Below are 144,179 nucleotides of genomic sequence, written 5' to 3'. Positions count from 1 at the left end.
TTTCACCTCGTAGCTAGCCCTACGAGGTATGAGAAGGCTCTCTCGGGTCAGATTCGATAGATCTTTCAATATGATTAGGCTGACCAATTAATAATAAAGATTTTAGGCTAGTAAATTGATAAGGGGGTTGATTTAATGATTTTTGGGGTTTTTGGTGGCAATTGGTGGAAGTGCAATTCAAGGTGCGGGGATTGAGCACAGTTTTCATAGGGGGATCTAAGGGGCAAGGTAGGAATGAGTGCTGATGCCTTAATCTGAGATGGATGATCAGAGATGATAGAGGAGAAGCTAAAGAGGGCAAACACACAATTCGAATCCTCTCTAGACAGTAGAAAACATTAAAATTGAACAAACTAAAAAGCTGAGCATGTCAAAACATGAATTCAAACTTTACCACTTCATCTGTCCAATTTAGAAGCATAAGATAGATGTGAAACACATAAACAAACTTACAAGAACATGTAGAGAACACACCATCAACAATCAGATCCACAAGAATCCTCAAAGATGTCTGTAAAACCCTGGCTTTCCTTGCCTTCAATTGCAGAAATAGATGCACAATATACAATAAAGCTTCCTTACACAAGAGTCCAACCATCAAAATGAGAAGGAGAGAGCATAATATAGACCATCTCGACCATCTAACTCCTTTCCCCACCTCTAGGGGTCGAGCTCAGCTTCCTAGGAGCAGTTTGAACAAATTCTAAACTAAGAACTAGAAAATAGGCAGCCAAACAACTTGCCTCTATTACTTAGCTAACTCATCCATGCATTAATTTTTCACTTTTTACATCATGGAAGCTTCTAGAAGGGTAAAGAAAGATAAAATCTACCAAAGTGCCATGAAAATATTACATTTATCCATCATCTACAAGTAATAATAGTCAACCATAGTCAAAACAGTGGTTTTTGACCAAAAATGTGAATTCTGGCAAATCTGGAAGTTCTGGTCGCGCCCCTTTGCAGCTGTTTTTTAGTGGGTTCCACTGATCCAAATCAGGTGCAAGATGTCTCATTGGAAATCTTGGTCTGTCTACTTTCCATCCCAAGTGGAATTTCTAGATTTGGAGTTGATTTGACCCCTCAAAAGTGGATTCTCCCAAGGTCACTTTCTGCAACTCAAAAAGTGGGCAGAAAGTCATTTTTTAGGTGTATTTTGAGCTTTTGGAGGCTCAAAACTCAAAATCAGGCTTCTCCCAAGTATTGGTAATTTTTCTTTATGAATTCCCTTTCCAAAAATGCCAAGTTTTCAAAATTCCGAGCAGCCCTTCAAACTGGTCTCACCCGGGGTGAGACCAGTTCTTGGGAAAAACCTGTAAATTGCACAAAAAATTCACAAATGACAAAATTTTCTCCAAATTTCTTGAAATTTGGGCTGGGAGTCCCCAATCAAGTACCATGCTCAGTCAAAGAGGCTTTGGCCAAAGTTTGGAGTGGATCGGGCGTTTTCCTTCGTTTTTGTGCTTTAGCCAACCGTCCTTGGAGCACCTTCGTTCTCGCCGGTATTTTTGACATTGCTCTCAAACCATGACACCTGTGTAAAAAGTGAAAGAGGTTTTTCTTCCAAGGATAATTTTAGGGGCGAATGTTCGCCCTTTGACGAAATTAAGGGGTTTTAAATTTTTAGTGGGCGAATATTTTGTATCATAGTACATTTTTACAAATCAGCTCAAATAGCCCACCTTATTTTAAGGGAGAGGATAAAAAAGGTAAATTTAGCCCTTGAAATTAGGAGTTACAACCTTCCATTCGCCCATTTTCAAGAATAGGTTTTATTTAAGTGAATACATTCGCCCATTTTCAAGAATAGGTTTTATTTAAGTGAATCCTATGGGCCAAATACCATATTTATAAAAGAGGTATGGTAAATTAATAAAAATATAAAAAATGAGAGGTATGGTAAATAAATAAAACATTTTTTATATTTACTCCATAAGTCACTTGGTGTAAAAAAATAAAAATATAAGTAAAGTGGAGGTATGGTAAATAAATAAAACGTCTTTTTATACTTACTCAAAAGGTATGGTAAATAAATAAAAATATAAATAAACTAGACGTATGGTAAATAAATAAAACCTCTTTTTATATTTAGTCCATAACTCATTCTATTTATGAAGGCTCAAGAAAGAGGTTTTATTTAAGTGAATCCTATGGGCCAAATACCATATTTGTAACAGAGGTATGGTAAATTAATAAAAATATAAATAAACGAGAGGTATGGTAAACAAATAAAACATTTTTTTATATTTACTCCATAAGTCACCTTATATTTACAAACACTCAAAAAATGGGTTATATTTAGGTGAAACCTATGGGCAAAATACTATGGGACAAATACCATGGACTAGATTGTTATTAATACCATGCAAAAACCATTATTAACCCTCATATTAGAATTAATAAAAAAAAAAAATGGCACATGGTATTGACCCATGGTATTCACCAAAATGGCACATGGTATTGACCCATGGTATTCACCTGGAATGTAGCCTATATAAATGAGGGAATTAAACCAACATAGATCCATCTTTACTCTGGATCTACTAACCCCCGAGAGGTATCAAATATCGTGATATGCAAACTAGCATAGAGTGAAAAAATATTTGATCCTCTTGGAGCTTGGTCAAGAGTAAAAATGGATGTTGTAATTTAATGTAGGTTAAACATTTTAGCTTGGTTAAAATAAAAAATAAAATAAAAATCAACTATTAATTTTATTAATTTTTATAAATTACTAATAGTAATTTTTAAGCTCCAGGTTTATGATAACCCATGGTATTGACCCATGGTAATACCATGGTATTCATGTGAGCATAGACTATTTAAAGGGGAAATTCTATCATCTTAGATCCATACAAAGTTTTATTATTTAGTGAAAGACTTGCCAAGATCTTACAAGATTTTATAATTGAGTAAAATATTCGCCATGCCTGGTGAGAGATTCGCCAAAAAATTATATATAGATATTATATTATTCATAAAATCGCCTTCCATTTTTCCTATATACCATGGAGATTCGCCCATTTATTATATTTATAAATTTAGGGGGGGTTCTTAAAATTTTCCCTGTTTTCTTCCTTGGCATGTTGTTGACAAAAACCTCTCTCAGTTTTGCAAAATTCATCTTTGATTGATGAGAAACAGCTTTTGAGTGAAACTTGTCCTGATGTGTGAAACAAGGGATTTTGTCGAAATGGAGCGAAATGAAGGGGATAGAGGGCTTCTAAATTCTTGGGGAAATTTTTGGGAGTGGGGAGGGATGTTAGGAAGCAGGGGAAAGTGGAATCTCAGAGATTGAGTGAGGGGAAGGGGTCGAAAAGGACAAAACACAGGTCAAACCTAGAAAATTGCCAGGTTGTAGCTAGAAACTAGGGTTTGTGGAAAAATGAGCAATTTGGCGGATCTAAGGGATGGGAAGTGTTTGATAAGGTACTTTAAGGATAGGGGAAGGTGTATGAACATCAGGAAACAAGTTTTGCCAGTGATTTGACCATCCAAGAGAAATTGGCTTCAAAACACTAGGAGAGGGAAATGACCTTGCCTGGGTGGCAACTGAAGCATGGACCAGGTGTAAAATGACTCATTACACACTGATATGATAATGACAACCATATGAATGATGATAGACTCAGCTAAATAGTGACATGGACTGACATTTAGGCAAACCCTAGACCTAATGCCTAGTGACCAAATTTTGCTTGAAGACTCACTGAAATGACAAAATTTGACCTTGACACTTCAAAATCACTATGTAAGAGCACATTTGATCACTGGAGGAAGGCTGTAAAGACTGACACTAACAGATCCCTGATTTTATATGAAAGCCTTTTAAATTCTGCCTCTATTTGATATCTTTCTTGTTCACCCATAAGAGCAAATTCTGTTGTTTCACTATCACTTTCATATTTTCCAAATGGATAGATAGCTGGAACATCAGAGGATAGCAAATTCATACCTGATAGTTCATGTTCATTCTGAAATGATTCTGAATCTGATTCTGAATTTGATTCTGAATCTGATTCTGAATCTGAAGAGCTTCTTACGCCTAATCCCCAATCGATTCTCCCACTGTCATAGTTCTTCTGAGATGTCTTCTTCTTCTTAGGTGCTTTCTTCTTAAGCTTCTTTCCCATTGTTCCATGGATATCCTTCAAGCGATCAAGCTTCTACCAAAGGACCTGCTCTGATACCAATTGTTGGAAATAATACTAAGAGGGGGGGGGTGAATCAGTATTATCACATCAATAAAACTTTTTCATTTCCATATTCAGATTCATATATGCTACTTCCACAACTTCTTATGATTTAGTTAGTTGATCCTTAATGAGTGCATTAGAATATTATCAACCATATTAACAGTAAATAGGTGCAGTAAAATAGAACAGATCATCACACATAAGCCACACACATGAACACCATGATATAAGGTGGAAACCCAATGTGGGAGAAAACCACCTGCTGCAAGTCATCTCAATCTTCTTCTTAATAAGAAAATCCTTTTATAATATTTCTGTACTGGTGCAGTCTTATACCAGTATGCAGGCTTCTACCTGCAGAGAGCTACAACTCCCATAGATCTTGTACTAGCCGATCCATTTACTAGTACGCAGGCTTCTACCTGCTACAATGCTCCAAAGTTTTCAACTGCTACTGGAAGGGAGCTACCACCCCCTTAGCTCTTGTACTAGCTAAGATACTAGTACGTAGGCGCCAGCCTACAATCTTTTGTGCTCCGGGTACCACGTTTCATACTTTTTTAGACTGGATATACCTGAAGCACAACACATAATCTGAAAGGCCACGTTTCATCCAATTTTCATACTGGACCCATAAATATCATTGAAGCACATAATCAATAAATCTTCCGAATCACCCAATCACCAAATCAATACATATACAAGGGTAGTATGCGTGTTAGCAATCAGATCTAGTCCATCAGATCATATAAGGATAAGTCATTATGAACCTGATCCATTCATCCATCAATATTGAAGCTAATCATAATCATTCAATCAATCACTTCTCAGAATGCTGTTATCAAAACATAATACCAGTAACCAGACATCACTTCAGAACCCAGAACACTTCAGTAAAAATAGAAGCAGCTAAAACATATTTTAAGAAAAGTACGGAGCTTCTTCAGTGGAAACCTGCGGGTCTCCACTCCTGCACCATCTATTGATCCGCGGGTATCTGCACCTGAATAGGCTTCTGACCTGCGAGTATCCGCAACTTACAGTCTTCTTCTCTATGGGCATCTGCACCTACGGCTGTGGGTTGCCTATGCACCTCCGCACCATACCCGTCTCTGGCCTGTGATCCTCCTGCAATCCTCCACACCTACACCGATCTCTGGCCAGCGAACCTCCGCACCTTTTCCTCGATCTACCTGTGGATCTCTGCGCTTTTTCCTTCAGAGGCCTGCGGATCTCTGCACCTAAAACATGTCGCACCTGCGATCCAGCCTTCAAATATGCCACAGACTATCAGATCTACAGATCTGATCAAGCGCAAAGGAGATCTCAACCCATCAGTAGATTTGCCCTATAAAGCTCAGGTTTCTCCTTGATGTAGATCTAGGTATCACTCACCAACCAGAATTTCAGATCTTGCTCTCCTTAAGATATTCGACCCATAAGCATGCTCTAGCCAAATGATCTCCTTCCTCTTTTATAGCCTTAGGCCTTTCACAATACCATAGTCCAAAACCATAATAACACAGTACCACGGACCCGACAACCATAAGATTCCCACACGTGCATTTTTCTCTGCATGAAAGTGTGTGAACTTTTAGGACCGCACCTTTTGTTCTGTTAACCTGCGAATATGTCTGCACCTTCTGAACGGAGTACCTGCGGACCCAGCCTATGACCACATCTATTGCATGGCGCACCTGCGAACTTCTTACTTTCTTCATTCTTTGTGGGCTGATCATCAATCTCTGCTACTAACCTATTGTACTGTGATCTATCACCTGTAAGAGTTGCCATCAAGGACAACACTTTAGCCATAATGCCAACACCATGATCCTTGTTTCATTTTTTAACGAGGTTGAGACAAGATCAAACTATCCTCGGGACACCTGGTTTCATTATTTAATGAGGTTGACACAAGAACAAACTATCCTTGGGACACCCTTGTTTCATTTTTCAAATGATCTTGACACAAGACAAGGAACTATGCTCAAAACCCTTGAGTCATTTTTTAACGAGCTTGACACAAGACAAGGAACTATGCTCACGACTCTTGGTTTCATCTTTTAACGAGGTTGGCACAGGGACAAACTATCCTCGAGACAGGTCAGGAATCAGAAAATGATTGTACATCCTGATATGCAATTTCAAAGGGACTCAAAGTCATCACGCCATCAAATGAATCCACCTTAGAATTGGAAGGTACGATCCGAGGATCATCAAAAGTAACAGTATTAGATGAAATCGTATGAATATTTGCAATAGAAGGCGATACGTTAGGAGGAGGAAAGGAAAAAGTTCCCAGTAAACCAAAATCTTTAATCAAACCTACGCCAACATCTTTGTAAGAGATAGTTGTTTTACCGATGTGCTGAATATTATCTGTAGAGGCTGGGTCGGATGAGAAATAACTTAGCTAGTCTATCGTAATGATCTTTCCGTTATGAGGAAACTTGATAAGCTGAAAGACTAATGAAGCAATAGCAGTCATAGCATAATGCCAACTGCGACCCAGGAGAAGGTTGTAATCTAGAGGGGCATCAACCACTTCCACATCTAGATGTACAGTTTTGCCTTCGACCCCTATAGGTAAATCCTACAAAATACCAAAAGGATGGAACCCACGACCATTAAAAGCCTTTAGAATTGTCGGAGACTGATTGAGTGTGGGAGAACCAAGCTATTTCCAACACTAGATCGACATAATACACGTAGAAGCCCCTTCATCAATCACAGTTCGAAAGCAAGGTCTGTTTTTGACTAAAACTGGAATCTGGAAAGCCATTTGATGAGGTAGGCGGGGTGTACTATCCTCTAAATCGAAGATTATTAGGGTCGAATCCTGAATATCAATAGCTCCTATAGTAGACAATAGTAATTTACGCTATGCTGGGCATGACTGCAGCACTTCCAAAGCCGACATTTCTGAAGGGGAAATAACACTCTCGCATGTGGATTGAAAGCTGATTTCCGAAGTATACCTTTAGCAGGTGGTGTGATTACTAATTCAGGGTTGGGTTTCTTGATCTGTAGTGGATCAGAACTAGGAGGAGGTGTAGTTGATGTATTTGAATTAGAAGATTCTGCTTCTTTACCATCAACAGGATTTTTACTACCATAATCTTGCAATCGCGTCGCAATCCTGACATGAGACATCATCATAATGGGTTCTTCTGAGGAATTTGAGGAAGAAGCAATCATCTTACTATCTTGAGTAGGAAAAGGATCCTTCAAGACAGTAGGTGTTTGAGAACCTTTAACGAATTTTGAAACCTCTACTTGATGTGGGCATTCTTTGGTAAAATGATCCTCGTCACAAATGAAACAAGGATAGTGAGGTTTATGTTTTTCGTCAGTAGATTCATTTTTATCCGTTTTATCATTTGAATTTTTTTTGTTTTTCTTCTTCCCCTTCTCTTTACTACTGGATTGTGATCTAGTTGTATATGATTCTATGACATGGATGTCGGCAAAAACTTCAGCAGAAGAATCTCCTTCCGGGGAATTAGGTAAAGTTATGATAGGAGAAGAATTATTTAAAGAATTCTTCTTACTTTTAGTACTAACTGAACCAATCATACCATCAGCGGCATGAGACGCTGAAGGAGCTGTAGTTATTTTACCGTGTTTTGGAAGATCAGGGATTTTTTCATGTAAAGTACCTGACTGCGTATAGACGAGGTCAAGGTACTGAGCCTGAGCAATGACTTGCTCTTCAATGACAACTCCTCCCTTAGCTACATCTTCAGTGATTTTAGGTAACAATGGTTTAGTGAACCATTCCGCTAAAATTTGATCCGGAATGAAAACTTTCACTAAATGCCTTCTATGTCGCCATTCATGAATATGATCAGAAATATATGTGGATGTGGATTATTTTAGTGAAGTTAACAGTTTCATCCCATTGTCATATCTGATAGGCAACTGAAAATGAGTTAAGAAAGCAGTAGCTAATTAATTGAAATTATTAAGAGAGGCTCGTGGTAACTCAATGTACCATTTGGCGGCAAGACCAATAAGAGTTCGTTGAAAAAGACGCAATCGAATTGAATCATCAATGATTGAATTAGATGCACACCAGAGGTGAAAAGCCATAACATGATTTGGCGGATCCTCTCTGGACTTACCCTCGAATTTTGGGATATCACTGGGAAACTTATTAGGCATTGGTGGCCAATATGGAAGATAGTAAATCGGATCGTTCGTAAGGCGTGACAAATCAGGTAAATCCAAAGTTGCAATAAATGGTAACTGACGATTAGGGTCACGAAAACCTTGAGTAATGAGACCAGCTCCAGGAGGAGGATATCCAGGATAACCTGGAATCGGGTTTGCATTAGGAATGTTATAACCTCTTGGAAAACAAAGATTAACCGAACCAAACTGAGGTTGTTGAGGCTATTAATAAGTATAGCCAGGATACGGTTGATACTGATAAATTGGGTTTTGTACAGTAGGACCGAATTGATACTATCCCTAGTATGGTTGATAAGTGAATTGCAGTTGACTTGTGACAATCATACTTGGACTAGCTTGTCCTGTAGGCATCTGGACCAAAGTCTGAACTGTAGGTCCTAACTGTGGTACAGAGACTTGAGGAGTTTGCACTGATGTAGGGATAGTAGAAACCAGAGCTACAGATACTCTAGAAATAGGTGTGGTAGGTTGAACAAAAGTTGCAGTAGTTGCAGCAGTTTGAGGCAGAGTCTGAGGTGAGCTAGGCCCAGACTGTTGAACTAAACCAGGTGCAAGGGTTTGAACAGTAGGTTAGATAGGTTGCTGGGTTGGACCAGAAAGCAAAGGTTGCCCAGGCTGTTAGGATATTCCGACACATAGGAAATAGTTAAGTTCAACTTGGTCTAGTATAGAGTTAGGTATAGAGTTAGGTAAAGTGTGTTTCTTTACCATTGTACATTTTGTAACTTACAATCCGATGGTCACGATATGTAGTGATCCGACGGTTCACTCTCTCCTCGGTATTACCGACACTTGATCCGTGGCTTGACACCTGATTGGTCCATGAGTTCTATTTAAAGCGCATGGAGGGTCATTGTTCGGGTAATCCGTGCATGAGAGAAGCTTATGTAAATTTTCATTCTTTGATTAATAAATTGCCTGTAGTAGCCACGTTGGCACAGGCCGTGGACTGTTTCCCTCTTTGAGGGTTTTAACCACGTCAAAATACTGGTGTATTGATCTGTGATCTGGTTGTGAGCGGTGTCCTTTTGGTGTTATTTCTGAGGAACTTACCCACCCTGTAAATTCCTACATGGTATCAGAGCTATTTGAGGGCCGCGTCCGTTGGTGATCCAAATCTGAAGCCGGTAGAACTGCATCCGACTATCGTTTCCTAGATCTGTTGTTTCTGACTGCTTTCGGGCCGAGAGGACTGCTCTGTTGCGTTCGGAGCATCTGTTCCAGTGAGGAACCCCTTTCGTTTCACCCGAAAAGGTTTCCGGTAGCCCTAGCTGCATCATTTTTCAGATCGGGAGGGAAAAAAAGCTTTCTCAAGGCAAGCACGCAAACCAAGGCCCCCCCCTCTCTCTCTCTCTCTCTCTCTCTCTCTCTCTCAAATTTTTTGTATAGATCAATTGGTTCAAAGCTATTTTAAGAGAGTAGAGGTCTTGGGTTCAAGTCTCCATTTTGTGGGGGCGGATTTTTTCATTCCCGCACATTCGCGCACTTTGCCGACAACTTCAACAATTTTTTTTTCAAAAAGCCATAACTTCTTCATCCAGAAGCCTTTTTCAGAGCCGTTTTTTTTAAAACAGCCTAATTTTTCAAGATCTATCCATTGGAACACTTACTTTCAGCATCTTCAGCTTCAGGTTTTTTTAAAATGGAAAGTCGATGCCAAGTCATTCTTGACAGCACTAACTACTTCCAATGGATATCTTACATGGAAGATTTACTTAGAAGTAAAGGTCTTTACAGAATAGCCACAGGCCAAGAGAAGAAACCAAAAGATGAAGACAAGGCTGCAAAATGGGAAAATAGACAAGATCAAGCACGTGGTTTGATAGGGATGTCTATTTCTCCTGATCTTAGATTCCATATTGCAGAACTTGAAACTCCTCATGAAGCATTGGAACAAATCACTAAAGTTTTTGGGATTAAAAATGAAATTAGAGCCCATCAACTTGAAAATGAGTTGCTTACATTGGATCCTAATAATTTTTCTTGCATTGAAGATTTCTTGTCCAAATTCAAGACCCTTAGATATCTCTTGGAAGGTGTTAAGGTTAAGAAAGAAGATAGTAACCTTATTTATTCCATCCTTACTAAGTTGGGACCAGCCTACTCTGTATTTGTTTCCACCTTCCATTCTACAAGGGAAGCTTTCATTTGTCAAGGAAAAGACTACAAGGCCCCTTCCTTTGACTCTTTTTGTGATTCTTTAATAAGAGAACAAGAAAAACTCTTACACCTTGGTCTTATTAATCTTGGAAACACTTCCAAGAAAGCGTTAGCCGCCCAGCAGCAACCAAATTCAAAGAATCCTAAGAAGTCATATCCTAAAAAAGAATGGTCCTAAACCAAACAAGGGTCCTAAGCAAACTCAGCGTCAAAATGAAAGATCATTTCAGCAAAATAATAAGACCAATAAAAACAAATGGAAGAAGACTGATAGACATTGTAACTTTTGTAATCGAGATGGCCACTTAGAATCTAAATGCTTTAAGAAAATGGAAGCCTTGGAAGCCACAATGAAGAAACATAACATCCATGTGGAGCATTCTTCAACTTCAACTTCAACTTCATCTTCAGGAATGGCACTTTCTGCATGTCGTTGTCAATCATCTCAGTCTGGTTATGCATTAAATGTATCTTCTTCTTCTCATTCTCATGAGTGGCTCATTGATTCTAGAGCCTCTTATCACATGGCCAAAAACAAAGCCATGTTTTCTTCTTTAAATGATTGTAACACCAAAAATATATATGTTGGTGATGATAGATCTCTTAATGTTGTAGGGACTGGAACTGTTCATCTAGACAATGGTCAGTTTAATGATGTATTATGTGTTCCAACCTTATCCTGCATCCTTCTATCTGTATATCAGATAACTCATTCAGGTGAAGGTAAAATTGTTGAATTTTCACCTCATGATGTTGTAATCAAGGATCTAAGAGATCCTAAACAGATTCTAGCTACTGGTATTGCTGATGATTCCACAAGGTTGTATAAGTTTCACAACTTTGGGTCATCAAATCTTCCCTCAGTATTTGTTGCTCATAATGATGAAGTGAGCAAACTTTGGCATGAGCGATTTGGTCACTTAAACTATCGCTCCCTTCAGCATCTATGTAAAGAAAATATGGTGACAGGTCTTCCTATGGTATCTTGCAGAGATGGTGTTTGTTCCGGATGTGTACTCGGAAAACATCATCGGGACAGTTTTGAAAAACGTGCCTCTTGGCACGCCTCAGCCCCTTTACAGCTTGTGCACAGTGATTTATGTGGTCCACTTCCTGTTGCTTCATTCTCTGGCTGCAAGTATTTCTTAACTTTCATTGATGATTTCTCTAGACACACTTGGGTATACTTCTTAAAACTCAAGAGCGAAGTATTTAACACATTTTTGGCCTTCAAAGCCTTTGTTGAAAAACAATCTGGACATCAAATTCTTAAGCTAAGAACTGATAATGGTGGAGAATATGTTAAAAACACATTCATCAACTTTTGCACCGAAAATGGAATTCAAATGAAACATACTGTTCCATACACTCCACAACAAAATGGTGTAGTTGAAAGGAAAAATCGCACCTTAAAGGAAATGGCTAATTGTATGCTGCAATCTAAAGGACTCAGTCTTAGTTTTTGGGCTGAAGCAATTAATTGTGAAAATTATATAATCAATCGCACTCCTACTAAGGTTCTAAAGAATATCACTCCAGAAGAAGCTTGGAGTTCCATTAAACCAGATGTAAGTCACTTTCGTGTTTTTGGAAGTGAAGCATGGGCCCATATTCCAGATGAAAAGCATAAAGCATTAGAACCTAAGAGTGAGAAATGTACTTTTGTTGGATATTCTGAAGATGTAAAAGGTTATAGACTTATTCCATTTAAGTCCAAAAATGTTATCATTAGAAGAGATGTAAAATTTGATGAAAATAAATCGGCCTGCGAGCCTAGTCCGGTGGATGTGCCACCTCTTCCTATCTCTTCTACTTTTGAAAACATTTCTTCTTCAGATGATGAAAGTGAGGATGACAATCCTCCCCCACCTTCTTAGGATCCTCAACTTCCAAGATGGGTCCGTGCTACTCGGGATGCAGCAGGTGATCTTGTCGGTGATCCTACAGATCAGCGACGTACACGTTCTCAGTTTGAAAGAGCCTCTTCTTTACTGGCTCAAGCTCCAGTAAATCATGATCCTGACACTTTTGCAGAAGCTTCAGGCCATCCACATTGGGAAGCAGCTATGAATGAAGAATATCATTCATTGTTGGCAAATGATACATGGGATCTTGTTCCTCTACCAAAGGGACGCAAACTTGTTAGATGTAAATGGGTTTACAGAACCAAGTATGGACCAGATGGGAAAGTTGATAAACATAAAGCTCGTCTTGTTGCTAAGGGCTTTTCACAGGTTGAAGGCATTGACTACACTGAAACCTTCTCCCATGTTGCCAAAATGAAATCTATCCGCCTTGTTCTTTCCCTTGCTGCCTCTTTAAAATGGGAAGTCCATCAGATGGATGTTAAATCTGCCTTCTTGCATGGGGAATTGCATGAAGAAATCTATATGGAACAACCCATTGGCTTCATCCAAACAGACTCCAGCCTTGTATGTCGACTTAAGAAATCTATTTATGGTCTCAAGCAAGCTCCTCGGGCTTGGTATGCCAAAATGGATAGCTTTCTTTTAGAATCTGGCTTTTCTAGGTGTTATTCTGACAATACTGTCTACACCAAGAAAGTGGAAAACTCTCTTATCATCCTTGTTCTTTATGTTGATGATCTTATTCTTACTGGTAGTGATCCCAACCTTATAAACCATGTGAAGTCCAGCCTTAAAAAGAAATTTGAAATGACAGACTTAGGACACTTACACTATTTTCTCGGTCTTCAAGTCTTGCAATCCAAGGAGGGTATTTCCTTTCCTAGTCCAAGTATGCTTGTGATATTCTTCGTCATTTTCACATGGAAGACTGTAAGCCAGCCCCTTCTCCCTTTCAGTCTGGAGTCAAACTTTCAGTCTCTTGTACTTCTCCTGAAGTTGATGCTACCTTATACCGTCAACTTGTAGGAAAACTCTTGTATTTAACCCATACTCGTCCTGACCTTTCCTTTGCTGTTGGCCTTGTTGCTCGTTTTATGCAAAACCCCCGTGAAAGTCATTGGAAAGCAGCTAAAAGAATACTTCGTTATGTTCGAGGTACAGTACAGTTTGGGATTCATTACAGTGCCAAAGCAGCTCCTCTATTAGTTGGTTTCACTGATTCTGATTGGGTTGGTGACCCTGATGATCGGAAGTCTACTGCCGGTTATGTCTTCACTCTTGGTTTAGGACCTATTACATGGGCTTGTAAGAAACAGGCTGCCATTTCTCTTTCGTCAGTAGAAGCAGATTATCGTGGTGCCGTGGAAGCTAGTAAGGAAGCCTTGTGGCTTCGTCAGATCCTATCAGAGTTTGGCTTTGAGCAGCAGCATCCAACCACACTTTGGTGTGATAATCAATGTGCCATTCAGCTATGCAAAGATCCAGTCTAGCATCAGCGCAGCAAACACATTGAACTACACATGCACTTCATCAGAAAGCTCATTCATGACCATGTTCTTGAAGTGCAATATTGTTCAACAGATGATCAAGTTGCAGACATCTTCACAAAGGCTCTCACAGAGGCGGAGTTCACTAAACTTCGATATATGCTTGGAGTTCAGGAAGTTGTCAGTAAGGGGGGATAGGCTCTAGTGCCTCCTTCCTTCTCCTATTGTGTCATATTTGTAAATCCTTCAATCCTATCCCAAGTTGTTCTTAAGGGGGGATGTTAGGATATTCCGACACATAGGAAATAGTTAAGTTCAACTTGGTCTAGTATAGAGTTAGGTATAGAGTTAGGTAAAGTGTGTTTCTTTACCATTGTACATTTTGTAACTTACAATCCGACGGTCACGATATGTAGTGATCCGACGGTTCACTCTCTCCTCGGTATTACTGACACTTGATCCATGGCTTGACACCCGATTGGTCCATGAGTTCTATTTAAAGCACATGGAGGGTCATTGTTCGGGTAATCCGTGCATGAGAGAAGCTTATGTAAATTTTCATTCTTTGATTAATAAATTGCCTGTAGTAGCCACGTTGGTACAGGCCGTGGACTGTTTCCCTCTTTGAGGGTTTTAACCACGTCAAAATACTGGTGTATTGATCTGTGATCTGGTTGTGAGCGGTGTCGTTTTGGTGTTCTTTCTGAGGAACTTACCCTGTAAATTCCTAAACAGGCTGATTAGATAATTGCACATTAGGTTGCATAGTCTGTTGAGTTTGAGGTGGATTCTACACCATGTTCATTCCGGGGTATGGACTCATAACAAGTTGTGCATATGGAGGACCATAACCTGGTTGAACGTAGGGCTAATAATTAAGTGGTACATTTCCAGCTCCTTGTAAAAATGATTGACCAGAAGGTGGTTGAAAACCTTGAGTTGGGTACGGACCGTGAGGTTGATAACCCTGAGGCACGTACTGATTCTGGGGTTGATAAGCATCCTGAGGAGTATACTGAGTCTAGGGTTGACCTTGGGGTATGTACTGTCCTAAAGGTATGTACTGTCCTTGAGGTATGTACTGTACTTGAGGTTGCCCCCCAAGCGGTAACTAACTACCCTGAAGCTGCCCCTCAGGCGGTAACTGACTACCTTGAGGTTGCCCCTCAGGTGGTAACTGACTACCTTGAGGTTGAGGATTTGGAATACTACCAAACATCATAAAAATTTGCTCTGCATTCAACATTTTAGTTCCATTACTACCAGGTGATAACTGATGTTCAATCGGTCGAGGAGTTGCTCTTGAAAAAGTACCAGAGAGTGACTAGTACCCCGAAGGAACAGAAGGACCACCATATAAAAATGTTTCCAGTGATTGGGAAAACATAGATGACTGTCTTGACATGATCAATGAAGGATAATAACCTCTAGGTGTAGGATGAAAATAATCACACACAAACAAAGAAAATTTCAATAAAACCACCTAAAGTCTCTAAAGAAACAAACAACTGAATCACACGCCTAAAAAATCTAAGAGTTCAAACCACACACAAACAGTAACTTCCCGTAACTTTGTAGAATTTTAATACAGAAAGGGCTGTTGGAACAGTTACCCTGACAACCTACTTAATGAAACAGACTGGCACAAGTTTCTTCACAAAACCATCTCGCTTGAAGAGAACCCCCAAAGAGACCAAGTGAGTCTAGTCGACGTCTACTCCAGGTACAATGAGACTCATCCTTCACCGTCACCTTAGGAAATAATCTTAAGTTTATGGACACTAAGGTTAACAACAACAACAAATACAACTGGGGGAACATTCTACGATCCGATCTACGCACAAGGGCAGAGTAACAAAGCTCAATCCCCTTGAAGGCTACTTGACATGATCAATCCGAGGTTTACCAACAAGTGACCCCAAGCTCCTTGACAATGGTTAATCCGAGGCTTACCGTTTATAATACACGCAAATCTTCTATCTTTCCCAATGAAACAGACTTGATTGTCTCAAAGGTTCGGACATGATCTCGTGATTGACTCCTTTAAGAGAAGCTTCCCAGAATGTATCAATTACAACTAGATTTATTTCCTACCGCAAGATGTATCTACTTGTTTGTTTTAACTATCTTGGAGATTTAATTACTCCCTACTCCAAGATACTAGCCTAAGCTATATTGGTGATAAGAGCCCTAGAAATAGAAAAGATTACTAGATCAATTTTAATTAAGCGTTGCTTTTATGGGTTGTTCTTTAAGTCAATAGGTACGGAAATGAAACTTTGATGGTGTGAAGACTCGACTCCAAAAACACTAAAAAGATGCACCTAAAATGATAAGCAATTCGTTTTTCTTTCAATGAAATTCTAGCTAAAAGAAAGAGTTCGAGAATGCAATTCTTTAAGAAACAATTCTTTCTTTCAACATGGAAATGGAAAGAAAATATTTTTGTCTTTTTCAATAAGAACTCAAAACGAGACTACTAATTAATGCTCATAATAAATCCCTTTCCTTTTTCAAAACTCGAAACTACAAAAAATAATTTGCTTCAAAAGAGATCTACAAGTTCTAGAAAACACTCAAAACTAAAAAAAAAACTAATCTTGAGATCTAAAAACTTTTAAAACCTAATTTAATAAAAGCTTTAATTCTTTTTTAGGACATTTTACGTAGTTGTTCAGTAAACTAAGGATTCATTTGTTCAGAATAACAAATCAATCAAAAAACATCCAGATATGTTTTCTTTTGTAAAAATGAAATTCAAAACTTATAAAAAAGCTTGTTCAAATATTTGCAAGGAGAAAACTAAATCTATTTCTCTTAAAGGATAGATTTCACAACCAAGTCAGACTCATCAAGAAGACGAAAAGACACTAGGGTAATGTAAGGTTTCTCAAGCTTCTAATCTTTGAGCCACTACAGAGACCATGTGAAAACCACTCAAGGGATGCAAAACTTCTAGAAAATCATCTAAGACAAAAATACCATCGGAACTCACTCACAAGAGACTTTTGACAGTACAAATGTAGATATGGGTAGACATTAAAAACCTTAAATGAAACATAAACTTAACTCGAAGAAAACATTTTAGGTTTTTCAAAAAAAAATACAAGGTCCGCAGGCTTCCAGAAGAACCAGGTGCGGCCCGCTCTGTTTACTAAAGGAAAAGTGCAGAAATGCCCGCACTGTCTGTAAAGAGAAAGTGTCGTCCCCTGAAAACTTCGAAAAAAATAAAAAATAATCCAGATTCTAAAAACTACCCAATCCAACATACTTCAATCAAAAACCAGAAACGAAAACAAGTTTCTCAAGTCAAAGACAAAGGAAAACCAAAAACCAAATTCAGATCCCCAGTGGAGTGACCAATTTGTTGGCCAGATAAATCAATCTTGTGGACAAGGCCGATCTCCCTAGTATCAGAAGATAGTCTAGCAACAAATGGACAAACAAACCTATCTTTCTCTAGACATATGTGATTTATAAGTAAATACTACAAAGGTGTTAAGATCCTACCTTAGATCCAATGCTTGTTCATAGTAGTCATCCTTCAATCGTTCGAAAGAGTTACTTTTGAGGACCTGCAATCACAAACAAGCAAAAATTAAATAGCACCTGCATAGAAAATATCATAAATCGTGTCTATTATGGTGATCAAGGAATCCATAAAATAAACCATGAATCAACAACTTATTGAGAAAAACAAATTTATTTGTATTAACTTTGAGGTAGAATAACCTTACAAGCTTTTCAACCTTGATGTTGAACAAGCTCTTCCTGGGGTCTGAAATAGGAATTTCCTTTACTTTGACAAGCGTTGCACTCTTCCAAATGAGATATTAGAGGTATGTAATCTCTCCTCATAAAAACTCAACTAAAGAAGACTAAGTTCCAATAGAATTTCACCTCAAAAATATTCAGCTTCTAACCTCCCAAGTAACCAGCCCAATGCTTTATTTTATAGTGCAGAGGGAGGAGGTTACAGGTCCATCTATGAAGGGATAGAATCCTCCTTCAAAGGGATAAGCTCCTCACATCAAGGGGTTAGCTCGTTAAGGTATGGGATACATGAACCTTAAGAGAGTGAACTTGCCACCTCAAGATTCCTTCCAGAAGTTTCTAGAAATGACTGAAAGTGAGTTTTTAGAATGTACTCGCGCCTTTTTAACTTTTACAGGGGTCCGCACCCATAACATAGAGACAGAGCGGTCAGGTGCGCAGGGGACATGACCATTAGGTGCGGACCCACAAGTAATGCAAAGAGAATGTGCGGAACCAGAGTTTTAAATACTTTTGAGGGCTTTCTCTTATTTTCAAGGCTTGATATGAGGAACTAAGGCTTAAGACTTGCAAAGGAGAAAAGTATGAGTGGTAATGGACTCACACAGATTGCAGAATGTCAAGGTGACAATTTTTAGTGCAAGAGATGGCCCTAACTTTTTTATTGTTTAAGTAACATTTTTTAGACATTCTTTATTAGTCAATAGAAGTTTGCTTTAAATATTTATTAGGTATTATTTTAGTCAATCTAAATAATTTAACTTTCATATTTATTTGCTAAATTAGTCGTTCACTTAGTATTTTCTAGGAATTAAATTATTCTAAAATTTATATAGTGAGTCCCAACATTTATTGTTTTTGTTAGTATTTAATTATATTTTAATAAGTAGTTAGTTAATTAGGTATTCTATTCCAATTTTTATAGGGATTATTTTATTAGCTAATATTTTTTATCATTCATAGTTAATTTCTTTTATTATCTAGTCAAACTAGTAGTTATACTATAACGATCGAAAAATTAAATCTCCTCATCGCTATTTATTTTGGTGCCATGATGTAACATTGCATCTTGTCCTGATGATGAACAACATCGGATGGTTCAAAACGCGTCGACAAAAAGATCTTATGTGATTTGTTACACAGTAATTTGTCACTGCCTTCACTCCAGTCCTCCTACTGTGTCATGTGTCCTAGTCAAACATGCTCATGTTGAAAATTTGCTCTCTGATGTTGCCAAATGACCCACTTTCCTAAAGTTATCTGCTTCATCGCGTCTGTCTATAAAATAAACGTGCTGACAGATGCTCCTAAATAGCCTCGATGCGCTGCCAGCGTGGAAGTACACCTGATTCCCGCATTGGTCCGATTTTGTGTCCCAGTGCGAGGTTACTTGTAATATTCGGCGATGACTTGACTGTCTGTATTACTCAATAGAAATGTCAGCGCAGAAGACCAGTTAAGTACCCGCGATGATACAAATTGAGTGATTTGTTCCAACAGTCGGCCTTCTAGATGACTCGAGGCCCGGTTGTTGACATAGTTTGTATCGCCCTCCCTTCTTTGGCATGGTTGTTTTGTCATTTGAGCTACCTTCCTTCATGATAAGCTCACTGTTACACTAAAATTTGTCACCATGACTATCTACAGTTAGTATGGCTCCATCAACTGTCATGCTATCCTCCTTGGCAAGTCTCATACCTCTGCTCCTCATGTCAAACTCCAAGAAAGAGAGAAAGTCTTTAAAAATCTATATAACTCTGGGTACGCAGATTCTCTTAGCCTTACCTGCGTGTACGCACCTCAAGTTCACAATACCTGCGTACTTGTACGCTCTGTCTATAAAGGGGTGGGTGCGTACTCCTGTAAAGGTCAAAAGGCGCAAGTTTTACTCCAAAAAAGTTACTTGTGGTCGATTCTAGAGCATTCTAGAAGATGGTTTGACGTGTATTGAGCGCCTCCAGATGGTTCATGTATCCCAAAGAAAGAGGAACTTATCCCATCAAGAGGGGAGCTATCCCATTGAAAGAGGGGCTTATCCCATTGATGGTGGACCTGATTAGCTTCCTCTAAAGCACTATAAATACAGGCATTGGACCAGAGGGAGGGGAGGTTGAAAGCTGAACATTCCTAAGGGTAGATGCTGCTGGAATTAGGACTCCCTTATAGAGCTTGAGAGGAGAGATTCCCATCCTTTCTTAGCTTCATTTGGAAGTGGGTGAGCTGATCAAAGTAAAGGAGAACTCTTGCTAGACCCTGTGAGGGACCTGCACAACACCAAGGCAATGGTTGTAATGGTTTCTTTTGTTTCCACTTAATACAATTAAGCTCATTTTTCTCAACAAGTTGTTAGACATAATTTGTTTCATATACTCCTTGGTCTTTATGATGAATATGTTTTATTTTATGAGTTATTCAGGTGCTATGTAATCGTTTGCTTGTTAGTGAATGCAGGTTTCGAAGAGAAGGAGGAGCTCATCCGGATCGGAGAGGCTGGACTGCTACAAACAGCGTGGGACTAAAGGTATGTTTTGAACACCTGATTACTTGTATTCTAAATGCATATTTAGGGAAAGATAGTGTTTAATTGTCTTGTTTGTCACTAGAAAGCCTTAGCTTCTAGGGAGGTCGGTTTTGTCCGCAAAATTGACTCTTTCCGCATGACAAAATGGCGACTCCATTGGGGAATCCATGGATTTGATTGATTTCTCTTTTGTTTGATACTTTGATTTGTGAAAAGTCGATTTCTTTCTGGTTTTTGGCTGATTGACTATGAATTTGGGTGGAATAGCTTAGGGTTAAGTTAGTTTTTTATTTTTCTTGGTTTTGCTAGCAGTACGCACCCTCTGAGTTAAGAACAGTGCGTACCTGTACGCACTGCAGCTTTGTGCACAGAGCATACACGCACCTATGCAAACAAGTTGCCTGCGTACCCTGTCAAAAGTTGAGAAAATTTCAATCTTTTCCTTTTTGCCTCTTAGATTTTGTTTATAATTTGTTCTTACTGCCCAGATCCACTGGTTACCTGTCAGAGATCTTCATCTAAGCTTGTTTCATTAGTATCGAGGGTTTTAGTGAAATTCATAGAAGTTCTAAGCCTAGGGTTTGATTTTTGCATTGGTCCTGTAGTGACTTTGGCTTTAGAAGTTGTAAAACCTTGGATATCCCTAGTGTTTTCAGTCTTCTTAGGAGTCAGACCTTTCATAAAATCCACCTGTGTGAGAAACCTACCTTTGTGTTTTCTCTTTGCGGAATTTTGAGAAAGCTTGTTTGTTAAAGCTGTGAATTTCATTCTTAAGAAAAAGAACAAAAGATTTTGATTTTTGTTTTTGACTGGTTTATGATTCTGCATGAACTAGTCCTTGGTTGAATTGTAACTGAGTAAAACATCCGGGAATTATACTTTGTAGGCTTTTGCCTCGTTAGGTTTGCTTTTAGGTAAATTTTTCATTAGATTTTGCTTTTAGGTGAAGTTGATTTCATTGTCATAGGTTTTTTAAATTTGATTTTTGTTAAGTAGTTTTATATGCTTTGTTAATATAGAAAAAACACAAAAACCTCTTTTTAAGAAAGTTTTCTTTAGTAGCGTTTGAAGTCTTTGAAAAGAGAAAATGAGTTTTTGTGAAATAATTAGTGGTCATGTGTTGTACGCTTTGGAAAAGATAAAGAGATTGTTTCTTTGATTTTCATTGCCAAGAAAGTTGTCTTTATATCAATTTTGCATTCTCCAACTCTCTTAGCTAGGGAATTCATTGAAAAAGAAAAATAGTTTAAAGCATCCTAGGTGCATCTTTTTAGTGGATTTGAGTCGAGTCTACACACCATCAGTTTCATCTCCGCTACATTTTGTCCTAAAGAAAAGCCATAAAAATTAACGCTTAAAGTAAAATCAACTTAGTAACTTTTTATTTACTAGGGCTCTGAAACACCAATATAGATCAGGCTAGTGTCTTAGAGTAGGAGAGTAATTAACTCTCCAAGACAGCAAAACCAAACAAGTAGCTCATCTTGTGGTAGGATAAATCCAGCTGTTACATTTATGCTCTGGGAAAGCTCCTCTTAAAGGAGAAGCACGAGACCGTGTCCGAACCAGTGAGGGGATCAATCCTCCTTCATTGGGAAAGATGCCAGATACGCACGTACTACAAATGGTAAACCTCGGATTATTGTCGAGGAGCCTGGGGTCACTTGTCGGTAAATCTTGGATTATTGCTAAGGAGCCGGCAAGGGGATTGAGCTTGTTACTCTGCCCTTGCGTGCTATCGGGACGTAGACTGTTCGCCCAGGTGTATTTGTTGCTGTTGGTAACCTTAGTGACCATTATCTTTAGGATTTTACCCGAGGTGACGGTGGAGGGAAGATCCCACTATACCTGGAGCAGACGTCGGCTAGACTCACTTGGACTTTCCAGGGGGTTCACTTCACTCGAGACAGTTAAAGTGGAGGAACTTGTGTTGGTCTATTCATTACACAGGTTGTCGGGGTAACTGTTCCACCCGCCACTTCTGTACTGAATTCAGCGATGTTGGGCTTCATCACCAACTAGTGTTTTCGGTCCAGAAGGCTATTGTTTGTGTATGGTTTGACGCCCTAGATTCTTTAGGCGTGTGATTCGAATTTGTTTGGTTCTTTAGAGACTTTAGGCAGTTTGCTTTGAGATTTTACTTTGTTTGCATGTGTAGTAGTTAAAAGTTTGTAACTATGGCTGAATTACCGAGGCAGTCCCGTAGACTTCGGGGCCAGTCTCCTGAGATTGTAACCGTGGCTGATTTGTTGAGGAAGTCCCGTAGACTTCGGGGCCAACCTCCTGAAGACATCCTGGAACATTACGAAGGTTTAAGAGTCCTTGTAACTCCTAGTGACAGTCAAGTAGGATCACCTGAAGAAGGAGAGTCGTCATTGGTAGTCCATCCAGATTACCAAGGTCTAGAAACAGGTTATAATCCCGAAGCTATTGCAGTTTCCGAGCTTGCTGGTAGTTTTTCATCTACTAGTGATATAGGCGAAGAACCTGAAATATCTGAACCTGTTACTCCAACTTCTAGTGCTCCTGATTCACCTAGGGTAGAAAGAGTCATCACCGAAAATCTTCCTTCTGGTTTGATAGCTATTGAAGAACTTGCTCCAGAAGAAGAAATCGGCGTCCCTATCCCTGGAGATCAACCTACTATTGATCTAAGGGAGCGTGAATCCATTTTTTACAGTCCTCCTAGAAGTACTACTTGGTATCTTTCGTTAACCAATTATTTGGACAACTCAGGGTCAAGGTTTTCTCCACCTCGTACTCCTTATCCACCTGGAGGTATTTATACTCCTGTAAATATGTCTGGTCAGTCGTCCATGTTTACTCAATCGCCTGAATCTTTTTTGTACGGCGGTCCTTCTGTTCCCTCTGGGTATCAGTCACTTTCTGGTACTTTTGCGGGAGCATCTCCTCAACCCATTGAACATGGGTCATTAACTGGAAACAATGGTAATCAACCGTTGGGTGTAGGAGACATTTACATGATGTCAAGTTCAATTCCCGGTTCTCAACCTCAAGGTGGCCAGTTACCGCCTGGGGGGCAGCCTCAATTAACGCCTGGGGGGCAACCTCAAGGTACACAAATTACGTCTGGGGGGCAACCTCAAGGACAATATGTACCCATGGTGCAATACATTCCTCAAGGTCAACCCCAGCCTCAATATGTACCCCAAGGTCAACCTCAGTATCCATTTATACCTCAAGGTCAACCCCAGTATCAGTACTTACCTCAAGGGCATCTACCCCAAGGTCAGTACTCGAGTCAAGGTTATCAACCACCCCAAGGTAAATCTTATGTTCAAGGTACGGGAAATGTACCTTTCAATTATCAGTCCTACCCTCAATCTGGTTATGGATCTCAATATCCTCAACCTGTTATGTGTCAATACCCCGGAATGAATATAGCATGGGGTCCATCGCAAGTTCAACAGGTGTTGCAGCCAAGTGTACAGTTGTCATCTCCCACTGGACAACCTTTCGTTTCTGGTTCACCCCAGCAACCAGTCCAGTCTAATATTCAAACATCTGTACCTTCGGTAGTTTCTCATTCTGGGCCAATTGCACCTAGTACTCCATCTCAAACGACTGCAGCAACTACCGCAACATCTGTTCAATCTACCCCGCTTACTTCTGGAGTATCGACAGCTCCGGTTTCTACTGTTCCTGTATCTACTCCTCAGACATCTTTACCACCGTCTGGCTCCACGATTCAAACTACGGTTCAGATGCCTGTAGGACAACCAGGTTTGAGTACGGTTGTTACTACTCAACCACAATTCACTTATCAACCGTACCAGGGACAGTACCAATACGGGCCTGCTGTCTAGCAGCCAGTTTACCAGTATCAACCGTATCCTCGGTACACTTATCAACCACCTCAACAACCCCAGTACGGTTCGGTTAATCCTGGTTTTCCGGGAGGATACAATATCCCAAACGCGATTCCTATCCCAAGTTATCTTGGATATCCTCCTCCTGGGACTGGTCTTGTAACCCAGAGTTTTAGGGATCCTAATCGGCAATTACCGTTTATCGCAACTTTGGATTTACCAGATTTGTCATGCCTAACGAACGATCCAATAAATTATCTTCTGTTTTGGGGCCAATGCTGAATAAGTTGCCCAGTGACATACCCATGTTCGAAGGTAAGTCCGGAGAGGATCCGTCGAATCATGTGATGACTTACCACCTCTGGTGTGCATCTAATTCCATCTTGGATGATTCGATCCGCTTACGTCTTTTCCAGCGTGCTCTCATTGGTCTCACGGCCAAGTGGTACATTGAGTTACCACGGGCCTCTTTTTATAATTTTAGCCAGTTAGCTACCTCGTTCTTAACTCATTTTCAGTTGCCGGTCAGATATGATAATGGCACAGAGTTACTAACTTCATTAAAACAATCGACGTCCACTTATATTTCCGATCATATTCATGAATGGAGACGTCGAAGACGATTAGTGAAAGTTTTTATCCCGGACCAAATCATAGCTGAATGGTTTGTTAAATCATTGTTACCGAAGATTACTGAAGACGTAGCTAAGGCCGGAGTAGTTACTGAGGAGCAAGTGATTGCTCAAGCGCAGTACCTTAACTTGGTTTACACTCAGTCAGGTACGTTACACGAAAAGATCCCAGATCTTCCTAAGTCGAATCAAATCGCTACTGCTCCTTCGGGGTCTCATGCCGCTGATGGCATGATTGGTACGGTGAATACTAAAAGCAAGAAGAAATCCTCAAAGAATTCTTCGCCCATTATAACCTTACCAAACTCCCCGACCCGGAGAATCTTCTGCTGAAGTTTCCGCTGATATTCACGCTGTAGAGTCATCTACGGCTAAATCAAAATCCGGTGGGAAAAAGAAAGGTAAGAATAAGAATAAAGTAGACAAGGCTCCAAAGGAGAAAACAGAAAAGTTGGAAACCAATGACGAAAAGCACAAACCTCGATATCCTTGTCTTATTTGTGAAGAGGATCATTTTACGAGAGATTGCCCTCATCGGGCCGAGGTTGTGAAAATCGTCAAGGGTTCCCCAACTCCTGCTGTTTTGAAAGATCCATTTCCAAAGTAGGAGAGTAAGATGATAGGTTCTTCCTCGAGTGCCAGTGAAGAACCCATATTGATGATGTCTCATGTAAGGATTGCGACTCGATCGCAAGATTATGGTAGTAAAAGTCCTATTGATGGCAAAGAAGCAGAGTTTTCTCATTCTAACCCATCAACCTCAGCTCCCGGTTCCGATCCACTACAGATCGAGAAACCTAACCCGGACTTAGTAATCAAACCGCCCACCAAGGGTGTACTTGGAAGGTCTGCTTTCAATCCACATGCGAGAGCGGCCCAGAATTACAACATTGTTGAGGATTTAGATGTTTCACCCTCAGCAATGTCGGCTTTGGAAGTGCTGCAATCATGCCCAGCACAGCGCAAGTTAGTTTTGTCGGCTATAGGAGTTGTTGATGTTCAGGACCCGAACCTAATAATATTTGATCTAGAAAATAGTACACCACGTTTACCTCATCAAATGGCTTTCCAGATCCCAGTGATATTAAAAAACAGACCTATTCATCGGACTGTAATTGATGAGGGGGCTTCCACGTGTATTATGTCGATACAGTGTTGGAGATCGCTTGGTTCTCCTTCACTAAATCAATCCCCGACAATTCTTAAGGCCTTTGATGGCCATGGGTTCCATCCGTTTGGAATTCTACAGGATTTTCCTATAGGGGTTGAAGGAAAAACCGTTAGTCTAGATGTGGGGGTCGAAGTTGGTCTTACACTATGACAGCGGTCGTTTCATCAGTCTTCAGATTAATCAAATTTCCATATAATGGCAAGATCGTAAAAATAGACCAGCTGGCTTACTTTTCATCCGATCCAGCCTCTTCAGAGACTATCCAGCATATCGGTAAAACGACTATCCCTTATAAGGATGTTGGAGTAGGATTAGTTAAAGATGTCGGTTTACTGGGAACTTTTCCTTTTCCTCCAATCAACGCCTCGTCTTCGTTTGCATCCATTCATATGATTACTTCAGATACCATTGTTTACAACGATCCTTGGATCGTTCCTTCTAAATCTAAGATAGACTCATTTGGTGATGCTATGCCTTTGAGTCCATATGAAATTGCCTATGAAGCCGTGCAGTCTTTTACCGACCCGCGTTCAACCAGAATTGACCAAATGAATGTGGTGCATGAGGAATCTCTTTTCACATCAACCTCGGAGTTAATAGTGTTTCCCGAAGTTGTGTCATCTGACAAACAACTTTGTGAAGTCCTGTGTGTAGACGATTTACCATGGGAAGATCTCCATCATAGATCTTCGTTTTTACCCGAGGATGACCGTTTTGAAAACGATTTCTCATCAATCTTTACGGCTGAATATGTCAAGGACGCTCAAAATCCAATGAAACATCCTGATTCAGAGCTGAATTTGGGAAACATCTCTTGCACTATTCCCATTGACATTTCAGTCAAGCCCGGAATTGTTGAACACATTCATATAGGTGCCTCGTGTTCCGATGACGAAATTCAGACATACAAGGCCCTATTTCAAGAATTTCGCGACGTGTTTGCCTGGTCTTATGAGGAAATGCCGGGAATTGATCCCGCAATTGTTGTCCATGAGATCAAAACTTACCGGACGCTAAACCCGTCCGGCAACGTTTGCGTCAGATTCACCTATGAAAAGCGGCTGCCATTAAAGTAGAAGTTGAGAAGCTGTTGAAAGTAGGTTTCATTTATCCGATCCCGTTAACGGATTGGGTATCGAATATTGTTCCGGTTAACAAAAAACAGGGAACAATAAGAATATGCATCAACGATAGGGATATCAATCGAGCTTGTCCCAAGGACAACTACCCAACACCCTATATCGATCAAATAATTGATGATTGTGCCGGCAGTGAAATATTTTCCTTTATGGACGGTTTCTCTAGTTACAATCAAATCAATATTCTACCTGCCGACCAACCAAAAATGGCTTTCATTTGTCCATGGGGGACATTTGCTTATTGCAAATTACCTTTTGGGCTTAAGAATGCTGGAGCCACTTTTCAAAGGGCGATGTCTTATGTGTTTCAAGACATCAAACACATTGTGCAACCGTATCTCGATGATTTTCCCCCTCACTCCTTACGTCGAGCTGATCACCTTGTCCATTTACGAGCAATCTCCATGAGGTGTAGGCATTATCGAATTCGATTGAACCCACACAAATGTGTCTTCTGTATAGAAGTGGGATGATTGCTAGGATTTGTAGTTTCGAAAGCCGGCATTCGCGTCGATCCCTCGAAGGTAGAAGCTATCATCAAATTGCCTCCTCCTTCGAGTCTTCGCCAACTCCAAAGTTTGCAGGGGAAAGCAAACTTTTTGCGCCGGTTCATTCCTAACTACGCCGAGATTACAAAGGGTTTTACCCGGTTGTTGAAACAGAACGCTCAATTCTCTTGGGATGAGATAGCTCAGAAATCTTTTGATGCACTTAAGCACACGTTGACCCATGCACCGTTGCTGCATCCTCCCAACTACAACCAGGATTACTTTTTGTACCTCGCCGCCGCTCATTCCACCATTGGAATGGTCTTAGTTCAGGAAGACGAATTTGGAACGGAACATGTGATATATTACCTTAGTCGGACTTTAAACCCAACTGAGCTCAAATATTCACATGTGGAGAAATTGGCATTGGCAGCCGTTCAAGTTGTCCAACGTTTTCGTCACTACATTCTACTCCGTAAAACTACAGTTATTTCGGATTGCAACCCTATGATCTACATTCTGACAAAACAAATTCCAGGGGACAAGTACTCTAAATGGATCGTTATCCTGCAAGAGTTCGACTTAGAGTTTGAAAAATCTAAGTCTAAGAAATCTTTAGTTTTTGCCGAGTTGATGTGTGATTTCCCGCGTGCTGACATGGAAACTGTGGCAGAGGAGCCCATTGCGGACGAATCTTTGTTTCTCATCGGCACTTTAGATCCATGGTATGGGGATATAATCGTCTATCTCCAGACCCAATCCTTTCGGCCCGAAATTTCAAAGACGGAACGTCGAAAAATTCGATTCCAGTCCCAACAATACAAAATTATTGGAGATACTCTTTATCGCCGTGGGGCGGACTTGGTTTTCTGACGTTGTTTAACTCATGAAGAGGCAGAAGGGTTCTAAATGACTGTCACTCTGGAGCGTGTGGCGGTCATATGTCTAGGTATGCCACAGCCCAAAAGATATTGCGCGCTGGCTACTTCTGGCCGTCCTTGTTTAAAGACTGTATTACTGCGGTCCGGAAATGCCACAACTGTCAAGTGTTTGATCGCAAGATGCGTGCACCACCTGCTCCTCTCCACCCTATAATTTTCTTTGGTCCTTTTGCCAAATGGGGTATCGATTTTATTACATGTAACCCTCACTCGGTCGGGGGGCATGCATATATCATCCTTGCGGTTGATTATTTTACTAAGTCGGCCGAGGCAATGCCTACATTTGAGGCAGACGGCAAGACAACTGCAATTTTCGTATTCAATCACATTATTTCTAGGTTTGGTATCCCACAAGCGATAATCACTGACCATGGGCACCATTTTCGAAACATTATGATGACAGAACTTACAGGCCAGCTTGGTTTGCGTCACGATAGTTCAACTCCTTATTATCCACAAGCAAATGGTCTGGTTGAGTCCATCAACAAAGTTTTATTTATCATGATCCGACGAATCATTGGCATTCATTGGTCGAATTGGCACAACATGTTATTTTCCGCGCTTTGGGCGTACCGAACCTCAGTCAAAACATCAACAGGGTTCACTCCTTTCCAACTAGTTTATGGTTTGGAAGCTGTGCTGCCCATTGAATGCGAAATCCCGTCACTTCAAATGGCTGTTGAATTACTTCTGGCTACTTTCGAAGAGGAGAAGCGTTTATTATACTTAGCTCAATTAGATGAGACTCGACGTGATGCTGCATTGGCGATCGAGACTCACGCAAAATGAATGAAAGCTCAGTATCATCGAAATGTGACCCCTCGAAATTTTTCGGAAGGAGACCTAGTGCTATTATATGATCAAGCTAACGATAAATTAGGTGCTGGAAAATTCATTCCTATGTGGCATGGGCCCTACATTGTCAAGCGAAAGCTAGCAAAAGGGGCCTATGAGCTGGTAGACTTTGACGGGGACTCTTTGGGTAAACCCAGAAATGGACTTTACCTAAAGAGGTATTATGCTTAAAATATGGGTATGGAGATTTTAGTTAGGTTAGGTTTTCTTTCTAGCTGGTGTGTTTGTTAGTTTAGATAGTGTGCTTAGCTTAGAAAGTGTGTTTTTCGTCGTTATTCTGCTTATCTTGGTTTTACCCTTGATGTTTGCAGATGTCGATGCCTCTACAAACATACATTGGATTTTCTGATGGTGCTTGTCGTAGTACACAGAATATCTCTTCCGCAGCTTGGGTTATCTATTCGCCCTCTGACGAGTTAGTTTCTATGCATGGGGTGACCCTCGGTCAAACAACAAACAACATTGCAGAATACAACGCAGTGATTGAGTTATTATCTGAATCTATTTCATTTGGGATTCGGAGTTTGATAGTGAGGTTAGATTCTGAACTCATTGTATTATAGCTTAATAGAGTGTATGTCATTAGAAATCCAGTGTTATTAAGGTTATTTTTGAGAGTGCGTCTCTTGGAACGTGAATTTGATTACATTGAATATCAGCATATTCCAAGGTCTTTAAATACATTAGCAGATGCAATTGCTTCTCGAATGTTAGACAGACATTTTCAATAATCGTACATGTAAATTTAAAAACATTTCATCACACATGTTAAACAAGATAAGCTGGTAATAATGATATATATAGATAGGAGTGTGTCAAAAAATACATCGTCTTCGATCATAGGTTGAAAAACACCTTATGATCGGCAAAAATGATAAGTACAAAAAACCAAAATGTCGCATGTGTCTACAAAAAACGACCATCCAATCACTGGTGATGCTCTCTATACGACACCACTGCACGAGCTACCTTACACAAGAACCTCCTAAAACGTCCTGGGACTGCGACTACATAGCGCTGAAGTCTGATAGGAATATCGTCTATAGTGGTCTCTTGTATACCCGACGTAAGACGCTCTAGGTCTTGTTCCAACTTAGCTAAGGTCTCTGTGGCCTTGTCCTGTTGGACCGGTGCCGGTGCAACTGGTAGTCTCCTCTCGAAAGGCTGGAGATTGGCTGGATGACGCGGGCCAACATCTGCATTTTGAAAATTATTACTGTCAGTTTTGAGACGATATAAAAACAAAAAAAATAGATAATTTAAAAACTTGCGAAAATGAATTACTTGTGTCATCCCATTGTTCTCCCGGTGGGAGAACCATGTCCGGATCTCCACGAAAATCAACTCCGGCATAAGGAAAATCCTGTATCGAAAAGATCTGGTCCTCCAACCAGTGAAAATACTCCGGTCTAAATCGGACAACCTCCGTGCCCTCGTCAGGATGACGGGCCATAACCGCAACCCATCGTGTTAATTTCGGCTCTCGGGGAAGCCCAGCCTCAACGGTGAGATGTTGTGGGATCAGCATCAGAATCCTCTCTAAAGCAAAACTCACAACTAAAGCCCCATAACCAAAGGTCTTCAGCTGTCCGTTTTTGGCTTTAGTTAGTTGGCTTTTCATATTAGCCAACACAGCTTCACACCAGTTGAAAATGGTGCCCCGATAGCAATCAATCGCCATCCGCATCTGGGATCCAGTGGCAATGTGCAAAGCGGCAGCCCCGCAAAGTCTGGTAACTGTAAAAGCAATGACCATAAGTTCAGGGCGGGATATAGTTTTGATCTCTATCCCCTTCTCCTGGTTCTGCGTGTTGCACCACTCTAGTCGGAGACTAGCGATGGACTGGCCACCCGGCCTAGTCCCGGACAGAGTCAATTGTTCGCCCCTCTTGGGAAAACCAGTGAGAAAGTAAATATCTGAGGGCTCTATCTCGAGCTGGTGTCCTCTAATGTAAAAGCACTGCTCCTGGATGTTCCACCTCTCTACCAGCCACTCTAGAAAGCGCACGTGGGCCCTCATGCCAGGTATGGCCCAGTATTTGTAAACGTCGCATGCCTTCAAAGCATCAATGGACGGTTGATGATTAATGGCGGCCAAATCGACATCTTCGTGTTCTCTCTCACGCCAATCAAGCATGCTGGGCAATCTACACACCAAAAAACATCTGTTAGAATCCATAAAATCAAAAAAAATTGGTCCAATTTGGAGAATTTGGGGTTTGTAAACCCTTTGCACAGAGTACGCACCCCACCTTTAGGAACAGAGTGTGGGTACGCAGGTTCCTTTAAGGCAAGGTGCGTACACCTGCCATTTTACCAACTGAGAAAATGTCGGGGTACGCAGGTCACCAGTGGAGCACCTGCGTACCCCGAAAGGCGGACCTTGAAACCCCAAACCCTCCAAAAAATGAAACCAGGACCTAAAATCAAATTCTAAACAGATGGAAATGAAGAAGAGGATGTTGTAGAATACCTGATGAAACGGCGTTCGATTTCGACGGTCGGATTCTCCGCAATGACCACGGGAAATTTCTTGCCAAAAGCCCCTTTTCTCTCCTCAACAGTAAAATGGTAAAAATGAAATTGTAAAAGCCCTTTTTATAGGTTTTTTGAGTAAATGAATGTTAAATTTGTTTATTTTCCACCATGAAAAGGTATTTTTCAAAGTATTTTTACCTATCTTTAAACAGGTATGAGTAATGTGTTGGTTTTTGTGCAGGATAAAGGATTTTCAGGGAAAATTGTCATTTTTCACAAACAAAAACATCAGAGTCATCTTTTAAGCCCTTTTCTAACTCCTAAAACATGAAAAGATTTCCGAGCGTTTCTTTTACACTCGTTAAAACGGAATTAAAAGACGGTCCCCTTATAGCCCTTTTCTGACCGTAAAAACAGGAAAAGAGTGCCGGATTTTTGTCGTTTCAAATTCGATATTGGAAATAAAACGACGTGTCCTTGATCGCTTTTTACTTTTCAGGTCAAAGACACTAATTATGAAAGTACTCCTTGGTCGTAAAATATCAAGCGGTTCTCTCAAGTATTATTTTATACTTTTTCGGGCTTGGGAGACACAAATTTACGAAAAATTTCAACCCTGGAGTCTTCTTAAGTTTTTCAGACTCTCTAAAATTGAAAAACGCCGAGTTTCTCCTATACTGGACTCGTTAAAATTTCATAGTAAAGGACCTGTTCGATTACAAACAGGAACGGACCAGTCCTTCTTAGGGTTCGAATCTAAACTAAGTTGGACTCATCCGAAGGATGAGCTTATAATCAAGCATATGTTATCCTCCTCAAGCTTGTAAAAAATAAAGAGGTACTTGCCAGAAATGGTGGGGGAAAAGAGAGAAAAATGAGCTTATTTTTTATCCTTTGTCTTAGAAGAAACCTTATCACCACTCTTGAACACGACACTTTTCATTCACCTGGGTTGGGAAATCCTTTGCCTAACTGTTGATCAAACCACATTGAAAATCTTCAACCGGTTCTGGGTATTAACTTTGGGTCAATTATCACCAAGCCATCTGTCGTGTCGTTATATGTTCAAGAGTTCACTGCAAATAAGCCATTCATCTGCAAAATGCCCGTCATCCATCTCGACCATCCCTGAGTCAGTCCTTACAGCTACATTTCTTCAACTTGATTTATGATTTCGTGTTGTCGGTTTACCTGCAACGGGTCGCTTTCTATCGACATCAGCACATTATCTAGAAAGATGACCTAGATATCGTCAGTACCTTGAAATTTGCATGCATCAATGGTAGGTTTCTCGCCTTTGACGACGGTTTACATCATTGACTTTCGATCGAAGGATTCCGTGAAATGTTCGACATCAACTCATTCATTCACATCTCATGGATTGTACTGGGTACTTTGAGAACCATTGACATCACTGGTGGTCTCTTTCACACTTGTTAACAGTTTACATCATCGACTGGTAATCAAGTGGTTTCTACCATGTTCGACATCAACTCATTTATTCACATGGATAGAATCGTACCATTTCGGGAAGTAGGAATGAAGACCCTGGATCTAGTTTCCACTATCCAGGCTGCGAGGAGTTTTGTACTCATTGTACTATAGACTAATCATAAACAGATGGCTGCATCCATACTGTGTCTACAAGAGTGTATGATTATGATGTACTACGAAATCATTCCTGTATCAGAGCAGTAGTTAGTTTGATTAGTTAAAGTTTTCAATCTGAGTATGGGAATGCCTACCTCAGCGATGATATGATCTTATATATGTATTTTGTGTTGAATATTTGCAGGTTCCGACTAGGCTCTCCACAAGATAATCCTTGAAATGATAAAGTACTTTCACCCTTCCTAGATGATATGAAACCCTAATCTACTACAGGCTTCGCACTTTAGGGGGCAATCTATTACACTAAAATTTGTCACCATGACTATCTACAGTTAGTATGGCTCCATCAACTGTCATGCTATCCTCCTTGGCAAGTCTCATACCTTTGCTCCTCATGTCAAACTCCAAGAAAGAGAGAAAGTCTTTAAAAATCTATATAACTCTAGGTACACAGATTCTCTTAGCCTTACCTGTGTGTACGCACCTCAAGTTCACAATACCTGCGTACTTGTACGCTCTGTCTGTAAAGGGGTGGGTGCGTACTCCTGTAAAGGTCAAAAGGCGCAAGTTTTACTCCAAAAAAGTTACTTGTGGTCGATTCTAGAGCATTCTAGAAGATGGTTTGACGTGTATTGAGCGCCTCTAGATGGTTCATGTATCCCAAAGAAAGAGGAACTTATCCCATCAAGAGGGGAGCTATCCCATTGAAAGAGGGGCTTATCCCATTGATGGTGGACCTGATTAACTTCCCCTAAATCACTATAAATATAGGCATTGGACTAGAGGGAGGGGAAGTTGAAAGCTGAACATTCCTAAGGGTAGATGCTGCTGGAATTAGGACTCCCTTATAGAGCTTGAGAGGAGAGATTCCCATCCTTTCTTAGCTTCATTTGGAAGTGGGTGAGCTGATCAAAGTAAAGTAGAACTCTTGCTGGACCCTGGGAGGGACCTGCACAACACTAAGGCACTGGTTGTAATGGTTTCTTTTGTTTCCACTTAATACAATTAAGCTCATTTTTCTCAACAAGTTGTTATACATAATTTGTTTCATATACTCCTTGGTCTTTATGATGAATATGTTTTATTTTATGAGTTATTCAAGTGCTATGTAATCGTTTGCTTGTTAGTGAATGCAGGTTTCAAAGAGAAGGAGGAGCTCATCCGGATCGGAGAGGCTGGACTGCTACAAACAGCGTGGGACTAAAGGTATGTTTTGAACACCTGATTACTTGTATTCTAAATGCATATTTAGGGAAAGATAGTGTTTAATTGTCTTGTTTGTCACTAGAAAGCCTTAGCTTCTAGGGAGGTCGATTTTGTCTGCAAAATTGACTCTTTCCGCATGACAAAATGGCAACTCCACTGGGGAATCCATGGATTTGATTGATTTCTCTTTTGTTTGATACTTTGATTTGAGAAAAGTCGATTTCTTTCTAGTTTTTGGCTAATTGACTATGAATTTGGGTGGAATAGCTTAGGGTTAAGTTAGTTTTTTATTTTTCTTGGTTTTGCTAGCAGTACACACCCTTTGAGTTAAGCACAGTGCGTACCTGTATGCACTGCAGCTTTGTGCACAGAGCGTACACGCACCTGTGCAAACATGTTGCCTGCGTACCCTGTCAAAAGTTGAGAAAATTTCAATTTTTTCCTTTTTGCCTCTTAGATTTTGTTTATAATTTGTTCTTACTGCACAGATCCACTGGTTACCTGTCATAGATCTTCATCTAAGCTTGTTTCATTAGTATCGAGGGTTTTAGTGAAATTCATAGAAGTTCTAAGCCTAGGGTTTGATTTTTGCATTGGTCCTGTAGTGACTTTGGCTTTAGAAGTTGTAAAACCTTGGATATCCCTAGTCTTTTCAGTCTTCTTAGGAGTCGGACCTTTCATAAAATCCACCTGTGTGAGAAACCTACCTTTGTGTTGTCTCTTTGCGGAATTTCGAGAAAGCTTGTTTGTTAAAGCTGTGACTTTCATTCTTAAGAAAAAGAACAAAAGATTTTGATTTTTGTTTTTGACTGGTTTATGATTCTGCATGAACTAGTCCTTGGTTGAATTGTAACTGAGTAAAACATCCTGGAATTATACTTTGTAGGCTTTTGCCTCGTTAGGTTTGATTTTAGGTAAATTTTTCATTAGATTTTGCTTTTAGGTGAAGTTGATTTGATTGTCATAGGTTTTTTAAATTTGATTTTTGTTAAGTAGTTTTATATGCTTTGTTAATATAGAGAAAACACAAAAACTCTCTTTTGAAGAAAGTTTGCTTTAGTAGCGTTTGAAGTCTTTGAAAAGAGAAAAGGAGTTTTCATGAAATAATTAGTGGTCATGTGTTGTACGCTTTGGAAAAGATAAAGAGATTGTTTCTTTGATTTTCATTGCCAAGAAAGTTGTCTTTATATCAATTTTGCATTCTCCAACTCTCTTAGCTAGGGAATTCATTGAAAAAGAAAAATAGTTTAAATCATCCTAGGTGCATCTTTTTAGTGGATTTGAGTCGAGTCTACACACCATCAGTTTCATCTCCGCTACCTTTTGTCCTAAAGAAAAGCCATAAAAATTAACGCTTAAAGTAAAATCAACTTAGTAACTTTTTATTTACTAGGGCTCTGAAACACCAATATAGATCAGGCTAGTGTCTTGGAGTAGGAGAGTAATTAACTCTCCAAGACAGCAAAACCAAACAAGTAGCTCATCTTGTGGTAGGATAAATCCAGCTGTTACATTTATGCTCTGGGAAAGCTCCTCTTAAAGGAGAAGCACGAGACCGTGTTCGAACCAGTGAGGGGATCAATCCTCCTTCATTGGGAAAGATGCCAGATACGCACGTACTACAAACGGTAAACCTCGGATTATTGTCGAGGAGCCTGTGGTCACTTTTCGGTAAATCTTGGATTATTGCTAAGGAGCCGGCAAGGGGATTGAGCTTGTTACTCTGCCCTTGCATGCTATCAGGTCGTAGACTGTTCGCCCAGGTGTATTTGTTGCTGTTGGTAACCTTAGTGACCATTATCTTTAGGATTTACCCGAGGTGACGGTGGAGGGAAGATCCCACTGTACCTGGAGCAGACGTCGGCTAGACTCACTTGGACTTTCCAGGGGGTTCACTTCACTCGAGACAGTTAAAATCAACTTAGTAACTTTTTATTTACTAGGGCTTTGAAACACCAATATAGATCAGGCTAGTGTCTTGGAGTAGGAGAGTAATTAACTCTCCAAGACAGCAAAACCAAACAAGTAGCTCATCTTGTGGTAGGATAAATCCAGCTGTTACATTTATGCTCTGGGAAAGATCCTCTTAAAGGAGAAGCACAAGACCGTGTCCGAACCAGTGAGGGGATCAATCCTCCTTCATTGGGAAAGATGCCAGATACGCACGTACTACAAACGGTAAACCTCAGATTATTTTCAAGGAGCCGGCAAGGGGATTGAGCTTGTTACTCTGCCCTTGCATGCTATCGGGTCGTAGACTATTCCCCCAGGTGTATTTGTTGCTGTTGGTAACTTTAGTGACCATTATCTTTAGGATTCTACCCGAGGTGATGGTGGAGGGAAGATCCCACTGTACCTGGAGCAGACGTCGGCTAGACTAACTTGGATTGTCCGGGGGGTTCACTTCACTCGAGACGGTTAAAGTGGAGGAACTTGTGCCGATCTATTCATTAAGCAGGTTGTCGGGGTAACTGTTCCACCCTCCACTTCTGTACTGAATTCGGCGATGTTGGGCTTCATCACCAACTAGTGTTTTCGGTCCGGAAGGCTACTGTTTGTGTATGGTTTGACGCCGTAGATTCTTTAGGCGTGTGATTCGAATTTGTTTGGTTCTTTAGAGACTTTAGGCGGTTTTCTTTGAGATTTTACTTTGTTTGCGTGTGTAGTAGTTAAAAGTTTGTAACTGTGGCTGAATTACCGAGGCAGTCCCGTAGACTTCGGGGCCAGTCTCCTCAGATTGTAACCGTGGCTGATTTGTTGACGAAGTCCCGTAGACTTCGGGGCCAACCTCCTGAAGACATCCTGGAACATTACGAAGGTTTAAGAGTCCTTGTAACTCCTAGTGACAGTCAAGTAGGATCACCTGAAGAAAGAGAGTCGTCATTGGTAGTCCATCCAGATTACCAAGGTCTAGAAACAGGTTATAATCCCGACGCTATTGCAGTTTCCGAGCTTGCTGGTAGTTTTTCATCTACTAGTGATATAGGCGAAGAACCTGAAATATCTTAACCTGTTACTCCAACTTCTAGTGCTCCTGATTCACCTAGGGTAGAAAGAGTCATCACCGAAAATCTTCCTTCTGGTTTGATAGCTATTGAAGAACTTGCTCCAGAAGAAGAAATCGGCGTCCCTATCCCTGAAGATCAACCTACTATTGATCTAAGGGAGCGTGAATCCATTTTTTACAGTCCTCCTAGAAGTACTACTTGGTATCTTTCGTTAACCAATTATTTGGACAACTCAGGGTCAAGGTTTTCTCCACCTCGTACTCCTTATCCACCTGGAGGTATTTATACTCCTGTAAATATGTCTGGTCAGATGTCCATGTTTACTCAATCGCCTGAATCTTTTTTGTACGGCGGTCCTTCTGTTCCCTCTGGGTATCAGTCACTTTCTAGTACTTTTGCGGGAGCATCTCCTCAACCCATTGAACATGGGTCATTAACTGGAAACAATGGTAATCAACCGTTGGGTGTAGGAGACATTTACATGATGTCAGGTTCAATTCCCGGTTCTCAACCTCAAGGTGGCCAGTTACCGCCTGGGGGGCAGCCTCAATTAACGCCTGGGGGGCAACCTCAAGGTACACAAATTGCGTCTGGGGGGCAACCTCAAGGACAGTATGTACCCATGGTGCAACCCCAGCCTCAATATGTACCCCAAGGTCAACCTCAGTATCCATTTATACCTCAAGGTCAACCCCAGTATCAGTACTTACCTCAAGGGCATCTACCCCAAGGTGAGTACTCGAGTCAAGGTTATCAACCACCCCAAAGTCAATCTTATGTTCAAGGTACGAGAAATGTACCTTTCAATTATCAGTCCTACCCTCAATCCGGTTATGGATCTCAATATCCTCAACCTGTTATGGGTCAATACCCTGGAATGAATATAGCGTGGGGTCCATCGCAAGTTCAACAGGTGTTGCAGCCAAGTGTACAGTTGTCATCTCCCACTGGACAACCTTTCTTTTCTGGTTCACCCTAGCAACCAGTCCAGTCTAATATTCAAACATCTGTACCTTCGGTAGTTTCTCAGTCTGGGCCAATTGCACCTAGTACTCCATCTCAAACGACTGCAGCAACTGCGCAACATCTGTTCAATCTACCCCGATTACTTCTGGAGTATCGACAGCTCTGGTTTCTACTGTTCCTATATCTACTCCTCAGACATCTTTACCACCGTCTGGCTCCACGATTCAAACTACGGTTCAAATGCATGTAGGACAACCAGGTTTGAGTACGGTTGTTACTACTCAAACACAATTCGCTTATCAACCGTACCAGGGACAGTACCAATACGGGCCTGCTATCCAGCAGCCAGTTTACCAGTATCAACCGTATCCTGGGTACACTTATCAACCACCTCAACAACTCCAGTACGGTCCGGTTAATCGTGGTTTTCCCGGGTGGATACAATATCCCGAACGCAATTCCTATCCCAAGTTATCCTGGATATCCTCCTCCTGGGACTGGTCTTGTGACCCAGAGTTTTAGGGATCCTAATCGGCAATTACCGTTTATCGCAACTTTGGATTTACCAGATTTGTCACGCCTAACGAATGATCCAATAAATTATCTTCCGTTTTGGCCGCCAATGCAGAATAAGTTGCCCAGTGACATACCCAAGTTCGAAGGTAAGTTTGGAGAGGATCCGTCGAATCATGTGATGACTTACCACCTCTGGTGTGCCTCTAATTCCATCCCGGATGATTCGTTCCGCTTACGTCTTTTCCAGCGTACTCTCATTGGTCTCACGGCCAAGTGGTACATTGAGTTACCACGAGCCTCTTTTTATAATTTTAGACAGTTAGCTACCTCGTTCTTAACTCATTTTCAGTTGCCGGTCAGATATGATAATGGCACGGAGTTACTAACTTCATTAAAACAATTGACGTCCACTTATATTTCCGATCATATTCATGAATGGAGACGTCAAAGACGATTAGTGAAAGTTTTTATCCCGGACCAAATCTTCGCTGAATGGTTTGTTAAATCATTGTTACCGAAGATTACTGAAGATGTAGCTAAGGCCGGAGTAGTTACTGAGGAGCAAGTGATTGCTCAAGCACAGTACCTTGACTTGGTTTACACTCAGTCAGGTACATTACACGAAAAGATCCCAGATCTTCCTAAGTCGAATCAAATCGCTGCTGCTCCTTCGGGGTCTCATGCCGCTGATGGCATGATTGGTACGGTGAATACTAAAAGCAAGAAGAAATCTTTAAAGAATTCTTCGCCCATTATAACCTTACCAGACTCCTCGAGAGGAGAATCTTCTGCTGAAGTTTCCGCTGATATTCACGCTGTAGAGTCATCTACGGCTAAATCAAAATCCAGTGGGAAAAAGAAAGGTAAGAAGAAGAATAAAGCAGACAAGGCTCCAAAGGAGAAAACAGAAAAGTCGGAAACCAATGACGAAAAGCGCAAACCTCGATATCCTTGTCTTATTTGTGAAGAGGATCATTTTACGAGAGATTGCCCTCATCGGGCCGAGGTTGTGAAAATCGTCAAGGATTCCCCAACTCCTGTTGTTTTGAAAGATCCATTTCCAAAGCAGGAGAGTAAGATGATAGGTTCTTCCTCGAGTGCCAGAGAAGAACCCATATTGATGATGTCTCATGTAAGGATTGCGACTGGATCGCAAGATTATGGTAGTAAAAGTCCTGTTGATGGAAAAGAAGTAGAATCTTCTCATTCTAACCCATCAACCTCAGCTCCCGGTTCTGATCCACTACAGATCGAGAAACCTAACCCAGACATAGTAATCAAACCGTCTGCCAAGGGTGTGCTTCGAAGGTCTTCTTTCAATCCACATACGAGAGCGGCCCAGAATTACAACATTGTTGAGGATTTAGCTGTTTCACCCTCAGCAATGTCGGCTTTGGAAGTGTTGCAATCATGCCCAGCACAACGCAAGTTACTTTTGTCGGCTATAGGAGCTGTTGATGTTCAGGACCCGAACCTAATAATCTTTGATCTAGAAAATAGTACACCGCGTTTACCTCATCAAATGGCTTTCCAGATCCCAGTGATAGTCAAAAACAGACCTATTCATTGGACTGTAATTGATGAGGGGGCTTCCACATGTATTATGTCGATACAGTGTTGGAGATCGCTTTGTTCTCCTTCACTAAATCAATCCCCGACAATTCTTAAGGCCTTTGATGGCTGTGGGTTCCATCCGTTTGGCATTCTACAGGATTTGCCTATAGGGGTTGAAGGAAAAACCATTAGTCTAGATGTGGAAGTGGTTGATGCCCCTCTAGACTACAACCTTCTCTTGGGTCGAAGTTGGTCTTACACTATGACAACGGTCATTTCATCAGTCTTCAGAGTAATCAAGTTTCCATATAATGGCAAGATCGTAACAATAGACCAGCTGGCTTACTTTTCATCCGACCCAACCTCTTCAGAGACTATCCAGAATGTCGGTAAAACGAATATCCCTTATAAGGATGTTGGAGTAGGATTAGTTAAAGATGTCGGTTTACTGGGAACTTTTCCTTTTCCTCCAATCAATGCCTCGTCTTCGTTTGCATCCATTCATATGATTACTTTAGATACCATTGTTTACGACGATCCTTGGATCGTTCCTTCTGAATCTGAGATAGACTCATTAGGTGATGCTATGCCTTTGAGTCCATATGAAATTGCCTATGAAGCCATGCAGTCTTTTACCGACCCGCGTTCAACCAGAATTGACCAAATGAATGTGGTCCATGAGGAATCTCTTTTCACGTCAACCTCGGAGTTAATAGCATTTCCTGAAGTTGTGTCATCTGACGAACAACTTTGTGAAGTCCTGTGTGTAGACGATTTACCATGGGAAGATCTCCATCACAGATCTTCGTTTTTACCCGAGGATGACCATTTTGAAAACGATTTCTCATCAATCTTTACGGCTGAATATGTCAAGGACGCTCAGAATCCAATGAAACATCCTGATTCATAGCTGAATTTGGGAAACATCTCTCGCACTATTCCCATTGACATTTCAGTCAAGCCCAGAATTGTTGAACACATTCATATAGGTGCCTCGTGTTCCGATGACAAAATTCAAACATACAAGGCCCTATTTCAAGAATTCCGCGACGTGTTTTCCTGGTCTTATGAGGAAATGCCAGGAATTGATCCCGCAATTGTTGTCCATGAGATCAAAACTTACCTAGACGCTAAACCCATCCGGCAACGTTTGCGTCAGATTCACCCACGAAAAGCGGCTGCCATTAAAGCAGAATTTGAGAAGCTGTTGAAAGCAAGTTTCATTTATCCAATCCCGTTAACGAATTGGGTATCGAATATTGTTCCGGTTAACAAAAAAAGGGAACAATAAGAATATGCATCGACTATAGGGATATCAATCGAGCTTGTCCCAAGGACAACTACCCAACACCCTATATCGATCAAATAATTGATGATTGTGCCGGCAGTGAAATATTTTCCTTTATGGACGGTTTTTTCGGTTACAATCAAATCAATATTCTACCTGCCGACCAACCAAAAACGGCTTTCATTTGTCCATGGGGGACATTTGCTTATTGCAAATTACCTTTTGGGCTTAAGAATTCCGGAGCCACTTTTCAAAGGGCGGTGTCTTATGCGTTTCATGACATCAAACACATTGTGCAACCGTATCTCGATGATTTGCCCACTCACTCCTTACGTCGAGCTGATCACCTTGTCCATTTACGAGCAATCTTCATGAGGTGTAGGCATTATTGAATTCGGTTGAACCCACACAAATGTGTCTTCTGTATAGAAGTGGGTCGATTGTTGGGATTTGTAGTTTCGAAATCCGGCATTCGCATCGATCCCTCGAAGGTAGAAGCTATCATCAAATTGCCTCCTCCTTCGAGTCTTCGCCAACTCCAAAGTTTGCAGGGGAAAGAAAACTTTTTGCGTCGGTTCATTCCTAACTACGCCGAGATTACAAAGGGTTTTACCCGGTTGTTGAAACAGAACGCTCAATTCTCTTGGGATGAGATAGCTCAGAAATCTTTTGATGCACTTAAGCACGCGTTGACCCATGCACCGTTGCTGCATCCTCCCAACTACAACCAGGATTACTTTTTGTACCTCGCCGCTGCTCATTCCACCATTGGAATGATCTTAGTTCAGGAAGACGAATTCGGAATGGAACATGTGATATATTACCTTAGTCGGACTTTAAACCCAACTGAGCTCAAATATTCACATGTGGAGAAATTGGCATTGGCAGCCGTTCAAGCTGTCCAACGTTTTCGTCACTACATTCTACTCCGTAAAACTACAGTTATTTCGGATTGCAACCCTATGATCTACATTCTGACAAAACAATTGCTAGGGGGCAAGTACTCTAAATGGATCGTTATCCTGCAAGAGTTCGACTTAGAGTTTGAAAAATCTAAGTCTAAGAAATCTTTAGTTTTTGCCGAGTTGATGTGTGATTTCCCGTGTGCTGACACGGAAACTGTGGCAGAGGAGCCCATTGCGGACGAATCTTTGTTTCTCATCAGCACTTTAGATCCGTGGTATGGGGATATAATCATCTATCTCTAGACCCAATCCTTTCGGCCCGAAATTTCAAAGACGGAACGTCGGAAAATTCGATTCCAGTCCCAACAATACAAAATTATTGGAGATACTCTTTATCGCCGTGGGGCGGACTTGGTTTTCCGACGTTGTTTAACTCATGAAGAGGCAGAAAGGGTTCTAAATGACTATCACTCTGGAGCGTGTGGCGGTCATATGTCTGGGTATGCCACAGCCCAAAAGATATTGCGCGCTGGCTACTTCTGGTTGTCCTTGTTTAAAGACTGTATTACTGCGGTCCGAAAATGCCACAACTGTCAAGTGTTTGATCGCAAGATGCGCGCACCACCTGCACCTCTCCACCCTATAATTGCCGTTGGTCCTTTTGCCAAATGGGGTATCGATTTTATTACATGTAACCCTCACTCGGCCGGGGGGCATGCGTATATCATCCTTGCGGTTGATTATTTTACTAAGTGGGCCGAGGCGATGCCTACATTCGAGGTAGACGGCAAGACAACTGCAATTTTCGTATTCAATCACATTATTGCTAGGTTTGGTATCCCACAAGCTATAATCACTGACCATGGGCGCCATTTTCGAAACATTATGATGACAGAACTTACAGGCCAGCTTGGTTTGCGTCACGATAGTTCAACTCCTTATTATCCACAAGCAAATGGTCTGGTTGAGTCCATCAACAAAGTTTTAGTTATCATAATCCGACGAATCATTGGTATTCATCGGTCGAATTGGCACAACATGTTATTTTCCGCGCTTTGGGCGTACCGAACCTCAGTCAAAACATCAACAGGGTTCACTCCTTTCCAACTAGTTTATGGTTTGGAAGCTGTGCTGCCCATTGAATGCAAAATCCCGTCACTTCAAATGGTTGTCGAATTACTTCCGGCTACTTCCGAAGAGGAGAAGCATTTATTATACTTAGCTCAATTAGATGAGACTCGACGTGATGCTGCATTGGCGATCGAGACTCACGCAAAACGAATGAAAGCTCAGTATGATCGAAATGTGACCCCTCGAAATTTTTCAGAAGGAGACCTAGTGCTATTATATGATCAAGCTAATGATAAATTAGGTGCTGGAAAATTCGTTCCTATGTGGCATGGGCCCTACATTGTCAAGCGAAAGCTAGCAAAAGGGGCCTATGAGCTGGTAGACTTTGACGGGGACTCTTTGGGTAAACCCAGAAATGGACTTTACCTAAAGAGGTATTATGCTTAAAAGATGGGTATGGAGATTTTAGTTAGGTTAGGTTTTCTTTCTAGCTGGTGTGTTTGTTAGTTTAGACAGTGTGCTTAGCTTAGAAATTGTGTTTTTCGTCGTTATTCTGCTTATCTTGGTTTTACCCTTGATGTTTGCAGATGTTGATGCCTCTCCAAACATACATTGGATTTGCTGATGGTGCTTGTCGTAGTACACGGAATATCTCTTCCGCAGCTTGGGTTATTTATTCGCCCTCTGACGAGTTAGTTTCTATGCATGGGGTGAGCCTCGGTCAAACAACAAACAACATTGCAGAATACAGCGCAGTGATTGAGTTATTATCTGAATCTATTTCATTTGGGATTCGGAGTTTGATAGTGAGGTTAGATTCTGAACTCGTTGTATTACAGCTTAATAGAGTGTATGCCATTAGAAATCCAGTGTTATTAAGGTTATTTTTGAGAGTGCGTCTCTTGGAACGTGAATTTGATTACATTGAATATCAGCATATTCCAAGGTTTTTAAATACATTAGCAGATGCAATTGCTTCTCGAATGTTAGACAGACATTTGCAATAATCATACATGTAAATTTAAAAACATTTCATCACACATGTTAAACAAGATAAGACAGTAATAATGATATATATAGATAGGAGTGTGTCAAAAAATACATCATCTTCGATCATAGGTTGAAAAACACCTTATGATTGGCAAAAATGATAAGTACAAAAAACCAAAATGTTGCATGTGTCTACAAAAAACGACCATCCAATCACTGGTGATGCTCTCTATACGACACCACTGCACGAGCTACCTTACACAAGAACCTCCTAAAAGGTCCTGGGACTGCGACTACATAGCGCTGAAGTCTGATAGGAATATCGTCTATAGTGGTCTCTGGTATACCTGCCGTAAGATGCTCTAGGTCTTGTTCCAACTCAGCTAAGGTCTCTGTGGCCTCGTCCTGTTGGACCGGTGCCGGTGCAACTGGTAGTCTCCTCTCGAAAGGCCGGAGATTGGCTGGACGACGTGGGCCAACATCTGCATTTTGAAAATTATTACTGTCAGTTTTGAGACGATATAAAAACAAAAAAAAATAGATAATTTAAAAACTTGTGAAAATGAATTACCTGTGTCATCCCATTGTTCTCCCAGTGGAAGAACCATGTCCGGATCTCCACGAAAATCAACTCCGGCATAAGGAAAATCCTGTATCAAAAAGATATGGTCCTCCAACCAGTGAAAATACTCCGGTCTAAATCGGACAACCTCCGTGCCCTCGTCAGGATGACGGGCCATAACTGCAACCCATCGTGTCAATTTGGGCTCTCGGGGAAGCCCAGCCTCAACGGTGAGATGCCGTGGGATCAGCATCGGAACCCTCTCTAAAGAAAAACTCACAACTAAAGCCCCATAACCAAAGGTCTTCAGCTGTCCGTTTTTGGTTTTAGTTAGTTGGCTTTTCATATTAGCCAACACAGCTTCACACCAGTTGAAAATGGTGCCCCGATAGCAATCAATCGCCATCCGCATCTGGGATCCAGTGGCAATGTGCAAAGTGGTAGCCCCGAAAAGTCTGGTAACTGTAAAAGCAATGAACATAAGTTTAGGGTGGGATACAGTTTTGATCTCTATCCCCTTCTCCTGGTTCTGCGTGTTGCACCACTCTAGTCGGAGACTAGCGATGGACTGGCCACCTGGCCTAGTCTCGGACAGAGTCAATTGTTCGCCCCTCTTGGGAAAACCAGTGAGAAAGTAAATATCTGAGAGCTCTATCTCGAGCTGGTGCCCTCCAATGTAAAAGCACTGCTCCTGGACGTTCCACCTCTCTACCAGCCACTCTAGAAAGCGCACCTGGGCCCTCATGCCAGGTATGGCCCAGTATTTGTAAAGGCTGCATGCCTTCAACGCATCAATGGACGGTTGATGATTAATGGCGGCCAAATCAACATCTTCGTGTTCTCTCTCGTGCCAATCAAGCATGGTGGGCAATCTACACACCAAAAAACATCTGTTAGAATCCATAAAATAAAAAAAAATTGGTCCAATTTGGAGAATTTGGGGTTTGTAAACCCTTTGCGCGGAGTACGCACCCCGCCTTTAGGAACAGAGCATGGGTACGCAGGTTCCTTTAAGGCAAGGTGCGTACGCCCGCCATTTTCCCAACTGAGAAAATGTCGGGGTACGCAGGTCACCAGTGGAGCCCCTGCGTATCTTGAAACCCCAAACCCTCCAAAAAATGAAACCAGGACCTAAAATCAAATTTTAAACGGATGGAAATGAAGAAGAGGATGTTGTAGAATACCTGATGAAACGACGTTCGATTTCGACGGTCAGATTCTCCGCAATGACCACGGAAATTTCTTGCCAAAAGCCCCTTTTCTCTCCTCAACAGTAAAATGGTAAAAATGAAATGGTAAAAGCCCGTTTTATAGGTTTTTTGAGTAAATGAATGTTAAATTTGTTTATTTTCCACCATGAAAAGGTATTTTTCAAAGTATTTTTACCTATCTTTAAACAGGTATGAGTAATGTGTTGGTTTTTGTGCAGGATAAAGGATTTTCAGGGAAAATTGTCATTTTTCACAAACAAAAACATCAGAGTCATCTTTTAAACCCTTTTCTGACTCCTAAAACATGAAAAGATTGCCGAGCATTTCTTTTACACTCGTTAAAACGGAATTAAAAGACGGTCCCCTTATAGCCCTTTTCTGACCGTAAAAACAGGAAAAGATTGCCGGATTTTTGTCGTTTCAAATTCGATATTGGAAATAAAACGACGTGTCCTTGATCGCTTTTTACTTTTTAGGTCAAAGACACTAATTATGAAAGTACTCCTTGGTCGTAAAATATCAAGCGGTTCTCTCAAGTATTATTTTATACTTTTTCGGGCTTGGGAGACACAAATTTACGAAAAAGTTCAACCCTGGAGTCTTCTTAAGTTTTTCAGACTCCCTAAAATTGAAAAACGCCGAGTTTCTCCTATACTGGACTCGTTAAAATTTCACAGTAAAGGACTTGTTCGATTACAAACAGGAACGGACCACTCCTTCTTAGGGTTCGAATCTAAACTAAGTTGGACTCATCCGAAGGATGAGCTTATAATCAAGCATATGTTATCCTCCTCAAGCTTGTAAAAAATAAAGAGGTACTTGCCAGAAATGGTGGGGGCAAAGAGAGAAAAATGAGCCTATTTGTTATCCTTTGTCTCAGAAGAAACCTTATCACCACTCTTGAACACGACACTTTTCATTCACCTGGGTTGGGAAATCCTTTGCCTAACAGTTGATCAAACCACATTGAAAATCTTCAACCGGTTCCGGGTATTAACTTTGGGTCAATTATCACCAAGCCATCTATCGTGTCATTATGTGTTCAAGAGGTCACTGCAAATAAGCCATTCATACGCAAAATTCCCGTCATCCATCTCGACCATCGCTGAGTCAGTCCTTACAGCTACATTTCTTCAACTTGATTTATGATTTTGTGTTGTAGTCTTGCCTGCAACGGGTCTCTTTCTATCAACATCAGCACATTATCTAGAAAGATGACCTAGAGATCGTCAGTACCTTGAAATCTGCATGCATCAATGGCAGGTTTCTCGCCTTTGACGACGGTTTACATCATTGACTTTTGATCGAAGGATTCCGTGAAATGTTCGACATCAACTCATTCATTCACACCTCATGGATTGTACTGGGTACTTTGAGAACCATTGACATCACTGGTGGTGTCTCTCACACTTGTTAACAGTTTACATCATCGACTGGTAATCAAGTGGTTTCTACCATGTTCGACATCAACTCATTTATTCGCATGGATAGAATCGTACCATTTCGGGAAGTAGGAATGAAGACCCTGGATCTAGTTTCCACTATCCAGGCTGCGAGGAGTTTTGTATTCATTGTACAGTAGACTAATCATAAACAGATGGCTGCGTCCAGACTGTGTCTACAAGAGTCTATGATTATGATGTACTGCGAAATCATTCCTGTATCAGAGCAGTAGTTAGTTTGATTAGTTAAAGTTTTCAATCTGAGTATGGGAATGCCTACCTCAGCGATGATATGATCTTATATATGTATTTTGTGTTGAATATTTGCAGGTTCCGACTGGGCTCTCCACAAGATAATCCTTGAAATGATAAAGTACTTCACCCTTCCTAGATGATATGAAACCCTAATCTACTACAGGCTTCGCACTTTAGGGGGAAATCTGTTACACTAAAATTTGTCACCATGACTATGTACAGTTAGTATGGCTCCATCAACTGTCATGCTATCCTCCTTGGCAAGTCTCATACCTCTTCTCCTCATGTCAAACTCCAAGAAAGAGAGAAAGTCTTTAAAAATCTATATATAACTCTGGGTACGCAGATTCTCTTAGCCTTAGCTGCGTGTACGCACCTCAAGTTCACAATACCTGCGTACTTGTACGCTCTGTCTGTAAAGCGGTGGGTGCGTACTCCTATAAAGGTCAAAAGGCGCAAGTTTTACTCCAAAAAAGATACTTGTGGTCGATTCTAGAGCATTCTAGAAGATGGTTTGACGTGTATTGAGTGCCTCTAGATGGTTCATGTATCCCAAAGAAAGAGGAACTTATCCCATCAAGAGGGGAGCTATCCCATTGAAAGGGGGGCTTATCCCATTGATGGTGGACTTGATTAACTTCCTATAAAGCACTATAAATACAGGCATTGGACTAGAGGGAGGGGAGGTTGAAAGCTGAACATTCCTAAGGGTAGATGCTGTTGGAATTAGGACTCCCTTATAGAGCTTGAGAGGAGAGATTCCCATCCTTTCTTAGCTTCATTTGGAAGTGGGTGAGCTGATCAAAGTAAAGGAGAACTCTTGCTGGACCCTGGGAGGGACCTGCACAACACTAAGGCACTGGTTGTAATGGTTTCTTTTGTTTCCACTTAATACAATTAAGCTCATTTTTCTCAACAAGTTGTTATACATAATTTGTTTCATATACTCCTTTGTCTTTATGATGAATATGTTTTATTTTATGAGTTATTCAGGTGCTATGTAATCGTTTTCTTGTTAGTGAATGCAGGTTTCGAAGAGAAGGAGGAGCTCATCCGGATCGGAGAGGCTGGACTGCTACAAACAGCGTGGGACTAAAGGTATGTTTTGAACACCTGATTACTTGTATTCTAAATGCATATTTAGGGAAAGAGAGTGTTTAATTGTCTTGTTTGTCACTAGAAAGCCTTAGCTTCTAGGGAGGTCGGTTTTGTCCGCAAAATTGACTCTTTCCGCATGACAAAATGGCGACTCCACTGGGGAATCCATGGATTTGATTGATTTCTCTTTTGTTTGATACTTTGATTTGAGAAAATTCGATTTCTTTCTGGTTTTTGGCTGATTGACTATGAATTTGGGTGGAATAGCTTAGGGTTAAGTTAGTTTTTTATTTTTCTTGGTTTTGCTAGCAGTATGCACCCTCTGAGTTAAGCACAGTGCGTACCTGTATGCACTGCAGCTTTGTGCACAGAGCGTACATGCACCTGTGCAAACGGGTTGCCTGCGTACCCTGTCAAAAGTTGAGAAAATTTCAATTTTTTCCTTTTTGCCTCTTATATTTTGTTTATAATTTGTTCTTACTGCCCAGATCCACTGGTTACCTGTCAGAGATCTTCATCTAAGCTTGTTTCATTAGTATCGAGGGTTTTAGTGAAATTCATAGAAGTTCTAAGCCTAGGGTTTGATTTTTGCATTGGTCCTGTAGTGACTTTGGCTTTAGAAGTTGTAAAACCTTGGATATCCCTAGTCTTTTCAGTCTTCTTAGGAGTGGGACCTTTCATAAAATCCACATGTGTGAGAAACCTACCTTTGTGTTGTCTCTTTGTGGAATTTCGAGAAAGCTTGTTTGTTAAAGCTGTGAATTTCATTCTTAAGAAAAAGAACAAAAGATTTTGATTTTTGTTTTTGACTGGTTTATGATACTGCATGAACTAGTCCTTGGTTGAATTGTAACTGAGCAAAACATCCTGGAATTATACTTTGTAGGCTTTTGCCTCGTTAGGTTTGATTTTAGGTAAATTTTTCATTACATTTTGCTTTTAGGTGAAGTTGATTTGATTGTCATAGGTTTTTTAAATTTGATTTTTGTTAAGTAGTTTTATATGCTTTGTTAATATAGAAAAAACACAAAAAACTCTTTTGAAGAAAGTTTGCTTTAGTAGCGTTTGAAGTCTTTGAAAAGAGAAAAGGAGTTTTCGTGAAATAATTAGTGGTCATGTGTTGTACGCTTTGGAAAAGATAAAGAGATTGTTTCTTTGATTTTCATTGCCAAGCAAGTTGTCTTTATATCAATTTTGCATTCTCCAACTCTCTTAGCTAGGGAATTCATTGAAAAAGAAAAATAGTTTAAATCATCCTAGGTGCATCTTTTTAGTGGATTTGAGTCGAGTCTACACACCATCAGTTTCATCTCCGCTACCTTTTGTCCTAAAGAAAAGCCATAAAAATTAACTCTTAAAGTAAAATCAACTTAGTAACTTTTTATTTACTAGGGCTCTGAAACACCAATATAGATCAGGCTAGTGTCTTGGAGTAGGAGAGTAATTAACTCTCCAAGACAGCAAAACCAAACAAGTAGCTCATCTTGTGGTAGGATAAATCCAGCTGTTACATTTATGCTCTGGGAAAGCTCCTCTTAAAGGAGAATCACGAGACCGTGTGCGAACACTTGAGGGGATCAATCCTCCTTCATTGGGAAAGACGCCAGATACGCACGTACTACAAATGGTAAACCTCGGATTATTGTCAAGGAGCCAGCAAGGGGATTGAGCTTGTTACTCTGCCCTTGCGTGCTATCGGGTCGTAGACTGTTCCCCCAAGTGTATTTGTTGTTGTTGGTAACCTTAGTGACCATTATCTTTAGGATTCTACCCGAGGTGACGGTGGAGGGAAGATTCCACTGTACCTGGAGGAGACGTCGGCCAGACTCACTTGGATTGTCCGGGGGGTTCACTTCACTCGAGACGGTTAAAGTGGAGGAACTTGTGCCGGTCTATTCATTAAGCAGGTTGTCGGGGTAACTGTTCCACCCGCCACTTCTGTACTGAATTCGGCGATGTTGGGCTTCATCACCAACTAGTGTTTTCGGTCCGGAAGGCTACTGTTTGTGTATGGTTTGACGCCCTAGATTATTTAGGCGTGTGATTCGAATTTGTTTGGTTCTTTAGAGACTTTAGGCGGTTTTCTTTGAGATTTTACTTTGTTTGCGTGTGCAGTAGTTAAAAGTTTGTAACTGTGGCTGAATTACCGAGGCAGTCCCGTAGACTTCAGGGCCAGTCTCCTGAGATTGTAACCGTGGCTGATTTGTTGAGGAAGTCCCGTAGACTTCGGGGCCAACCTCCTGAAGACATCCCGGAACATTACGAAGGTTTAAGAGTCCTTGTAACTCCTAGTGACAGTCAAGTAGGATCACCTGAAGAAAGAGAGTCGTCATTGGTAGTCCATCCAGATTACCAAGGTCTAGAAACAGGTTATAATCCCGACGCTATTGCAGTTTTCGAGATTGCTGGTAGTTTTTCATCTACTAGTGATATAGGCGAAGAACCTGAAATATCTGAACCTGTTACTCCAACTTCTAGTGTTCCTGATTCACCTAGGGTAGAAATAGTCATCACCGAAAATCTTCCTTCTGGTTTGATAGCTATTGAAGAACTTGCTCCAGAAGAAGAAATCGGTGTCCCTATCCCTCAAGATCAACCTACCATTGATCTAAGGGAGCGTGAATCCATTTTTTACAGTCCTCCTAGAAATACTACTTGGTATCTTTCATTAACCAATTATTTGGACAACTCAGGGTCAAGGTTTTCTCCACCTCGTACTCCTTATCCACCTGGAGGTATTTATACTCCTGTAAATATGTCTGGTCAGATGTCCATGTTTACTCAATCACCTGAATCTTTTTTGTATGGCGGTCCTTCTGTTCCCTCTGGGTATCAGTCACTTTCTGGTACTTTTGCGGGAGCATCTCGTCAACCCATTGAACATGGGTCATTAACTGGAAACAATGGTAATCAACCGTTGGGTGTAGGAGAAATTTACATGATGTCAGGTTCAATTCCCGGTTCTCAACCTCAAGGTGGCCAGTTACCGCCTGGGGGGCAACCTCAAGGTACACAAATTGCGTCTGGGGGGCAACCTCAAGGACAGTATGTACCCATGGTGCAATACATTCCTCAAGGTCAACCCCAGCCTCAATATGTACCCCAAGGTCAACCTCAGTATCCATTTATACCTCAAGGTCAACCCCAGTATCAGTACTTACCTCAAGGGCGTCTACCCCAAGGTGAGTACTCGAGTCAAGGTTATCAACCACCCCAAAGTCAATCTTATGTTCAAGGTACGAGAAATGTACCTTTCAATTATCAGTCCTACCCTCAATCCGGTTATGGATCTCAATATCCTCAACCTGTTATGGGTCAATACCCCGGAATGAATATAGCGTGGGGTCCATCGCAAGTTCAACAGGTGTTGCAGCCAAGTGTACAGTTGTCATCTCCCACTGGACAACCTTTCGTTTCTGGTTCACCCCCACAACCAGTCCAGTCTAATATTCAAACATCTGTACCTTCGGTAGTTTCTCAGTCTGGGCCAATTGCACCTTGTACTCCATCTCAAACGACTGCAGCAACTGCCGCAACATCTGTTCAATCTACCCCGCTTACTTCTGGAGTATCGACAGCTCCGGTTTCTACTGTTCCTGTATCTACTCCTCAGACATATTTACCACCGTCTGGCTCAACGATTCAAACTATGGTTCAGATGCCTGTAGGACAACCAGGTTTGAGTACGGTTGTTACTACTCAACCACAATTCGCTTATCAACCGTACCAGGGATAGTACCAATACGGGCCTGCTGTCCAGCAGCCAGTTTACCAGTATCAACCGTATCCTGGGTACACTTATCAACCACCTCAACAACCCCAGTACGGTCCGGTTAATCCTGGTTTTCCGGGAGGATACAATATCCCGAATGCGATTCCTATCCCAAGTTATCCTGGATATCCTCCTCCTGGGACTGGTCTTGTGACCCAGAGTTTTAGGGATCCTAATCGGCAATTACCGTTCATCGCAACTTTGGATTTACCAGATTTGTCACACCTAACGAACAATCCAATAAATTATCTTCCGTTTTGGCCGCCAATGCCGAATAAGTTGCCCAGTGACATACCCAAGTTCGAAGGTAAGTCTGGAGAGGATCCGTCGAATCATGTGATGACTTACCACCTTTGGTGTGCCTCTAATTCCATCTCGAATGATTCAATCCGCTTACGTCTTTTCCAGCGTTCTCTCATTGGTCTCACGGCCAAGTGGTACATTGAGTTACCACGGGCCTCTTTTTATAATTTTAGCCAGTTAGCTACCTCGTTCTTAACTCATTTTCAGTTGCCGGTCAGATATGTTAATGGCACGGAGTTACTAACCTCATTAAAACAATCGACGTCCACTTATATTTCCGATCATATTCATGAATGGAGATGTTAGAAGACGATTAGTGAAAGTTTTTATCCCGGACCAAATCTTAGCTGAATGGTTTGTTAAATCATTGTTACCGAAGATTAATGAAGACGTAGCTAAGGCCGGAGTAGTTACTGAGGAGCAAGTGATTTCTCAAGCGCAGTACCTTGACTTGGTTTACACTCAGTCAGGTACGTTACACGAAAAGATCCCAGATCTTCCTAAGTCGAATCAAATCGCTGCTGCTCCTTCGGGGTCTCATGCCGCTGATGGCATGATTGGTACGGTGAATACTAAAAGCAAGAAGAAATCCTCAAAGAATTCTTCGCCCATTATAACCTTACCAGACTCCTCGACAGGAGAATCTTCTGCTGAAGTTTCTGTTGATATTCACGCTGTAGAGTCATCTACAGCTAAATCAAAATCCGGTGGGAAAAAGAAAGGTAAGAAGAAGAATAAAGCAGACAAGGCTCCAAAGGAGAAAACAGAAAAGTCGGAAAACAATGACGAAAAGTGCAAACCTCGATATCCTTGTCTTATTTGTGAAGAGGATCATTTTACGAGAGATTGCCCTCATCGGGCCGAGGTTGTGAAAATCATCAAGGGTTCCCCAACTCCTGCTGTTTTGAAAGATCCATTTCCAAAGCAGGAGAGTAAGATGATAGGTTCTTCCTCGAGTGCCAGTGAAGAACCCATATTGATGATGTCTCATGTAAGGATTGCGACTCGATCGCAAGATTATGGTAGTAAAAGTCTTGTTGATGGCAAAGAAGCAGAATCTTCTCATTCTAACCCATCAACCTCAGCTCCCGGTTCCGTTACACTACAGATCGAGAAACCTAACCCAGACTTAGTAATCAAACCGCCCGCCAAGGGTGTACTTCGAAGGTCTGCTTTCAATCCACATGCGAGAGCGGCCCAGAATTACAACATTGTTGAGGATTTAGCTGTTTCACCCTCAGCAATGTCGGCTTTGGAAGTGCTGCAATCATGCCCAGCACAGCGCAAGTTACTTTTGTCGGCTATAGGAGTTGTTGATGTTCAGGACCCGAACCTAATAATCTTTGATCTAGAAAATAGTACACCGCATTTACCTCATCAAATGGCTTTCCAGATCCCAGTGATAGTAAAAAACAGACCTATTCATCGGACTGTAATTGGTGAGGGGGCTTCCACGTGTATTATGTCGATACAGTGTTGGAGATCGCTTGGTTCTCCTTCACTAAATCAATCCCCGACAATTCTTAAGGCCTTTGATGGCCGTGGGTTCCATCCGTTTGGCATTCTATAGGATTTGCCTATAGGGGTTGAAGGAAAAGCCGTTAGTCTAGATGTCGAAGTGGTTGATGCCCCTCTAGACTACAACCTTCTCTTGGGTCGAAGTTGGTCTTACACTATGACAACAGTCGTTTCATCCGTCTTCAGAGTAATCAAGTTTCCATATAATGGCAAGATCGTAACAATAGACCAGCTGGCTTACTTTTCATCCGACCCAGCCTCTTCAGAGACTATCCAGCATGTCGGTAAAACGACTATCCCTTATAAGGATGTTGGAGTAGGATTAGTTAAAGATGCCGGTTTACTGGGAACTTTTCCTTTTCCTCCAATCAACGCCTCGTCTTCGTTTGCATCCATTCATATGATTACTTTAGATACCATTGTTTACGACGATCCTTGGATCGTTCCTTCTGAATCTGAGATAGACTCATTTGGTGATGCTATGCCTTTGAGTCCATATGAAATTGCCTATGAAGCTGTGCAGTCTTTTACCGACCCGCGTTCAACCAGAATTGACCAAATGAATGCGGTCCATGAGGAATCTCTTTTCACGTCAACCTGGGAGTTAATAGCGTTTCCCGAAGTTGTGTCATCTGATGAACAACTTTGTGAAGTCCTGTGTGTAGACGATTTACCATGGGAAGATCTCCATCACAGATCTTCGTTTTTACCCGAGGATGACGGTTTTGAAAACGATTTCTCATCAATCTTTACGGCTGAATATGTCAAGGACGCTCAGAATCTAGTGAAACATCCTGATTCAAAGCTGAATTTGGGAAACATCTCTCGCACTATTCCCATTGACATTTCAGTCAAGCCTGGAATTGTTGAACACATTCATATAGGTGCCTCGTGTTCCGATGATGAAATTCAGACATACAAGGACCTATTTCAAGAATTCCGCGACGTGTTTGCCTGGTATTATGAGGAAATGCCTGGAATTGATCCCGCAATTGTTGTCCATGAGATCAAAACTTACCCGGACGCTAAACCCATCCGGCAATGTTTGCGTCAGATTCACCCACGAAAAGCGGCTACCATTAAAGCAGAAGTTGAGAAGCTGTTGAAAGCAGGTTTCATTTATCTGATCCCGTTAACGGATTGGGTATCGAATATTGTTCCGGTTAACAAAAAACAAGGAACAATAAGAATATGCATCGACTATAGGGATATCAATCGAGCTTGTCCCAAGGACAACTACCCAACACCCTATATCGATCAAATAATTGATGATTGTGCCGGCAGTGAAATATTTTCCTTTATGGACGGTTTTTCCGGTTACAATCAAATCAATATTCTACCTGCCAACCAACCAAAAACGGCTTTCATTTTTCCATGGGGGACATTTGCTTATTGCAAATTACCTTTTGGGCTTAAGATGCCGGAGCCACTTTTCAAAGGGAAATGTCTTATGCGTTTCATTACATCCAACACATTGTGCAACCGTATCTCGATGATTTTCCCGCTCACTCCTTACATCGAGCTGATCACCTTGTCCATTTACGAGCAATCTTCATGAGGTGTAGGCATTATCGAATTCGGTTGAACCCACACAAATGTGTCTTCTGTATAGAAGTGGGACGATTGCTGGGATTTGTAGTTTCGAAAACCGACATTCACGTCGATCCCTCGAAGGTAGAAGCTATCATCAAATTGCCTCCTCCTTCGAGTCTTCGCCAACTCCAAAGTTTGTAGGGGAAAGCAAACTTTTTGCGCCGGTTCATTCCTAACTACGCGGAGATTACAAAGGGTTTTACCCGGTTGTTGAAACAGAACGCTCAATTCTCTTGGGATGAGATAGCTCAGAAATCTTTTGATGCACTTAAGCACGCGTTGACCCATGCACCGTTGTTGCATCCTCCCAACTACAACCAGGATTACTTTTTGTACCTCGCCGCCGCTCATTCCACCATTGGAATGGTCTTAGTTCAGGAAGACGAATTCGGAACGGAACATGTGATATATTACCTTAGTCGGACTTTAAACCCAACTGAGCTCAAATATTCACATGTGGAGAAATTGGCATTGGCAGCCGTTCAAGCTGTCCAACGTTTTCGTCACTACATTCTACTCCGTAAAACTACAGTTATTTCGGATTGCAACCCTATGATCTAAATTCTGACAAAACAATTGCTAGGGGGCAAGTACTCTAAATGGATCATTATCCTGCAAGAGTTCGACTTAGAGTTTGAAAAATCTAAGTCTAAGAAATCTTTAGTTTTTGCCGAGTTGATGTGTGATTTCCCGCGTGCTGACACGGAAATTGTGACAGAGGAGCCCATTGCGGATGAATCTTTGTTTCTCATCAGCACTTTAGATCCGTGGTATGGGGATATAATCGTCTATCTCCAGACCCAATCCTTTCGGCCCGAAATTTCAAAGACGGAATGTCGGAAAATTCGATTCCAGTCCCAACAATACAAAATTATTGGAGATACTCTTTATCGCCATGGGGCGGACTTGGTTTTCCGACGTTGTTTAACTCATGAAGAGGCAGAAAGGGTTCTAAATGACTATCACTCTAGATCGTGTGGTGGTCATATGTCTGGGTATGCCACAGCCCAAAAGATATTGCGCGCTGGCTACTTCTGGCCGTCCTTGTTTAAAGACTGTATTACTGCGGTCCGGAAATGCCACAACTGTCAAGTGTTTGATCGCAAGATGCGCGCACCACCTGCTCCTCTCCACCCTATAATTGTCGTTGGTCCTTTTGCCAAATGGGGTATCGAATTTATTACATGTAACCCTCACTCGGCCGGGGGGCATGCGTATATCATCCTTGCGGTTGATTATTTTACTAAGTGGGCGGAGGCGATGCCTACATTCAAGGCAGACGGCAAGACAGCTGCAATTTTCATATTCAATCACATTATTGCTAGGTTTGGTATCCCACAAGCGATAATCACTGACCATGGGCACCATTTTCGAAACATTATGATGACAGAACTTACAGGCCAGCTTGGTTTGCGTCACGATAGTTCAACTCCTTATTATCCACAAGCAAATGGTCTGGTTGAGTCCATCAACAAAGTTTTAGTTATCATGATCCGACGAATCATTGGTATTCATCGGTCGAATTGGCACAACATGTTATTTTCCGCGCTTTGGGCGTACCGAACCTCAGTCAAAACATCAACAGGGTTCACTCCTTTCCAACTAGTTTATGGTTTGGAAGCTGTGCTGCCCATTGAATGCGAAATCTCGTCACTTCAAATGGCTGTCGAATTACTTCCGGCTACTTCCGAAGAGGAGAAGCGTTTATTATACTTAGCTCAATTAGATGAGACTCGACGTGATGCTGCATTGGCGATCGAGACTCACGCAAAACGAATGAAAGCTCAGTATGATCGAAATGTGACCCCTCGAAATTTTTCGGAAGGAGACCTAGTGCTATTATATGATCAAGCTAACGATAAATTAGGTGCTGGAAAATTCGTTCCTATGTGGCATGGGCCCTACATTGTCAAGCGAAAGCTAGCAAAAGGGGCCTATGAGCTGGTAGACTTTGACGGGGACTCTTTGGGTAAACCCAGAAATGGACTTTACCTAAAGAGGTATTATGCTTAAAAGATGGGTATGGAGATTTTAGTTAGGTTAGGTTTTCTTTCTAGCTGGTGTGTTTGTTAGTTTAGACAGTGTTCTTAGCTTAGAAAGTGTGTTTTTCGTCATTATTCGTCTTATCTTGGTTTTACCCTTGATGTTTGCATATGTCGATGCCTCTCCAAACATACATTGGATTTGCTGATGGTGCTTGTCGTAGTACATGAAATATCTCTTCCGCAGCTTGGGTTATTTATTCGCCCTCTGACGAGTTAGTTTCTATGCATGGGGTGAGCCTCGGTCAAACAGCAAACAACATTGCAGAATACAGCGCAGTGATTGAGTTATTATCTGAATCTATTTCATTTGGGATTCGGAGTTTGATAGTGAGGTTAGATTCTGAACTCGTTGTATTACAGCTTAATAGAGTGTATGCCATTAGAAATCCAGTGTTATTAAGGATATTTTTGAGAGTGCGTCTCCTTGAACGTGAATTTGATTACATTGAATATCAGCATATTCCAAGGTCTTTAAATACATTAGCAGATGCAATTGCTTCTCGAATGTTAGACAGACATTTGCAATAATCATACATGTAAATTTAAAAACATTTCATCACACATGTTAAACAAGATAAGCCGGTAATAATGATATATATAGATAGGAGTGTGTCAAAAAATACATCGTCTTCGATCATAGGTTGAAAAACACCTTATGATCGGCAAAAATGATAAGTACAAAAAACCAAAATGTCGCATGTGTCTACAAAAAATGACCATCCAATCACTGGTGATGCTCTCTATACGACACCACTGCACGAGCTACCTTACACAAGAACCTCCTAAAAGGTCCTGGGACTGCGACTACATAGCCCTGAAGTCTAATAGGAATATCGTCTATAGTGGTCTCTGGTATACCCGCCGTAAGATGCTCTAGGTCTTGTTCCAACTCAGCTAAGGTCTCTGTGGCCTCGTCCTGTTGGACTGGTGCCGGTGCAACTGGTAGTCTCCTCTCGAAAGGCCGGAGATTGGCTAGACGATGTGGGCCAACATCTGCATTTTGAAAATTATTACTGTCAGTTTTGAGACGATATAAAAACAAAAAAAAAATAGATAATTTAAAAACTTGTGAAAATGAATTACCTGTGTCATCCCATTGTTCTCCCGGTGGGAGAACCATGTCCGGATCTCCACGAAAATCAACTCCGGCATAAGGAAAATCCTGTATCGAAAAGATCTGGTCCTCCAACCAGTAAAAATACTCCGGTCTAAATCGGACAACCTCCGTGCCCTCGTCAGGATGACGGGACATATTAGCCAACATAGCTTCACACCAGTTGAAAATGGTGCCCTGATAGCAATCAATCGCCATCCGCATCTGGGATCCAGTGGAAATGTGCAAAGCGGCAGCCCCGCAAAGTCTGGTAACTGTAAAAGCAATGACCATAAGTTCAGGGCGGGATATAGTTTTGATCTATATCCCCTTCTCCTAGTTCTGCGTGTTGCACCACTCTAGTCGGAGACTAGCGATGGACTGGCCTCCCGCCTAGTCCCGGACAGAGTCAATTGTTCGCCCCTCTTGGGAAAACCAGTGAGAAAGTAAATATTTGAGGGCTCTATCTCGAGCTGGTGCCCTCCAATGTAAAAGCACTGCTACTGGACGTTCCACCTCTCTACCAGCCACTCTAGAAAGCGCACCTGGGCCCTCATGCCAGGTATGGCCCAGTATTTGTAAATGCCACATGCCTTCAAAGCATCAATGGACGATTGATGATTAATGGCGGCCAAATCGACATCTTCGTGTTCTCTCTCGTGCCAATCAAGCATGGTGGGCAATCTACACACCAAAAAACATCTGTTAGAATCCATAAATCAAAAAAATTTGGTCCAATTTGGAGAATTTGGGGTTTGTAAACCCTTTGCGCGGAGTACGCACCCCGCCTTTAGGAACAGAGCGTGGTTACGCAGGTTCCTTTAAGGCAAGGTATGTACGCCCACCATTTTCCCAACTGAGAAAATGTCGGGGTACGCAGGTCACTAGTGGAGCACCTGCGTACCCCGAAAGGCGGACCTTGAAACCCCAAACCCTCCAAAAAATGAAACCAGGACCTAAAATCAAATTCTAAATGGATGGAAATGAAGAAGAGGATGTTGTAGAATACCTGATGAAACGACGTTCGATTTCGACGGTCGGATTCTCCGCAATGACCACGGAAAATTTCTTGCCAAAAGCCCCTTTTCTCTCCTTAACAGTAAAATGGTAAAAATGAAATGGTAAAAGCCCTTTTTATAGGTTTTTTGAGTAAATGAATGTTAAATTTGTTTATTTTCCACCATGAAAAGGTATTTTTCAAAGTATTTTTACCTATCTTTAAACAGGTATGAGTAATGTGTTGGTTTTTGTGCAGGATAAAGGATTTTCAGGGAAAATTGTCATTTTTCACAAACAAAAACATCAGAGTCATCTTTTAAGCCCTTTTCTGACTCTTAAAACATGAAAAGATTGCCGAGCGTTTCTTTTACACTCGTTAAAATGGAATTAAAAGACGGTCACCTTATAGCCCTTTTCTGACCGTAAAAACAGGAAAAGATTGCCGGATTTTTGTCGTTTCAAATTCGATATTGGAAATAAAACGACATGTCCTTGATCGCTTTTTACTTTTTAGGTCAAAGACACTAATTATGAAAGTACTCCTTGGTCGTAAAAGATCAAGCAGTTCTCTCAAGTATTATTTTATACTTTTTCGGGCTTGGGAGACACAAATTTACGAAAACGTTCAACCCTGGAGTCTTCTTAAGTTTTTCAGACTCTCTAAAATTGAAAAACGCTGAGTTTCTCCTATACTGGACTTGTTAAAATTTCACAGTAAAGGACCTGTTCGATTACAAACAGGAACGGACCACTCCTTCTTAGGGTTCGAGTCTAAAATAAGTTGGACTCATCTGAAGGATGAGCTTATAATCAAGCATATGTTATCCTCCTCAAGTTTGTAAAAAATAAAGAGGTACTTGCCAGAAATGGTGGGGGAAAAGAGAGAAAAATGAGCCTATTTGTTATCCTTTGTCTCAGAAGAAACCTTATCACCACTCTTGAACACGACACTTTTCATTCACCTGGGTTGGGAAATCCTTTGCCTAACAGTTGATCAAACCACATTGAAAATCTTCAAATGGTTCCGGGTATTAACTTTGGGTCAATTATCACCAAGCCATCTGTCATGTCGTTATGTGTTCAAGAGGTCACTGCAAATAAACCATTCATCTGCAAAATGCCCGTCATCCATATTGACCATCCCTGAGTCAGTCCTTACAGCTACATTTCTTCAACTTGATTTATGATTTCGTGTTGTGGGCTTGCCTGCAACGGGTCGCTTTCTATCGACATCAGCACATTATCTAGAAAGATGACCTAGAGATCGTCAGTACCTTGAAATCTGCATGCATCAATGGTAGGTTTCTCGCCTTTGACGACGGTTTACATCATTGACTTTCGATCAAAGGATTCCGTGAAATGTTCGACATCAACTCATTCATTCACATCTCATGGATTGTACTGGGTACTTTGAGAACCATTGACATCACTGGTGGTCTCTCTCACACTTGTTAACAGTTTACATCATCGACTGGTAATCAAGTGGTTTCTACCATGTTCGACATCAACTCATTTATTCGCATGGATAGAATCGTACCATTTTGGGAAGTAGGAATGAAGACCCTGGATCTAGTTTCCACTATCCAGGATGAGAGGAGTTTTGTATTCATTGTACAGTAGACTAATCATAAACAGATGGTTGTGTCCATACTATGTCTACAAGAGTCTATGATTATGATGTACTGCGAAATCATTCCTGTATCAGAGCAGTAGTTAGTTTTATTAGTTAAAGTTTTCAATCTGAGTATGGGAATGCCTACCTCAGCGATGATATGATCTTATATATGTATTTTGTGTTGAATATTTGCAGGTTCCGACTAGGCTCTCCACAAGATAATCCTTGAAATGATAAAGTACTTCACCCTTCCTAGATGATATGAAACCCTAATCTACTACAGGCTTCGCACTTTAGGGGGCAATCTGTTACACTAAAATTTGTCACCATGACTATGTACAGTTAGTATGGCTCCATCAACTGTCATGCTATCCTCCTTGGCAAGTCTCATACCTCTGCTCCTCATGTCAAACTCCAAGAAAGAGAGAAAGTCTTTAAAAATCTATATAACTCTAGGTACGTAGATTCTCTTAGCCTTACCTGCGTGTACGCACCTCAAGTTCACAATACCTGCATACTTGTACGTTCTGTCTGTAAAGGGGTGGGTGCGTACTCCTGTAAAGGTCAAAAGGCGCAAGTTTTACTCCAAAAAAGTTACTTGTGGTCGATTCCAGAGCATTCTAGAAGATGGTTTGACGTGTATTGAGCGCCTCCAGATGGTTCATGTATCCCAAAGAAAGAGGAACTTATCCCATCAAGAGGGGAGCTATCCCATTGAAAGAGGGGCTTATCCCATTGATGGTGGACCTAATTAACTTCCTCTAAAGCACTATAAATACAGGCATTGGACCAGAGGGAGGGGAGGTTGAAAGCTGAACATTCCTAAGGGTAGATGCTGCTAGAATTAGGACTCCCTTATAGAGCTTGAGAGGAGAGATTCCCATCCTTTCTTAGCTTCATTTGGAAGTGGGTGAGCTGATCAAAGTAAAGGAGAACTCTTGCTGGACCCTGGGAGGGACCTGAACAACACCAAGGCACTGGTTGTAATAGTTTCTTTTGTTTCCACTTAATACAATTAAGCTCATTTTTCTCAACAAGTTGTTATACATAATTTGTTTCATATACTCCTTGGTATTTATGATGAATATGTTTTATTTTATGAGTTATTCAAGTGCTATGTAATCGTTTTCTTGTTAGTGAATGCAGGTTTTGAAGAGAAGGAGGAGCTCATCCGGATCGAAGAGGCTGGACTGCTACAAATAGCGTGGGACTAAAGGTATGTTTTGAACACCTGATTACTTGTATTCTAAATGCATATTTAGGGAAAGATAGTGTTTAATTGTCTTGTTTGTCACTAGAAAGCCTTAACTTCTAGGGAGGTCGGTTTTGTCCGCAAAATTGACTCTTTCCTCATGACACTCACTCTTCCACCTTTCATGGAGACTCCTTCTCCTATTTAAACACTCACCTATGATATGATCCGCTAGTGGGAAAATTCTTGGATTGAACAAGTGTTGTTAGTGTTTGTAGATAGCTGGTGTGAGTGTGATAAGTGTGAGATTGTTGATAGCTTGTGGAAGGTTGTGAAGTGCCCTTGACATTGTGTAAAACTTATGAGTGAGAGAGACTTGTATGTTGAGAGATCCATCTTCATAGAGTGAATGCTTGAGGGACATGCTGGCTGGATCCCTCTGAGAAGGCTTGTAACGTCAAGACTCCGGTTGTAAGCTTACTTTTATTTCATTATTAATACAATCAATGATGTTTTCCTATGTCTTGTATGTAATTTACTTGATAGCTCATGACTTCTTGGCTTTGTGAGTAAACAAATCATCATTGTATTCTGGTTACGTGCTTTTTTGTATTTCCTTTGCATTGTTTCAGGTTGATCACTCTTTGGGAGAAGGAAGCGGAAGATGGAGCAGCGCAATGGAACTCCATCGACCACCAGTTGAGGTAGGCCTCCAACTATGACTGTTTAAGGAAAATTGTTGTTGATTTGTCCTTGTTTGTGACTAGACCCACTCTAGGGCTAGAGGGGTTGCCTCTGTACGTAGAGGGAACACTTTCCTACATCACAAATTGGCGACTCCACTGGGGACCGAACCCAGAATCTAAAATGAATTTGTGATGCAGGAAAGTGTTCCCTCTGCGGACAGAGGCAACCCCTCTAGCCCTAGAGTGGGTCTAGTCACAAACAAGGACAGATCAACAACAATTTTCCTTAAACAATCATAGTTGGAGGCCTACCTCAACCGGTGGTCGATGGAGTTCCGTTGCGCTACTCCAGCTTCCACTTCCTTCTCCCAAAGAGTGATCAACCTGAAACAATGCAAAGGAAATACAACAAAGCACATAACCAGAATACAACGATGATTTGTTTACTCACAAAGTCAAGAAGTCATGAGCTATCAAGTAAATTACATACAAGACATAGGAAAACATCATTGATTGTATTAATAATGAAATAAGAGTAAGCTTACAACCGAAGTCTTGACGTTACAAGCCTTCTCAGAGGGATCCAGCCAGCATGTTCCTCAAGCATTCACTCTATGAAGATGGATCTCCCAACATACAAGTCTCTCTCACTCATAAGTTTTACACAATGTCAAGGGCACTTCACAACCTTCCACAAGCTATCAACAATCCCACACTTATCACACTCACACCAGCTATCTACAAACACTAACAACACTTGTTCAATCCAAGAATTTTCCAACTAGCTGATCATATCATAGGTGAGTGTTTAAATAGGAGAAGGAGTCTCCATGAAAGGTGGAAGAGTGAGCTTATCATGAAGGAAGGTAGCTCAAATGACGAAACAACCATTCCAAAGAAGGGAGGGCGATACAAACTATGTCAACAACTGGGCCTGGAGTCATCTGGAAGGCCGAGTGTTGGAACAAACCGTTCAATCTAGATCATCGCGGGTACTTAACTGGTCTTCCACGCTGACATCACTATTGATTAATACATACAATCAAGTCATCGCCGAATATTACAAGTAACCTCGCGCTGGGACACAAAATCGGACCAGCGCGAGAATCAGGTGTACTTTCGTGCTGGCAGTGCATCGAGGCTGTTTAGGAGCGCCCATGAGCGTGTTTATTTTATAAACAGATGCGATGAAGCAGATAACTTTAGGAAAGTGGGTCATTTTGCAACATCAGAGAGAAAATGTTCAACATGAGCATGTTTGACTAGGACACATGACACAGTAGGAGGACTGGAGTGAAGGCAGTGACAAATTACTGTGTAATAGATGTGCCCTAAAGTATGAAGCCTGATAGAGTGGGAGGGGTGAAATGCTTTATGAAACTGACTGAGCTGGAACACCGTCTGGAAGAAATTTCACGCAAGTACAACTGATATCTCTGATAGTGAAATACATATAATCTGGGCATGGGCGCAGCCATCCAAAAGACATAAGAACTAGGTCTGTGGTATGGACGCAGCCATCCAGCCAGTGAGACCACGATAATAAGAGAGGTATGGTCGCTGTTACACAGTAATTTGTCACTGTCTCCCTGTCAGTCACCCTACTGTGTCAGGAGTTCACAATAATCAAGTTCATGCCTTCTGAACTGGCCAAAAACCCACTTTTTCCAAAGTTTTCATCATCAGCGCGTCTGTTTCTAAAATACCCGCGCTGACTGGCGCTTCATAACAGACCGCGTGCGCTGCCAGCGCGGAAGCACACGACTTTTCCGCGCTGGTCGAATTTCATGACCAGCGCAGCCTCTGTTTGTATTAACCCGCACTGACAACATCTTGACCGTTATTGCCTTGCGACGTCAGCGCGCCAGACCAGTTATGCACCCGCGCTGATCCAGTTTGGGCGAATTTGTTCCAACAGCCAGCCTTCCAGATAACTACAGGCTTGGTTGTTGGCCTTGTGAATATCGCCTCCCTTCTATGGCATGTCTGTTTGACCCTTTGAAACCACTTCCCTTGAAGATACGCTCATCCTTCCACCATTCAAGGAGACTCCTTCTCCTATATAAACCTCTACCATTACCATGAGCAGCTAGTTTTTTTTAGTTGGAATAGTTTGGATTGTGTAGAGCTTATAGTGCTCAGATTGCTGCTACTATAGGTAGTTGGTGTGATAAGTGTGGAAGTGCTTGATAGCATAGGGAAGGTTGTGTTGTGTTACTTGTGTGAGAGAGAGAGTTTCTTGTCTTGGGAGATTCATTTCCAAAGGTAAATGCTTAAGAGACTTGCTGACTGAAGCCTCCTGAGAAGGATATCGACGTCAAAACATTTGGTTGTATTCTTCCCTGTTATTGATTAATAATAGATGACTACTATTATGGTTCCATTCTCATTTTTCTCTGCAATGGTTAATGTGAATTACATCCTTTCTGACTGATGTATAGTTGCTTTTACTAGATTTCACGCTTGTGTTTGTCTTCTCTTCGTGTGTGCAGGTATCTATCCGTGGAGATCGCGGAGGATCGTGACCAGCCAGAGTGAAGGAGCGAGGGTGGCATCTCTTCATCAAACAATAGCGTCGGAATCCAAGTAGGTGTTCTTTGCCTACCTTTTAATTGCAATTAGGAACTTGCATAGTAGCATTGACTGATTGTTGCTAGACCCATTCTGGGCTAGTAGGGATCGCCTCTATCCGTAGAGGGGATTTGCCTCTCCAACAATTTGGCGACTCCGCTGGGGAGTTCAGCCTTTCGTCTCTTGTGTCCATTTTTGTGTTGAGTTTGATTGTTCTCTCTTTTCGAGATTGGAGATTGGTTCTCTGCTTTTAGACTTCCTGGTCCAAGCTGGGAGGTGTATGAATTGTTTAAAGAGTTCTGGCCTTGGTTTGGGAGTTTTTGGCTTGTTTTTGCCTCTTTTTTAGGCTCAGCGCGGTTTATATCAAAACAGTTGCGCTGACAGCGCATAGCTGTTTCTTTAAACCTGTTGTCATTGCGCTTGTACGTAAAACAGTCGCGACGGTTCTGAAATCGAACCAGCGCGCTTAATCCGTGTCCTTCCGCGCTGACAGCGCCAAGTTGCTACGCGTGACCTAGTGTCAGCGCACAGTTGCTGAGCGCTACCCGCGCTGATCCTGTAAAATTGAATTTGTCTCAGTTTTACCTCCTGAGCCTGTTGGTTTGGTTATCTCCAGCTCTTTCTACTTGGTTTGTGACTTGATATTCATTGTTTGAACTGTTGCACACTTGCTTGCAAAGCCTTGTCGAACGAATTTCATTTTTGTGACCCGTGACCTAGTGCCATCGTCCAGTTTCCACTGGACTGACCTTGTTTTGTTCACTTGTTCACTTGTTCGCAAAAGTTCGTTGCTGCTTGCCTTTGCTACTGCGTAAACCTTCCTTTTTGCTCTCTTTGCTTGGTTGTTTAGGTGGTTGTCCTCGAACCAGTCCTTCGGTTGTTTCGGTCACTCCTCGCCACCCAGACATAGATTACAATTGCTTGGGTTCAACCAGCTCTTTTCACGCTTGTTGTGTGTTCCATTGAGTGATTTTTGTTTTCTTTACTCGGTGTTGCCGTCTCTCAAAATTCATTGTAAGTGCATTATGTCATTGAAAAGGAAATCGAACTAATATCTTTTGCATTCAATAGTTAATCAAAGGAAGAGCATTTTGTTAATTTGCATTCTCAAAAGAAAAGTCTCATTTCTTTGTCATTAGCTGCATTAGATTGTTTGATTGTTTGAGTTCGTTTTGTTTGATTGAAAGCTCTTAACCTTCTCATAGTTAGAATTCATCGAACGAAATGATGTTCTTTGGCATATAGCTTGCATCTAGGTAATTGTGAGAGATCACACGATAAGGCCTGAAATCGAAACTTAAATTCAAGATCAACCATAAAATGAACTGAATAAACCTAAAAACGCATTGGAACTTAACGCAAACATCTAGAGGTCTAGGTTAGAGACGTGTTCCGGCGTCTTTAAACATAGTCACTATTGTTTCACATTACGGTTGGGTGATTCCTCCTTCTGTGACTCGGTAGTGGTCTAACACGGACTGTGCTCCCACGTACCGTCGTGTATATAGGGAGACCCCACTAGGCTTTTATCCTTGATCCATAGGAAGCCGAGTCTGCTGCCTTGTGAACCGTAACGCACCGAACACAGCATTCGGGAAGATTGACTGCAGTACGGAAAGTCCTTGGCTCTCATACGATTGCTAAGGTGTATAAGCAGTTTTACGGATCACTTGGTAAACCCTTTACCTAGAGTCTCCAGAGCAGTCACTTTTGATCCTTTTCGGACTCCCTAAAAGAAAAGGTGCTTGTGAGCGTCTTGTCACTTCGTGCTCATTAAACATTCGAAGGAGACTGGAGTCATCTTTTCGTCCTTTTCTCGACTCTTGAAACATGAAAAGGTCAAGTTTGGTTCCTGTGTCTTAAAAATTTATTCGGCCACGATAACATCACCTGGTTAGATCTTGTGTGCGTTAGCTTGAGTAGGGTCTTTATCGTTAGTTTCCTTTAGGTTTTCTAAGGGGTCTTGTCATCCTGGCTGACCCGTCAACTCCCGGTCCGAGTGATCAAGGTTCTCCATCTTCTGTTGCTCCTGAGGTACCAGTTGTAAGCGATACTCTTCCTATTGTCCCGAGTATCCAGCCTATCAATGTACGTGCCCCGGGCGACGAAGATTACATAGAAGATTGGAATCCTATCTGGGATCCTGACAACGACTATACCCCTCGTACTCCACACGGTATGTCGTCTCCGATGTCCACTTCCCACATGGATGAGACATCTCCCAGCATAGGTGAGACACCCGTGGTGTCAGATATTGAAACTCTGACCCCAGCTACTTCTCCACTCCCTCCACGATATCAGGCAATGAGGGATAGGATAGCTGCTAGAACTGCTTCTACGACTATATGGGACCCTAGCCTTATTGCCACCACGGGGCCCTTTATTTCGCGACCTCTTAATACGCCTGTTACCTCAGTTCCTACCAATCCAACCGTTTGTGTAGCGCACTCGACTCCGGTCGTTAGTGCCGTGTCAGCGTCTTCATCTATGAACGATGGTGCTGGTCCTTCTCACAGTCAGGGCCAGCCAGGAGTTTCATCTGGAGTCATTGATCCTACGCAGAGTCCTCAACCCTCTTCTGGTGTTGTTCCAGGAGCAGGGTCGTATGATGCCCATGGGCAACCCATTATGGACCTAGATTACCAAGGTCCACTCTTCTATTATGATGCTAACGGTCAGTATCTCGAGCTCGTTCAATCCCTGCCTCGTCAACCTTACGTTGAAGTCTCGACACCATTTGATGTTACTTATGACCCCGTTACTCATACGATTCGTGGATGCCAGGTCACCCCTAGGCAGCCTCAAGGACCGCCAAATCAAGGCCAGCCACCTTATGTGCAAACCCCTCAAGGGCAACCACTTTATGGCCCGCCTTACCCAGGACAATCTGGGGGCCCGCAGGGACAACCCTACCCGGGACAACCCTCGGCCGTTGGTGGTCCGTCGTTTTCCTATCAGAGTCAACCTTCTGGTTACCCAGGGCAACCTGGTACCCAGCAAGGTTACCCAACTGGACAACCAGGGCAGCCTTATATCCAACAAGGCCAACCTGGTTTCCAGCAGGGGTACCCATCTAGACAAGCTGGGCAAGCTTACACTCCTCAAGGTCAACCAGCAGTCCAGCAGGGGTATCCTCTTGGGCAGGGGGGGCAACCCTACTTACAGCAGGGCCAACCTACTGCCCAGTCTGGTCATCTTTCTGGGCAAGGAGGGCAACCCTACGTTCAGCAGGGTCAACCCACTGCTCAATCCATGCATCCTTCTGGGCAAGGGGGGCAGCCTGCTATACAGCAAGGCCAACCCACTGCTCAGCCTGTGCACCCAGGGGGGCAGCCTGCTATACAGCAAGGCCAACCCACTGCTCAGCCTGTGCACCCTGGGGGGCAGACGGGCCAACCTTCTATGCAGCAAGGCCAACCCGCTGTCCGCCCTAATCCTCCATCTGGACAAGCTGGCCAACCTCAGGGTCAACCAGCCGTCCAGCCGGCTCAGCCATCTGTTCCGCAAGGACAACCCTTGGTGGTTTACGGACAACCTGGCGCCCAGCAAGTTCGTCCTTCTGGGTAGGCAGGTCCATCCCAAACCCAACCAAGTCAACCTTCGGGCTAGATGATCCAAGCCCAACCGGTTCCAGGACATTATTTTGTGCCTCAAACTCAAATGGGTTATCAAATGCAAGGTGGGCCACAGCCTTAACCTTCTTACCAGATGCAGCCTCCTTATCAGGCTCAGTATGGGGCCCAGCAAACGTATGGCTACCAGCAGCCCCAGGGGCAAACTCACTTTGCTCCTTATCAAAATTATCAACAACCGTAGGTCACTCCTTACCAAAATTATCAGTATGCTGCACCTGTAGGGCAAGTTTCTAATACATGGGGAACTGGGGGGCAGACACAGGGACAACTGTCTGCATATGGCCAGAATCCGTATGGACAGAACTCTTATGGGCAAGGTCCCTATGCACCAGGTCCTTTTGGGCCGGGTCCATCTGGACAGAGCCCATGGGGGCAACCACCACCTGGTTGGAACCCTAATACTGCCTCGAATCCGCAGCCACAAATGTCCTTTAACCCTCAGTTACCGTTCTTAGCGACGTTGGAACTTCCTGATGTGTCCAAGTTAACAAATGATCCTATTTTGCATAATCCATATTGGCCACCAGTTCCAACCAAAATACCAGGTGATTGTCCAAAATTTGATGGCAAAGCTGGTGAAGATCCTCAGGCCCATGTAATGACCTATCACCTTTGGTGTTCATCGAACTCATGGCTTGATGACTCTATCCGGCTCCGCCTCTTTCAGAGAACTCTCACTGGTTCAGCCGCTAAGTGGTACATTGAGCTGAATCGCGGCATGTTTCAAGATTTCAACTCGTTGGCTATGGCCTTCTTGACTCATTTTCAGTTACCCATTCGGTACGAGACTGGGACACATCTCCTCACGTCTCTCAAACAGGATACGGCTACGCACATCTCTGATCATATACATGAATGGAGAAGGCGTCGTCGCCTGATCAAATTTTGGATTCCTGATCAACTCCTGACCGATTGGTTCACGACTTCCTTTGTCCCTAAGATTGCAAAAGACATCGCAATGGGAGCGTGTGTAACTGAAGAGCAAGCAATCGCGCGAGCTCAGTACCTCGACTTAGTGTATTCTCAGTCGGGTACTTTATATGAGTATTTGCCAGATGCCCCGAGGCCTGGACAGTCCAAGGCTCCACCGAAACCCTCTGTTGATGGAGTCATTGGCTCTGTGAATTTGTCATCAAAGAAATCGGCCGCGAACCCTGGGAAGCAGAAACAGAACGCCTCTAACGAAAATACTTCTCAGGGTCAATCAATGTCTGGGAGTACCTCCGAGGTAAACGCCGTTCAGTCCACCGCGGCGGATAAATCCTCAAAAGGGAAAAAGAAAGGGAAAGCTAAAGATAAATCTGGACAGCCCAAGCAGGATCCCCCTAAACCTCCCTCCGAGGAAGGAGCTAAGCGAAAACCTAAGTATCCTTGTCTCATCTGTGATGAGGATCACTACACCAAGGACTGCCCGAGGCGGTCCGAAGTTAGTCGACTTTTGAAAGGTGCTCCTGGGCCTCCTGCTGTGCTTAAAGAGCCTTTCCCTTCCCAGCAGACTCAAATGGTGGCAGATCCGTCTCAATCCTCTTCCTCGTTCGATTCTCAAGTGTTCATGGCTGGAACGATTCCCATCCATGTTTCAACTCGAGCGAAAGATTATCCATCTCAAGCCGGGAAAGAGCCGGAGGTTCCCTCCAGCGCTCCTCCATCCAGTTCGTGTCCCCTTCACATCGAACGGCCCAGCACTGAGACGATCCCCCGACCCCCTCCCAAAGGTGTACTCAGGAAGTCATCTTATTACCCCAATGCTCGTGCTGCCCAGCACTATAGCATTGTCGAGGACTTAGTTCAGGCTCCGTCTGCTATGTCCGCGTTAGAAGTCCTCCAGAGCTGCCCCTCCTAGAGGAAGTCCTTGCTATCAGCCATTGGTGGCATCGACCCGGCAGATTCGGATTTAATTTCTTTTGATCTCGAGGGTTTCACACAGAGACTACCTCACCAAGTGGCTTTCCTTATACAGGTCATCATCAATGGCAAAACGATCCATCGTACAGTTATTGATGAAGGTGCCTCAACCTGCATCATGTCTGTTGCTTGCTGGAAGGCTATTGGTTCTCCTACTTTGAGCCAGTCTCCTACGACCCTGGAAGCCTTCGATGGAAGAGAATCTCGTCCATATGGTATCCTCCAATGATTGCCTATCTCTTTAGAAGGGAAGACCGTAGAGGTGGAGGTTGAAGTTGTTGACGCTAATCTCACTTACAACCTCCTCCTTGGACGAAGCTGGACATACGCCATGCAATCCATGGCTTCCTCCTTGTTCCGTGTCGTTCGCTTCCCTCATCAGGGGAGGATCGTCACAGTGGACCAGCTATCCTTTTTTGCTTCTTCTTCTGAAGGTAATGTGCCATTCGTGGAGCATACCTCCAAGTCATTAGTGAGTGTGGGTGCAGGACTGTTCAAAGATCCCTCCTTGATGGGAGTCTTTCCCCTCCCAACTCCGAATCTCGCCCCTGTTAACATGATTTCAGTACGTTTTGATCCATGGGTTCTTCCTCCCTTGAATCAGGAAGACTCTTGGGGTGATATGATGCCGTTGAGTCCTGCCGAACTCAACTACATCGAGATTGTCGCTGCATCGGCTCCCCCTCCTGAACCTGCTTTTCTAAGCAGTGTTCCCGATTCATATGATCATTTCCCTTGGTTGGGTTATGAGGCCACTTCGGATCCACTGAAGGAAACCTTTCCCTCCGATGAGGCCATCATTGAGACTATGTCTCTCGAAGAGCTCCCTTGGTCAGACCACCACCATCGCTCTTCGTTTCTCCCTCCACATTCGGAAATGGTCACATGTCTCGAGCGGTTTGCTTCATGTGTCCCATCCCCGCCCCTCCAAACACCTGTTCAGCTATATCAAGTGTCTTCAGAGGGCAATATGGGTAACATCACGCAAATCCAGCCTATCGACATCTCTGTCAAACCAGGGATTGTCGAGAATATTTCTATTGGAGTCACATGCACTCCTGAGGAAGTTCATCTCTATACTGCCTTATTTCGCGAATTCCGTGATGTCTTCGCATGGTCCTACGAGGAAATGCCCGGCATCGACCCTAGTATCGTGGTGCACGAAATACCTACTTATCCAGATGCTAAGCCTGTGCGTCAGCGCTTACGTCCAGTGCACCCTCGAAAGGCTGCAGCCATCAAGGCCGAAGTTGAAAAGCTTCTTAGAGCTGGTTTCATTTTCGCCATTCCTCTTACGGAGTGGGTGTCCAATATAGTCCCTGTGAATAAAAAGCAGGGCACTATCCGGGTCTGTGTTGACTACCGCGATATCAATCGTGCCTGTCCAAAAGATAACTTTCCCACGCCTTTCATTGATCAGCTTATTGATGACTGCGCAAGAAGCGAGATTTATTCGTTTATGGACGGCTTCTCTGGCTATAACCAGATCAACATAGCTCCTGCAGACCAGCATAAGACAGCTTTCATTTGTCCTTGGGGCACCTTTGCCTATAAGAAGCTCCCTTTCGGTCTCAAAAATGCCGGTGCCACTTTCCAGCGTGCGATGTCGTATGCTTTTCATGATATTCGACACATCGTACAGCCTTACCTGGATGACCTCCCAGCTCATTCAGCTAAGCGTCAGGACCATCCATCTCATCTACGCGAAATTTTTCTCCGCTGTCGACACTACCGTATTCGACTCAATCCGCATAAGTGTGTCTTCTGTGTAGAATCTGGCCGACTGATCGGGTTCATCGTCTCCCAAGAAGGCATCCGTCTGGATCCCCTCAAAGTCGAGGCCATCTTGAATCTTCCTCCCCCTGCCTCTTTGCAGCAATTACAGAGCTTGCAGGGCAAAGCTAATTTTCTTAGACGATTCATTCCGAATTATGCCGAGGTGGCTAAGGGTTTCACACGGTTATTAAAGCGAGACACACCCTTTCGTTGGGATGTTATCGCCCAGGAGTCTTTTGAGCGCCTTAAAGACCTTCTTGTCTTAGCTCCGCTCTTAAGACCTCCAAACTACCACCGTGATTACACTCTCTATCTAGCTGCCGCTGACACCACCATCGGCATGGTTCTAGTGCAGGATGATGATGTCGGCACCGAGCACGTTATCTATTACCTTAGTCGCAACCTTCTGGATACAGAAACTCGCTACACATATGTCGAGAAGTTGGCGTTAGCAGCTGTCTGCGTCGTTCAACGATTCCGGCATTATATCCTGTTGCGCACAACGACCGTGATCTTTGACTGCAACCCAATGACCTACATCTTGTCGCGTCAACTTCTGGGGGGCAAATACTCGAAGTGGATTGTAATCCTCTAAGAGTTCAACTTGGAATTCACTACCGCCAAGTCTAAGAAATCTCTGGTCTTTGCTGAACTGCTCTGTTCCTTGCCATCTCATTCTGCACCATCTCGTTCGGAGGAGCATATCCTGGATGAAACATTGTTTCTCATCAGTACCCTCGACCCGTGGTATGGGGATATTATAGTATATTTGCAGACGTCTTCCTTCCATCCCAATGTGTCGAAAGACACTCGACGGCGAATTCGTCACCAATCGCAACCCTATCACATTTTGGGCGATACCCTGTATCGCCTCGGCATTGATTCTGTTCTCCGCCGGTGTTTGACTCTCGAGGAAGCTGAGCGGGTGTTGAATGACTGCCACTCTGGTGCTTGTGGCGGCCACATGTCTGGATATGCTACCGCCCAGAAAATTCTCCGTGCTGGTTACTTCTGGCCTTCTATCTTTAAAGATTGCATTATTGTCATTCGTGCATGCCATGAATGCCAGGTATACCACCGGAAAATGCGTGCACCTCTGCACCCTGTTGTTACCGTAGGTCCGTTTTCCAAATGGGGCATCGATTATACGTCCTGTAACCCTCGTTCGGCCAGGGGGCATGCTATATCATCGTTGCCGTGGATTATTTCACCAAGTGGGCCGAAGCGATGCCTACATTGAACGAAGACGGTTACACAGCGGTGCAGTTTTTGTTTAATCATGTCATTACTCGTTTCGGAGTCCCTCAGGCTATCGTCACGGATCACGGAAAACATTTCCGTAATCACATGATGACGGAACGAACGACCCAACTAGGCTTGCGTCAAGATAGTTCGACACCATACTATCCACAATCCAACGGTCAAGTCGAGGCTGTGAACAAAGTTTTGATCACTATGCTTCAACGCACCATCAATACGCACAAGTCTAATTGGCATCTGATGCTGTTCCTTGCCTTGTGGGCTTACTGAACTTCTGTGAAGGACGCCACCGGTTTCACTCCGTTTCAGTTGGTTTATGGACTCGAGGCCACCCTTCCCGTTGAGTGTGAGATTCCTTCGTTGAAATTAGCTGTCGAGTTGCTTCCCAACACCACTCCGGTGGAGGAACGGCTTCTTTACCTAGAACGGTTAGACGAGACCCATCGTTTAGCTTCTCTGGCTATCGAAGCGCAAAAGAAGAGAGTCAAGGCTCACTTTGACCATAATATTCAGCCTCGTTCCTTCATTGAGGGAGATCTAGTACTGCTCTATGATCAAGCTAAAGATAAGCTGGGGGCAGGAAAACTCGAATCCATGTGGCTAGGTCCCTATATCGTGAAGAGAGTTTTACAGAAGGGCGCATATGAGTTGATTGATTACGAAGGAAATCCTCTTGACAAGCCCCACAACGGGCTTTATTTGAAGAAATATTATGCATGATTTCGTGCACTCAGCTTGTACATACGCGTGTTTTAGTGTGTTTTGTGTGTGCATGATTTCACGTTTTGCTTTGGTGTGAAGGCGTGTTTGCCTCTTATTGTGTTTTCTCCTTCTTGTGCAGATGTCTAGTGCACCTTATGTTGGTTTCGCTGATGGCGCCTGCCGTAGTACTTGCAATTTATCTTCTGTGGCGTGGGCAATCTATGATCCTCACGGAGAGTTGCTAGACCTTCAAGGAGTCTGCCTCGGTCGTACCACTAATAATGTTGCCGAATATAGTGTCGTAATTGAGTTACTAGCCGAAGCAATTGATCTCGTCATTCGTGCAATGATGGTAAACCTGGGCTCTCAGCTTGTCATCCATCAACTCAATGGGCGATATTCCGTCAGAGACCAACGCATTCTAAGGTTGTACCTACGTGTCAGATTGTTAGAAAGGAATTTTGACTATATCACAGATCAACATATTCCGAGACGATTAAACACGTTGACTGATGCATTGGCAAATCGTGTGTTAGATAGGCATTTGTGGAATAGATAAACATCATGCAAGAAGACGTAGAAAGCATAACAAGACCATAGAGTAAAGCATATGTAAATAAAACATTTTTTCCAAGCATAGTTTGCATGCGTGTTATGTGTGCTTTTAAGCTTGCATTTAAAAAATTAAAATACATGGGTCATGTGTTATGCAATTCATACATGAGATTACATTTGTACTGAACATTTGCATAGCATAAACAAAACATCATCACATGAAACAAGATCCATCCAAAAAATCGGTATGTATATATATATATATCGTGTGGCGCACTAAGGCGCTCAAAAATAAGTGTATATGTCAAAAATAGAGTCAGTGTCCTCAATACATCCGAGACATATGTCTCTCAAAACATCAGTGGAAGTAAAACCTAGGCGACTACTGTGCTGGGTTATGCTCTCTGTAGCATACAGCTGCTCGTGCCACCCGCCTCAAAAGGCGGTGCATCCTGGGTGCCACCCCCACTGTGTGGATCTGATGATCTATGGGGACCTCCTCGACCCCCTGGTAATCCGGTACCCCCTCCAGCAAACCCTCAAGGTTGCGAGCTATAGTCTCCGTTGTGTCAACTCCTGGAGGAACTAAGGCCAGGGCTCCAGCTCCTTGCCCCTCCCTCCGTGCCGTTGGGGCTAGGCCAATGGGTCTCGCGGGTCCCACATCTGCACACCGTGACATCTATCAAGACATGTACATGAAAAACCAAAAACATCAAAAAATATTAAAATGAGATCAAGTGACATACCTCCATCATCCCAATGCTCTCCTGCGGGCAGTGGCATGTCAGGATCGTTGCGGAAGTCCATACCCGCATATGGCCAGTCCTCGACGAAGATGACCTGCCGATCCAGCCACTCTCGGAAATACACCCCCCAAGCCACTGGGCGGCCTCCACCTCCACGTGGCATGACGCGGGCCCATCGGCTGGCCCTCATCTCCCGGGGACCTCTAGGTGGATCCACAACCATCGTCTGTAGCTGTAAGGCCGGCACCCGCTCCAGCATGAACGGAAGTAGAAGCGACCCATACGCAAACTGCTTCGTCTCTCCGCGACGGTAGTTGCTCAGTTGCCTCTTCATGCTCGTCGTCACAGCTGTCGCCCAGTTGAAAATGGTGGGCTGAAGGCACTCCAGAGCTAGTAGTAGTTGGTTCTTTGAGGCCTCATGATTGGCCAAAGAACCCACTACCCGTGTCACTAGGAAGAGTATAGTGCGAAGAGGCATGTCTCGCACTGTTGGGATACCAACCTTCCCGCTCCGTGTTTTTACGGCTCCTGGGCATACTCGAGCCATCAGCTGGTCAAGAGTCTCACCGCTGGGTCGCTACCCCTCCAGGATGGGAATCTGGCCCCGGCGTGATAATCCAGTCAAGAAGTAGATGTCCATGGAGTCAAACTCAATGTCCTGGCCACGGATCATGAATCTTCCATCCACTGGGTTCCAAGCCCTGATTAAGAACTCCAGCAAGTCAGGTTGCGCCCTCAGGCACGGAGTCAGGAAGAATTTCAAGAATCTGCATGCCCGCATTGCATTCCAGCATTCGGCAAGTGCATAGCCGGCTATATCCTCATCATCGTGAGCTCTCTCTTTCCAAACAAAAGCCATTTTTCCCTGCAAGTCCATGAAAAAACATTAGAGTGCTAACTGTGGAATTTTGAACGTTCATTTCATTAAAAACAAAATTTTTCCGCGCCAGCGCGATTGTTTCTAAAACAGTCGCGCTGAAAATGGCGCCCCTTTGTTTTTTCCTTAGGTCAGCGCGGAAGTACACGTGTTTTCCACGCTGACCCAAGAGGTGGTACGTGTAAATATAAATCGATCAGCGCGGACCCGAGCGGGAAATCCGCGCTGACCGAGAGCGCACCAACGCTCAAAGAATTTGCCCAAAGGGCCAAATTCCACCATGGAATTGCTCTCAAAAAGGACCAAAATGAAACGCAGGGAGAGGAGAACCTACCTGGAAGAAGCTGCCGGATGAATGGTGTCCGCACGGGCTGGAAATCGCTCCGTCAACCTTGCAGCTCCTCAACGTTCTTCACGACCCAAAATGGTAACAATGGTAAAAAATGACTTTTACCCCCCTATTTATGGTAAAAAATTCATAATTGACTATAATTTCTTATCCATATGGGTTTTTGTCATCTTTTCACCATGGATTTAGCACTAATGTCACTGTATTATGCCTTTATGCATGTTTTAATATGTTTTTTACACATATCGAACGGATTTATGCGGGTGGTGTTCTTGTGCAGGTTCTGGTAACCGGCGTGGTCATAACGGTTCTTCGTGCACTTGGTCCCAAAAAATGTCGTCTTTGAAGCTCTTTTCCGACATGAATCAAGAAAAGATGGCCGAGTTTCCTTTCGGCTCGTTAAAAGGAACGAGAGGCGGTCGTTTTAAGCTCTTTTTCGACCGTTGAACTTAAAAAGATTGCCGGGTGTTTGTCGTTTCACACTCGTTATTGGCTCTAAAACGACGTGCTTCCGACCGCTTTTTTACTTTTTCGGGTCGAAGGCGCTATTTACGAAAAGTACTCCTCGATCGTAATGGTCGGGCGGTTCTTTCGAGCATTGTTTTATACTCTTTCGGGCTCGAGAGACACAACTTTACGAAAAAGGACCCCCCTGGAGTTTCCTTTTCCGCTGTCTTTTCAGACTCTCTAAACAAGAAAAGACACCGAGTTTTTCCTTTGTCGGGCTCGTTAAAACTTGATGACATCGGGCATCGTTGAAATGACGCTTTCCAAGCATATGCTATCCCCGTCAAGCTTGTCATCCAAAAATAACCGGGGTACCTGCCAGAAATGGCAGGGAAAATGGAACTGTAATAATTGTCGTGTCGGCAGTATGTCGCTCTTGAACATTGCACTGGTCTGCATTCGTGTCGGGTGGGGATTTCTCATTTTGTTTCACAACTGACCTCCATGGGTACGGGTTATCCTATTTGACCTCTCATTTTCTCATTGCCTCGTCATCATACCCTCTGTTAATTTGATGTCAAATACTGCCAAATCCACTGTCGTGCCGCCGATATGTTCAAGAGAAGTTGACCTCTGCAACAGTGCAACCTCATCTGCTATCTCACACAAAATATTTTACCTCTGTCTCGTGTCAATGATGTGGGAAACATCATGGCCCACCTTCGATCAAGGTCACTTCCTGTCGACTTCAACTCATTATCCAGGAAGGTGACTTAGAGACTCCCTTCAGGTGCCTTAGAGCCTGCATGCCTCAATGGCAGGTTCTTCGTGTTCGACGTGAGGTTTTCATCATTGGCCTCCGATCGAATGATTCTGCGGGTGTTCGACACCAGCTCATTGATTCACACGCCGCAGATTGTACCTATAGTACCTTGAGGACCATTGTCATTATTGGTGGTACCTCTCGCGTCTGTTAACAGTTTTCATCATTGACTGGTAATCAGACGATGTTCATGCATGTTCGACTTCAGCTCATGTATTCACATGCTTGGACTTGTACTTTGTTCGGGTCGGGACGGAGCGCAAGACCCTGGATCTCTGTCTATTATGGTCTAGGCTACGATTTTGTGGATGATCATTACATGACTCGTTGATGGATGGCTGCGCCCATACCTGAGTCTTTATGGATGGCTACGACCATACCTTATCATTACTATGGTCCCTTTAGCTGGGTGGCTGCGTCCATTCCACAGACCTTTCGCATGTCTTTCGGATGGTTGCGCCCATGCCTAGACTGCATGTACTTGATTATCAGAGATATTCGACCCTTCCTGGTGGTGTTCCAGTTCGGCGAGTTTCGTAAAGCATTTCACCCCTCCCACTCTCTCAGTCTTCATGCTTTAGGGGGAATCTGTTACACAGTAATTTGTCACTGTCTCCCTGTCAGTCACCCTACTGTGTCAGGAGTTCACAATAATCAAGTTCATGCCTTCTAAACTAGCCAAAAACCCACTTTTTCCAAAGTTTTCATCATCAGCGCGTCTGTTTCTAAAATACCCGCGCTGACTGGCGCTTCATAACAGACCGCGTGCGCTGCCAGCGCGAAAGCACACGACTTTCCCGCGCTGGTCGAATTTCATGACCAGCGAAGCCTCTGTTTGTATTAGCCCACGCTGACAACAGCTTGACCGTTATTGCCTTGCGACGTCAGCGCGCCAGACCAGTTATGCACTCGTGTTGATCCAGTTTGGGCGAATTTGTTCCAACAGCCAGCCTTCCAGATAACTACAGGCTTGGTTGTTGGCCTTGTGAATATCGCCTCCCTTCTATGGCATGTCTGTTCGACCCTTTGAAACCACTTCCGTTGAAGATAAGCTCATCCTTCCACCATTCAAGGAGACTCCTTCTCCTATATAAACCTCTACCATTACCATGAGCAGCTAGTTTTTTTTAGTTGGAATAGTTTGGATTGTGTAGAGCTTATAGTGCTCAGATTGCTGCTACTATAGGTAGTTGGTGTGATAAGTGTGGAAGTGCTTGATAGCATAGGGAAGGTTGTGTTGTGTTAATTGTGTGAGAGAGAGAGTTTCTTGTCTTGGGAGATTCATTTCCAAAGGTGAATGCTTAAGAGACTTGCTGACTGAACCCTCCTGAGAAGGATATCGACGTCAGAACATTTGGTTGTATTCTTCCCTGTTATTGATTAATAATAGATGACTACTATTATGGTTCCATTCTCATTTGTCTCTGCAATGGTTAATGTGAATTACATCCTTTCTGACTGATGTATAGTTGCTTTTATTAGATTTCACGCTTGTGTTTGTCTTCTCTTCGTGTGTGCAGGTATCTATTTGCGGAGATCGCGGAGGATCGTGACCAGCCAGAGCGAAGGAGCGAGGGTGGCATCTCTTCATCAAACAATAGCGTTGGAATCCAAGTAGGTGTTCTTTGCCTACCTTTTAATTGCAATTAGGAACTTGCATAGTAGCATTGACTGATTGTTGCTAGACCCATTCTGGGCTAGTAGGGATCGCCTCTATCCGTAGAGGGGATTTGCCTCTCCAACAGTCACAGCCATCCATGAGGACTCAGGTATGGTCGCAGCCATCCATCAATGAGTCATGTAATCATGAACCAATCCACACAGCCCGAACATATGTAATCTGAGTTCGGGGTCTTCAACCCATCCGATCATAGTAAAGATTCTAACATGCGAATAGATGTGCTTAGGTCGAGCATGATAGAAAGTCGCTTGATTACTGGTCAATGATGAAAACCATTAATAAGTGCGAGAGAAACCACCAATAATGCCAATGATTCTGAAGGTACTAGCTAGCACAATCCACGAAGTGTGAAGAAGGAGTTGAATTTGAACACTCGTGGAATCACCCAATCGACACCCAATGATGAAATTTGACCGTCAGGTGCAAAGAACTTTCCATTGAGGCATGCAAGATCTAAGGCACCCAAGGGGATCTCTAGATCAATCTCCTGGATAATGAGCTAATGTCGACAGGAGACGATCCGTCATAGGAGGGCCATGATGTTTCCCCCATCAACGACACGAGATAAGGAACAAGTGGTAGAGGGTGAGACAGAGTATCAGAGGAGACAAAGGAAGTAAACTGCAGAAGGATTATACTCTTGAACATGTCGGCGACACGACTCCGGAGGGTGGCGGCATTCAGATACCAAGGGATCAGAGGCTCGATGGAAATGGCATGAATCATATGGAATGAGGCTAAATGACAACCCAACCCGCGAAAGGCCAAATGACAATGTATGGATATCCCAACCCGACAAGAAGAAAAAGTGTCAATGTTCAAGAGTGACTAGCTGCCAATCAACGATGCATTCCAAATTTCCCCCCACCATTGCTGGCGAGTAACCCAATTATATTTGAAAACAAGCTTGAAGGGGATAGCATATGCTTGCAATATAAGTTCAACCTTCGGTCGAATCCAACCTAGTAATAGTTTAACGAGCCCTAGGGAGGAGAAGCTCGAGTCTCGTCATGGTGACGAGTCCAATGCCGTCAGGGTTTAACGAGTCTGACATAGGTAAAACTCAGAGTCTTTTTCATGTTTTGAGAGTTTGAAAAAGACACGAAAAAGAAAACTCCTGGGGGGTCCTTTTTCATAGATTTTTTTCTCTCGAGCCCGAAAAAGTATAAAACAATGCTCGAAAGAATCGCCCGATCATTACGATCGAGGAGTACTTTTCATGATTAGTGATCCCGACATGAAAAAGTAGAAAAGCGATCAGAATCACATCGTTTTGTGACCGATAATGAGTTCGAAACGACAAAGACTCGGCAATCTTTTAGTCTTTACACGGTCAGAACAGAGCTTAAAGGCAACCGCCTCTTATTTACGTTTAACGAGTCAAGAGGAGCAACTCAGCTATATTTTCTTGTTTTAAGTCGGAAAAGGGCTTAAAGACGACTTCATGGGTTAAGTGTGCACTAAGCTGGCATAATCCCACCACCTGTAGCTCTGCACAAAAACATGTCATATGTAAATTCGTTCGATATAGAATGAACAATATTCATAAAAACCATAGTTAAACACATTTTGACTAACCATGTGGCAAAACTATGAGAAAAAACCCACATTTACAAAATGTAATTTTTTAATTTGCAAAATTCAATATAAAAAGGGATTTAACTCATTCATTTTACCATAACACTGTTCAATTTACCGTGAAGCAACTTGGAGCACTGAAGCTGGCGAGCTGAATTTGGGCCCATTTGTCCATCATTCGTCCTGCAACTTGTTCCAGGTAGATACACGTTGCCCTGCGCTTCAATTTAATACTCTTTTCATGCATTTTGACCGTGGAATGTGGGAACTTGGGTGGATTTTTCAACTCGAATTCCGCTCTCGGTCATCGCGGGTTTAGCCATCGGGTCCGCGATGACCGATAAAAAATTACATATACTGCACCCTGATCATCGCGGATAAGTGGTGTACTTCCACATTGATCGTGAAAAAAGTGAACTAGAGACCTCGGGTCATCACGTCTATTTTAAAAACAGACGCAATGACGACACAAACTTTATTTTTTATGCAAATTATGCGTTGAATTTGGTAAACAAAGTGCTAATTCGACTTTCTTCGTCATGCAGGTGATAATGGCATTTGTCTGGTAGGAGCAGACGCAAGATAACAACGATATAGAAGCTTTCGTTGACCCGGGTTGTCGAAATGCATTGTGAGCATGTGGATTGCTCAAATTCTTCCTAACTTCACATCTCTGATCACAACCTGATTTGCTGGAGCTACTGATCCAAGCTTGGAATCCCATAGATGGGAAATTGATCATCCGAGGCTGGGATATAGAGTTTGACGCCTCAGACATATATTTTTTGACCGGGCTGTCCCGTCGAGGTGAGAGGCCCATTCTGGAGGGGCAGCGACCTAGGGGCGATACTTTAGACATGTTGATAGCCCAAGTGTGCCCACAGGCACGCAAATCATGAAGCGGGAAGGTGGCAATCCCGACAGTGGAGGACGTAGTACTTCGTGCTATGCTATTCATGGTGACACGGGCAGCGGGTTCCCAAGCCCAACATGAGGCTTCGAAGACCCATCTCTACCTGGCTCTCGAATTTCTCAATCCAACCATGTTTAACTAGGCAGAGGCAGTGGCAGCAAACATGAAGAGGCAACTTACCAACTTCCGTCACGGAGAGACGAAGCAGTTTGAGTATGGATCCATCTTAGTCCCGCTCATGCTGGAGTGGGTGCCAGCCTTGCAATTACAGGACATGGATTTGGACCAGCCTAGACCACGCGAGACTAGGGCCACACGGTGGGCACACGTTATGCCCAGAGGCGGTGGCAGACAACCGGTGGCGTGGGGGACATTTTTCCGAGAGTGGCTGGAGCGCCAGACAATATTTGTGTAGGATTAGCCATACGCAGGCATGGACTTCCGTGGTGATCCTGACACACAGCTGCTCACTGGAGAGCAGTGGGATGATGGTGGTAAGACACTTGATCACTTTTTGCATTTTTATTTTATGATGTTTTTTAAATTTTTCATGTATATGTCTTGATAACGAATGTTATGGCATGTAGATGTAGGACCAGTGAGACCCATCGGGCTGGCTCCAGAGGCGCAGAGGGACGCGCAGGGCATTGCAACACTAGCCTTGGCTCCTCCAAATGATGATATGATGGAGACAGTGATCCAGAACCTTGAGGGCCTGCTAGCAGGGATTCCAGATTATACGGGGATCGAGAAGGTCCCCAGAGAATCCCAGATCCACACAGTAGGAGTGGAACCCAGGATGCACCGCTTTTTGAGGCGGGTGACACGAGCAGCGGTGCACTATAGGGAGCACCACCCACCACAGTAGACACCTAGGTTTTTATTTCCTGCTGGTGATTTTTGGGAGACGTGTGTCTCAGATGTATATAGAGAACACAGACTCTTGGACATATACACTTATTTTTTGCGCGCCTCGGTGCGCCACATGAGATATATATATATATCTATATATATATATATATATATATATATATATATATATATATATATATATATATATATATATATATATATATATATATATATATATATATATATATAGATATATATATATCTATCTATATATATATATATATAGATATATGTATGTATATGTATATGTATATACATATATATACATATATATATGTATATATGTATATATGTACATATATACATATATACATATATATATATATATATATATATATACATATTCCCATGGTTCATTATTGTGTTTTACATGCTTTTATATGCTGTTTTGATTACATGTTATGCAAATGTCTGTCTAATACATGGTTTGCCAATGCATATGCTAGTGTGTTTAATCTTCTAGGAATGTTGATATGTGATAAAATCAAAATTCTATTATAATAATTTAACACACAAATATAACCTTAAAATCCGATGGTCCCTGCCGGAAACCAGCGTAAGGTACACCAGGCATTTGCACAAGAAGCGAAAAGACACAATAAATGGCAATCATGAGGCATCAAAAAGATATGGGTTCATTTTTACACAAGCTTGAACCACGGGGAACTCTGCTTGGATTCAGTTTCATGTTTGCACAAGCTTGAAACGAAAAACTATGCTTGTTGGAAGTTCGCATTCCCCGCAACACGATGACGCAAATCGAGGTACATGCCCCCCAAGCTTCATTGCATTCAACGAAGTGGATGGAATGAAGGTTCACTTGCGAGATTTGGGAAAGACTCGACTTGGAGAGGGAGAGCATTTCATTATTTAATGAGGTTGACTTGGTAAAAGAACCATCCTCATAACCCTTGTGTCATTTTTTAATGAGGTTGACGCAAGATCAGAACTATCCTCGGGACACCTGGTTTCATTTGTTAACGAGGTTGACACAAGATCGAAACTATCCTCGGGACTTCTTGTTTCATTTTTTAACGCGGTTGACACAAGATCAAAACTATCCTCGTACTCACTGATTCATTTTTAGCGAGGTTGACACAGTAAAAGGAACTTTCCTCATACCTGATTCATTTTTTAACGAGGTTGACACAAGATCGAAACTATCCTCAAGACTTCTTGTTTCATTTTTTAACGAGGTTGACACAAGATCAAAACTATCCTCGTACTCACTGATTCATTTTCAGTGAGGTTAACATAGTAAAAGGAACTTTCCTCGTACCTGATTCATTTTTTAATGAGGTTGACTCAGTAACAAGAACTATCCATTGAACATCCAGTTTAATTTTTTAACGAGGTTGAGATGGGAACAAACTATCCTCACGACACCCGATTTCATTTTTTAACGAGGTTGAGACAAGAACAAACTATCCTCGAGGAGTCTACTTATGGGCCATACGAGAACATGGATCCCAAGAGGTCTTCGCGGGATGGAAGAAACACACTCTGGGAGGAAAACATGTCATGATGCACCAATGACAGATTGGGTTCCAATTCCCCCGGTACATGATGTACGAGACCATCTGCATGATCATCAGCAAAGGCGGAGACGAAATGGGTAGCCACATAATTGACCTGTGGCAAGGAAGGTACTGCTTGAGAGCAAGAACTGAGAGGGGACGATGGCTGCGTAGGGGGCATCGGGGGACTAAAGAATGATAAATGATCGATGGTCACCATCCTTCCATAGTGTGGAAAACAGGCCACACGGAAAAGTGAAGAGACAAGGGCCCCCATGGCATAAACATAGTCACGGCCAAGGAGAAGACTGAAATCTAAAGCACCTTGGACAATCAGTATGTCTATATAGAGGGTTTTGCCTCCCAAAGTAACAGGAAACTTTGGGAGGACCCCTAAAGGTTGACTGGTCCCTCCGTCAAATGCTAACAGATTTTGTATGACTGGCACAAACTGTGGGGAGCCCAAAGCTTGCCAAGTGGTGAAAGGCATGAGACTAACTGACACACCCTCATCCAGGACAGTGCTACTGCCTTATCATAGGTGTGTACTGTAATCTGGAAAGGCACATGGGATGGAAGGGGGAATGTATTCAAATGAGTCCAGTCGAAGGAAACAATTGAACTACTTGGTGGGGGAATCGTATGATTGCCCCCCTGCTCTACAGGAACTGAAGAAGGACCTCCTTGACCAGCGGGGATAGGAGGGTCATTTTCAGACTCTAAAGAATCTAATGAGACGAGGAGAACATGAGCATGACACTCTTCCAAAATAGAGCGATCAACAGGTGGTGAACCCAAGTTGACACTCTCCCCGACCAATGGTTGGTCTGGAATAGGCTTAGGACAACCAGGCTCAGAAAGAGGAGAATGGACAAGAGAAGAATCTAAGTCGATCTCTTTGTCGACATGGAGAGGGTTTGAAGAGAGCCTCTGATAACCAATGGGAAGTTGGGGTGAAGAAGTTGTAAGACTTTCCAACATGGTGGAAGCGTTATCCATGAGCGGACAAAGGTGAAGGGGATGATTGCCTTCACACAGTCCACAGGGGAAGCGAATCTTCCCTTCCTTCTTACTGTTTCCAGTTGATAGGGTAGCATCGCCATGAGATTGAGAGGATGATGAGGGATGAGCTGGATCATGAGACCATACTTCTAAGATCTTAGGAATGCCAGAACAATCATGAAGAAGATGGTCACCCTTGCAAAATTTACAAGGAAACTTAACCTTCCGTGGAGGAGCAGAAGGTGGTTCATCCTGGGATAGACTTGGAGAAGTAACTACACAGGGAGCCTTGGATTTATTGGACCTCTTCTTCTTCTTCGTCTTCTTCTTATTCTTCTTCTTAGTCTCCTGGTTACTAGGTGTGAGACTTTCACTAGGCGAAGGAGGAGAGGAGGAGGAAGAAATAGGGGAAGAAGGCATGGGCTCCACCCTGGAATCAACATGTTGTGGTTCAGACGAAGGGGACGGTGGAACAAGAGTCATGACACTCGGGACCACTGAGGTTGAAAACAACCAAACAGGCAAACCGATGGTTAACCCAGGCAAAGACAATGTTGCCATATATGGAGCACCGGCATTTCCAAATGAAGGAAATGGGCCAGGATTTCCATCTGGGGGAAGACCTTGGCCGGTTGACTCGGGGAATGTTGCCATCGATGACGAGCCTGAAAAAACTCTTATCACAACCAAGAACTCGAACTTTTACCAGGAATATTTCGTGGGCAGTAAATTTTTTATGAAACAGGAACAAAACTGGACCTTTTCATCTTTAAAGAGTTGAGAAAAGGGCAAAAAGATGAATCTAGTCGTGTTTGAATATTTAATGAGCTTGAAGTGACAAATGCTCAGATGGACCTTTTCTTTTAGGGAGTCTGAAAAGGAACGAAAGTGACTACTCTAGAGAAACTAGGTAAAAGGTTTACCGGACAATCCGTAAAACTGCATATACACCTTGGCAGTCATATGAAAAACAAGGACTTTCCGTACGGCAGTCAATCTTCCCGTATGTTGTGTTTGGTACGTTACGGTTTGTAAGGTGACAGACACGACTTCCTATGGATAAAGGATGATAACCTAGTGGGGTCTCCCCATATACTCGACGGTACGTGGGAGCACAAGTCCGTACGAGACCAATATTGAGTCACAGAAGGAGGAATCACCCAACCTTGAGTGGAAACAAAAGTGACTAGGTTTAATGACGTCGGAGCACGTCTCTAGCCTAGACCTCTAAATAGTGTGCATTATATTCCAATGCATTGTTAGATTTATTCAGTTCATTTTAAAGTTGATCTTGAATTATGTTTCAGTTTTTAGGCCTTACCGTATGTATAGATCAAATCCTAGGATGCAGCTAGAATGAGAAAAATATCATTTCATTTCGATGAACACCTAGATATAGGAGGGTAAAGAGATCATTCCCAAACCAAGAAAACCAAGACAATCAATGACAGTCACTCAATGCATACAGAGACAAATTTCTAAATTTCACAGATACTACTAATGAGAGATTTTATCATTCACTTTCCAATATGCAAACGAGAAATGCAAATTCGCTTTCACTTTTGTATACTAAATGAATGCAATCTTTTTGATTTTGATGTCTTTAAATCTAGAAAAAGCAAATAAGAAACAAGCAAGTGTGAAAAAAAACGGTTGATTGTAATCTATGTCCGAGTAGTGAAGAGAAATCGAATCAATGCCGAGATTGGTCCAATAACAATCACTAAACAATCAACCAAAGATAAGCTCAAGGGAAGGTTCAATCAACAAATGAATCTTCGAATAACCAAGCAACCAAGAAAAACTGATCCAAAAGACTTGAAACAATGAAACTAGGTCACAAAGCAAGAAAACAAGATTCAGTCAACAAAGCTCACGAGAGAGTGCCTCAACCTCTAAACAGTGAAAAAAAATTCATCAAGCAAGTGAGAAAAGCAAGGGGCTAGCAAGACTGATGGACTCAGGAGGAAGAATTGAAAAAATCAATTCTATAGCAATCAGCGTAGGTGATACACTAGCAAAAAAGCATTGATAAAGAACACTACGCAACAAAAAAGCGATCTCAGCGCGGAAGTACATTCCTTTCCCGCGATGGTTCGATTTCCAGAACCGTCGTGACTGTTAGGTGTAATAACGCGATGAACAGGATAATAGAAAAGAGTGGACGTGATGACAGCGCGACTGTTATAATTAAATCCACGATGATGTTCAAAAACAGTGACAGGCGAATCAAAACTCCCAAATCAAAGACAATCAATCCTTCAATCAAATAGGGGTGTTCCCAGATCAGGCCAGGAAACTCAAAAGACTGATAACTAATCCCCAAAACTTGAAAAGAGATCAAACCAAAAAACAAGGCAAGAGCAAACAAGAAAAACACAAAGGCAGCCCCTAGTGGAGTCGCCAATTTGTGATGCAGGAAAGTGTTCCCTCTGCGGACAGAGGCAACCCCTCTAGCCCTAGAGTGGGTCTAGTCACAAACAAGGACAGATCAACAACAATTTTCCTTAAACAATCATAGTTGGAGGCCTACCTCAACCGGTGGTCGATGGAGTTTCGTTGCGCTGCTCCAGCTTCCGCTTCCTTCTCCCAAAGAGTGATCAACCTGAAACAATGCAAAGGAAATACAACAAAGCACGTAACCAGAATACAACGATGATTTGTTTACTCACAAAGTCAAGAAGTCATGAGCTATCAAGTAAATTACATACAAGACATAGGAAAACATCATTGATTGTATTAATAATGAAATAAGAGTAAGCTTACAACTGGAGTTTTGACGTTACAAGCCTTCTCAGAGGGATCCAGCCAGCATGTTCCTCAAGCATTCACTCTATGAAGATGGATCTCCCAACATACAAGTTTCTCTCACTCATAAGTTTTACACAATGTCAAGGGCACTTCACAACCTTCCACAAGCTATCAACAATCTCACACTTATCACACTCACACCAGCTATCTACAAACACTAACAGCACTTGTTCAATCCAAGAATTTTCCCACTAGCTGATCATATCATAGGTGAGTGTTTAAATAGGAGAAGGAGTCTCCATGAAAGGTGGAAGAGTGAGCATATCATGAAGGAAGGCAGCTCAAATGACGAAACAACCATGCCAAAGAAGGGAGGGTGATACAAACTATGTCAACAACTGGGCCTGGAGTCATCTAGAAGGCTGACTGTTGGAACAAATCGCTCAATCTGGATCATTGCGGGTACTTAACTGGTCTTTCGTGCTGACATTGCTATTGAGTAATACAGACAGTCAAGTCATCACCGAATATTACAAGTAACCTCACGCTGGGACACAAAATTAGACCAGCGCGGGAATCGTGTGTACTTTCGCGCTCGCAGCGCATCGAGGCTGTTTAGGAGTGCCCGTCAGCGCATTTATTTTATAAACAGACATGATGAAGTAGATAACTTTAGGAAAGTGGGTCATTTGGCAACATCAGAGAGAAAATGTTCAACATGAGCATGTTTGACTAGGACACATGACACAGTAGGAGGATTGGAGTGAAGGCAGTGACAAATTATTGTGTAACATGATTGATACCAAAAGATGTTCTTACATTCAATACAATTATTACTTCTGCCCTTAACAAAAGGTTTGTCACTACTAATACTATTATATTCAAAGAAGCCTAAACCTGATTAGAGACCTTATAACTTATGTGGAAAAATATTCTAATAACTTTTATATTTTGAAAACACTATGAAATGGTGTGAAAATTAATAATAAGGTCTACTACACAAAGAGTATCCCAATGAAATCCTCTTTTATCAAACTGAGGTCGCAATAAAAGTTCAAAGACTTTGAGCATTTGTTTATTTTTTTTCCAGTTATAATACCTTATAGAAGGATGTTTCAGGAACTTGGCCTAGGGATTACTATTTACCTTAGGGTGGAGCTTGAAATAGATGCATAGAGTACCTTAGATATGTAAATGAATTTACTTCAAAACTATACGATTATGCCTACCATATTTTCCTTAGAAAAGGACTTTTGCATTTTCCATAGAAATATTCAGATTAAGTTGTTAAAATAACACTTGAATTCCATGTACTCATCCTTATAAGTCTACGCAATTCATAGAAAAACGTTGCTAAGAAGATCACATAGAAAATAATCATGTGTTAGTCCAATAACCACAAAACAAATCTCAGAAAATTAAAAGATCAACCTCAGTACAAATTCCAATCCATGCTTCAAACAGTAGGTATATGATCTGTCATAGTGGTGTGAATATTTGGCTTAAAATTGATAGTAATAGGTCTAAAAAAACACAAGTTCTACTCATAAGCATATGCCTACAAGAGTCTACAAAGGAGGTAAAAAATTATAAGTTCCATAGAGCATATGAAAGGGCTAAAATTATAAGCCACAATGATGCCATGAACCAAGCCAACATTTTTTTTTCATCAAGAGCTACGAACCAAACATAGAGTGACCAAAGTTTGCCTTGAAGAGGCACAAAATAGTGCACAAAAACACCTTCCATAACCCACCAAACAAACCTCAGAGATATGTGACAAAATTCCCACAAAAAGTACTTATAACTTCCTTAGAAAATGGCCAAAATTACCACAAATAAATGCTAGAACACCATGCACTAGACACTATTTAAGGCTGAATTAGAAACCCCGGGATTTGTGTATATTCTACAGGAGTGACCTTAGAACTTCTCATGAACCACTTCATAAAAAAGACTTGGATTTTCTCAGGAAGAAGGTCGAGTTGGCCTTAGAAGATAAACCCTAGTGAAGAACCATGGTAATAAGATGAAGATCCCAAACAATGCTAAAAAATTTGACCTACCCCTCCAAATTGGTGTGACTACTCAGATATGTGTGTTCAAGATACATCCATGATGGGAAAAAGATTCACACATTTATAGTGACCATGGAGTCTTCTAGGAGGAATCTGAACTTAGGATTAAATTTCAAATTTTGAATTTTAAATTTGATTTTGAAGCCAAAATCCCCAACAGAATTAGGGTCGACATATCCTTTAAGCACTATTTAATGTCCTCTTTAAAAAATTCTATTTTACAATGAAGATTGACCTTGAAAAAAATATTTGGTTAAGTTCTCAATAAAAATCTTCTTGGCCCCATCAACTAAATAATTATTTATCCTATTGTTGTGCTGCCACGTAATCTAATTTTTGGGACTTTGACCACAAGAAGGGGGATCCAACTTTGACAAAGTATATCTCCTAAACTGTGAGGAATTATGAGGTGAACCACCTATCGTAAGAATTGGTATGTATGATAATGGTCTTGAGTCCAAATGTAGTGACCTTTGCATCCAAAATTCTCACCAAACGCACTCAATCATGACCACATCACAGGGGCTTGTTTTCTTCTAGGGCCTCTTATCTAATGGAGCTTCCAACTAATGCAATCCACAACATATATTAAGATCATTCATATACTGATGTTGGCATCAACAAGAACTCCATTCAACATTGATATCAGTCTATATAAAAATCATCATATAGTTTTGATTAGGTAGGAATTAATAAATTGAGATGTGAAGTATATAACTAAATTTCTTTCTCACGAAGAATAACTTGCATAAGTATTGGTGAGTAGTAACTACCAATAAGTCTACCCATTTAAATTTGTTCACCTACATAAGTGCTAAGGAAAACATAAATAGTGGTGGAAAGTAACTCCTAGTAACCATATTTATTTACATCTTATTCATATCCATTTTTTATGCAAAGACTTGCTTAAACTATGGTGGGAAGTAATTGATGGTAAATATGTGATTTACTTTAGTATAAGCTATTTTCAATGGAGGAGAGAAGGGAAGACAGAGAGAAGGAGAGGAGAGAGAGAGGTAGAAAGGGGTTTTAACCATTGTTAACAAACAAATCTCTCTGGAAGACAAGAGTAATATCCCAAGGTTCAAAAACCAAACACTAGAACAAAACACACAAAAATATACAAGCTTTCTCTAGGCTACTTTTGAAAATGTAAACATGGACATACCTAGTAATCTAAAGTTTGTCAATGATATTCATTTGTTTGTTGTAGCTCTCATTATACCTTTGATATCCAAAGCCAAAACCTACAATATCACAAACAAATAGCTAATCAAGGCATTTAATATATAAAATAGTCAAAAAATTCTAAATGGATGATCAAGGAGTTCCATTTTAAACATGCATACAATGAGACAACGTATGCGAGAAAGAAATATAGTTTGTATTAATAACGAAAGGAGATAGTTACAAACATTGACTTGATGTTGATAGCTTCCTCCCAATAGTCCTATATTCAAACCTTGCATTCAAAATCCTTCAATGGATACTTTAGCAAAGTGAAAGTATATTTCCAAAGAGTTCAAAATCCAACCCTTTTCTGATTTTCCTATATTTATAGGCCAAGGACTGAAGTTTGAGATATACTTAGGTATGGATTAGACCCAAAATCGAAGGGAGAGGACACATTATGGTAGGGATGAGAACAACTTAAGGAGGGATTCAAGCCTATATCCTCACTAATAGGAAAGAAACATTCACAAGGCTTCTAGAATGGAAGCTTTGAGACCTTTTTTATTTTTTACCCACATTAAAATACCAATGCACTTCTTGATAAGACAAGTAGCGATGACGACACCATATATTAACTATGCAAGGTGTGATGTTCTAGTTATGTCACATAAACCTATAGTGATCTCCAAAAATAGGGTTTTAAGGTCTGTAATCCATGATTTTTATCATTCATGGAGAGATATTTATTCCATATTATTCAAGGATGATGACAATAGGTCTTCAGTTAGTGAAAGATCTAGATTAGAAATCATTTGGCTACGTGCATTAAAATAATGTGTAACATATTTCCCCCTAAATTACAAATTCAGAAAATGTATGATGACTAAAGTGCATTATCATGCAAAGGTTCGAATCAAGGAACATTTGGGTGGAAACACATAAGTCAACAATCAAAATATTATAGTACAATAGAATCATATGCATCTCTAAGGTAGGCACTCTAATACTCAGAATACAGATAAATCAATATAAGTGTGGAAATGTATAAATATCCGTGTCAATAAAGTGAAGTCATGGCCACCAAACATATATCATCACTAGTACAAAATGGCTAATTAGTTAAGAAAAAAAGGACTAAATTTGCCATATAAATGACCATGTTTCAATTGGTGACCAATAGTGGCTAATTTATAGTATCTTATAATGCGACCAACGTTTAGTTGTATTTAGCTTAATCATTAATTGGTTGTTTCAATTTGATTGTCTAGTAGTATATTTAGGCATAAATTTGATCATTAATTTAGTCATTGATATAGTCATTAATTTTTACAAGTAATGACCAAATACATAAAAAGATATATTACTACATGATCACGAAAGAAAACCAATTAATGACCAACGAAATACGACCAAAATATTGATCATGTTATAAGATACTATAAATTTGCTACTAATAGTCATATATATGCAAATTTTAGTCATCATTTGAAACCAATTAATGACCAAAGAAATATGACTAAATTTTGGTCGTGTTATAAGAAAATGTAAATTAGCTACTAATAGTTGCTTATATGAAAACTTTAGTTGTCATTTGTAATCACAAATTTGTCATTTATAGGTAATCATTTATCTCTTTCATATTCATTATATAAATTACTGATTCAGTAGTTTATATTCATTTCATTCACTTTCATTAGTAATTATTATAAACAACTAATTCAATCATTGCATATTCATTTTATTTGTGATCATCATTAATCAATATAAACTTCTAATTTAGTTGTTTTAGATCGATTTTTTGTCTTCATTATTAATCAACATAAATTAATTAGTACGATTTTGCAACTAAATTAAAAAAAAATGTCATATAATGTGCATGTTCATCTAATATGAAAACACAAAGTTAAATATGTTAATTACAATACTAAATAATATCAAGTAAAACTATAAATAATTTCAACCACATAAATTATATTATCCGAAATGTCAAGTTTTACAATGAATTTCCAACTTAATATTGGTTGGAATACAATTTACACATGAAATATTGTTTCATCAAGTCTTCAAAACATTATCATTGTGTTTCCAAGGCATGACAGGTGAATTCACTAATTCTAAATACTTGACAATCAATCTATATGTGTGTGTCTCATGCGGAATATTGGCTTTAAGGGTATTACTAGACTAGTTCTCTTCTCTCTCTCTTTCTGAATTTGTCACTCCAACGTTATTGTTCTACCTTATCTTATATTCATGCTTCTTACCATCAATAATGAGTTCATATTCTGAAAATGAAAGAAGATACAATGCAAAGTATAAGACATGAAAGACAATGAACACTAGAATATAAACTAAAGTAGACTATAAATAATTTATATGACATATACCTCAACTTCAGCAATGTCAATGCCATTTTTCCCTAGAAAAGCAAGAAAATTGAAAAAGTTTTCTTCATTCTAGTAATAGTGGCCTCTATGTGGTCAGATGACCTGTATAAACAAATAAACAAACAAAACATAACCATAGAAAATAACACCTTAATAACTTAGTATTCAACCTTCAGGAAAATCTTAGGCACAATCACGGCAAGTTACATGCTAAAAATATCACACTCACCCATCAATTGAATTCTGTATTTTTGTTACATACCTAAAAATTGACAATATATATGCTTCTAACATTTAGTACTTCATACATGAAATTTAACTTGTGTGGTAAGGGACCACAAACAGTCATAAACAATTCACTGGCCACTGAATATATTAACATGTTGTAAAATTGTAGAAAAGTAGAGCAAGTTTCATACCAAGAAAGATTTTTAATTTTGAAATTCACTTTTAGTGATACACTAAGTTTTTGACAAGCACACAAAATCACCCATCAATTGACTTTTGTAATTTTGTTACATAACTTGAAATTAGCAAGATATATGCTTCTAGTGTTTAATCCTTTTTGTTGAATGAGGAATTCATTCTTTCTTGAAATGAATGTTCCATAACCATTCTAGTAATTGATGATTTTCCTTTATTTGAATTCTCGTTGAACAAATCTACTATATCTAAGAATAAATTGATTTCAAGTTAATCTTAACTCAAGCTTCCTAAATAATATGACAATTAATTTTTCATGCATACAATAATTACTCCCTTGCATAGTAATGTGCTCAATCCTTGCAGATATTATGGAGAATTACTCTTCTCGATGACAACAATCACTAGTACAAAATGACCAATTAGTTACTAAAAAAACAACTAAAATTTGCATATAACCGACCATTTTTTAGTCAATGACCAATAGTAGCTAACTTACAATATCTTATAACGTGACCAATTTTTAGTCATCAATTGGTTTCCTCAATTTTACCATCTAGTAGTATATTTAGTCATAAATTTGGTCATTAATTTTTCATTGGTTTAGTCATTAATTGTCGCAATTAATGACCAAATATACAACAAAATATATTGTTATATGAATCCTCAAGAAAATCAATTAACGACCAAATAATATGACCAAAATGTTGGTCATGTTATAAGATACTATAAATTAGCTATTAATAGTCATATATATGCAAATTTTAGTCATCATTTAAAACCAATTAATGACCAAAGAAATATGACTAAATTTTAGTCGTGTTATAAGATACTGTAAATTAAATACTAATAGTCGTATATATGCAAAATTTATTCATCATTTTAATAAAAAAAATTATTATTTACAGTAGTCATTTATCTTTTTTTGGTATTTGTATATTCATTATATAAACGACTCATTTACTAGTTTCTATTCATTTCTTTTAATTTTATTCATAATCATTATAAACGACTAATTCAGTCATATATTCATTTTATTTATGTTCATCATTAATTAATATAAACTACTAATTTAGTAGTTTTAGGTTGATTTTATGGGTTTATTATTAATCAACATAAATTAATTAGTATGATTTTGCGACTAAATTTTTAAAAAATGGCATGCAATGTGCATGTTTATCTAATATGATAACGCAAAGTTATATATGTTAATTACAATACTAAATAATATCAAGTGCAAATAAAAATAATTTTCACCATATAAATTTTATTATATAAAATATCAAGTATTACAATATGAGTTTCCAACTTAATATCAGTTGGACTACAATTTACACATGAAATATTGTTTTATCCTTTCAAAACATTATCACTTTGTTGCCAAAGCATTGCAAGTGAATTCACCAACTTTGCAGGCTCGACCATAAATCTCTATGTGTGTGTCTTATGCAAGACATTGGCTCTAATGGTATCACTAAACATATTCTCTTCTCTCTCTCATCTTGCATTTTTCGCTCCAGTGTTATTGTTCTCCTCTTTCTTCAATTGCTACTTCTTACCATCAATATTGAGTTCCTCTCCTAAAAATGAAAGAAGATACAATGCAAAGTATAAGACATGAAAGACGATGAATACTTGAATATAAAATAAAGTAGACTATAAAAGATTTATACAACATATACCTCAACATTCGATAGTGGCCACTATGCGGCTAGATGACCTGTATAAACAAAACAAATAAAACATCACCATAGAAAATAACACCTTAGGAACTTAGTATTCAACCTTCAACAAAACCTTAGACACAACAATACCAAGTAAGTTACATGTTAAAAAATTCACGCAATAGATAACTTGTGAAAACAAATGGGAAAAAAAAAAACAGTGTAAAAAATATCCTTATTGCTTGTTCTAAAAGAGTCATGTTCCTTAAATTTGGATATTCTTTTGCCCATAGTAAAAGTTCCTTGCTATTATGACCTATGTTTTTAGGATCATGAGATTGATCCAACACCATATTGTATTGTGGTGACAAAATGATTCAACTTTCCAAGATGAGTACCTCACTTGGTTGAATGAAGGTGCTAGTTGTGAGTAGTGTCAAAACATTACGGAAGCATAACACTAAGGCCTAAGGAAATATATCACCACTTTTCCACTGAAAGAAAAAACTTCAATCCCACAATGGCCTCTGGGATTACAATTTGTTGGATGGATATCACACTCAGAGAGATGATTGTCTAATATAATGAGAAGTGTACATATATTGTCAAAATTCCCCTTACAGTGGGACCCTATAGTTGTGTCCAATAATATTAATCATATTATACTATCTAATTATAAATTATGACTATTAGATAATTATTAGTTTTAATAATTAGTTTGAAATTTCATTTTTAGTATTTATGTATAAATGAAAATATTCAGAAAAAAAAGGGTACTTTTTGTGACTAGTTAATTTCGAGTGAATCTAAATACACAAGAAATTATGGTGCCTTAGTGTTTCTCTAGAATTATCCACTCATTCTACCAGTTGCTCCCATGTCCTCCACTGATTTCGGTGAATTCCTCTTTGATGACATCCAATGCTAATGCACTGGACATTTATCCTCGATGTTTTTCTGATCCAAAGGGAAGCTCCATAAGTAACAACTAAAACGTAGCCTCAAATATATTATTGGGGGCCAAAATGCAGTAATTATATGACAAGCCAAGAAACACTTCACGTTAATCATCTTCCCTTTAATATTGATTAATAATTTCTTTGCATGATCATGTAATACTAAAGTGTCAAGGTGGTTCATTTAAATTCATTCATCCATAAATATCACCTTTCAGAGTGTTTAGTATTTAATACTTCCTATTACACACACATTAGATCACCAACTTTAAGGATATCAATATAAACACAACAAAAATGAAATTAAAAGAAATTCTAGGAAGTCAAATGCGACAAATATTGAGTCAAGAAAATACCAAGCCCTTCACATTAGAAAGGAATTCTTAGGCACTAAAATAGAAAATCATTTTCACCTTTTCTTTAATTTCTTTAATTGAGAACATAACTTTCAAAAAAAAAGGTCTCAAAATGCTAACAAATTGTCGAGTGATTGTCGTATCAATTAAACAAAAAGGAAATCGTTTGATATGCTTTTAACTTGTGAAATATATTGAAGAATATGAATCTTTATCATCCCTTGATCCTAATCAAATTATAATCTGTGGGTTCCAATCAAATAATCAATTCCCTCCAAGATAGTTAAGAGATCACTTTGGAGAAGGACTTCTAGAAGCATTGGGATAGTAGAAATGGAATTAACTAGGAGGAAATTGAAGCACTTTAGTGGGTGCTCCAAAATATTTGAATGCAACTGAAAATGATTTTATACTCCCTCCACACATTTTAAAACATAAACCATTCAGTTGCATCTCATTTATTTTCCACCTTTCTGTAATATGTAATTCTTTGAGAAAGAATAGAGCATTCATAAATATTGTCATGAAAGAGGACTCTTCATAATCCTAATAAGTTGGGCTCTAACAAATAAACAATTTCATGTAATCATTAAATCTTACATGGTATATTTAAGTGATTAAAATGACAACTTTATTCTTAATCTCATTACAACAAAACTAAATTCAACCTTAGCTAGTTGGGATCTAACAAATCAAGAATTCCATGTAGTAAAGTAAACTTACATGGTAGATCCCAATTATTTGCAATGACAACTTTATTCTTGATCTTATTACACCATAAATTCAAGAGTAAATACATATTTCTGTATTGAGTACATTCTGAGATTTCATAGAAATATAATGATATGATTTACCTGTAGGATTTATCTCCATCACACAAACCTCTTTTCGTAATAAAATTATAAATCCCATGTCTGCATTCCTTGTCCCCAACATACCAATTATTTATAGTGGAATACTTTATCATTGCTCCCTTGGTGCAATAGAGTTCCACCACTGTGGCATGGAGATGATTGGTGTCATAAAATGGCAGTGCATCCTTCAATATATGTCACAGAAGTCCTCTCACCTCAAAGAAATCCTCTCATCTACAACAATAAGAGTCCTCTATAAGAGTCCTCTCAAACTGCCTGGTCTCCATCTCATTCATCCCAAAATAAGTGGATATCTCCATGGGTGGCAAAGTGTGCTTGGGGATTTAATAGAAGGAACTATCACTAAAAAAAAAATTACAATGCAACATAATAGTTATTCGTAGGAGGAATAACCCTGCCAAGCTACTTCCTAACTACATAAAGGTACTCTCGAATTACCTCTTATAACGAACAAAGGATAACATCAACTGGCTATGGAGTCTACCTATGCATGGTAGCAATGAAAAAATTGTCAAAAACAACATCTACAACAATGTTGGTCAATCTCTTCTTATAGTCAAGGGCATGCCCAACTTTTGAAAAGTATCAAGTAGGTCAAGGTCTACCTCATCCAGGCTCCTCTTCTTCTTCTACTCCCTTTGTTTAGGTTCAGAATAATAGGAAAGGTCTTGGAAATTTATGGGTGGGTAAAATTTATCATACCATTTGGGTCCTTCCATTTTTAATCATTGTCTGTAAGCATTGAATCTAAATTGCAAAATCCATTCAGGTTCATTCCTTTTAGCTGAAATTAACCTATGATTTGGAGAGTTGTAAGGTTTAATGGATCTAAGTATATCCTACTTAAAATATAGTAACATGGTTTAAAACTGTAGGTATTGAGATCAGAATCTAAGGATGAAACATAAAATATTTTATCTTCATGATTACACGAAATTCAAATTTCATGTAACAAAGTTTGAGGAAGGTCTAGCATCTGCATCCTACCAAAAAATTTTCTTGCATCACTCAAGCCCTTTGAATTTCGGCATGGTAGAGTCCATTAACAAACAATCAAACACTAAAAAAAGGTGAAAAAAAAATCATTCATTCTGACTGTAGAAAAGTTACAGAGGAGTGAACTGATCTGTAGAATAAGGAGATGCAAAATGCTTACTTGTCCATTGTCCTTTGATGAATTGTTGGCCTCAATCGAGATTTGCATTTTCATAATCATTAAACCCTTTGTACAATAACGACATGCAAAATGCTTACTTGTGCAAATTCTTATGAATTGTTGGCTGCAATCAAGATCTGCATTATCATAATCATTAAACCTTCAACTCTAGATAAAATTTATGCTTTGATCATATAAACCCTCGAAATTGTTTACCCATAAGAATAAAAATCATCTTTAGTAAAAAAGAAGACATCTCCATAGTCCAAATTCATACCCATGTAAAAGTTACCAAAATCTCAATAAGGACATGCAAAATCCTTACTTGTGTATTGTCCTTTCATGAATTGTTGGCCGCAATCAAGATTTGCATTATCATAATCATTAAACCCGCAACTCTAGATAAAATTTATGCTTTGATTATACAAACCCTCGAAATTGTCTACCCGTAAGAAAAAAAATCATCTTTAGTAAAAAGAAAGAACTCTCGAGAGTCCAAATTCATACCCCTATAAAAATTACCAAAATCTCCATGCCGAATGACCTTGCCCTTACTCCATGCAAAATGCTTACTTGTGTATTATCTTTTCATGAATTGTTGGCCGCAATCAAGATCTGCATTATCATAATCATTAAACCCTTAACTCTAGATAAAATTTATGCTTCGATTATACAAACCCTTGGAATTGTTTACCCATAAGAACAAAAATCATATTTAGTAAAAAGGAAGAACTCTCCAGAGTCCAAATTCATATTGTAAAAATTACCAAAATCTCCATGCCGAATGACCTTTCCCTTCCTCCATCTAATCGTTGATGGTATTCCTTCTTCTGGCATTTCCACGCAGATATAGACCAGGCAGAGAAAAATGCAGTGCTACAATGTGATGTTGTAATTTGTGAATATTTTATTTGAACCCAACGCTAAACTGGAAATGAAAAAAGAAAACAAATATTTATAATGGAAAAAATAAAAGAAATATTTATAATACAAAATAAAATATATAAATTTAAATTGGGTTAATGAATCATTTTTAATAAGAAAAGAAGAAGAAGTTAAAAATGATATTGGGATGAGTGTAAACATTTAAATATGACCTCAATTAATAAGAAAAAGTTAAATTAATAAAAAGAATAAAATTCAATTTGTTATATTTTGATTTCGTTAGTAACTTTTGAATGGGTCTTGTTACAATACCATGGCTTATCAATATTACCAGTCCAAAAACCATAACTTATTTCACAACCAAAATATTTTACAACAATATGACAAGATTCTTAACCGTGGATATTCACCCCCACATTACGGTAGATATTATTAAATTGTAAAAAATAACATTTGTTACAATACCAGCAGTCAATACCATGGATTATCAAAACCACATGCCCAAAAACATAAATTATTTCACAATCAAAATATTTTATAACAATATGACAAGATTGTTAACCATGGATATTCACCCTCACTTTACCATGGATATTAACTTGTAAATAGGCTTTGTTACAATACCATGGCTTATCAATACCACATGCCAAAAAACCATAACTTATTTCATAGTAAAAATATTTTATTTTAATTTAATTTTACAACATTTTTTTTATTGAATCTAAAAGAGAAAATGTTACAATTTGAGATTTATCTAAACACTCTATCCTCACCGACTACTAAAAACATTCCCATAGAAATTAAATTAAGGTTTTAATAAAATTAAGCTAAGATGGATCTAAGCCCGCTATATATATATATATATATATATATATATATATATATAAGAACCGTCATAGATCCATCTTAGCTAAGGATCCAAGGGATGAGAGCAAGAAAATTGACTAATTATAATAGATTAAATATAGTGCATGACTTTTTAAAGTTTTTCATTATTTTATTTTATTTGACATGATTGATCCAAAATATGGGTTTAATATTTTACAACCAATTAAGTTTTTTTCATTTAGATCATTTCTATGTGATCGAATTTAAGAGAGAGTTGGGGAGGGGGTGGAGAGAGGGAGGGAGATAGTGAAAACATTGGAGGACAGAGAGAGAGAGAGAAATAGAGAGTGATGGGAGCGAGAGAGGGAGTGACAGGAAGGAAGAGAGAGGAGAGAGAGAGAAATAGAGTTGGAATGGGGGAGAGAGGGAGGAAAGAAAAAAGACAGAGAGATAGAGGTGGAGAGAGAGAGGAGCCACAAGGGAGAGATGGAGAGAGAGTGATGGAGAGAGGAGAGGAGGGAAGTGAAAGAAGAGGAGAAGATAGAGATAGGGAGAGAAGGGGAAGGGAGAGAGATGGAGACATAAATATGGAGAAGGATGGAAGATAGATAAAGAGAGAGAGAGGGAGAGTGATTTGGGGGGAGAGATAGAGGGAGGTGGGAGATAAGGGATACAGAGGAAGGTTGATAAAGATGGAATTGGAGGGGGTAGGAGAGGGAGGGAAAAAGAAAAACGTAGAGGGAGAAAGGTGGAGAGAGGGAGGGGATGAAAAGGGAGTCATAGAGAGAGTGGGGGGAGAGGAGAGCAAGAGGGAATAGAGAGAATGATATAGATAGAGAGGGAAAGAAGGGGAAGAGAGTGTTAGATAGAGAAGGGAAGAGAGGGAGAGAGTGTGTGTGTGTATGTTTGGGGGGTCAAATAGAGAGAGGGAATAACAAAGAGACACAAATACAAATATAGATATTATATACTATTATATAACCAACCTAGCTCCATATTAACCCGATAACTATCAAGTGCCGAGAGAGATCCAATCTCTCGAGGTGCAAACATTTTCCCAAGTTTTGCACTAGAAAAAAAAAGTTTGCATCTATAGATATTGTACCCCTCTCGGCTTGATAGATTAAGGGTTAAGATGGAACTAGGTAGGTTAATATGAAAGTAAAGTATTTTTTATTTGATATTATAGTCTTAAGAATTAAAATTGCCCTTCAAATTAATTTCAAATTGGAACTAGATTCAATGAATAGATTTTTAGAAAATACATAAAACTATATATATATATAGATATATATATATATATATATATATATATATATATATATATATATATATATATATATATTACAAATTATTAGAGATAAATAATGCAAATTTGGCTCACCTATACACCATGTGAGGATGAAGAAGTGTTTAAGCAAGGATAATCTTTCAACCAATCTTTAGCAACCTTCCAATCCCCTTTAATTTGTAAGTTTAAATTGCTTGACACAATTAAGATGACTAACATAAAAAAATGATTCATATTATTGTAGTACTTGTTAGGTAGTTGTTATTTTGTTCTTAGACTAAATTAGTCATTCATGTTAGTCATTTTTAGTTGTATTACTTATTAGCTAGTCACATATTTTAACCGCCACTAAATTAGTGATTTATGTTAGTCCTTTTTGGTTTTTAGTTAGATCACTTAGTTTTTCTCATTTTTTGTAGTATTTCACTTGGAAAAGCTCTGGTGGCTAACTTTTTTAGTCACCTAGTCACTAATTGCTCACTTTCTACTAGTGAATATGGAGCAAAAACAATATTGCAGATGTTTAAGCTTTGAAATAACATTCTTAGCCATATAGAATGCAACCTTGAGACCAAGTGTGAATGTAGAACATTGAAGCAATTCCCATGTTCCTAAATAAAGTTGAGGCCAAGCACAAGATGTCTTTCCAATTACAATTGTAGAAAAAAAAATATTTCCTAAATCATTTCCTTCAGTAATTAGGGTGTAGGGAGGGTTACACACTACACAACTTCCTCAAACATTGAATATAGTATGAGTTTCAAGGTGGAATTTTGCATATAGGTATATATAGTGGCACATCGTTGCTTAGGAAGCATCTTATATAGAAGAAACTCTTCAGCAAAGAAAATGCTCCATCATAAGGAAATAACAGGGTTGTTCTATGCAAATAATGGTTCCTCATTATTAAGGAGGCACATCCTACATAAATAAGAATCCTTGAAAAATGAATTATAGAGTTTAGAGTGTCTTAGTACTAATAAATTAATTCCTACATTGGTAAGGAGGCACATTCTATGGAAGAAATTTCAAGAAAATAAATGTCATAAGGAAATAAAGAACCTCTTGAATATCTTAAAATATGATGGTACCTGCATGTAATCTCATTATAGACTAGTTAGCATATGTTGTCATTGGGAAGGTCATGAATGAAATATTGCCACCCAAAGTTGATCAGGATGAAGCTTTTAACATTCTAACAGGAAATATCTCTCACATGTGAAACTCTATATACATATGAGTTGAATAGTGCCATAACTCAACCTAGGATGATTTTAGAAGAAATGTCTCTTAAGAATATGTTAAATAAAGGTTGTAGCCAAAGGTATCAATCACATTTCCATTAGATAAATATATGATTAAGGGAATTTTTCCTTGATGAAGGGATACTCATAGGTTAACATTTGAAGCAACAAGATAATCAATAGATCAAAATAAATTTCTACAAATCAAAAAATTGATTATGCCTCCATTTACGAGAATTTTGCAATGATCTTCATTACCACAATGTTACATGTTCATATTTATTTGGAAACCAAGTGATTGAATATGGTTCAAAACCCCATGATTGCAAAATTATCATTAGTTTCATTATGTTACAAAGTGGTGAAAGTCAAAGAATCTCTTGATAGAAATTCTACAAATAAATTGGAATGAGGTACAACATATCTAAAAATTGATTGGAAATATTGCAAAATGTTTTTGTTTAAAGCATCAAAAGTAATACATGAAAATATCATATCCTTGACAGGGTTGAGAACATTGAAGATATATAAACCTTGTTGTCTATTGAATATAATTTCCTATTGACAGTAAATAGATACATAGAGATAGGATGGTATTGTTTTTTTTTCATGAGAAATGCTCAAATCAAAAGACATAAATAAGGTGGGAGAACAAGGTGAAAATATCTAACTAGGACACTGATATAAAACCAACTACTTGATGAATGATCCAAAATAACAAATATAGATAGTTGGAGGTTTGGACAGGTTGGAAGTCTGAGAAATATCGAATCATCTTTAGGATGAATAAAAGTATCAATGGCTCTAGGAAAAGATATGAAATTTCTACCATAGCAACTTGGTACTTAAAGCATTCTATTACCTGGAAGGGCACAACTTGTCTTGCTTAACCACCTGCTAGTCTATCTAGTTAACACCTTATATGCTTACTATATTACTTATGTCACAACTCTACCCTTCCACATTTCATAATGAAGGAACTCTATCCCTAATCAGGATAACCATCATGGTTCCTTGAAAATCAATTTCGTTTTAACATACCAAATATTTTAGTGTTTCAAAATATTTTGAGATTTACTTATAGCGAGATCTAGCAGCATGCAAGTGGTCTCTAGTCCCAACTATGTTCCACTAAATTATAATTTAAAACAATAACTAAAATAAACCTTTACATGTGTCTCAGTCCTAGATGATTCCGAAACTCATAACTGAAACTTCAACAATTAGATTGTATACCCAAACACATACAACATGAATCATGTGATCCAATCACCACAATTCTTCTAACCCAATTCTTCTAACCAGTTTCTAACCCAACTCTTCACTAGCATCCCTCGCCTAGAAAAAGAAAACAAGCACACAACTTCATACACAATAAAAAGAAGGTATTTGAATTAAAATTCATAGCAGCTTCTATTTACAGTGAAATGAGCATTCTGAAGCCTCTAGGCTTGTAATTGAGAAATGCATAAATAAATTTCAAATATGAAACATCTACTTCTTGTCACGCTGCTGGAACAAAAACCTCCACAAAGGCACAAAATCTCAAACATTTTAAGTGCCTCGCAGATTAAATAGAACATGTTACCAAGCTTTTGAAATCATCTTCTTCTCTGGCATACTTTGCATAGTCATTTCTGAGAGTCCACATCACCATAGTTGAGACTAAACACATGAGAAAAATAACCATCATAAATGAATTGAAGATGAAGAACCAAAGGATTTGTTTATGGTAGAAAAAATATCTATATCTAGCTTGGTAGTTTGGAATAAATATAAACTTTGGGGGGTCAAAAGTCATGACAGATATCATCTTTAAAAAGCACAAAGAAATATGTCTATATTTTTCTAAATATTCATTTTCTTTTGTATGTGTATTATATAATAGGAATTTTAGGAAACTTATGATTTAAGAGTTAGAGACAAGAAGTAAACAATGATACATTGCACCCATTAATGTTGACAACAATTGAATTTGGAACAACTCAAACAATAATTCCTTTACTTTTTACTTCATGTTCAGAGAAAGGATAGTCTATGTAGGCATCAAAGGGTCTGACCAAGGTTATGTTGGTCTCAAACCAATGCACTGAATAAGTAAGTTCCAATGTCTTCCTAGCAATAAACAGATTTGGATTCTACTAAGTGAGGTTGACATGAATTATCTATAAAAGAAAAAATCTTAAGCAAGAGTCGTACCTTCATTTTCATTAAGTCAATCGATAATTACAATATTTACACATTTCCCCCAAACTGAGTGGTGAAAGGAAAAAAAGAGAAATCCTATAAAATCTAAGCACTCTAACCTCAAAAAGTGCCCGTTAAACCTTTTTGAGAACCGACAAAAATAAGTGACGGCGGTCACTAGGCACGAGAACCCGCCCCACTAAGACTCGCGCCAACGAACCCTTAACCTGCCTTTAAATCGCTGCCATCCATTATCCTTTCTAAACCCGACGCTTGAGATGCAAATCGCTCCAAAAAGAAGAAAGAATTTTAACCCCCCGTCCCCACCAAACCACTCGGACAATCCTGATCATTGATCGGGCTTGCCAAGATTGGACAGCAGCACTGAAAATCGCTCGCCTGAAATAATCAAAGTTTAATGTGCGATGAGGGTGGTTTTCCGACCCAACCCTCATCCACATGTCCATGGTTGTATGGTATCGCTGCCGAGAATTCGAAACCATCTTCGTCTTGAAAGCAGTGCGATCGCACCCAAACCACTCGAGAAGTGGTTTAGTCTCCCAACCCTGTAAAAAATGGGAAATTTCCGCCAGAACAGAGCCAACGGTTAATATTCTCAACCATTCACCAGTCTGCGAACAACCCATCGCCCACCTCCAGAGATTTTCAGTGTTTGTGAAAACCATAGTTGCAGAGACCGTCCCAGGCGAGTCAACCACCGTAGACCTGTCTGACCAAAAATGAGAATCCTGCAGCAATCTGCTCATTGTGTATTGGCTTCCTTGGTTTTGTGCTCGTACACCTTTTTATCCTCTTCTGCCTGGTTATGGCAAAGTTCTTTTAGGTCACTCTGTGGCATTGCAAGCCAACCCATCGAAAGTCTACTATCCTTGCAGGTAACACCTTGATTGGCTAGAATGTCCGCCAATTTGTTGGCTTTTCTACGTACATGAATGAATGTGAGTGTGTGTAGTCCCTGAAGATGAACCTGTATTTTCTGGAGCACCCTTATTAACCTCCAGTGTTTTGTGACTTTTTCCAGCCCTGTTCCATGACTGATTTTCTTGGCCGTGTTGATAACTAACTTTGAATCAGCTTCTATTATCACATTTTGGCAGTTGTCCTGTTTCAGAAAATCTAAGCATTGCTCCAATGCCATTAGTTCCGCCATGTTGTTGGTGGCTTTTCCTAAATGACAATGGAAGAGGGAGATGATGCTTCCATTTTCATCCCGTAGAACTCCTCCAAAGCTTGCCATTCCCGGGTTATCTTTTGAAGCTCCATCAATGTTATACTTCAAAAAACCTTCCGGGGGGGGTTTCCAGAATTCTTTGACCATTTCCCTCATGCTTATTTTCCTGTCCAGACCTTGTGGAATGAACCCTTCCATGTCTAACTGCCTGAGTATTCTCAATTCTGTTTCTGAGGGAGGATTCTTGGGGAGATCCCTAACAGTTGTGTTGACTGTCTCTTTTAACTGTTTCAAGATCTGCTCCAATAGTCGGAGAGAGGAATTCTTCTCTTCTTTGAAAATTCTTTTGTTTCTTTCTTTCCACACATTCCATATTATGAAACTTGGCAAGAGAGCCCAGGAAGAGTTAAGAACTTCATTATCTAAAACATTATTCCTCCAATTGTTTAGGGTGTTAGTGATACTATCTTTGTCTCTGTCAGACTGATTAAAGATGGTGGCAAAAAAATCCCATAACCTAGAGGTGAAAATGCAGCTATTGAGAAGATGTTCCATTGTTTCCTCTTGTGCTTCACAGAGCTGGCATCTGGAGGGCCCTAGCATACCCCTCTTTCTAATATTTTCCTAGGTTAAGATTTTTCTATGGTGAACCAGCCACATAAAGAGTTTGATCTTCATCCAGCCTTTGCTCCTCCATAGTTTCTGCCAAATTTTGACCGGATCTTGGGATTCTGGCCCTAAGAGAATACTTTTTGCTTCCTTAATATTAAAGTTACCCTCTTTGTTGTTACCCCATCTTAGTTGATCCTACCCTTTAGTGACAAGAATCATCCTCTGATCCAACATCCTCTTTAGGGTCTCGGCTCTACTGTTAATTATTTTGTGCTCTCGGGCATCTATTTTTTTCCACGTTCTCCATTTTCCCGTATTGTGAGCATGATCCCAAAAGTCCATTACCTTTACTATTCCTTAGTTGTCTGTCTCATGCTTGAGGCTCAAAAAATCCTCTCTCAAGAGTGTTGGTTCTTGTTGCCATTTATCCTCCCAGAATAGTGCCTCCCAGAAACTATTTTTTTGAACCACCTCTCTATTCTCCTAGGCCTTGTTCCATATGGGAGAGCCCTTTATATTTCCAAACATTCTTATTAGCTCAGAATAATGTCACGAGTTGCCATATTTTTCCTTCCAAATGCTTGCCCATTAAGCCTTAGGATCTTTAACCCACCGCCACCAAAGCTTGGCCCCAAGAGCCTTACTGAGAATATCTAGATCATCGAGTCCTAGTCCTCCTTGGTTCTTAGGTTTACAGATCTTTTCCCATGAAACTAAAGCCCATTTTTTCCTAGTTTCCTCCTTGCCTCAAGAAAATCTCTTTGCATATTTCTAAATTGCTGTAAGACTCCTTTTGGAACTGGGAGAGCTAATAGAATAAATACTGGGATAGCTTGGAGCACAGCCTTTGTTAGGACTAGTCTACTAGCCAGATTTAAAGACCTGATCATCCATTTTCTGACCTTATCTTGCATCTTGTTGATTAACTGTTCCCAAATGCTCTTATGCAAAGGTTTAGCCATTAGAGGAACTAACAATACCTAGAGGGGAGGGATTCTCTTTGAAAGCCAAGAATTCTAGAGACATTGCTATGAATGGAAATGTGGGTGTTAAAGAAGAAAATTTTTGATTTGGAAAGATTGACCTCCATACCTGTTGCCATAGCAAAGTCATTCAAAATTTGCTTGTAAGCGAGCGCTTCCTTGACTGTGGGAATTCCCTGCAACATGGTATCATCAACAAACTGTTGATGGGTCAAAACTTGACCATTCTCTCACAGTTGGAGTCCTTGAATTTTTCCCATTACTTTAGCATGCTTAATGGATCGCCGAAGCCCTTCCATCATGAGGATGAAAAGAAAAGGAGAGAGCGGGTCACCCCGTCTGAGACCTCTAGAAGGAAGAAAAATTTCAGAGGGAGAGCCATTAACTAAAATTGAAAAGTTGGAGGAAGTCACTAGGGCCATGACCCATCTGATCCAATTATGATCAAAACCATACACAGTGAGCACTTTCTTGATATATGTGTAGGTTACTTCATCATAAGCTTTGGCTATGTCCAATTGCATTATCATACCCACTTTCCTTCTAATAGTTCACAAGTGAACCACTTCGTGTGCTTGAATGATGTTATCTAGTATTTGTCTGCCTTCAGCATACCCCGATTGTTCACCCGAAACAAGCGAAGGCAACAAAGGTTTGAGTCTGTTGACCACCACCTTGGAAATTATTTTGTAAACTACATTGCATAAGGCTATGGGCCTATACCTCTCTGGTGTTTGAGCATTTTCCTGTTTTGGAATAAGGGCAATGAAGGAGGTATTGAGAGCTTTCAAAATAGATCTGTTCAGCCTGGAATCTTCCACTACCCTTACAATATCCTTTTTGACAATGTTCCAACAAGCTTTGAAGAAATCCACATTAAATCCATCCGGCCCTGGAGCTTTGCCGTTTTGTATTTCCTTGAGTACCTCACTGACCTCCTTTTCAGTTATAGGTCTGTTTAGATTACAGTTGTCCTCTCTAGATACCAACTTAGGGATGTGTTTAGTGAAGTCCTTGATGAAAGGTTCCCTTACTAAGATGTTTTCCTCGGCAATACCTCTGAAGTGTCTAACTAACACTGCTTCTATTTCTTCCTGGGATTGATGAATCTGCCCGTCCTCGTCCTTGATCGAAGAGATCCTGTTGTGAGTCCTATTAGCTATGGTGAATCTATGGAAAAATTTAGTGTTGCGCTCCCCTTCCTTTAGCCATTGAACTCTTGATTTTTGTCTCCAAAAACTTTCCTCTTGTTTACATAATTGTTCCCATTCTTGATGATGTTTCTCTACCTCATTATTTTTGTTCTTATCAAATACTTCCTTGATCAAAGCTTGGTTGATCTCCAGGATTTTATTTTCAACAGATTTCTTGTCTGCAAAGATATTTCCAAATTCATTCTTGTTCCAATCTTTTAGCTTCATCTTGATGTGCTTTAATCTTTTGCGTAGCAGGAATATTGAACATCCCTGAATCTGTAATCTTCCATCCACCATTTTTCAATGTTGCTTCTGAAATCTCAGTGTGAAAGCCAAATATTTTCAAATCTGAAAGGTCGGTTTCTTGGGGTGCCTGTGCCCTTGATCTCCATTTGAACCGGCCAGTGATCTGAGCCTCCAAAAGGTAGAATTTCTGTAATTATTTCCTTGTCTAAAAGCATGAGATCCTCTGATATCATGAATCTATCTAGCTTGGAGGCTACCTGGGAATCGCTTCCTCTTTTATTATTCCATGTGCAGAAGCCATTGTTCATCTCAATGTCAACAAGATTCATGTTTTCTAAAAATTTTTGGCAGGCTGAGGAATCTTTGTTTAGAGCTCTTGTGCCCCCTTTTTTCTCCAAGAGAGATCTGATCATATTGAAGTCTCCTCTAATGACCCAAGGTAACCCTTCATGCCTGGCCTGGAGATCCACCAAGGAGTCTATAAACCTGATTTTGTCATCTAACCTTTGAGGGCCATAAACATTCATGACTAGATAAGTGTCCCTGTCTCCTATAGGCTGTATGACCACTGATAAATAATTCCTTGATGCCTCCGCATCAATTATTCCAATCTTTAGGGGATTCTAGAGAGTGAGGATACCCCGAGCTATGTTTTTAGCTTTAACTTCTAGAAACTCAAATCTACTGAGCCATTTACTATGGATTTGTCTTAACTTTTGAATAGAGCATTTCGTTTCTTGGACAAAAATTATATCGAGAGCTTCTTGCTTCATTTTGTTATTCAGTATTCTCTGTTTTCTCTTGCTACCTAGACCTCTAATATTCCAAGTTGTGAACTTCATAATTAAAGATTGGTAAAGGAGTAACTGGTTAGATCTTTCATCTTACTTGAGTCTACCATGAGTTTTCCGCATTCCATCAAAAGCTCGTTCTGCTTTTTCCTCCCTCTTTTTTTTCTTGGATATCTCGGTGCTAGCCCCGGAGTTATTTTTACTGCTTTCACCCCTTCATTACTCTGTTTTTTAGTGTTGTTTACTTCCTCCAAACCCTTGGCCTGAGTTTTCCATAGGAATAACTGCTGTATTCTATTGATCTCTTCTTGTGGTAGTGATTCTACCCCACTTGTAGTTCCCTGATGCAAGAACCCTTCTAGATCTAGGTTTTCTCTGTCAAGGATCTCCTGTAGCTCATTGTCTTCCATTTCCATCTCACTCTAGTTCATTTCCTCATCCATTTCTAGTTCTGAATCACTCATCATTTTTCCTTTCTATTTTTCATTTTCCTGTGTTTGTTCATTATCTTCTTCCTTTTCTCTCCTATCATATCCTTCCTTCATTACTTGATCTTCTCCTACTATTTCGTCTTCCTCTTCGAGAACGTGGAACTAATTCTGATTGACCTTTTGTCCTCCCTCTTGGTGTTGTTTTGGCCCTTTTTTGTTGTTTTTTCCTTTGTGAACTACTTTTTGAAAACTGTCTCTGTCTTTCATTGTGTTATTATTTCTTTTGCTTTCTGCTTTGCTGAGAGGGCGCTCCCTTAGAAGGTGCCTGTGTTCATGGCATCTACGACATCTAAATGGAATATGCTCATAGTCTACTGTCTGCACCCATTCCTCATCAAAAACCTCCAAGATGACTTCATCCGGAAGAGCTCCAGATAGATCCATCTCCACACAGATCCTAGCAAAGGAGGTATATTTTCCCCTCCTAGTGGCTTCAGAAGCTTTGACAAACCTTCCTAATTTATTGCCTATGGCAGCTAGCGATTCTGTTTGCCAATAATCAAGAGGTAGAGAATAGAGTCTTACCCAAACTGGGACTGAAGTGAAAGTTTCCCTCTCCGGAACGAAATTCATCTTCCATGGCCTCATATAGAGCCCTACTGCTGCATAGAAGTAGGGCCCGCCTTCAAACACTCTGTCTTTATCCTCAATGTTGGTGAACACCACAGTGAAGAAACCCTTGGACCCTAGATGAAGATCAATGCTTCCTTTAGGCTTCCAGTGGTATCTGATCCAAGTTTGTAATGCTTTTTCAATGGGCCATAGCCCCATGAATTTGCATATGATAGCATAAGTCTGCATGTGCTCCCTGTGTGCCTGCAGCTCAAGATTATTTAAAACTACTCTCAGAGTGATTTCAGCCTTGGGTTTACACGGTCCCTTCTGATTTTTGTCTTTTGTTCCTTGTTTTTTGTGCTATCATTCTCCTTCGATATGGATCCCTCTGCTTCCTCTTCCCTATTTATCCTTCCTTCCTCAGCATTACCCCTGCCTTTATCTGGAGGTCTCTTGCTTTTTTTGACCACCGCTACCTTGTAGGAGGGAGTGGAGCCCCCTCCTTTGTGCCCATCCATGGGGAAAAATTCCTCGGCGAACTAAAACCCTAGCCGCTTCTGCTTTGCCTCCACCGCACTCAGTTCCTCCGTCTCCCGACTACTGTTCTAAATTATCTATAATTGACATGTATCACAACTTTAATAAAATGTGGAAGACAAGGCAATAAGGGAACAATAAGTAAGCAGATTTGGATTCTTCTAAGTGAGGTTGACATGAATTTTCTATAATTGACATGTATCACAACTTTAATAAAATGTGGACGACAAGGTAATAAGGGAACAATAAGTGATCTATAAATAATTAAAGTGAACTGCAACACATGAAAATGATACGCCCTCAATTGACTTGGTCATTATTGGTTTTCACAATAATATTCTTGTGTGTATAGAAAATGCTTCTGATTATCACTCTTGTCTAGATGAATTTAGCCAACAAACCATATGAAAGCCAACAGATTTAATTCATTAGCCCCTATAAAAATGAAATAAATTTACACTACACAAAATTTGAAAAAATGCATACCCAGAGAGGAAGATCATTTGATACAGCCAATGCACCATCCATCCATCCATTAAAAGAGATTTTTAAGTTAGAAACTTTTTGGTCCATAAGAAACACAAATAGAAAATAATTCAACCTTCTAAATTTCAAGTGTGATATCTAAGAAGCATGACATCTGAAGAGAGAGGACACACCCATGAAGAATTCAAACTAGTAAGCGTTTTCAATAGCTTCCTTAAATTGTTTCACTTTGGTAGCATCAAGTTCAATTGTGCATATTGGGATTTTTTTCAACATTTTCTGCCACAAAACAACATCTATCAGAGGAAAAAAGTTAGCACATCAACATTTTTAATTGTAATTCTTGTTGCTTGATAGGGTTCAATCTCTAAAATAGGTTGCATCAATAAGAAAAGCAATCTTATATTAACTAATAGCACTGCAGTCTTATTTCAAGGTAGTCCCATCATAGCTTGTAGCATTGTATAGTAGATAGCAATGACAAGCAAGATTTACAAAGAACTTCAATTAGAGTAAATGAACTCAACAGGAAGAGATTTGACAATGAGAAGGAAGCCAAGAAATAAAATAAACTTACTTCCAAACTTGATGTCAAGCTCATTTCCTCCTAGAACCTCACCAAGCCCACCCCACTTATGCATGGGATTTTTACCTGGTTCATTATTTTAAGGGCCAACTTTTTTCACTCATAAAGTAATAGGATCATTTGCTCAAAAAAACACACAATCTGCTAGTTCGATAAGGGGATAAGGGGCTTACATTTGAAACAATGAGATAAAAGTAAAAGCATTTAAAAAGAAAATCAACACTAAGAAAAATGCACCAACACTAGGAAAAATATCAATAAACAACTTTTCTTGATATGCAATTGATAGGTTTCCAAAAATGGGTTTAAAAAAGAGGTTTCAAAAAATAAGTGGTCTATAAAATTATATTGCTAGATTACCTTGGATCCATTATAAATGCAATTTATATGTGTGCATTTCACTTACCAATGACCTTGAAGAAAGCACAATTGGATCCTCTACACCTAGAATATCATTCTAACAATTAAGCTTTGTGTGAAATATAAAGACAATTTTCTCGAAGCAAGGCTAGACTCTAAGGTGAAATATAGTTTTTCCATCTAGCACAATAATTTTCAGAGTGTATAAAAGTAGAACATATGCTCGACCACATAATCTAGATTATGTAAGAAAAATACAATGTCATTTTAACCACAGCAACACATTGAATAATCTATAATCTGATATAGTGTCCAAATCTATCCCAAAAAAATTAATACTTGAATTATACACGAAATAGCAATAAAATAAATAATTCCAAACCCCAGCAAGATACAAGACAAACCAACAAAATAGCATAATTGATCCTGCCATCAAGAAAACCTAAAACAAGAGACCCATCTTGTTCGTTTTAGGTTTTGATCTAACCCTATGGGGTTATAAGACGCTTGGATCTTGGATCTTATGGAGAGACTTTCGTTGTCCACACCCAATTCCGAAAAAAAAAATTGTAAAACATTGGGGAAGTAAATATGTGGATAGTTTGAAGGGTTTCCATTTAACTAATGTAAAACATATAATTTAATTGTCAGTGCCCCTTGATTCCGGTGTTAGTCAAAGTTCTTTGATTCATATATATTATTTATCATTCATCAACGCTCCAACTCTATTGCGTGTTCAATATGTTAAATTTGCATATTAGTCACTGATTTGTAAAGTTTGTTTGGTATATACTGTGATTTATAGTTTTGGGACGTGGAATAATTGTATTTATTTATATTTTTCCTATGAAATTATTGCGATGATTAATTTAAATGTTATAATTCCAGTTAATAATATATAATAATTAGTAGTTGAATTCATATAAGTTAAAAAAATAACTTGAATTATTATTGTTTATTTACTTAAGTTTAGAGTTTAATATAAGAAATATGTGTAGGTGGTAAAATATATAAGTAATATACCTTTCATATATTTTAATTAATATTTAAATTAATATATATATATATATATATATATATATATATATATATATATATAATATAAACAATGCTAAACAATTTTACTCTTGTTCATCTTAATTTCTAGAACAAAATTTAATAAATAAAAAATAATAAATTGGCCAAATATAAAGTAGAAAATTATGGGATTTCACAAAATTATGGACAAAAATTAACACATTAAATAAATATATAGTACAAAACCATAGGCTATAACCAAACCATGGGCTCAAAAACTACCCACTAAAAATGAATGGGTTAGTAAGTTGTAGGCTTAAGTGATATTTATATATATAATACCACAAAGAAATCACAATCTTCCTAGAGATTGTATTTCTAAATTCCAAAACCATTTCATCCATTAATTAGACTAGATCTAATTAAATTTAAGATAATAATTATTTTTTATTTATTTACAAGTTTAGATTTCAACAATTAAAAAAGTAATAAAAAAATATTTTTTTTTTCAAAAAATTCAACCTAATTACTATTAACATATTATAATTTATGTTATCTTATAGAAATAATATTTATGAAACAAAATTCTAATACTTAAGTATATTTAAGATATGAAATAAAAACTATAAATTATATTATTTTTTAAACTAATATAGATCTATCTCTTAATTTTGGTTCTACAAAGCCTTTAGAGGTATCAAACTTTTGAGATACAAATCTTTTTAAAAAAGGAAAAAATATTTGGTCCATCTCAATTAGGAATTAAGATAGATCTAGGCTAGTATACTTTACAATATTATATAAATATATGTTAATATAATAAAAAAATATTATATGATAATTTAATGGAATTAATTTAATAAAATTAATAATATAAAATTGATAGATTAGAATTTTTTATTGAAATAACTTTATAATACAATTTTATTCATCAAAATTTGCAATTCAATTATTTTCATTAAATTTAAGATGGCAAGACACTAAAAGAAGAAGACGTTAATAGCTTATTGTATTCTATACTCATTCATCATTTATTGTACACTAGTAAATATTATTTAAACAAAAAAAAGTATGGACCTCTTTTATTTCATTTTTCTTATTACATCAAACATTAGTTCTCATTTCATTTTAGTTTATTGGTATTACCAACTTGTAAAAGTGACAAGTCTTTTTCACTTAAATTATAGAGTGCAGTCACTTTTTTCAAGGTAATGAATCACTTATGTGGAACATGAGATATGCCTTAACACATTTTTAAATGGGTTAGGATAGTTTTTACTTTTTATGCTCTCAATTAATATCTAGATTCAATTTATCATGACAATTCATGGATCATCTCAATTCTCATACAAGTTTAGAATGCACCTCGTTTCTCTTCATGTGAAATTAACAAAATTAACAAAGGCATAGTTATAATTTAATAGGGATTTGTAAACTTTGTTAAAGTAAAAGTAAGCCACTTATAACACTAGGAGCTCAGGGCCTGTGTGGACATGTTATAGACCTAAAGTTACTATGTATTATCCTTGAGGTGTGCCATTTTTTAGCCGAAAGGGATTGGGATCAACAATGGATGACAAGAGCTTCACACTCATTATTAAGGTTCAAATATCACATATTTCTCATGATATTTAACCAAACTTCATTCTCACAAATTGTTCGAGTAATTTGAGATAATTATGAGGTACTTGAAATATAGTACTTGTTAGGTAGTCGTCTCATTTTTAGTTAAGTGGCTTAAAATTGCTCAGTTTTTGATCTAGGTGGATGTTGGTGGCCACCCACCTATCCCACTTGGACACTCACAACTATCTCTTTTAGCTTTTCAGTTTCCGTAATTGTAGCACAATTTACTATTTTTAGCAGTTTTTCAGGTCCTGAATTTCCAGTGCTGTTTTGAGGCCCTAAACGACGTTTTTTGGGAAATCTTGGATCAAAATAGGTCCATGGACCGATGTTGCTCTTCCCAAATTTGTATTGCTTGGATAGATCTTTATAATGAGCTATTGTACGCGTCAAACAGAGATCGGGTGCCAAAGTTATGAGCCCGGGAAGTTGATGTACCAACCTACCCAAAACGAGGCCCACAATTTGACGTTTCATCTTCTAGGGTTAGATTTTGGGATGTTAAGGGTTTTTCATTGTTTCTCAACAATAAATAGGCCTTCGAGCCTCATTGTAACACAGTTCAGAGGCATGTAGCCGACACATCTCTTCTCAAAGATAAGCTACCATCGCCCTAGCTGGTTTATTTCCATTTCTGTTTGTAAGCATATTTCAGTATTTTACATTAATGAAATGAAGTATTATTTGTGTTGCATACCTGTCTTTATGGTTATCTCTGTAATTTGTTGCGTTCCTGTTTAAGTCAGGATTAGTGGTATCAGAGCGGTCTGCTTTTTCTCTGTTTTTCTTTTCATGTCCCCAACGAAGTCGGGATATAAGGAGTTAGGGCTTGAACTGGTCGAACCTTTGCAAGACCAGCCCCGAAAATCTCGATGGCCTCCCATGGCGAATGAAAAGAAAGATGAGGGGGTAGGATATCCTATCAAAATATTGCTCGAAGAAGCCCTCGAGAAGCAAAGGAACGCGATGATGGATAACTTTGCGCAGATCGTTCAGTGGCTACCCAAAGGCGACACATTGGCTTTGAACAACTACTTTAGAAATGCCACACCCTTTAAGGTACAAGTTAATTTTGAAATCCCCATATTTGAGGGTAAAATATACGCACATGCCGTAGATAAATGGTTAAATCTTCTAGATGGGTATTTTTCTGTTCATGAATTTTCAAGTCGGGAAAAGATTGTTTTCGCTCTTCTCAAAGCAACCCCCCACGTCAAGGATTGGTGGAAAACCTACTGTGAGTAGAAGGATGAAAGTACAGGCTCACTATTTTCAGTCGCACCCACTTGGAATTCCTTTCGGGATACCATCAAGGAGCAGTACTACCCTGTCAAAAGCTATGAGGAAAAATAAATAAAGTGTACCACGCTGTGGCAGGGAAGGGACTAAGATGTCTCGGAGCTCACAAACATTTTTCATACCCTTTGCACATAGTTGGGTATCAAGGAGTCTCAGTTGCATTTGGTACTCAAATATCGCGGCTACCTACATAGATACATCCAGGAAGAGATGGAGTTCCTGAACATCTCCTCGCTCGACACGACGTACTGATATGCTGTCAAAATCGAGCAGAAGTTGAAACAAAAGAAGCGAGACTTTGGATCTGCAAATTCGAAGACCAAAGGACAAAGCCAAGGTGGGATGACCCAAGACAACCCGTCGAAGCCGCAAGAAGAGAACAACACCACGAAGTCGAAGAAGGACATGGGAAAGTGGTGTGAGTTCCACAAGAGTCCCACTCATAACACAAGTGAGTGTCGGACCAGGCAGTCGCTGATGGCAGAGTTGAAAGCTTCCGAATCAGATGCATGTTCTAACCCTAAGTTAGAACCCGACAAGGGGAATGGTAAAGGGAAGCAAATCATTGATGCAGAGCCCAGTGTCACTGTTGCCACTGCCAAGATCCAGAAGAATGAGCCCAAAGATCCAGAAGAGGGGGAGCGTCTTTTCCACTCACAGATGTGGGTGAAGGGTTTGCCGCTGCAATTCATTGTTGACAGTGGGAGCCAAAATAAACTCATTTCAGCAGAGGTTGTGAAGTGGTTGGGCCTACTGACTACACCACACCCGCAGCCATACAGTATCGGGTGGCTTCATGAAGGACGAGATCTCAAAGTTCGCGAGCAGTGTCGCCTTCCCTATAGCATCAAGCCCTTCACAGACGAGGTATTATGTGATGTTACACCTCTGGATGTTTGTGATGTACTATTAGGCCAGCCATACTTGTGGAGGCAACATGTTGTGTATGAGTCAAGGCCTCGTGCTGTCATTATTTCTTTGGGTAATTCGTTATACAGGATACCGGAGGTAGCCCCATCTACTGCCACCTCTTTGATCGATGTTAAGAAAGGTAGCAAGCTCATCTCACAGACTAGGAAATTTATTTTCTGTCTCATTCGCTCCCAATGTAAGGGGATGATCGTTGCCACATCCACGACCCCCGCAAAGGGTTCCTCCACACAGAAGTAGCAGTAGCAGAAGGATACGGTCATGAAAGAACACAAGAACAACTTCTCCTCACCCACAGGGGTACCACACAAGCTTCAGGTGGGCAACAAAGTTTGGTTGCATCTGTAGAAAGAATGCCTTACAAGAGCCCATCAGAAGCTCCGACCACGCCGACATGGTCCTTACACCATTACCAAGGCTGTGGGAAATAATGCTTTGAAGCACAACATTCCCCCATCCCTTCGCTTGCACCGAGTGTTCAATGTGGACCGTCGTCGACCATGCTTCCCACCATTACTCGACACATCAGAGATTGCAGAGCAAGTTCAGCAGATGGAGGAACTCAACGCAATGGGGACCTGTTATAGACATTTTTGTGCCTTACAGCATTGAGCCTGAAATGTCCATAATCCAAGGGATCCAAAGTCCCTAAATGAGTTGTTCCTACCCCTAAAGGAACAAGGTCAACCAATGACAGCTTCTCCCAGAAGTTCTCCACCAAAAACCACTCAGAAACAGTCAATTCAGGATCAATTCAGAGGCTCCACTAGCTGTCTGCGCTGAAATGCAGAGGTTACACTAGCTAGGTGCACAGCAACGCAGGTAGAAGCACTACCAGGGTGCGCTGAGCGGGAAATGACAAATGGCAAGTTCATTCAACGAGGTGGAAAGACCCTGGAAGCTTCCAGAATCTTCTCCAATGACACTTGCCTCAGTGAATTCGACTAGTGATGAGTAAGAGGTTCTCAACCTCCAAGAGGAAGCAAGAACTAACAGAGAGAAGCCACAAGTCAAAACATAAGCTGACTCATCCTCTCTGCTTACATCTATATATGGATCTCTCACCCAGAGGTTCAGGAGGCTGGAATTTTGTACTTTGCAGAGAATTGTTGTTGGTTTGAGATTGAGATTAGTACATTGGGTGATTTATGCTTTGTTGGAGGAGAGGAAGGGATTCCTATGCTGGGAGGTAGATGCTGGATCGGGACTTACTTGGTTGTATCTCCTCTTGAACCTTGTTATCATATCAATAAAGCTATTTGAGTTTCTCCTATATGCTTGTATTTCAATGATGTTTTGTTATATTTGCATATTTAGTTTATATCTGATCCTAAACTAGTTATGAATGTGAATCTATGTCTTTTGTGTAGTTTTCCTCTCTTGTGATCTTGCAGGAACTGGGTGAAGCTGGACCAGTGAAAGAGCAGGCAGCAGGAAGCGAACAAAAGAGAGAGTGATTGGATCGACAAACTAGCGGAAGACACCGGTTAGTTACATCCTTCTTTCTCTATTTACATCTCATAAAGAAGAATACTCAGATAGTTTTCCTTGTTTGTTGCTAAGGCACTATCACCTCTTAGAGTGGGATAGGGGCATTCCGAATTGGATACTTTTCCCAACAACAAATTGGCGACTCCGCTGGGGAAAGTATCTTGTTAGTTTATTTGTGTTTCTATTGCTATTCATTTCATAAACTCAAGAGTGCCAAATCGAACTGCATTTGCCATTTACAAATGCAAAGTAGAGATCAGCTACTCTAGTCCACTCACTGGCCCTGTTTATGATCTGAACAGCTGGTCCACAAGTGCTCTAAAAACCCTTTGTGATAGATCTTAGTCCTCCTATAGGTCATCCTTCTAATTTTACCTAATTGATAGCTTTTATCCGACCAAAAACTGTATATTAAACTGCAAACCGTAACCCAGAACCCAGAAACAACTCTCGTTTCTGCTTCAGCGCAGACTCTGTGAAGAGGTTCTGCATTTCAACGCAGGTCCCGTGAAGGCTACCTGCGCTGAAGTTCAGATTCTTTGTGTTGAGGGTGCGCTGATGAGTCTTTGCCTTGTGCAGCTGTGGTTCCCTGCTTCCTTTTTCTCAGTTTTATCTCTGTTTTTTGCAGCCTGTTATCAGTCAGTGTACCTATCTGAAACCCATTTTCTTTGCCTCAATTCCGCCTTGGTTGTATAAAGAAACTGTATTTGTTCTTTGTGTATTTGTTACATCATTTGCAGTTTCCCATTACAAAAGTAAACTAGTCATACTGTCGCCCTTAGATCTAGACCTGTCGTAAGTGTCGTTTTGATCTTAGGAGTGAGTTTGTTTGATGTTCACAGTTGATTTAGCGTTTACTTTTGTCTTTTGGTTTGAATTTATGCATTTCAAGTGTCGAAACAAGTAAATCATAAAGTGTCGTAATCGTCTTTTTGATTTCGAAAAAGGAACTTGTTTGTGTTTTTCACTTGAAATCGAATTCAAATTTGTACAACAACTTTCTTTTTAGGCATCAATATTAAGAAAGTGAAAACAAATACATGCATATGTGCATTTGCATTTTGACAGTTTGTATGTTGATTTAGGGAAAAGTGCATTACTGTGTGCTCTATTCTCTTTGAGAAAAGATGGTGTCTTTCTTTTCCCCTTGTAGCTAGGATTTTCATTGTTGAAAAGATATAAAAGCTTGCTTATCATCTTTAGACTGCATTTAGGAATTTTATCATACATCTCGTGGTGACCCAAAAAGGAAAACTTCTAAGAAAGATCAACCTAAAATAAATTGAATGAACTTAACAACGCTTTGTAACATAACGCACAACATAGAGGTCTAGGCTAGAGACGTGTTCCGGCATCGTAAAACCTGGTCACTGGTCGCCTCACTGATGGTTGGGTGATTCCTCCTGAGAGACGATAAGTGCCAGTACGGATTGTGCTCCCACGTACCGTTCCGTATATATTGGGAGACCCCTATAGGAATATAACCTTTATCCATAGGAAGCCGTGTCGGCCGCCCTACTGATCGCAATGCACTGAACACAGCATTCAGGAAGATTGACCGCCCGTACCCTAAAAAGTATTCTGCAGTTTTGCGAAAAGTTTGGCACACCCTCTACCTAGAACTCCAGAGCAGTTCCTTTTGGCCTTTTTCAGACTCTATAACAGAAAAAGTCCATCCGAGCATTTGTCACTTCGGGCTCGTTAAAACATCGAAGGAGACTAGAGTCATCTTTAGCTTTTTCTCGACTCTTTATAATTGAAAAGCAAGTTGTATCTAAGCGTCGTTAAAATTTATTTTAAACGGAACAATCACCCCTTTTTCCTGCGTTGATCTTTAGGTTGAGAAAAATGGAGCCCACCAACCAAGGAATTCCCCTTGGTGGAAATCCTAGTCCCTTCTCCTCTTGGGGAGATGTTGGTGCGCCCCATATGGCCACATTATCGCTTCCAGGACTGACGATTGGCCTGCCGGTCTGGCTCTTCTCAACCAATGTCGTTCAGAACACCACTATTCCTGAACAGTCGAATCAACAATTAGACGAGTCCAGAATTTCCCACCAACCTTCTACTTCCTACAATTCTTCCTCTCTTCCTTCCTCTTCGCATGACGGGACTGGTAAAGTTAAAAACCAAGTTCCTAAGGAGAAGAAGGAAAGAAGAAGAAAGAGAAAAAGAAGAAGGAGCCAAAGGCAAATAAGGGAAAACGAGTGTCGTCTGATGAAAATCCACACACAGCACTGACCAGGCCTAAATCGCCATGTTTCTTCTGCAATGGAGACCACTTTCACAGAGATTGTCCCTGCATCCCTCGGATACTAAGGGACTGGTCTCCCCGTTTGCACAATCCGGTATCGTCAACCTCTGATAGCCATGTTGAAAGTACACCGTCAACTAGCGAAAGTGAAGTTCTAGGACAGAAAGGGAGGGCTAGACCTCCCTGTAGACTGTGCGAAGGCAACCATGCCCTCCACCATTGTCCCTTCTTAGACGAGGCTAAAAGAGTCTTGGAAGATCATCCGGTTTCGCCGTTACGACTTCCTCCTGGATATCAAAAACTCTTGCCAAGTCCTTCGTTAGTTGAGAATCCAGCTGGCCCGCTCAAGTGGTCAGCTGAAGCGTCTATCATTGAGGATAAACCGACTGAATCCATACCAGACGAAAGTCAAAAGGTCGAGGCGGTAGTTGACCCGGTCTTGCCTTCAGAGGATTTATCTTCGAATGATACAGTCACTGAAGAGGATAAGGATGACACCATCCAGATTCTTTTCATCAACACAAACTCCGACGAACACGGGGGCAATGCACCCATTCCTTTATCGCAGGAAGGAAGTTCGTCAGAGCGATATCCGGCCGTCTATTCGGTCCCACCACCAAGCAACCTAGTTGTATCCTTCGACTGGAACCAACTAGGCAGACCCCGGTTGCCAGCCAGCATACCATTCAGAATTATCGTTCAAATATACAGGATGGTAATGGCTGGCACCATCATTGATGAGGGGGCATCTGTGAGTATCCTTTCCTCTATTGCTTGGAAAGTGCTTGGTTCGCCAACGCTTTTTCCTGAAATGAGAAATCTGACAGGCTTCGATAAAGGAACCAGTCGACCTTTAGGGATCCTCCCCAATGTGCCGATCACATTGAAAGGGAAGACCGTTCAAATGAACGTCATGGTCGTTCAAGGACCCTTGGATTATAACCTACTCCTTGGACGAGACTATATATATTGCATGGGAGCCATCGTCTCCTCACTCTTTAGAGTAATGTGTTTTCCGCACGAAGGAAGAGTGGTCAAGCTCGTGGACCAACTTTCATTTCCCGGATCACGCATCGCAAATAGTCATATACCATCCCTAAATGGTCTCTTCACGCAAGAAATGTCTCAACCCACGGTCCGTCCTCCTGATGAGCGCGAGTGATTCGGAAGGATATGACTGGAACCCAGGGGGCATGCGTCCTGGTCTGCTTCGGCAGGAAAACTTTGGGTATAGGGTAGGTTTCCGCGGGAGAATATGACTAGTCTGTACCCCGTCCGTCAGTGGAAGAGGGGTTATTCTAGAAAAAGATTCTCTTGTCAAAGTTATGTGAGTTGACAGAACTGAGTCAATCACCTTTGTCTATCTCGGTAGACATCGCCGAAGAAGTGTTTTGTTTGCTGTGTGAATAAAACAATCTTTGGGTGACCTGTAAGAAGTAGGCCTCTCTCGCCAAAACAAATGTTTTATCGGACTAAAGTAGGGGTAACTTTGAAACTCTGTTTTATACCTGGGGGCATGCAAACCTTTTGGAGTGCAAGCAAGGGGCGACTATTTATTTTTTAAATTTTTAGGTCCTCCCTTTAAACCTGTAGGTCTAACCCTTTAAACTCGTAGGATTAGTCGTTTCCGAGCTTGCATAAAGAAAGGATTCCGGGGCAAAGCTTTATGAGGTGCAAGCCCCATAAAAAATGGCATCTTAAATGAGACATTCTTATCTTATGACTGGAATCGAGCAGTTTTAGCACATAGTTCATGCTCGTTAAAAAATAAACATAAGATCGAGCAAGTGTTTCAATCCGCGTTTAAGCTCGTTAAAAAATGAACTACCCGGTAAATAACCACTGCGAATGTAGAGTTATCAGCCATTAAAGCCTTGGTCGTGTTTGCACCATCACCTCCACTTTTCCATTGGCCGATCATTCACCTCCATTTGATTGTTTACCCATTTTGAGGAACAGCTGCGAAGAGTGATTTCACTAGCCATCCTTGTGACACTGCCGTGATTTGGAAATTCCAAACCTTACCTGGAATCAGCTGCTAACCCGTTTCATCACTCGTTCCTCAAAAGACGAGTCTTCTTTAAGCTCTTTTAATCTGACTCGTAAAATATGAAAAGATTGCCGAGTTTTGGCCTTCCAGCTCGTTAAAGTGATCGGAAGTGCTATCCCTCCTCTAGATTTTAATCTTTTTGGACCTGAGGGATTATTGCACAAAAAAATCGAGCGCTTGTTTTGTTCGGCTCGTTAAAACTATCGAAAACTCATCCCTTATGTATTGTTTTATACTTTTTCGAACTTAAGGGATTAGATGATGAAAAAGGAACTTTGGAGTTATCTTTACGTACCTTTTCAGACTCTCTAAAATTTAAAAGGACCGAGTTATCTTTGTCGTTAGACTCGTTAAAAAGAATTAATAGTGACAAACTTGTCTTTAGACGAGAACGAGTTTCACTATCGCTAGGCTCGTTAAAACATAGCGATGGGTTTGCCCGAAGGGCAAATTATAGAACAAGCATATGTTATCCTCCTCAAGCTTGACAAAAATAAAAAGGTACTGGTCAGAAATGACTGAGGAAAAATTAGGAAGAAACTCAAAGAACTTTTATTGGTAGCAAGTCGCTTTTGAACATGACACTTCCACTCCGTGCCTAAGTCGGGTTCGGTTGTTTCATTCACCGGTCACATCACCATGGTCTCGCCAATACCATCCATCTTTGGGGTAAATGCTACCAATCCATCACACAAGTGTCGCCGATATGTTCAAGAGAAGTCATCGAGAGAAGTCAACCGTGTCCCATCCACTACCATACATTATCCTTCATCCTTTCATGACCGCCACCCTGAACCATATATCATCACATTGTTTTCACCTCCATCAAAATCATTTGCTCCGTTCCGTGTCACTGATGTGGGATACATTAAGGCCCTCCTTTGACGGATCGCTTCTTGTCGACATCAGCTCATTATCCAAGAAGTTGATCTAGGAACACGCCCTTCAGTACTTTGAAGCTTGCATGCCTCAATGGCAAGTTTCTCACTTCCGGCGATAGGTATACATCAATGACCTTCGACCGAAAGATTTTGTGTGGTGTTCGACGACAAGTCCTTTATTCACACCACGTGAATTGTACTGTAGTACCTTGAGGGTCATTATCATTATCGGTGATTCCTCTCGCGCTTGTTAAAAGTTTACATCATTGACTGGTAATCAAGCGATGTCTTTCCATGTTCGACTTCAGAACATTTCTCACATGGATCGACTTGTACTTAGAGTGAAGATCGAACGAGATTAAAGACCCCGGATCTAGTTTCATCCATCTGGGCTGCGATATATATTCAGGAAAAATAAAGACATTGACATGTATATCATTGCAGCAGATAATCATCCTACCAAAAGGATGATGATTTCATCAAAATCATCAGTCTACCATCAGACGATTGTCTGTTCTATGTACAGAAAAATGAATTTATAAAGCTGAGCATGGGAATGCCCGCCTCAGCTAGATCATGGAAGCAGTATGAAAAATAATCTATTGTATTGTATCTTATTACAGGTCTCCTCCCAGCATTGGAAGAACTTCGGATCCTCCTAATAAAGCATTTCACCCGATAAACGGCCTCATACTTTAGGGGGCAACTGTTATAGACATTTTTGTGCCTTACAGCATTGAGCCTGAAATGTCCATAATCCAAGGGATCCAAAGTCCCTAAATGAGTTGTTCCTACCCCTAAAGGAACAAGGTCAACCAATGACAGCTTCTCCTAGAACTTCTCCACCAAAAACCACTCAGAAACAGTCAATTCAGGATCAATTCAGAGGCTCCACTAGCCGTCTGCGCTGAAATGCAGAGGTTACACTGGCTAGGTGCACTGCAACGCAGGTAGAAGCACTACCAGGGTGCGCTGAGCGGGAAATGACAAATGGAAAGTTCATTCAACGAGGTGGAAAGACCCTGGAAGCTTCCAGAATCTTCTCCAATGACACTTGCCTCAGTGAATTCGACTAGTGATGAGTAAGAGGTTCTCAACCTCCAAGTGGAAGCAAGAACTGACAGAGAGAAGCCACAAGTCAAAACATAAGCTGACTCATCCTCTCTGCTTACATCTATATATGGATCTCTCACCCAGAGGTTCAGGAGGCTGGAATTTTGTACTTTGCAGAGAATTGCTGTTGGTTTGAGATTGAGATTAGTACATTAGGTGATTTATGCTTTGTTGGAGGAGAGGAAGAGATTCCTTTGCTGGGAGGTAGATGCTAGATCGGGACTTACTTGGTTGTATCTCCTCTTGAACCTTGTTATCATATCAATAAAGCTATTTGAGTTTCTCCTATATGCCTGTATTTCAATGATGTTTTGTTATATTTGCATATTTAGTTTATATCTGATCCTAAACTAGTTATGAATGTGAATCTATGTTTTTTGTGTAGTTTTCCTCTCTTGTGATCTTGCAGGAACTGGGTGAAGCTGGACCAGTGAAAGAGCAGGCAGCAGGAAGCGAACAAAAGAGAGAGTGATTGGATCGACAAACTAGCAGAAGACACCAGTGAGTTACATCCTTATTTCTCTATTTACATCTCATAAAGAAGAATACTCAGATAGTTTTCCTTGTTTGTTGCTAAGGCACTATCACCTCTTAGAGTGGGATAGGGGCATTCCGAATTGGATACTTTTCCCAACAACAAATTGGCAACTCCGCTGGGGAAAGTATCTTGTTAGTTTATTTGTGTGTCTATTGCTATTCATTTCATAAACTCAAGAGTGCCAAATCGAACTGCATTTGCCATTTACAAATGCAAAGTAGAGATCAGCTACTCTAGTCCACTCACTGGCCCTGTTTATGATCTGAACAGCTGGTCCACAAGTGCTCTAACAACCCTTTGTGATAGATCTTAGTCCTCCTATAGGTCATCCTTCTAATTGTACCTAATTGATAGCTTTTATCCGGCCAAAAACTGTAGATTAAACTGCAAACCGTAACCCAGAACCCAGAAACAACTCTCGTTTCTGCTTCAGCGTAGACTCTGTGAAGAGGTTCTGCATTTCAACACAGGTCCCGTGAAGGCTACCTACGCTGAAGTTCAGATTCTTTGTGTTGAGGGTGCGCTGATGAGTCTTTGCCTTGTGCAGCTGTGGTTCCCTGCTTCCTTTTTCTCAGTTTTATCTCTGTTTTTTGCAGCCTGTTATCAGTCAGTGTACCTATCTGAAACCCCTTTTCTTTGCCTCAATTCTACCTTGGTTGTATAAAGAAACTGTATTTGTTCTTTGTGTATTTGTTACATCATTTTCAATTTCCCATTACAAAAGTAAACTAGTCATACTGTCGCCCTTAGATCTAGACCTGTCGTAAGTGTCGTTTTGATCTTAGGAGTGAGTTTGTTTGATGTTCACAGTTGATTTAGCGTTTACTTTTGTCTTTTGGTTTGAATTTATGCATTTCAAGTGTCGAAACAAGTAAATCATAAAGTGTCGTAATCGTCTTTTTGATTTTGAAAAAGGAACTTGTTTGTGTTTTTCACTTGAAATCGAATTCAAATTTGTACAACAACTTTCTTTTTAGGCATCAATATTAAGAAAGTGAAAACAAATACATGCATATGTGCATTTGCATTTTGACAGTTTGTATGTTGATTTAGGGAAAAGTGCATTACTGTGTGCTCTATTCTCTTTGAGAAAAGATGGTGTCTTTCTTTTCCCCTTGTAGCTAGGATTTTCATTGTTGAAAAGATATAAAAGCTTGTTTATCATCTTTAGACTGCATTTAGGAATTGTATCATACATCTCGTGGTGACCCAAAAAGGAAAACTTCTAAGAAAGATCAACCTAAAATAAATTGAATGAACTTAACAACGCTTTGTAACATAACGCACAACATAGAGGTCTAGGCTAGAGACGTGTTCCGGAATCGTAAAACCTGGTCACGGGTCGCCTCGCTGATGGTTGGGTGATTCCTCCTAAGAGACGATAAGTGCCAGTACGGATTGTGCTCCCACGTACCGTCGCGTATATATTGGGAGACCCCTATAGGAATATAACCTTTATCCATAGGAAGTCGTGTCGGCCGCCCTACTGATCGCAATGCACTGAACACAGCATTCAGGAAGATTGACCGCCCGTACCCTAAAAAGTGTTCTGCGGTTTTGCAAAAAGTTTGGCACACCCTCTACCTAGAACTCTAGAGCAGTTCCTTTTGGCCTTTTTCAGACTCTATAACAGAAAAGGTCCATCCGAGCATTTGTCACTTCGGGCTCGTTAAAACATCGAAGGAGACTAGAGTCATCTTTAGCTTTTTCTCGACTCTTTAAAATTGAAAAGAAAGTTGTATCTAAGCGTCGTTAAAATTTATTTTAAACGGAACAATCACCCCTTTTTCCTGCGTTGATCTTTAGGTTGAGAAAAATGGAGCCCACCAACCAAGGAATTCCCCTTGGTGGAAATCCTAGTCCCTTCTCCTCTTGGGGAGATGTTGGTGCGCCCCATATGGCCACATTATCGCTTCCAGGACTGACGATTGGCCTGCCGGTCTGGCTCTTCTCAACCAATGTCGTTCAGAACACCACTATTCCTGAACAGTCGAATCAACAATTAGACGAGTCCAGAATTTCCCACCAACCTTCTACTTCCTACAATTCTTCCTCTCTTCCTTCCTCTTCGCATGACGGGACTGGTAAAGTTAAAAACCAAGTTCCTAAGGAGAATAAGGAAAGAAGAAGAAAGAGAAAAAGAAGAAGGAGCCAAAGGCAAATAAGGGAAAACGAGTGTCGTCTGATGAAAATCCACACACAGCACTGACCAGGCCTAAATCGCCATGTTTCTTCTGCAACGGAGACCACTTTCACAGAGATTGTCCCTGCATCCCTCGGATACTAAGGGACTGGTCTCCCCGTTTGCACAATCCGGTGTCGTCAACCTCTGATAGCCATGTTGAAAGTACACCGTCAACTAGCGAAAGTGAAGTTCCAGGACAGAAAGGGAGGGCTAGACCTCCCTGTAGACTGTGCGAAGGCAACCATGCCCTCCACCGTTGTCCCTTCTTAGACGAGGCTAAAAGAGTCTTGGAAGATCATCCGGTTTCGCCGTTACGACTTCCTCCTGGATATAAAAAACTCTTGCCAAGTCCTTCGTTAGTTGAGAATCCAGCTGGCCCGCTCAAGTGGTCAGCTGAAGCGTCTATCATTGAGGATAAACCGACTGAATCCATACTAGACGAAAGTCAAAAGGTCGAGGCGGCAGTTGACCCAGTCTTGCCTTCAGAGGATTTATCTTCGAATGATACAGTCACTGAAGAGGATAAGGATGACACCATCCAGATTCTTTTCATCAACACAGACTCCGACGAACACGGGGGCAATGCACCCATTCCTTTATCGCAGGAAGGAAGTTCGTCAGAGCGATATCCGGCCGTCTATTTGGTCCCACCACCAAGCAACCTAGTTGTATCCTTCGACTGGAACCAACTAGGCAGACCCCGGTTGCCAGCCAGCATACCATTCAGAATTATCGTTCAAATATACAGGATGGTAATGGCTGGCACCATCATTGATGAGGGGGCATCTGTGAGTATCCTTTCCTCTATTGCTTGGAAAGCGCTTGGTTCGCCAACGCTTTTGCTTGAAATGAGAAATCTGACAGGCTTCGATAAAGGAATCAGTCGACCTTTAGGGATCCTCCCCAATGTGCCGATCACATTGAAAGGGAAGACCGTTCAAATGAATGTGATGGTCGTTCAAGGACCCTTGGATTATAACCTACTCCTTGGACGAGACTATATATATTGCATGGGAGCCATCGTCTCCTCACTCTTTAGAGTAATGTGTTTTCCGCACGAAGGAAGAGTGGTCAAGCTCGTGGACCAACTTTCATTTCCCGGATCACGCATCACAAATAGTCATATACCATCCCTAAATGGTCTCTTCACGCAAGAAATGTCTCAACCCACGGTCTGTCCTCCTGATGAGTGCGAGTGATTCGGAAGGATATGACTGGACCCCAAGGGGCATGCGTCCTGGTCTGCTTCGGCAGGAAAACTTTGGGTATAGGGTAGGTTTCTGCGGGAGAATATGACTAGTCTGTACCCCGTCCGTCAGTGGAAGAGATGTTATTCTAGAAAAAGATTCTCTTGTCAAAGTTATGTGAGTTGACAGAACTGAGTCAATCACCTTTGTCTATCTTGGTAGACATCGCCGAAGAAGTGTTTTGTTTGCTGTGTGAATAAAAAAATCTTTGGGTGACCTGTAAGAAGTAGGCCTCTCTCGCCAAAACAAATGTTTTATCGGACTAAAGTAGGGGTAACTTTGAAACTCTGTTTTATACTTGGGGGCATGCAAACCTTTTGGAGTGCAAGCAAGGGGCGACTATTTATTTTTTAAATTTTTAGGTCCTCCCTTTAAACCTGTAGGTCTAACCCTTTAAACTCGTAGGATTAGTCGTTTCCGAGCTTGCATAAAGAAAGGATTCCGGGGCAAAGCTTTATGAGGTGCAAGCCCCATAAAAAATGGCATCTTAAATGAGACATTCTTATCTTATGACTGGAATCGAGCAGTTTTAGCACATAGTTCATGCTCGTTAAAAAATAAACATAAGATCAAGCAAGTGTTTCAATCCGCGTTTAAGCTCGTTAAAAAATGAACTACCCGGTAAATAACCACTGCGAATGTAGAGTTATCAGCCATTAAAGCCTTGGTCGTGTTTGCACCATCACCTCCACTTTTCCATTGGCCGATCATTCACCTCCATTTGATTGTTTACCCATTTTGAGGAACAGCTGCGAAGAGTGATTTCACTAGCCATCCTTGTGACACTGCCGTGATTTGGAAATTCTAAACCTTACCTGGAATCAGCTGCTAACCCGTTTCATCACTCGTTCCTCAAAAGACGAGTCTTCTTTAAGCTCTTTTCATCTGACTCGTAAAATATGAAAAGATTGCCGAGTTTTGGCCTTCCAGCTCGTTAAAGCGACCGGAAGTGTTATCCCTCCTCTAGATTTTAATCTTTTTGGACCTGAGGGATTATTGCACAAAAAGATTGAGCGCTTGTTTTGTTCGGCTCGTTAAAACTATCGAAAACTCATGCCTTATGTATTGTTTTATACTTTTTCGGACTTAAGGGATTAGATGACGAAAAAGGAACTTTGGAGTTATCTTTACGTACCTTTTCAGACTCTCTAAAATTTAAAAGGACCGAGTTATCTTTGTCGTTAGACTCGTTAAAAAGAATTAATAGTGACAAACTTGTCTTTAGACGAGAACGAGCTTCACTATTGCTAGGCTCGTTAAAACATAGCAATGGGTTTGCCCGAAGGGCAAATTATAGAACAAGCATATGTTATCCTCCTCAAGCTTGACAAAAATAAAAAGGTACTGGTCAGAAATGACTGAGGAAAAATTAGGAAGAAACTCAAAGAACTTTTATTGGTAGCAAGTCGCTCTTGAACATGACACTTACACTCCGTGCCTGAGTCGGATTGGGTTGTTTCATTCACCGGTCACATCACCATGGTCTCGCCAATACCATCCATCTTTGGGGTAAATGCTACCAATCCATCACACAAGTGTCGCCGATATGTTCAAGAGAAGTCATCGAGAGAAGTCAACCGTGTCCCATCCACTACCATACATTATCCTTCATCCTTTCATGACCGCCACCCTGAACCATATATCATCAGATTGTTTTCACCTTCATCAAAATCATTTGCTCCGTTCCGTGTCACTGATGTGGGATACATTAAGGCCCTCCTTTGACGGATCGCTTCTTGTCGACATCAGCTCATTATCCAAGAAGTTGATCTAGGAACACCCCCTTCAGTACTTTGAAGCTTGCATGCCTCAATGGCAAGTTGCTCACTTCTGGCGATAGGTATACATCAATGACCTTCGACCGAAAGATTTTGTGTGGTGTTCGACGCCAAGTCCTTTATTCACACCACGTGAATTGTACTGTAGTACCTTGAGGGTCATTATCATTATCGGTGATTCCTCTCGCGCTTGTTAAAAGTTTACATCATTGACTGGTAATCAAGCGATGTCTTTCCATGTTCGACTTCAGAACATTTCTCACATGGATCGACTTGTACTTAGAGTGAAGATCGAACGAGATTGAAGACCCCGGATCTAGTTTCATCCATCCGGGCTGCGATATATATTCAGGAAAAATAAAGACATTGACATGTACAACATTGCAGCAGATAATCATCCTACCAAAAGGATGATGATTTCATCAAAATCATCAGTCTACCATCAGACGATTGTCTGTTCTATGTACAAAAAAATGAATTTATAAAGCTGAGCATGGGAATGCCCGCCTCAGCTAGATCATGGAAGCAGTATGAAAAATAATGTATTGTATTGTATCTTATTACAGGTCTCCTCCCAGCATTGGAAGAACTTCGGATCCTCCTAATAAAGCATTTCACCCGATAAACGACCTCATACTTTAGGGGGCAACTGTTATAGACATTTTTGTGCCTTACAGCATTGAGCCTGAAATGTCCATAATCCAAGGGATCCAAAGTCCCTAAATGAGTTGTTCCTACCCCTAAAGGAACAAGGTCAACCAATGACAGCTTCTCCCAGAACTTCTCCACCAAAAAATACTCAGAAACAGTCAATTCAGGATCAATTCAGAGGCTCCACTAGCTGTCTGCGCTGAAATGCAGAGGTTACACTGGCTAGGTGCACTGCAACGCAGGTAGAAGCACTACCAGGGTGCGCTGAGCAGGAAATGACAAATGGAAAGTTCATTCAACGAGGTGGAAAGACCCTGGAAGCTTCCAAAATCTTCTCCAATGACACTTGCCTCAGTGAATTCGACTAGTGATGAGTAAGAGGTTCTCAACCTCCAAGTGGAAGCAAGAACTGACAGAGAGAAGCCACAAGTCAAAACATAAGCTGACTCATCCTCTCTGCTTACATCTATATATGGATCTCTCACCCAGAGGTTCAGGAGGCTGGAATTTTGTACTTTGCAGAGAATTGTTGTTGGTTTGAGATTGAGATTAGTACATTGGGTGATTTATGCTTTGTTGGAGGAGAGGAAGAGATTCCTTTGCTGGGAGGTAGATGCTGGATCGGGACTTACTTGGTTGTATCTCCTCTTGAACCTTGTTATCATATCAATAAAGCTATTTGAGTTTCTCCTATATGCTTGTATTTCAATGATGTTTTGTTATATTTGCATATTTAGTTTATATCTGATCCTAAACTAGTTATGAATGTGAATCTATGTTTTTTGTGTAGTTTTCCTCTCTTGTGATCTTGCAGGAACTGGGTGAAGCTGGACCAGTGAAAGAGCAGGCAGCAGGAAGCGAACAAAAGAGAGAGTGATTAGATCGACAAACTAGCGGAAGACACCAGTTAGTTACATCCTTCTTTCTCTATTTACATCTCATAAAGAAGAATACTCAGATAATTTTCCTTGTTTGTTGCTAAGGCACTATCACCTCTTAGAGTGGGATAGGGGCATTCCGAATTGGATACTTTTCCCAACAACAGGACCATTGCTTCCTAGGGGGTGGAATGATCCAGGTGGATGTTGGTGGCCACCCACCTATCCCACTTGGACCATCACAACTATCTCTTTCAGCTTTCAATTTCCCTAATTGTAGCACAATTTACTATTTTTAGCAGCTTTTCGGGTCATGAACTTCCGGAGCCGGTTTGAGGCCCTAAACGACGTTTTTTGGAAAATCTGGGACATGGACCAATGTTTCTCTTCACAAAGTTGTAGTGCTTGAATAGATCTTTCTAACAAGCTATTGTACACATCAAACGGAGATCGGGTGCCAAAGTTACGACCCCAGGAAGTTGATGTACCAACTTACCCAAAACGGGGCCCACAATTTGGCGTTTCATCTTCTAGGGTTAGGTTTTGGGATGTTAAGGGTTTTCCATTATTTCTCAACAATAAATAGGCCTTCGAGCCTCATTGTAACACAGTTCAGAGGCATGTAGCCACCACATCTCTTCTCGGAGATAAGCTACCATCGCCGTAGTTGGTTTATTTCCATTCTGTCTGTAAGCATATTTCAATATTTTACATTAATGAAATGAAATATTATTTCCATTGCATCTCTGTGTTTATGGTTATCTCTGTAATTTGTTGCTTTCCTATTTAAATCCGGATCAGTTTTGGTAGTATTTCACTTGGAAAAGTTGCGATGACTAAATTTTTTAGTCACCTAGTCACTAATTTCTCATTTTCTTCTAGTACATGGATTGATGCTCAAAAGACTCAGTATGAACATAGCCACTAGACATACATTGTGGATCTATGTTATATTCATGAATACTCAAAACTTCTCCCAACATGTATATATGAGAAAAAATACAAGTCTTCATCTCTATCCATCCATATTACAAATCTAAGCCTACAAATAAATGTCTTGAAGTCAAATATGGCAAAAACCATATGAATATTAGTCAATGATGAGAACCATTAACAGAGGAACCGCCAATAGGGACAATGGCCCTCAAGGTACTCTCATACATTATGTGGAGTGTGAATAAATGATCTAAAGTTGAACACCTATAGAATAATTCTATCAAAGGTCAATGATGTAAACATGTCGTTGAAGGTGAGGAAGATTTCCATTAAGGCATGCAAGTTCCAAGGTAGTGAAATGTTTCTAAATCAACTTCTGAGATAATGTGTTGAAGTCAATAAGAAGTGATTTGTTATAGGAGGGCCTTGATTCATCCTCGGGTCAAAGACATGAAATGGGTATCAATATTTGAAGTAGTACAAAGTAAGGTGATTCAGGACTAAGTCGTGGATGGCTAATGCTATAAAAGGATTTAAGGACTCCAATTTAATGTACCTCATTTATAAAACATTTTTTTAAGAATTTATTAACTGTAAAGACTTTATACTTTTCTTAGTCTTGTATTCATTTCTTTCTATAAATGTTCTATTATTAATATGCTTCTTTTTTAATTGATACCATAATTCTCTTTAATATTATACTAACGTGTTCCTTGATCCTCTTCCCTAATAACAACATGAAACTATTCTTAAGAGTCTCTTTTATTCATTGAGAAAACTATTCCAAAAGGTAATTTGAATATACCTTATCAATGTATTCTTTTTCCTTTTTAACTTAACATATTTTTTAAGCTTTAATATTAATTTTATAACTCCTACATCCTTGTCCTTGTCATTTGTATTGTATCTCTCTCATGTATATTAGTAAAAATTATTTTTTCCTTTTTAACTTAACATATTTTTTTAAGATTTAATATTAATTTTATAACTCCTACATCCTTGTCCTTGTCATTTGTATCTCTCTCATGTATATTAGTAAAAATTATTTAAACTTATTATCAAAATATATTGTTTCTTTTCTTACCTTCATATTTGATCTCTATATATTTTTGATCATATCTCATCATTTTCTTTTTAGGATAATAAACATATAGTACATGGGCATAAATTTTAACTCCATACGGCTATACTAATATCACAACCTCCCCAAGGGATTCAATCAAATAAAATGTATTGCACATGTTATATATATGCCTCCTTTTTATTACATGGTATATTAAACAATACTATTTATTGTAATCTGGTTACATATGCTATTCAAATGTGGTATAATCAACCTTATTGTTTGGCATCAAATTAACTATTGGGAATTTTGATTTGATATCGAATGTATGTGTACTCTTCTCTAGAGCCATATATCGAATGTACGAGTCCTTCTAACCTACCAAATGAAATTTTGTCATGAGAACACATTCAATTAACGATGATATCAATTCTAGGGTTTTGTATCACATCAATGGTTGTCATGGTTGTCATCAAATCATATTCAATCATTGGTGTTATCGATTCTAGGAAATTTTTTTTTAAACTAATGACTACCATTCATTTAGCCTTTTCCATTTATTTTTCATTCTTTTTGTTTGTTTTCCACCAAGGTTTTGTAACTATGAAGCTTTGCAACTTTATTTCATTTCGAGGATACTTGTTTTGGAGCTCCTTAGTGCATAAGCTATGTAGTTAATTCCTTAACTTCTCGACTTATCGGACCCTTATTATTTTTGTTAAGACAACGCTCCTCTCGTTCAGTAACACAAAATTTATAACCCTAGTTAGCTCATATTCCTTGTTACAATTATAATAGTCTGGATTAATTTAGTAGTTTGGTCACTATTCTTGATAATTGAATTGAAGTGCTACATTTATATTCATATGGTTTGGTTTATTAATGATATCCAAGTTTCTTTGTAGAGGAAACCTAATATGCTTCTTGGATGAGAGGTAACCGAGTTTGGTACCTTCAAATTCCAGACAATGGTTATACACGGTCAGGAGAATGTAGCTCTACAAGCTAAACCATCCAAAGACTAGTAATTATTAGAAGAATCCTCTATATATTGACTTCGCATTACAATTAAATGATTTGTCAATGTCTTTATTACTATCCATGGGTTCTCATTTATCCAATTCGATTCACATTTTTCTAAAATTATTTAACTGAGTTTTTAAATGTAGTTTCCTCTTATAGTACTTATTTCATAGTAAAAACCCTATTCTTTAAAATTTGTTAAAGGAATATTCTTAGGGTTTTTCCCGAATTTAGGTCCTTTTTGAGTATTATTTGATACCATATGTCCCCATAATTTAATTTTGTCTCTATCTCTGTTTAATATATATATTATTTATATATTGGTTTTCATTGGTCAAATATACCCTATCGGATGTTAATAGCAGAGTCATACAGTTATGTATGGATACTATATTGTCATTTACATACTTGAAAGTACAGTCGAATATAAACTTAATAGTTGTCGTAACCAATACTTACGTTTGTTTTATTTTGGTTTTTTGGTTTATTCTTTTATAAAATAAAAGGTATAGTTATTCCCTTGCTCTGCTATATTATGTGTAGAAGCCAAGGTCAAGCATTCTCCTGGTTTATTTTTATATGTTTTGGATTTACTATTTGAAGACATATGGCATACATTATTTTCACATTGACAATCTCTATAGTTGTATATACTTATGTCTAAATTTTTGTTTGAATTTTGAAGGTATTTATAATCATTATTTTTGTTTTGTCTTTCCTTTTTGTCTTTTAAACAAACCCCACACATTATTTATTAATCCATATTTTCTGTTTAAATGTAGGTCAGCCTTTACATATCCCAACAAGATGCTTCTTTTCCTTCAATATTTCCAAGCTCAAGTTACTTCTACTACTCTTAAAGTACCATTTACTCTTTTCCAGGTCAGACATTCCAACCCTTGGCTTTATGTTCTGCCTGGTGTAATTGCAGTGTTTGAAGACCAATTTCTACATTTTTTATTTTATTTTTAAATTATGATATTCTTTAAAAAATAGATTTTCTTTTACTTTTTATTAATGTGTATTCATTTCTGACTGGATATTTTTTTTATCTAAAAATACTAGTCTCTTGTAATTATATTTGACGTCTTACTATCTTGTAATTATATTTGATGTCTTACTATTTTCTAGACAAAATTGTTCAAAATTCTATGGATTTTATTATGCATATAAAGATTCTTTGAGGATACATATAACTCACACAGAGAATTTATTTCAAACTGTTTTATAAAACTATTCAGTAATAACTATAGTTCATTTGACCCCTAAATACAATTTGAGAGTTTTATTTACTTTTAAATATTCTACTTATATTATAATCCTGATTTTATTTATAGTGATATGTCATATTTTACAGTATGTTTTACATTCACTTCTTTTTCTTTTGTTCTAGATATGGTTTAATTTAAAAAGTATTTCTAGAACAACCTTTAACCTAAAACAAAAAATATCTGAATTTTACTTTTTTATTTGGGAGTATACTAGTTTTTGTTCTATGTTAACCTTTGTTATGATATTATATACTAAAAAATACATTTACTTGTTTCAATGTTATCATCTTGATTAGGTTAAAAAATGAGGCTAGACATTATTTGTTTTAGAGAGCTTATAAAACTGCTACTCTTTGTTTTACCAAAATATTGTATAGTCATTAAATTTTATATATATATATATATATATATATATATATATATATATAATTTATTGCTCATATAAGGATTTACCTTAAACTTGACCAATGCCTAGTCTATGCTATAATAGGTTACTATATTCAACAAGATAGTTAATTCTCATTCTTCTACAATACCCTCTGTAGATTTATTAGTGAAAACTTAAATATTATCTTTCTTTTGATGGACATAGTTTCTTCTACAATACCCTATGTAGATTTATTAGTGAAAACATAAATATTATCTTTCTTTTGATGGACATAGTTTATAAATAAATGCTTAAGAAACCTCTCTCTCTCTCTCTCTCTCTCTATATATATATATATATATATTCTACTATATAGAAATCACAATTAACTACACAACTAGCTCTTCTCTTTACAAAGTATAAATTTACAAGTAAAAACATAACCATTTCATTTTTTCTTTTATGTGTGTATAATCTGTAAATAAAAAATAGCTAATTATTTTATTTTCAAAGTGAATGAACACTTTAGGTAAAAAATATTGACTTGAAACTAACAGTCTAGAAAAATTAACAGTTCAGCACCTGACTCCTCCCAACCTTGATACTGCAACCAACCAATATCCCACCACATAATTTGTTTGCAAATTTTTCCTTATGTATGTCCCCTTGTTTAGCTTTTGTCTCTTCTCTCTTTATTTTTCATAATGATGTTGCAGCCACACTCCTCCCGCATCTACCCAAGTAACGGGCCAACTGTGGTAAACATGTGATGAGAAGTTACTATGATATGATTTGACTCTCTATGTGTCAGTTAAGGACGTGGAACAAGCAGAAAACATCACATAAAGTTTCCACATCAGAAACAAAACTCCTAGGAGCCATCCCAACCACTTAGGTAACTAGCCAACCACTCACGTAAGTAGTCCTGGAGACCAATTAAAGTTTTAATATATCAAACCCCCATATTCTTCCTTGATATGGACCATGGTGCATCTAGGAGGCTCCAAACGCTCCCACCGCAAGTGCAAGGGAGCATCCGGGGACTTTTTCCCCAATGTTGTGTCTATGACTCTAGGATTCATGCCACTTTTTCAGGCCCAAAGCCCAGGTCATTGCCTAGAACTCAGAAATGAAATTTCACAGCGGAACAAAGATACATTTTGAGAAACATCTACAAGGACTAGACTCGTGACATGCATTTCATCAAACATGACACAAACATGAAAGCTGCAAGTCTTAAGAGTAGAAATCAACATAGGGGTCACATACTTATTTGAGAATCACTAAGAAACATTGATGCCTCAACACATTAGCTGTAGTGTCATTTATGAGGCCATATATACATTGTTCATTTATTTACAAATAAAAACATGATGAGAGCCATAGACATCCACTATCATAATACATGTTCATAACCAACATAATAACAATAGAAATATCAAGGAAACAACAACCATATAATACACATACGAAACAATATAATACTCATGAAATAACAAGGAGAAATAAACCTCATATTAATGATGCAAAGAGCAACCAGGTTTGGACTTCCATGAAACACCCGACCAAAGACATGGTTGAGCCAATTCTCTCTTAACCTAGTCACCCTTGTGCCATATTCCAAGCATGAATGTGGGATATCATCAAACAAATCCATCAAAACTAAATGAGGGCTTCCAGAGGCCAAACCGCCTCAATCGTCAACTAGTGATTCCACCTCATGGTTTGACATCATTAACCATCACCACATCGATCTCTACCCAACATGTCGAGGGCTCTAGAGTGTTTGTTCCAACCCGACTTCTAGGACTCGTAACTCAACACACGACTGTTGTCGAGCTCCAAATAATTTGTCCAACCAAGGCTCTAGGACTGATGACTCAAGCCACAACTGTTGTCGGGCTCTAGAGCATTTGTGTGACCAAGGCTCTAGGACTAGTAACTACCCCCACCAAGGGCTCCAAAGCGTTTTTCGAACAAAGGATCTAGGACTAATGACTTAACCCAAGTTGTTACAAGTCTACGGAGCATTTGTCCAACCAAGGCTTCGTGACTAGTAACTCAACCCAAGTCGTTATAGAGCTTCGAGATATTTTGTCCAACTAAGGCTCCAGGAACTAATAAATCAACCCACAAGCATAAGAAACATAAGCAACAACTAGAAAATAAAAGGGAAAACCCACAATAACATGGCTATCTAAGAAATGGAAAGACTAGGCAAAACCATTTTTAATCGAGGCAATGCTCCATGCCAATGAAAGATCATGACCAATAAACCACATGCACATGCCATGCATGCCAAAACTAGTGTGTAAAACATACATGCAACTTGGTACCTACAGGGAAAACTCATTGTCGTTGTTGATCCCAATGTCCTCTTGTCCACTAATCCTCCGAAGCCTTTTTATCAATGAAGCCTATATTTTCTTCATTTTCCATTATTTTCCTTCATTTTCCTCCTCACATGAAACCTCAGACCTTTCACCTTCCTTTTCTCCTAATTTCCACTATTTTCATAAACAAATGTGACAAAAAATGGAATTTTCCTTTCCAAAGCCTTTGTCGTTTCCTTTTCCAATTCCCTAAGCCATAATAACTGAAATGAACACCCGGTTGGATGTTTTACCTAAAATTCAACTTGGAATACGTGTCCCATGACCTTGGTCATATTTATAATTTCCATGAATTTTTAACTAGGGCTCTTATAGAACCCTCCCCCTTAGGGTAACACTGTCCTCGGTGTTCAATGACACCTTGTTGATGGTGATGGACCCACCAACATTCAATGGATCTCCCCAGTAAGAAGTCCCAACTAGACCTGAGACCATTTGGAGTAGGAGTCCCAGCAGTGGGTGGTAATGTAATCCCTCAACTGCGGTAGCGCGCAAAGATAAGTATGATAACTTTTCGCTGAAGCAATTGTGTGACATTACAACGAATCTAGTGCAATGCATGGGGGTTCTAACACATGGAGGGGGAAAAGGCAGTTTGCCCCTTAGAATCCTGTAATAATACGAAACTTGAAAGGAACACACGAGCGGAATGACATCACAAGGTAAAATGCAGAATAGTCCACAAATAAAAGTGGCAGGTTAATCCAACAACATGCATTCAACAATATTCATACAATTGCATACAAAGTAGTTCATAATAAAATGTGTAAGTTAAACAACATACATTTCTAAATAAACCAAAATAGTCCAACTACAATAACAACATATGTAGGAAAGCATGATGGCTATGTTATTATTATTATAAATGAAAGTTCCATCAATACATACACCGTTGATGGCCGCTAGCCCTAATAGTGGAACATTACAATCAAGAACACCTGCTCCTCCAAAGAAGTATACTCTTTCTACATTGTGGAGAAGCTGAAGCTCATCACAATACTCCAAAGCATTTCCTAAGCCTAATCCTAGACAAAAGCTTGGATCTCAAAATCTTGTTCTATGAGTTATGAGGTTCTATTTATAACAAAGGGTGGGGTCACCCTTGGCATTCCCATTTGTGACTCTTTGACTACCCTCATGACTCTTCAACTTCTTTACAAATAACTCATTAGATAACATGATTACCTTTCACATTCCACTACTCACACTCGGAATTTCACTTACAACATATTTACAAATAATATTACATTTTCCACACGTACCCATGTGAGATAAAATAGGCTAGAGACAACCTAATAAGACAAAACACTATGACTCTGAAGTTTGGGGAAAGACTAACATGGAAACCTTCACTTGATGTTTTATTGGGACGGGGTCCCCTAGGTCCAATTTTGACTAAGTTTTGTAAAAGGCTCTG

Source organism: Pinus tabuliformis, chromosome 2_2 (assembly GCF_031772625.1).
Source record: "Pinus tabuliformis cultivar Carrire ecotype Pingquan chromosome 2_2, CPIR1, whole genome shotgun sequence".
Taxonomy (NCBI): Eukaryota; Viridiplantae; Streptophyta; class Pinopsida; order Pinales; family Pinaceae; genus Pinus; species Pinus tabuliformis.
The sequence above is the reverse complement of the archived record's forward strand: the minus strand, read 5'-3'. Positions refer to the sequence as shown.